Source organism: Lissotriton vulgaris, chromosome 8 (assembly GCF_964263255.1).
Source record: "Lissotriton vulgaris chromosome 8, aLisVul1.2, whole genome shotgun sequence".
NCBI lineage: Eukaryota > Metazoa > Chordata > Amphibia > Caudata > Salamandridae > Lissotriton > Lissotriton vulgaris.
Window position 1 is genome coordinate 1,534,464,180 of NC_141696.1, and position 144,179 is coordinate 1,534,608,358.

At 47.1% G+C, this 144,179-nt stretch overlaps 1 protein-coding gene across 1 annotated transcript; it reads right to left on the bottom strand.

Annotated features, from left to right (window-relative positions):
• Positions 1–26,062: 26,062 nt before the first annotated feature.
• LOC147700301 (uncharacterized) lies at positions 26,063–117,394 on the bottom strand. The gene is made up of 8 exons (XM_086935664.1): positions 117,177–117,394; positions 72,573–72,699; positions 71,880–71,990; positions 70,657–70,959; positions 60,842–60,952; positions 60,075–60,179; positions 49,137–49,250; positions 26,063–28,777 (listed from the first exon to the last, which is right to left on the bottom strand). The coding sequence occupies exons 1-8, from the start codon at positions 117,198–117,200 to the stop codon at positions 28,140–28,142; spliced, it is 1,533 nt and encodes a 510-aa protein (XP_086791790.1). The 5' UTR covers positions 117,201–117,394; the 3' UTR covers positions 26,063–28,139.
• Between the last annotated feature and the right edge of the window lie 26,785 nt (positions 117,395–144,179).

Genomic DNA, 144,179 nt, shown 5'->3' on the forward strand with positions numbered 1-144,179 from the left:
CTAGCCTTATACTGGAGAAACGTGACCTTGAGTGACGGCCCGTTGTATGCTGTATTTGTTGACCTGAAGTCAGCATTTGACTTAGTTCCACGGCAAAAATTGTGGAGTGTCCTTGCAGAAGTTGGCATCAGTCCCGAACTACTTACACTATTAGTTCGTATGCATGAACACAACTATGCCAGGATTAGATGGGTGGCCCAGGGCGAAGTAACTGATCCATTCCCCGTAGAGCGTGGGGTCAGACAGGGATGTGTCCTGGCCCCCACCTTGTTCTCAATATACATTAATGGCATAGTAGACTACCTAATGAAATCCCATACAGATGCCCCAATATTAGACGGGGTTCGCGTCCCAGTACTTATGTTTGCTGATGATACGCTGCTGGTCTCGCAAACCCCTAGTGGCCTCCAAAAGGCAATAAACTCTTTTGGGGAATTCTGCCAGGATCGGGGCTTAGAGCTAAATAAGTCCAAGACAAAGTTTATGTGTATGAACCCAACTAAAGCATTCAAGGGCATAATTACTTACAATGGGATTGCTCTGGAGCAGGTTGATGCCTTTACATATTTAGGCATTTCCATGCAAGGCAACATGAAATGGAAGACCCATATAGACACTGCAGATTTGAAGTTTCATCAACTAGCAGGTGCTGTAGCACTCAAACACAAAACCTCATTAACTAAACCTATATCTCCAGCTCTAGAGATTTATAGTATGAAGGTGCTAAGTGCTTGTTTATATGGCTCAGAACTGTGGGGTTTTGCTAACCTGAAGGCATTGACCATGGCCGAGAACAAGTTCCTACGGCACCTGGTTGGTGCCCCACAGAGCACTCCAATCATTCCTCTAATGTTTGAATTGGGAAGGAAAAAGATTGAGGACCTGGCTCGGCTGCGCCCGTTACTATTCTGGAGGCGGATTATGACAACGCCTGAGCTTGGCCACCATGCATCTGCACTTATGGACATCATCAAGTGTGACCGATTTCACACTATCGAATGGTGCAAAGAAATTCAGAGTTTGTTGGCAAAACTTCATCTTGATCATCTCTGGACCAACACAGATATAAGTGCCTTTCCTCCCAAAGAGACCCTTAAAAAAATGTATTGGGATATGATTTGGCAATCTACCTTTTGCTCCAATTCAAATTCTAAATTAACCTGCCGTTTTCTAGAGATTAAATCCACCCCGTCCTGTGAAGCATACTGGGACTTTATCACACAAAATATGGACAGAAAATTATATCTACAATTTAGAATTGGCACCTTGCCCCTTAATGTCTTCACCCAAAAGTGGTCACCAAATAAGTCCAACAAATGCCATCATTGTAAAGTCCCAATAGAGGATGTCCCGCATTTTCTGTTTGTCTGCCGCCTCTACGTCCGCCCAAGAAAAAGGTGGTTAAAACCGGTGTGTCAGAATTTGGGGACACGTAGGTATCTTGTGGCGCTCAGAATATTGGAATCTGACTGTTCCCCCCCCCCATTTAGCAATTGCAGTAGCAAAATTTTTAGGGTGGGCATGGATTATACGCACTCGCACTTTAACAAGCAGTGCCTCAGAAAATGTAATGTGATTTTCATTTTCCCAAGATCAATTAAGTAAGATGTATGGATGCAAAAAAGTTTTTTAATTATGTGTTTTTTTTAATTGCTTAATATGATGCGACAGCTATACTAGTTTAATGTGATTTTTACTACCTGATTGTATTTTTAGCTTAGTATTTATTGTTGTATAGATAGGGTGTTTAATGCTTTTATGACAAGCTGTCGAAATAAAGCTTTTGAATTGAATTGCTTCGTATTGCCCCGAATAAGAGACAAGGTCAAAGAGTGGTCCCGGCAGGCCTCTCTCTCTGCTAGGCCATTCAATGATCTTTAAAATGGTCTCTATGCCACAAATGTTATATCATTTACAGAACTATCCCTTCACCATCCACCCAATATGGTTTAAGCAGGTCATTGCGGCCCTCACACAGTTTCTTTGGGGTGGGGGGCAGTGTGTATTGCTCTACGGACTTGCGTCCAGTCTACTTTCAATGGGGGCATTGCTGACCCAGAAATCTATTCTATTATGCAGTGTCCCATCTCCTCCTTATCAACGAATAGTGGTATGCGCAGTGGGCAGATCCAGCGTGAGGGTGAGGGGAGACGTTTCGCTCATACACTTCCTCTATGGTGGGAAGATTGGTAGTCCTATTCCACATGCAACCCAAACAGTATTTAGACTGTGGATCGGACAATAATACGGATAGGGTGGTGGGTCTGACTGACTCAGATGACGTCACTGTTGGCTGGGAACTTCTTGGGCCAGGTAAGGTCTCTGTCGGGGTTTCGGCAGTGGGAGAGCTATTGGCATCTTAACATTAGGAGATATCATACAGGGTTTAGTCCTTAAATCTTTTCAGGAACTACAATCAAATTTTATATTGCATAGACACCAACTCTATAGATCTCTCCAGTTACGACATGCTCTTAACCCCTGTCTATGTGATCTTCACAACTTACTAGAATTCAACTCACTGGAGGGCAAACTACTGCTGGGGATCTGGGTACCCATAAAATAAGACAGATTTACCAGCACCTAGTGATAGTGACACATAGTGCATCCACACTTCCAGCCTTGAGAATGACCTGGAGGGGCACATACCCACACTCAACAATGACAGCTGGGCAGAGGCCCTGATGGCGCTACGTGAAGTGGCGATACCGTCCAGACTACGCCTTATCCAATTGAAATTCCTTCATAGAGCTTACTTCACTAGATATCGCCTGCGGCTCATGGGTGCCATTACCTCGCCGGTATGCCTAAAATGCGGGGTGACCGAGGGCACCTTCCTACACCAGGAATGGGAATGCATAACACTGGAGTTTTTGGCGCAGGGGTTACATGTCTGGAGAAGGTCCTGTCCTGGGAGGTTCCTTTTCACCCAAAGCTGATATTCCTTTATAGCACAGAAGGAGTTGGAGGTAATAGATATAAAAGATATTTACTCTTCCTGGGCTTAAATCTAGCTAAACATGACATTGCATGGCTATGGAAGGATGTGTCGCTACCTACTGTGGGTACATGGGAGCAAGGAATGGATCATTGTATGGGCATGGAAATAGTGATATATCGTGCTAGGGGGTGCCTGCAGAAACACACAAAGATATGGCAGCGGTGGGCACACCATAGAGACATAGTTTTGGCACCGGGCCCTTCAGTGAATTCCCTTCTTGACACAGAGATACAGCAATTTGACTGGGGTCCATTACGCTCCTGGTCCCCTATCACATCCACATTTCACCTACACAGAGTCTAAGAACATTGTTCATGATAGAAATGGTAGATTTGACTTCAATAACATATGCTGATAGCATTGGGGGTGGGAGACGGGTTGTTATTGCGCTGCAAGTTTGGGTGGCCATGTTGGCCACCATGTAATGTAAAAACAAAAAATGTATAAAATATGTTGTGAAAAAAAAAGTGGGAGCAAATAACCTTGTCAACATAACATGGAGGTTCCACACTGGTGTTGGAGGAACGCTAGGTGGGATAACTCTTTTGAGACCTCTAGAAAAGCTATGATAGGAATTTTGAATATAGATGCTTGTTCCCTGTTTTGTAGATATGCAGCTACTGCTGCTAGGTGTAGTCTCATGAAAATGAAAGCTAACCCTGAGGTTTGTAAATACAGAAGGTAACAGACAATGTCTTGAGGTTTTCCTGCAGGTTAATATCATTTGAACTGCAATAGTGAGCAAATTGTTTCCACTTTGCCGCATAGCATGCTCTAGTAGTGGGTCTTCTTGCCTCTTTAAGAATATCCATACATTGTTGAGGTAAATTCAAGTATTCGAACTCTAAGACCTCAGCACCCAGATTGGAAGATTCAGAGATCTGGGGTGTGGGTGCCTTATCGCTCCCTAGTTTTGGGTTTGTCACTCCTGCCAATTGGGAAGTACCTGGTGTGGACTACTGAGAGTTCTAGTAGTGTGGGGAACCATGGTTGTCTGACCCATGTGGGAGCCACTAGGATGACAGTCAGAGATGTTTGTCGGAGTTTGCGAATCACTAATGGAAGCTGAGGGAGAGGTGGAAAAGCTAAACAAATATCCCTGACCAATTCATCTATAGTGCATTCTCTTTGGAATATGGGTGTTGTAACCTTGAGGGGAAGTTTGGGCATTTGGCGTTTTCTGCCGTCGCAAATAGGTATATGTCTGATTAACAAAACACAAAAAGATGATGGACGGAATGTTGCACATTGGCAAAACATTCACCCCCAGTCACAGATCTGGGTTTAATCCATCGTTATTTTGCTCACCACGCTACCCCAGTTCAGACATGGCCATATGCAAATCAGTCTTGACCCTGTGCCTCAACCCGAACTGCCAATCCATGTCTTCCCTGGAGCGGAATCAATCAAGAGGAGATCCGCAAAGTTGTTGTCCACACCTATTATGTACTCGCATGTTGGTAAATGTTTGATCAGAGAGCATACCGCGCGATGGTCTGTGCTAAGTGAAATAATTGAGGTGACCTGATGCCCCCCTGTTTTTACAAATAATGTTAGTCATATTGTCTGTTTCGATGAGAATTACCTTGCCTATGAGGTGTAGAAGAATGCTTTCAGCATTGGATGAATAGCTAGTAGCTCTAGGTAATATATATGGAGATGACTTTGACTGGGTGTCCAGTGACCCTGAACAGTTACCTCCTGTAAATGCGCTACCCAACCTGTGAGTGATGTGTCCATTGTTATAGCCCTCTGTGGAACTAGGTTTAGGAAAGGCTGTCCTTTTAGAAGATCGTTCGAATTTCACCACTGCAGAGTGTTGTAAGCTTGACAGTTGATCAACGCTAACCATTCCTGCAACTGGTGCATATTCTGACTGGCATATGATACTATGGCTGAGCATGATGCCATGGTGGCTAGGAGATGCATTACTGTTTTATTGGTATTAGTTGATGAGGTTGAACCTGCGGGATAAGGATTCAAAAGGATTGAATCTTTGCGAAATTTGGATAAGCTATCCGTGTTGGAGAATTGAGGATGGCTCGAGATACGGTTGTATTTGAAGTGGTTGCAGATTAACTGCATTGACTGTGAAACCTAAACAACGAAGTAGGTTTATAGTAGTTTGACTGTGTTAAAAACAATTTTGATAGTTTAAACTTTTGATGAGCCAATCGTCCAGGTATTTGAAAATGTGTATGTTTTGTCTGCGTAGATGAGCTGCTACTACTGCTAGACATTTGGTGAACAACTTGGATGCTGTAGTGACCCTGAACGGAAGTACCTTGAATTGAAAGTGCTTCCCATTCAATACAAATCTGAGTTTCTGTCGATGTGCTGGGTGAATTGGAATGTTCTGGGACCTGCTCTCCCCCGACGTCATTTTCTTCACAGAAATATCAGCCTTCTTCACAGAAACCTCAAACAATCAATCAGTGCTTATTAAGCACAACTACTCAGCTGTGAGGATCTCAAGGGGCTGGGTGGGAGAGGGGGATGCAGCCGTTTCTTGTGGGCGCCGAGTTTCAGTCGAAGAGCCAGGTGGTGAGGTCCTTCTAGAATTGAGTCAGCGATGGGGATAACCATGAGGTGGAGTGGCAGGGTGTTCTTTGCTTTGGCGGCGAGGTAGGAGAAAGATCGTCCACCGGTCCTGGTCTTGTGGATTCTTGGGACGGTGGCAAGGGCCAGTTTGGTGGAGCAGGAGTCTGGGTACGTGGAATGAGAGGTGTGGTTGAGGTGTTCCGGTCACGGCATCGTGGAGGGTCCTGTATGCTTGCAGGAGGAGCTTGAATGTGAATCTTGTTGACTGGGAGCCAGTGGAGTTCTCACAGGTGTTGGAGATGTGGCTCCGGGCAGGGATTGTTGAGGCCCAGTCTGGCTGCTGCGTTCTAAATGTTCTGTAGCTTTCTGAGGAGTTTTTGGTTGACGCCTGCGTAAAGTGCATTACCATAGTCGAGTATGCTGCTGATGAGAGCATGGGTGATCGTCTTTCTGGCGTCAGTGGGAATCCACCTGAAGGCCTTTCGAAGCAGACAACGAGTGTGGAACCATGATGAGGAGATGGCAATCACTGAGAGTGAGGAGTCTAGAATGAAGCAGAGGTTTCATGGGAGTCCACGGGGGGGTGGTTCAGACTTCCACCTTTCAAGTCAGAACCCACAGTCCACAGCGATCAGCTGCTGAGTGCTTCAGGGATCCTCACTGAGCCCTACCCTCTTCAACATCTACATGGCCCGGCTTGCAGCCAGTCAAGAACCACAGACTCAACATAGTCTCCTATGCGGACGACACCCAACTGATCCTCTCCCTCACCAACAAGCCCACAATCACCAGAAACAACTTCCACGACTGAATGAAGGCCATTGCTGCCTGGATGAGAGACAGCTGCCTCAAGCTCAACTGGGACAAGTCTGTAGTCTTCATCCTGGGGCCCAAAACCTCTGCTTGGGAAGACTCCTGGTGGCCACCATCCACAACAAAGAATGGACCCACTCCTTCCTCACCGGCTGAACACAGTGTCAGATTTCCACCATTCAACTCAGAACCCATAGAGATCAGCTGCCGAGTGCCTCTAGGATCCACTCTGAGCCCTACCCTCTAAAACATCTGCATGGCCCCGCTTGCATCCATCGTCAGAACCCACGGACTCAACATAGTCTCCTACGCCGATGAAACCAAGCTGATTCTCTCCCTCACAGACGAACCCACAGCCATCAAGAGCAACTTCCACAACGGAATGAAGGCAGTCATCACCTGGATGAAGGACAGCTACCTCAAGCGTAACTCGGACAAGACTGAATTACTCATCCTTGGCTCCTCCCCCTCCGCTTGAGAAGAGTCTCAGTGCCTCGCAGCACTTGGAATACCCCACACGCAGGGACCACACACAAAACCTTGGCATCATCCTGGACTCCTCGCTCTCAATGAACTGCCAAATCAATACAGTTTCATCCTCCTGTTTTTTAAGATCTTCAAGTGGATCCTCACAGAGTTTAGGAAAAAAGTAATCCATGCGCTAGTCAGCAGCAGACTTGACTACTGCAATGCACTCTATGCCGGCACCACCCAGAAACTCCCAAAAACACTGCAAACAGTCCAGAACGCCTCCACCAGACAGATCCTAAACATCCCACGCCACAACCACATCACCAGCCAACTGAGAGACCTTCACAGCTTCTCACGCACCCCTACAAAGCCCTCCGCAATGCTGGACCTGCATACCTTAACCGCCGCCTCTTCTACACTCCCACCAGATATATCTGCTCCACCAAATGGCCTTGGCTACATCCAACAGTTGGCGGAAGATCCTATCTGTTGTAAATTAGAGATGAAGCAGGAAGCTTGTAGTAACAGGTTTATTGTAAGGAGACAGCTTAGACAACCACCAAGGCCAGGGATCCAGGCTTAACTGAACCTGGCATATACAGAATGTACAGTCAGGAAGGAAACATAACAATTCTATACAGAATGTACAGTCAGGAAGGAAACATAACAATTCTAAAAGGAATGCAGAATATGGAATACTACACACCTTCCCCCCTAAAAAAAACAAAAAAAAATCAGGAAAGGAGAAAAAAAACAAAGAAAACTAATGAAAATAATCACGTAGCTTGACAGGAGTATGTTTAGCTCGTACACTTTTCCTTTGAACAAAATCACTGGAAATGTTAGGTAGGGGTATAGGAGCATTAGGATCAGGAAGCATTTCAACAGTACTAGGTTGGTCAGTGGAAATTTCATCATGCAAAGAACCAGCTTGGACATTGTCCAAGTTACAATTAGCAGTAGAATTATTCAAACATTGATTATCACATGGAAAAGTGTCAAGCAACGGAGAGTAAGAAGCATCATTTTGTTCAGTGGTTGCATTGAGCTTGGGAGTGGAACAGTCATTGGTTGAGGTTAAAGCAGAATCCAACTTAGCATCTAAGTGGGGATTGGAATTTAGACTTTTACATAGAGAAATTCTTCTAAAATTCCATATTTTACCACTCTCAACTCTCACAGCTTTGGAAAATACCTCAGTAACCTTACAGGGATCAGACCATTTGCACCATTTGTTATCAAAAGCCCTACCAAATTTGACACGTACAAAATCGCCCACCTTGATTTTCTGGGAGTGACCTTTGGAAGACAAAAAACTGTTTCTCATTTTCTCTTGATATCTCAAGACTTTGTCCTTAACAATGTTAGGGTCTACTGAGGATTCACAAGGAAATTTAACCTTTAACCACCAGGGAAGAAGTTTAGATCCAGGTTTTCTGCCTCTAAGCAATTCAAATGGAGAAAACCCTGTAACAGAATTGGGAGAAGTGCGATACGACAATAAGGTGGAACGTAAAGCCTTCTTCCAATCCAAGTTACTCTTAATGGCTAACTGGATGGACTCTTTGATGACCCTATTAAAACGTTCTGTTTGACCATTGGCCTGGGGGTTGTAATTTGACACTCTTTTGTGCACAATACCACACCTCTGGAGAAAAGACAAAAACTCATTGCTAATGAATTGTGGGCCGTTATCGGACACAATTTCGGCAGGAATACCTTCTCTGCAGAAAACTTCATCTAGGAACTGAACAACTTGGGTAGAACCAATTTTGTCAACAATCTTTAATTCGGGCCATTTGGAAAAATAGTCAATGAGGACTAAGCAGAACACATTTTGGTGAGAAGGCAGATTGAGAGGTCCAATGATGTCAATACCTAATTTTTCCCAAGGAGAGGAAACAAAATCAACAGGAGAGATGTTAGTAGTCAAAGGTTTGACAGTTTTGTCACTTTTAGTACAAGGAGGACAAGAACTAACCCACTTGTCAACCATTTTATCAATACCAGGCCACCAGTAAAATTCACGAATACGTCTCTTGGTACTGGACATACCCATATGTCCCTCGTGAGCCATAGAGATGATTCTTTCTCTCAAAGAAATAGGAGGAATGATCTTATCACTACGGATGATGAAACCTTGGTCAAACATAAGTTCATCTTTCACCTTAAAAAAGGAAAGAAGATCACCAGACAAATTCCGTTCTTGCGGCCAGCAATGCTGTAAGTACCCAGTCAATAAAGGCAAACTGGGGTCATTCGCCATCGCTTCTCTCCACTCCGATTCAGAAATACCATTAGAACTTTGAATACCACAGTCATTGACATCGTCAATATTGAAAACAACATCAGAATCACAATTTAAATGACCAGAAAAAACTGCATTGACCAAAGGCAACCTGGACATGCAGTCAGCATGTACATTTAGACGGCCAGGAATGTACTCAACAACACATTGGAATTCCTGTAACTTGGCAGCCAGGCGTGCAAGACGTGCAGTTAAAGTTCTGCCACCTCCAGCTGCTAACATGTTAATTAAAGGTTTGTGGTCAGTTCTTAAACGGAAACGGGTTCCCCAGAGAAATTGCCTAAAATGTTCAGAGGCCCAAGTGCAAGCTAATAACTCCTTTTCTATAGTGGAGTAATTGTACTCTGCTCCTCGCAAAGTTCTGGATGCATAAGAGACTACATACTCTTCACCTTTGTCTTTCTGCATTAAAACGGACCCCAAGCCAACGTTGCTTGCATCCACGCACACTATGCACTCTTTTCCAAGATCAAAAGGCCTTAAAATGGGGCATTGGTGATTTCCTGTTTTAACAAATCAAAAGCTTGTTGCTGAACATTGTTCCATGAAAATTTAACATCTTTTTTTAATAGAGATCTGAGAGGGTGTACCTTTGAAGCATAGTCTTGGACAAACTTACTATAGAATTCAGTGAGACCCAAAAAGGAGACCAGCTGATCCTTATTCAACGGTGCAGGGGCTTTAGAAATGCTAACAATGTGGTTAAGTTTAGGTTTGATACCCATTGCAGAAATTTCGTGGCCAAGGTACTCAACTTTACTTTGTCTAAATTTACATTTAGATAGTTTCAATGTTAGGCCATATTGTTGCACACTTTTCAATACTTTAACAAGATTCTTATCATGTTCCTCGAAATCTTTCCCATGTATGAGGATGTCATCCTGAAAGGCAATTGCTCCTTCACAACCTTCTAACACTGTCTTCATAAGACGTTGAAAAACAGATGCCGCACTAGCTAGGCCGAAAGGCATGCGGCGATATTGGAACATGCCCTCAGGTGTAATAAAAGTGGTTAAAAATTTAGAATCTTCGTGCAAAATTACTTGATGATAGGCACTGGTTAGGTCTAGTGTGGAGAAAACACAGGCACCTGCAAGGGTAGAAATGAGTTCATGTATGTGAGGTAAAGGATGCCTATCAATCCAAATCTCCTTGTTAAGACTGCGGAGATCCACACATAGACGGAGCTCGCCATTGCTCTTAAGGGATAAAACAATTGGCGAAACCCATGGGGATGATTCGACTGGTTCAATTATTTCCTTAGAGACAAGGTCAGACAAGATTGCTTTAAGTTTATCCCGATAGGCTAAGGGTACATTTCTGACTCTATGTCGGACAGGAATGGCTGATTCTTTAAGAATGATTCGGTGTTTAAAATTGGCAAAAATTCCCAAATTGTCATTAAAAATAGAAGGGAAATCCTTTTTTAATTGGAGAATAAAATCATTCTCGGGGGAAACAACATACACAGGAGGAGAAGCATTGGGGTCTAATCTGATACCTAGATCAAATTGATGGGGCCAACACAAGATAGACGCACCCTTGGTGGAGATATATACTTTCCCTCTGGTAGTTCTATCCTTAAATTTAATGTCAGCCCACATGTAACCCTCAAGATTTATTTTCTTGCCAGTATACCCCCCAGGATGTATATCAGGAGGTAGGAGTTTAGTTGAGCTCCAAAATTCATCAAAAACACTTTTGCCAATTATAGTGTACCAGGCACACGAATCAATAAGCATCGATATTTCTATACCATCAATGGAAATTAAATCACTGGGAAAACCTTTGCATTCGGTATCACCAACGCACAACATGGTATTGATTTCGGATGGTTGTTCAAGATCATCACATTCTTCATAAGGCAAATAGTTAACATTTTGTGAAGACTTACACATTTTACTGAAGTGACCTGACTTTTTACATTTGATACAGACTTTGTTCAAAGCTGGACATCCTTTATAATTCCCAACATGATCGTTAGCCCCACATCTATAGCATATTATTTGGGATTTTTTTTTAAAAGATTTGTTGTCCCTACCAAAATTATCCCTTCTATTAGGAAAAAATGTAGGTTTTCTATAGTTGGAAGGATTTCTTACTAGAGAGACTTCAGGAATAACTACTTTGCTCTTTGCTTCATGCCCTCTAATTTCATTTACAAACAATTCAGATTGCTCAATACCCTTAGCGATATTTAGTACAGCACTGAGAGAAGATTCAGAGCCCATCCATAAGCGTTCTTGAATCTTTTTGCTCTTGGTACGCATCATAATTTGATCCCTTAAAACCTGATCAAAATTTATGGTTTCAAAGGAACAAGACCCAGCTAGAGTGCGTAAAGCAGCTACGTAAGTTTCAATGGATTCATCTTCTTTTTGTACCCTAGAATAGAATTTGAATCTTTCCATAACAGTATTGATTTTTCTTCCAAATCTGGTACTTAGCTGCTTGACAACAATCTCAAAAACATTTACATCTCCAGCGCCTTCATCTTCAATGGGGGGTAGGCTTCCTAATTCTTTAAGACCAGCCCCACCTAAACAGTTTTTTAACAGAGCAAGTTTCCTTTTAGGAGAACAACCATCTTCCTCTACTACATCTACATATGCAAGAAAGGTTGGATACCAAAGATCCCATTCAACTTTTGGATCACCAGCTGAAGGTAGAAAATGTGGTGGAGAAGTAATGTTGTTAGACATTTTTTTTTAAATGCAATAAAGAAGAAGAAAAAAAAATAATGAAAGTAGTCACCGTTGTCCAGAAGAATTCATAGTCCAAACCTGGTAATTGTTGACAAGTAGAACGATTCCTTGTGGAATTTTCCTTAAATAAGGAGAAAAGTAATGGTAATACAAGCAAAATTAATTGTATATAAATTAATAATGGCCAAATAGTACTCCAGATGAGTCAGTATAAGTAGCGCGGCGCTAAACAAACATTCGAGTGATTGCCGGTTGCCAAGGAAACACAATGGTTGCTGGAACGCAGCGTTTCAACGAGACAGGAAACGTGATGACAAGGGCGCGTAGGCACGCGCTATGCGTGATGACGAGAGCGTGTTCTAAGTCTCAGTTGTAGGAATGTTGGACGCGAACAATCTGCGAGTGTGACGAAGAACTCTCTCAGCGTGCAGCACCTCGAGCATACAACACAGTAAGTTTTGAAAGATGCCGCCTCCGCTCTGAGCGAAATACGTAGGAAAATCAAAGTCCAAAAATTGAGAACAAGAAGATAACCAACTTCTTTTTTAAAATGGACTTAGGAAGGGGAGAAGCGTACATCCAATAATCCAACTGTATTACGAACATAAACGAAGAAAGTTCCAAATGTTGTAAATAGCTAAAACACAGCCGCGGGTGCAATCACAGCACATGGGATAATACAAGCTGCCGCTGGTGCAATCATACACACGTAAATAAAGTAAATAGTACCTTCAGTAGATTCTTGATAAAATAGGTGAACGCTGTCTCCAGATTTCGTTTTCAGAAAGAGAAAAAAAAAATATTTTTGCAGAGGGTTCCTTGCTTTCAGGCTTTAGTATCCCGATCGTCGCCAGATTATGTTGTAAATTAGAGATGAAGCAGGAAGCTTGTAGTAACAGGTTTATTGTAAGGAGACAGCTTAGACAACCACCAAGGCCAGGGATCTAGGCTTAACTGAACCTGGCATATACAGAATGTACAGTCAGGAAGGAAACATAACAATTCTATACAGAATGTACAGTCAGGAAGGAAACAACAATTCTAAAAGGAATGCAGAATATGGAATACTACACTATCCTACTTTGCTTCGAAGACCTGGAACTGCCTGCCTCTGCACCTCAGGCAATCACCATCACTGCCACAATTTAGGAAGGACCTCTAGACCTGGCTCTTCGATTGAACAGCAGATCCAGCACCCCCACTCAGCACCTTGAGACCCTAACGGGTGAGTGGTCGAGCATTATAAGATTACTGATTGAATGTGAAAGTAAGCGTGCTTTAGGTCCAATGCCGACATGAAGTAGCCTTGTTGTAGTAGTGGAATGACATTGTGTAGAGTGACCATATGAAAGTGCTGTGAGAGAAAGTATCTGTTTAGAGATCTGAGGTCTAGGATTGGCCTGAGGCCCCGTCCTTTTTGGGAATAAGAAAGTAAATTGAATAAATGTCTGTGCCGTGTTGGTGTTGTGGTACATGTTCTATTGCTCCCTTTTGAAGAGCTTTTACTTCCTGTTTGGGCAGCTATTGATGGTCTGTTGACAACCTGTGTGTGCAGGTGGAATGTTTGGAGGTGTGGAAATGAGCTCCAGGCAATAACCATGTTGGATAATATCAAACACCCACTGGTCAGAGGTGATAGTTGCCATGTGGGAAAGAACTGTTGAAGTATTTCCCCAATATGTGTATAATGATCGTGGGGAATGGCGTGTAAGTGAAGACTTTGTGGTGGTAGCGGCTGGTTTATTATAACCGCCTCTACCTCTGCTTCTGGAATTGTTCTCTCTAGGATCCTCAAAAAGATCCCGTGGGGCAGGGGTACTCATAGTACGGCCCGGCAAGCCTTCCCTGGCGGCCCGCGGACCCCCGAGACATCATACCCGTGTTTCCCGAGTTTTTTTTTAAAGTGTCTGCAGCAGCGAGAGAGACTCTTGCTGCTTTGTGAGGGCTGCCGGCGGGCGATCCTAGGAATAGCCAGAGTAAAGCTGCAGGGGCCTAAGGAGAGGTGAAATACAAAGGCATCATTAGCATGCAAATGGTCTTTTAATGACCTGTGAAGTGCTCGGGTGGGGCCGGGTGTGTGTGCCCCGGCTGGCGCACAGGCAGGGTGAGTTGACAGAGGGAGTGGGAGGGAAAGGGAGGGGGAGGGGGACGGAGAGGGAGAGAGAGAGAGTGAGAGAGTGAGAGGGAGAGAGAGTGAGAGGGAGTGAGTGAGTGAGAGGGAGGGAGGGAAGGAGTGAGAGGGACGGAGTGAGTGAGTGAGAGTGAGTGAGGGAGAGGGAGTGAGGGAGAGGGAGTGAGTGAGAGGGAGGGAGGGAGGGAGGGAAGGAGTGAGAGGGACGGAGTGAGTGAGTGAGAGGGAGTGAGTGAGAGGGAGTGAGGGAGAGGGAGTGAGGGAGAGGGAGTGAGTGAGTGAGAGGGAGTGAGTGAGTGACAGAGGGAGTGAGAGAGAATGAGTAAATGAGTGGGAGTGAGTGAGTGGATGTGAGTGAGTGGGAGTGAGAGGGAGAGTGTGAGAGGGAGAGAGAGAGGGGGAGAGAGTGAGTGAGGGAGAGGGAGTGAGTGAGGGAGAGGGAGTGAGTGAGGGAGAGGGAGTGAGTGAGGGAGAGGGAGTTAGTGGGAGTGAGTGAGTAAATGAGTTGAGTGAGAGGGAGTGAGTGAGCGGGAGTGAGTGAGAGGGATGAAGTGAGTGAGAGGGATGGAGTGAGTGGGAGGGGGAGGGGGAGGGAGGGAGTGAGTGGGAGGGAGTGAGTGAGAGGGTGGTAGAGAGTGAGAGGGAGTGAGTGGGAGCGAGTGAGAGAGGGAGGGAGTGAATGAGAGGGATGGAGTGAGTGAGAGGGATGGAGTGAGTGGGAGGGAGGGAGTGAGTGAGTGAGTGAGAGGGAGGGAGAGGGAGGGAGGGAGAGAGAGAGAGAGGGGGAGGGAGGGAGGGAGGGAGTGAGAGAGTGACAGAGTGAGAGTGAGTGAGAATGAACGAGAGGGAGTGAGAATGAGTGAGACGGAGTGAGTGGGAGGGAGTGAGTGAGTGAGAGGGAGTGAGTGAGTGAGAGGGAGTGAGTGTGAGGGAGTGAGTGAGAGAGAATGAGTAAATGAGTGGGAGTGAGAGGGAGTGAGTGGGAGGGAGTGAGAGGGAGGGAGTGGGAGGGAGTGAGAGGGAGGGAGTGGGAGGGAGTGAGTGAGAGGGATGGAGTGAGTGAGAGGGATGGAGTGAGTGAGAGGGATGGAGTGAGTGGGAGGGAGGGAGTGCGAGGGAGGGAGGGAGTGGGAGGGAGGGAGGGAGTGAGAGGGAGGGAGTGAGTGAGTGTGAGTGAGTGAGAGGGAGGGAGTGAGAGGGAGGGAGTGAATGAGAGGGAGTGAGTGGGAGGGAGGGAGTGAGCGAGTGAGAGAGAGGGAGAGAGTGAGAGTGAATGAGTGAGTGGGAGAGGGAGGGAGAGGGAGTGAGTGAGACGGAGAGGGAGTGAGACGGACAGGGAGGGAGAGGGAGTGAGATGGAGACAGAGAGGGAGGGAAAGGGAGGGAGTGAGAGGGAGGGAAAGGGAAGGAGACGGAGAGGGAGGGAAAGGGAGGGAAAGGAAGGGAGAGGGAGGGAAAGGGAGTGAAAGGGGGTGAGACAGAAAGTGAGTGAAAGGGAGGGGGACGGAGAGGGAGTGAGAGAGAGAGGGAGTGAGAGAGAGGGAGTGAGACAGTCGGAGTGAGACAGAGGAAGACAGGAGAGAGGGAGGGTGAGAGGGAGAGAGAGCTAGAGAGAGATGTGTGTATGCCGGGACGGCTCAGTGGACGAAGGTGTCCGCTGCAGGGACCTATGATCAACCTCATGGTCAGTTTTGTGTTGTTGCTGTAGCCCCTCCCCCTCCCCCACTGACCCTGCCCCCCCCCACCGATGCGGCCCTCGGACACAAACCAAACTGTAAATTTGGCCCCCGAGAGAAAGTTTGTGAGTACCCATGCCCTGGGGGGATGTACTTATGGGGACGCTGATATGTAGAGGAGGTGTATTTTTTGCTGCTCCACGTTAGGAGGAGCCATGAAAATTCCCTCTTTGGGTCGATGTTTGTATCGCCCGCTGGCTTTAGCCGTATCATTATATATTTAGTTTTTCTCAAGTAAGGTGTCTACTTGAGGGCCAAAGATATTCTCTCAATCAAAAGAAAGTGCCAGAATATTTTGTTGCATTTCTGTTTGAAGCCTGAAACCTTGAGCCAGACATGTTCATATAAGGAGAGGTGTTAGTACCTCTTGCAGCTGTATCAGTTGCATCCAGTGTACAGGGGATGAATGTGTTAGCTATTAGTTTACCGTCTGAAGCAATTTTAAGTGCTCTTTTTAAATCGATCCTGGCGTATGCAGCGCAAAGCGCTGTCGCCAGCAAACTCTATTGTTGTGGACTTGCCTCGGAAGTGGGATAGGAGATGGGCACGCGCAGGGCGATTGGCGATTTGAGCAGGTGCACCAGCACGTAGAGCCACGAGGTGTGCACGAATCCTGTCCCGCTTCCGAGGCAAGTCAGCCTCCAGCAATTTTTTTTTTTAATGGTCACGCGTGCTCCACACGTACAGCATGCCCCACTTACCGGGCGGGGTGGGCTTCCATGGGACTTCTCTCTGCGGGGTGCACTCCTTCACACGGGCTGCAACACGCGGGGCTCCCTCAGCTCACAGGGGCCCCGGACACTGCTGCGCGCTCCATCCCCTCCCATGTCCCAGTAAAGGTTACCAACACGCATGCTCAGTACATAAACGTGTGTGCACGAGTAGCTATTGTGCCGCGTGCTTTGTTTCCCTCCCTGCCCGCTTGTTTACAATACTGTTCGCGAACACTCGTTCTTCTGGGCATGGGCTGTCTTTTCTCAGGTAACTGTTTCTAAGCCACTTAGGTAAATGGCATTTGATAGCTCACGGAGTTGTGTTTCCGATGGGGTTTTATTAGAAGAAACTTATATATGCGGGTGTGTATCAAGTTTATTGTATGATTAATTAAAATCGTTACAAATATCCAAAACAATTCAATATATTTGCATCCACAGTTAAAACCAAACTACATTAAATACTAGATCCTGTTGATTAAAAGTATGAGTACTCTACCAACGCATAAAATACTAATACAATAATTAAAATTTAGTCCAACATCTATGACACCTAACCAGTTAAATTCTAAGTATATTTAATTTTCAGTCCGTTTATTGCACAACTTGTTCCATTGACAGTGTCCTGTCGGTCAGACCTCTCTGACCTCCTCCTGATCAGCTTGGGGTAATAGTTTTTTAACTTCTGCCAAGTATTTTACTCCTCGGCAGGCCAGGATTATAGAGGAACTGTCCATCCAGCGTATTACGGCTTGCCTACACGTGCGGATTTTAAGTAAGTAGTATCAAAAAAGATGGATTAGGGATTCCTTTTGATAGCCGCACAGGCGACACTGAGATACTTGTTTGAGTTGTTTCCAGGACGGCTGTAGGTCTTTCGAATCGTGCAAACCCAGCCTGTAGTTTATATAAGACTTTTTTAGATGCTAGCTAAAGTGAGATGTTAAGTATGCTTGCGGTTTCAATGATTTATAAGAGATGACCGTCCACCCGTACCTACGTTTAGAAGTTATAATTTTGTCCTCCAGAAAGGATTTCTTTTTTGCTGTGTCGTTAATCACTTTACTCGGAGTTGCTTTGTCTAGACTTTTTTCCCACTCTGCTTGTATATCCAGGTCGGCCAAACAATTTCTGAAATAGCTTCCCCATAAGCTTGATGTTTCTTGGCCCAACTGGAGCTTGATTTCTTCCCAGCATAGGCTATCCATTGAATCTGGTTTTGCAGAGCGGAATTTGGGGCAAAGCTTTGCAAACCCGCTCATGCTCCGAAATTTTTGATTTTGAAGGCCGAATTCAAGCCGGACTTGGGATGGAGAGGCTGACTTTGGCAAATCAAAAAACGGCTTTGTAGATCCTTGTCTGGAGATCATTGAGTAACTCCGCCTCCTTGCCACACCAAGTGACTAAGCCATATGACAGAGTAGGCATACTTTGCGCGGACATCACTTTTAAAAGATCGTTATAGTTTGGGCCATCCAATTTAGTTTTTAGTTGTCGATAAGCAAAGAATAATGATTGGGCTTATGCTTTAGTGACCAGTTTGTGCTCTTTGTGGATTGTAGCCTGCCCTATTGTAATACCAAGGTATTTATATGACCCTTGCTCTTCAACCTTCGTCCCTTTTACTGTCCATTTGAACTTAATTTTGTGTGAATCCACCAGGCGGACAACCTTTGTTTTTCCTTTGTTAAGTTCCAGATTTTCCTGGTCCAGATAGGTTGCTAAATTATTTATCGCTCTTTGTAGGCCGATTGGGGTTTGGCTTAACAACAATATCAACCACGGACTGTAAAACGGAGATCTGCGGGGTAGGTTTCATTTTTCACTGTCACGCTTTCCAAACACACAACTGCACTCGTGTTCGTCTTTCATTTGCCGTCTAGGTACAGGGTTTAATTAATAGTAAAACAACAAAAGCTGAATTATTATTCAGCAAAAATCATGTCTGCCTGAACAATATGATTATGATAAAGTACCAGGCTTAAGTATTTTTCATTTGAAGTTTAAGTTCTCAATTATTTTTTCAGCATGTTGCCACCTCTGCTAAGCACGCCCGCAAATTGCAATAAAACAAAACCATTGTTTGTTTGAAGTCAACACATTAATTCGAAACAAAAGCACAGATCTTACGGGCTCAAGAGCATTAAAGCTGAAATATGAATTATGAAATGCAAATGTCAGACTCCGCCGGAACACCGGAACGCGCTCTGGGTCCTAAAATATATTCACAGTATGCTAACCAGGCCAGAGATTCACTATGTAGGCCATTCAAATTTTTTGACTTAACTATTGGAATATCTTAGAAAGTGCATGGTGCAAGGTGATCCACGGAGTGCATGCCTTTTGTGTATGGCCAGTGATTTTTACCATGTTTGTCAACTGTGTTTTGACACTGTTTTTATTAACCCTTTTTGATAGCCATAAATGCAGGGGTATGAAAAAAATGTATGTTTGTCCTCTGAGGTTAATTTGTAAAAACAATAAATGTTGGGGCAGCTTCAACCAGCCCATTTCTCCTGTTAGATCTACCTAACACAGAACTAACTACCAACTATTAAACTTTACGAATGGAGGGATGATGTGGCGTAATGTCCAGAGCTGCTGACTTCAGAGCTAGTTATGTCCTTGCATCCAGACAAGTGACAAGATGACGTATGTGTCATTTTGGGTTTGCGTGATGTGTTTGTGAGAAGTTGGCCCGATATGCAGCGTTCGCTATTCTAGCGACCACTATGTATCGTTCCAAACGACCCTTATGGTGATTGGTTGTAAGTCAACCTTAGACCAGCTATCCTAGTAGCGTGGATACGAGCAGTCTTCGGGCTAAACTCTAGAGGGCGTGTCAAGCCAGCTGTAATACCATCACATACCCCTTGAACACCAAGTGAAAGGACACCACACAAGTGTTATGAAAATAAACAGTATTTTTATTAAGAATCACAACAGCCCTGGACTCTTTATGAGGACAGGGTACTAAGCACAGAACAAAAGCTCTTAGAAAATACTTCAAGTGCACAATTTAAAACAAGTGCCCGAGGGCACGGAAAGTTTAGTGGTCTCGGGCGGGCCCGATACGGCAAGTCGGAAGCGAGGGACTCGGGACCCTAGAGTAAGGAGGCTATGCAGGCACCGAAATGCCAAAGTTACCTAGCCACGAGGGCTGCGGCTGCACAAGTCTTACAGGCGTCGGGGTCTTCGCTGACGAGCCAGGAGCCGGAAGAAAAGGAGTTGCTGGCCGGCGACCAGTGATGAATAGTTCGTAGTGATCCAAGCCTGGATCAGTGATCGTTGATACCTGAAAGCAGAGGGGACCAAGTTCGTACTACTAGCCAGTAGTCAGAGGGTACCAGGAAGGCACCGGATGGCCGTCACCTCGACTAGGTGAGTGGGCGACGCTAGGCTCTGCAGTCTCACGGACCAGGAGGCGTTGTCGGCGACCAGAATGGAGGTGCGAGCTGTCCCACGAAGGTTGGTGCTGTCGGCGTCGCTGGGCCCAAGATTGGGGCAACAAGCCTTGGCAGATCTCAGGGCCACGTGGTGGGCCTAAGATGGCGTCGGGAGTGGACCAGGAGGGTCCGGGTTGCTCCTCTCGAAAAAGGGAGCAAGGGCCGATCTGGAGCAACCAGACCAGCAGCGTTGGTTGTCGGATGTCGTCAAAGAAGGGCACAAGCCAGCGGCTAGTGACCAGACAACGTGCTGGGCAGCGAGCAGAAGGGCCCCACGCAGATCGTGGAGATGCTGGGAGACTGCACTTTGGTGCTGGAGCTGCTCAGGGTCGGGGCTTCTCGGACCCCAGAGCACTCACCAGAGAATTACTTCGATGGTCGTGCTGATTAAGAAAGCGTGCAGGTTTTGATGATGGCCGGTCCCTCGAGGTCTCGTCGCACCCACAGATCTCAGCTGAGCTGACGACGTGGGTAGAGGTCAGAGGTGCCAGGGAAGCCGGTTCTCGTCGAGCTGGGCAGTCGGATCCTTGAGGAAGGACTTGCAGCAAACTGCAGAGTTCTTAGATGGTGCCCGCTGGTGCAGGGTGACTACTCCTTAGCCACAACGGTAGAAATCTTGAGAAGAGTCTCAAAGTCCTTTCGTAGAAAGTATTCTTGATTCAAAGATGATCTCATTTGGAAGGGTCCCCGCTCCGGCCTTTATCCTAAAGAAAGGGGCGGATACATGACTAGGTCCTGCCCTAAGGGTGGGACCAGGAAGGGGGGTAGTTACACCCCTCTCCCCCTGCTGGACTTTCCCCAGGTCAGGGGCTGCGCGCCCCTGGAACTGGTTCTAGCCGGCAGATGCGTAGTGAGCACCGGGGTGCCACTCCGCAGTCACCTTCTTGCAAAGCTCTACCTACCCAGAATACACAAACCCTGTCTGGGACGGTGCGAACACCGCCCTTGACAGGAAACCCTTTGTCCAAGCTCTCCTCGCTGGAAGGACTCCCAGCAGCAGGAGGTCAGACTCGTGTCTGTGGTGGCAGCGTCCATTTTGTGGAGCTGAGGCTTCAGTTGACTTTAACCGGGGTTCACAGTTACGTACATGTCGTGTCCCTCTAGAAGGGCGGAATGCTAACCTCGTCACCAGGAATGGTGGGAGGGCAGCACCCCGATTCGTATGACACCTTACTCGACATGTCTTGATAACGCGATACCGAAGTTACCGATATGATACGCGTAATCATGGAACAGCCATTGGGTCTTGGTTCCGCAAGCTGCAACCGGGCTCGGCTCGTGCCAGAGCCCAATTCACACGATTTCATGCACTCTGCCTTCAGGATTGTTAAGGCCTGCCATAGGAGTGACTGAGAGGAACTCGGGTGTCCATTTTAAGGTTAGGTATAGGGATACTACACCTATAGCAACGGGCGAGTACGCCACGTTGCCCCAGCTGTCGTGCAGCCAGTTGTGTCAGATTTAGATGGCCATCCAGGGGTGGCATAATACATGCTTCAGCCCCTGGTAGGCCCTGGGTACACCGATGCCCTGAGTTACAGGGTCTGACAGGGTGGCCCAGTTCCAATTGGGTAATGCACCCAAGGTACACACAGCAATTTAGCGAGAGAACAGCTAGGCTGTGGGTCTGATTGGCAGGCCCACAGCCCGAGAAAGTCGTAAACCAGTGAAACAAAAGCAAAAAGTCCGGGTGATCATAGGATTGCAGACCCTACTCTCCTACAGTGTCAACCTCATGCTGTAAAACACAGAGAGCGATCACGTAACTGCTGTAGAAGTGGTTACAGGTGTAACCTGCTCTTTAGAGAACACTGCATGTTTCAAAGATTTCACATGAGCAGCTCACTAATGAGTTGTAAGTCTGTCACCGGCATCACCTGTGAAGCAGATCGCTCAGACAAGACCCGCCATCACACACACACACACCATACTCACGTACCCACGCACACTACATATCAACCAACAACATACACACACCCACTCAGTCAGACTGCATGCCTCACCCCACCGCACACTGCATGTCCCCCCACACACACTGCATTCCTACATGCATGCCCACTAAATTACTCACTACACGCACACAATCCATACTGACACACCCACCCACGCACAGACCCACTCACACACAGGCACACCCTCCAGTTGATACCGGTACGAGACAGCGAGTAACTAGTGGGTTGGAGCAGGGGCTCTGATCCTATGGGAGTTTTGGTGCATTTATGGGAGAGAGTTGTGCCTGGGGAACGTATGTAGACGCACTGTGCCCGGCTCTCTAGCTGTCACTGCTCCCAGAGACCCAGACTCTTGGTGAACGCCAAGAAGTCTGCACCGGCCTTCCTGGCGCTGCCGGTGGCGGCGTGACCCAAGCGGGACCATGGAGTTCAGTTTGAGAGCTAATGTTTAACCCGATCGGAAAAACATATTTTTGTCCGCATACAGAGCAAGGGATTATACAAAACCAAAAGTTCTGTGTATTTTGCTGTTTGATAATATATAGCTCCTAAACTGCCAATAGGGGGCTTCGAAGCCCTGAGTACGGCAGTGGGAGAACTGGATGTAGCTCATAGTAATGATACACAAATGCTCAGCATGCATTGCACAGAGATACGAAGTGATGGGGCTGCAGGTTTGCTGCTTTCACCCATCTACTAAAGCAGGGCTTTTAGTGGGATGAAAAAACTGGGGGATCTCTCAAAGGGGCGTGGCCAATGTAATTAAGGGTGTGGCTTAAAAACAAGTAAGCTAAAAATCTGGGCTTAGCATTGTGTGCCGCCCGACTTGTATTTTGCGGTTTCTGTCATTGTATCCAGATATATGATCAAAAAGTAATATCATACCTACAACAAGCCAGGACTATTGGCTTTGTTAATGGTTGTTAGTTGCATAGGATAATAAGCAGCAACTGTGGCTTGTATATAATATTGAAAAAGCCTCCACTTAAAGCCCTGGTGATACCACAACAATTTATTTAGTCGCTACTCCTAAGTTTAAACAAGCATTTGCAATGCAATAGGTCTCACATTTACGCAAGTTTGAGCTATTGACATTGTAAATAACAACGCCTTTTATTTTTGTTTTTAAAACCTAAATAAAAGGCATTGGCCCAGATGTAGGTAAATCCCATTTACCGATTTTGAAATACCGAATTTTACCGATTCGGCATTTCAAAATCGGTAAATGGGATGTAGGTACCAACATCTGGATTTTTTTACTGATACCTTGAAATTCGGTATTTACCGATTCGGTAAATACCGAATCGGTATTTGCTATTGAATCCTATGGGCCTTGAAGCCCATAGGATTCAATTCAAATACCGATTCAGTATTTACCGAATCGGTAAATACCGAATTTGTCAAGGGTGCAGGGGGTGTCAATTTGACACCCTCTAGCACCCCCAAAACGGGCATGTGTGCAATGTGCACACAGACATGCCCTAAGGACACGTCTGTCTGTCACATGGCACATGTGTACATGCACAGATGTGCATGTACACAGGAATCCGTATTTTACCATGGATTTGTATTCCATGGTAAAATATCGATTTTGAAAGCCATGTGCCAATGGAAAATTGGCTACCCACATTGCATTTTCGGTAATATTACCGAATCGGTAAATATTACCAAATCGGTAAATATTACCGATTCGGTAATAATAACGATTCGGTAACATTACCGAATATGTGCCCCTACATCTCCATAGCCATTTACCGATCGGAAACGGCCGAAAATCGGTATTTTCGGCCGATTCCGATCGGTAAAGGGCTACCTACATCTGGCCCCTAGTCATTTACAATACCAACAGCTTAAACTTGCGTAAATGCGAGACCTATTGCATTGCAAATGCTTGTTTATATTGTTCTGGGAGATGTTGGAGGAGCCCCTCCAGTTCATCCCAATGTGCCCTGTCGTAACGGGAAAGGAGACCAAAGAAGTTGGCTATCCTCCCATGGTTGGCTGATTGTGCTGACACTCTTTTACCCGTAGCATCTATTTTTCTTGCCTCTTTGTCTAGTGGTGGTGCCTTGCAGATGTTTGTAAGTTCACGTTCTTTGACGCTGTAGCAACCCCTAGGGAATTTAGTGGTAGATGACTCATTATATATGTTGGGAGCTGTAGGGGACAGCTTATACTTTTATCCACTCACTGTGTAATGACTCTTGCTTGTACTGGGTCTTTAAAAATGTATGTGGTATGTTTGAGCATAGCTTTAAGCATGAGCAGATATTGTGCCGACCGGTGAGGGGATGGAAGTGTTTCAAATTTAAAAATCATCTTCCAATGGTTCTGTGTGGAGCTGAACCTTAGAACCAGCAGCTCTGCCTATGATGTCATGGCATGTTGTATTATCATCTGGAGGGGAAGGTTTAGATGGATACAAATCTGGGTCCATGTCTGCAGGCGGGTCTGTGTAGTATGTGTCATACAGATAGAATAGAGTATTGGCCCCCATCATACCCATGTTCCTGGAAGCAATTAATAGAACGCTCTGGGGAGTAGTGTGAGTCTGCGGGAGGTGAATGTGGTGGAGAGTATGCCCTTGATGTCACTGGTGGTGGGCTAATTGATGGTAAACAGGTGGCCTTATCCACCCTTTTCTTGTGCTTTGGCGGGCAAGGGCTGTCCAATGCTTCCTCAAAAGACAACTGTCTCATTGCTGACTTTTCTTTGGTTTGTAGAGGCCTAGCCATAATTCTACCAGGTCCTTGTTAGACTAGCAGTGTTTTTTTCTGGCATCAAGATATTCTAGTAACATTTCAAGTACCAATTCTACAGTTTTGGAACTGGTCTTTTGTTTGTCCGAAGTATGTGACTTGGGTTCCAAAGCCGATGTTCTCGGTGTCGAAGTACTTGATTTCTGTGCCGAGGTACCCCTCAGTTTGGGTGACAGGTTTTCTATTTCGAGTCTCGACTCAAGGCTGATGCCTGGTGGGGATGGGCCTTATTCTGTTGCTTGGGTGCCGAGCAAGGACTAGGCCTTTCCGGTACAGCTGTTCGGTGCCGACCATGGCCTGAAGGTCAAGGTGGCCCATGAGAAGACTGTTGTTGGTCTAAGCCAGACTGCCGACTCTTCGGAATAGTCTTTTGAGATAGATTGTGGTTGGGATGGATGGGGCACATTACTCACTGTTTGATCCGGTAGAATGTCCTTAATTTCGAGTTTGGATCCCGAGTTGTCGCCATGAGAGGAGGTTTTCCTCTTCTGCTTCAAAGCCCTGAGTTTGTGCCTCGTGGTAGTATTCTTCAGATCCAAAAATGTCTGGGGTGTTGTCGACTTCGTCTGGACATTTCGAGTCATCTTGACCAGGAATCTTGCAGCGTCTTCTTCAGGCGGAAGCACTTAAATGCCTCACAGATAGTCTTGATGATCTGGCGACAAGCACAAGTTTCAGACCATGCATTAGTCGGAATGTGGAAATTTGGCATGACAATGGGCAAAAAGGTGTCTGTTCCATCACCAGGTGGGCAAATTGTGAATGGAACTTGGAAAAGAACAATCCACCCTGAAGGGCGAAGGCTCTCTGGGCCTTGGTCGGCTGGAATGCATCAGCATCGATAGGCGACCAATGTATACTATTAGTAACCGCAATCTACAACAATACGGACATTAGAGGCTTAAATGCTACTTTTCCAACGTTGTTGAGATGGAGCAGAGGAGTACGCAACTGATCCCAATGGTAGAAAAAACACAATCTAACAATGAAGTCGAGGGCCATTCGCATTGCAAACAAGAGGAGTCACTACACCTCGTGACTCAAGAGACTTCTCGAAGAAAAACAACTTGCACACATCCATGCCCAACACTACATGGCAGGTTTATGCTCAGCATGAATATCTACAACCACTCATGCCATCAAACTGTCTGTTACCTCATCTGGGATCAGAGATTCTTATATTCACCATCATGTACTTCCACATAATGTTTAACTGTACCATGGCTCAAATCTTGATCATTTATTGCTCTCATGATCCACAATTCATTTTTGTTTTACACAAAAAAGATGCTGTATGTTTTCATGCTCAAAATAGTGTTTCAATCCAAAAGAAGGCACAGGGACTTAAAATGACCAGAGATAGATGGAAGAGCCCCATAGATACAAAACGGTAAGAGCCCAGACAACTGGCAACATACAATTAACTACGGTATCACAAATGCTTCATCCTTGTTTAAATCTAAAACATCCATAGCAAGGTGCAAATGTTTGTTCAGAAGCTTCTTTATTTGGTCACTTTTTGTTATCTTGTCTCAAAATTCATCTTACAGTACCTTCTAGACCTTATTATTATAGTACATGATAAATTCAATGTCCCCTGACCTGGAGTTTAACCAGATTTATAATACTTCAAGAGTGACCAACTATCACCTCCAATTTAGGAAACCATCACCAATGTATTGTCTTCAATGTGTGCTATGTGTCAAAAAGGGGTGTGTATCAGTATATATATATATATATATATATATATATATATATATATATATATATATATGATGATGAAGATATTCAAAACTATCCAAGCTAGGTTTGCCAGGTCCAGAACAAACCCAGCTCCTAGACAGAGACAATAAAATCTGTGGGGATCATTACCAACCTTCTATTTTGTTCAAAACAGTTCTGGTATCATATAAAGGTGTGTGTTGGGTATATATTACTATATACAGAAATTGTATTTTTAGTATGACCTAGATTTGTATCATACAGTAAAAAAAAAAATCGTTTAAGCTGCTATAACATAAGCACTTGTAGATGATACAACAGTTTGTATGAATCAGTCGATACACTGACAGAACGACTCCAAAATACAACTCCTTCTATAAACTATATTTCTCATTGGAAGGTTTTTTAGTGGTTTGTGAATCTCTGGTAAGGGATAAATTGTGGGAATTCTTACATTTTTTTGTTTAGGAATTCAAGTTCATTTCGACTAGGAAACCCCACACATTATGCCTCATTTGTGACACTTATCACTTCATTCTGTGGGATCACCCCTGTGCTTGGTGTAATACTTATAACATATAACTGATGGAGAATTTCAAGAGAGTTTGTAAAACCGTACCACCCCCTTTATCAGCAAGTTTGATATTGTTGTGATTGTCTATGGAGACTAATCCCATTTATTTTTTAGAGATTATGTTTTTAATATACTCTCACTTCTGGCTCAACAAATCAATGCTTCTGAAAACAACTTGTTAAAGTGTCAAAACCTCTATAAGGACTGTGTGAACAGGGAGAGTGAATGTTGAATGAGGATGTAAACATGTGGCATGTGTACATACATACTTGTTAAAATTTATGATCAAAATAATGTTTAAGCTAACCTTCCAAAAATTGACAAACTAGGTCTTTCAGTGGGTACAAAAGATATACTGTCTCATAAAAGAGATATTTCTGAAGCGATAAGAGCAGACTTTGACAAACTTGAATATGGACGCCACATCTAGAGGACTCATTGGGCGTTTTTCAATACTACTGTTCAACACTTGTAAAACTGGCATTGGGTTTGTCTTTTCCCATAGGCACCCTGTTGGTAAAATCCACTACCACAGTCTCTGTCCAGCCCTTTTCCTCCATTTATCTTGTTCTATTCTGCCTCTTTAAAAAAATAAAGTAAAGTTGGGGCTGAAGCAGCCCAGACTCATGCCACTGAGACAGGGTTGGACTAACAGTAGTTAGTAGCTTTTGGTGAATAGCAGCAATTTCATTTTGGTGGGGTTCAGCTTCAAGCCAAATGCTGAAGGCAGATCTGGATGAGGTGCCATCAGTGTTTAAGAAACGGCAGATTAAAGTAATTTGTTTAAATTGGCAACCTTATTACGAGTTCTGGAATGATAATGGCCAACTACCAACAAATGCTTGACTCTAAAGGTCATTCACCCTGCATAACAGAACACTGAGTTTTTTCATGAATGTTCTTTTTGAGGACCTTTCTTCAATGCAGTTGTTGCAAGACCTTCAACAATGTGATAACAGTCTAGTAACGTGAAAGAGTTACAGTTGTTCTGAAACAAATAAGCAACATTTGTACATTCTGTGCCTGGTTTTGAAGCTGAATGGACAACCATACTCATTACTATTACAATTTGGATTTCAGCTTTCTCATGTGAGGCAAATCGACTCCCATCATAGACCGTTTCAGTACAGACCTGATGTTACATTTGCATGAACTCTTTTAGTAAATGTTTTGACCACTTAGCGCAGCAATGGGGGTTTAATTCCTTTATCAATTCTCAGGTGCTGGTGAAGATTATTATTACAATTAAATCTCTTCTTACATTGACTTCAGGAGAACGGCTTCGCTCTTGTGTGGGTTTTCATGTGGCATTGTAGAGTGGTCTTTAGAGAAAAGCTCCTCCCACACACTGTGCAGTGAAAAGGCTTCCCTCCTGTCTGAATGCGCCTGTGACACTGATGGTCACAATGCTGAGTAAAACTCTTCTCACACTCCGGGCAAGGAATTGGCTTCACCACTGTGTGAATTCGCAGGTGACCTTGTAGATGTGCCTTCTGAGTAAAACGTTTCCCACACTCTGTGCAATGAAAAGGCTTCACTCCTGTGTGGATTCTCATGTGACGTTGCATATCACAATATTGCCTAAAGCTTTTTTCACATTCTGTGCAGGGAAATGGCTTTACTCCCATGTGGATTCTCATGTGACGCTGAAGATTTGCCTTCTGAGTAAAGCTTTTTTCACACTTGTTGCAGGGAAAGAGCTTTATCCCTCTGTGAATCCCCATATGAACTTGAAGAGACTCCTTTTCAGTAAAGCTATGTTCACACACTGTACAGCATAAAAGGTTTTTGTCTGTTTGAATTATTTGATACAGCTTAGTTGTGGATTTCAGCGGTGAAACTTTCTTATAGTCAGCAGATGCATGTGGCTCTTTCTCACGTGTACTGTCTTCTTTTGACTGCTCTACTGAAAATTAAAAGAAAACCAATTATAACATGTTTATTTAAAAATTATAAACACATCATGATGTGGACAAAGTCCTACTACTGAAGTGCTAGGTAATCTACAAACATAGTGGCTCTTCGACGGAGACGTCAAATCCAAAGCACCCAGATAATTCTACGGGTGACATTGCTGTGCTTTACGAATGCTGATTGAACTTGAGCCATATGTCTTTATATCTCTTTTCTTTTCACACTTTGTATTTTGCTTTAGAATTGTATGACGTACTTGAGTACTAAGCATGCTTTTTCACATTGGCCAGTTTGAATTAAATCTCTTTTACTATGAAAGTAGTTTGTTTTCTCTTTTTGAATTGTTATTTATGTGTGACATTTATTGTCCTAATTGTGATTAATCTTAGGCCCATTCTAAGGAGACGTTCTATAAAAAAGCGATAATTATAGCTGGTGCCGACCCGAATGGGCCAAAGGCAACTGCTGCCCAGTATGGACCGTTGTGATGATCAAGTTGTAGCCTCGACTGGCTAATAGGCAACTGCAGGTCCAATAGGGCCAAAATGATAATCACAACGGACATAGAACAGAAGGAGGTTGCCTGATCCTGCTTGACCCTTCCCCTCGAGTTGTGCTCTGGAGCCCCCCCACTCCCGTGTCTCGGTCCTCCATCCAAAACGCTGGACCCTGTTGGACCTGTGATGTTTCTCCTCCAACGCCTACAGCTTCCCTTCTGTGCCAGATCCCTGTGGTCTCTTGATTTGTGCCTCTTTTCTATTTACTGTCCCTTTCTTTGGGCCTCGTTTTCTCCTCTTACTGCCTCTATTGTACTTTACATTGTGTCTAGCTCTTCTCTTTTTCTCACCTCTCACAGACTCTTTCTTGTACCCCTTATGCCTCTCCTCTACTGCCCTTCGTTGTCTGCCACATTTTTTGCACTGCTTGCCTCCTACCCCTCTTCTTCTGCCTCCTGCAGTCTTTCTATTTGTGACATTCCGCTTCTTGCTCTTTCTTCTCTCTCATCTTTCTTCTCTCTCCTCTTCTTCATTCTACTTGTTTTTCAGCTCCTTCTCCCTGAATGTATCTCGTTTCCCCTTTCCACTCTCCATCCTGCCTTTTCTGGTCCAGTGGTGATTGTGCTGCCCATCACCTTCTCCTCTTCTCTACCATCCCAGAACTCTTCTTAATGGTAGCTGAAGAATAAATAAAATCACTGGCATGGCAAAGGCAAGCCCATCTGTACCCATTGGTGCCCAGTATTAGGACCCCCCAATCCACCGACCACCCATCGCAGCCTGAGAAGCTACTTGGCTGAAACACTTTGTGCCCTCAACCCCAGATGCCTGTCCCCACATTGCACCCTGGTATCTCCAGACAGAAAGCGGGTTTTGCTGCCCCAACCCAGACCCCCACCCACCACACCGTACACAGAACTGCACTAACATCTCCACCACCTCACAACAACACACACTACATCACGACAACCAAGCATGCTCCATCACATCTGCAACAAGTGAATCACCCCCTGCGAAAATCCCCATTCGAACACTGGAAACCACCCCCACGCCCCAGTCCAAGCCATAAGCAAGCCTGACTTGGGTCAAGACCAGTACTCCCCCCTGCAGCCTCGCCACTCAGCCGGTCCTCCAGCCTCCAGCTCCATTCCAGGGTTCGAGCCAGCAGCCCGTCCTGCGCCGCTGCTCAAACCCCTGCAGTTCACCATTGTAGATGCCACCCTTGTCCCTCTTACTGCCTCGTATGCCCTGATAGTGCCCCTGTTGTTCTCTTTCCTGTGTTGATCTAATTGTCACTGTTTTCTTCGTCTGTTTCATTCCCATCTCGCTTAATTGACCCTCTTAGTGCCTTGTGTGCCCTGATAGTGCTCCTGTTGTTTCCCTTCTCGCTTTGCTTTCATTTTCACTGTTTGTTTTAATTCCTGTTCGCTTTGTCACTGTCTGTTCATTTCTGTTATTGTGCCTGTGTTCTGCCTTTCTTCCAATTGCTGATGGCCCTGCGACCCTGCCCACTGATCCAGCCCGCTCCCACCCCCTACCTCTGCTCCCGCCCCCTCCCCTCCCCTTCTTATGGTGACCGTGCTGCTGGCGCGCCTAAGGCAAGCCCGCTGCACCTGGACCGCGCCCAGCGCCAGACCCCCTAGCCCCCGAAACCACCACAACACCCAACGCCACTACGACGCCAACACCATCCACGCACTCAATGCCAGCCGAAATTCTACCTGCTTGCAGGCCACCCCTAAGCTCACCCACGAACCCTTCACCTGCTGCAACTGCAGCTACACCAGCCAGCGCACGCCTGCACGCCCTGACCACCACACCACGGCAGACCAAAACAACCTCAGCTGCATACTAATCAACACCCGCTCAGTCCACAAGCACGGCGTCGAACTCTGGGACCTGCTCGGCTCCTCCCCCGACGTCGCCTTCCTGGCGGAGACCTGGATGAATACCTCCTTGGCACCTGACATAGCCATAGCCATCCTGGACGGCTACAAGATCACCCGCAGGGACCGAAACAACAAACCAGGAGGAGGAATCGCCATCGTCCACAGGAACACCATCAGAATTTCAACACCGAAGACTCCCTCGGCATGGCCGAACACCTACACTTCCAGATCGACTTCGACCACAACTCCAACCTCAGAGGAACCCTCGTCTACAGACATCCGGGACCCCGACCACAGTTCAGCAATTCCATCACCGATCTCATCAGCTTGCACGCCCTCGCCTCCACAGACTACATCCTCCTCGGAGACCTGAACTTCCACCTCAAGAACGCCAACGACAACAACTTCACAACGCTGATAGACAACCTCGCCAACCTCTGGCTCAAACAGCTCGTCACGGCACCCACCCACTCCGCCGGACACACGCTCGACCCCATCTACTCCGCCAGCGACCAAATCACCTTCAGCCTCACCACCAAACTCCACTGGACGGACCACCACTGCATCCACTTCTTCGAGAAACACATCACGCACAACCAAACGCAACGTATCCCACACCGCAGCTGGAAAAAAAGTCACGAAGACCAACTCATCACCACACTCGCTCGAGACCCACCACCTGAGACCACCGCAGCGGCCCACAACTTCAGACAATGGATCGACGACTGCTCCAACACCCTCGCCCCTTTCAGGAAACCTTCGAACAGGCGCACCTACAAAAGAGCCACCTGGTTCAACACCGACCTCCAGAACTCCAAGCAAAACTGCCGAAGACTCTAGAAAACAGTGGCGCAACAACTAGACACCAGACAACTACGCAGCTCTCATAAACACCAGACGCAAGCACCACTAACTCATCCAATCCGTCACAAGAACCTCCTTCAAGGAACACATCGGCAACAATGCACACAACAGGAAAGAGCTCTTCAACATCGAGAAAGAACGCACCAGCCCCAGCTCCAGTTCCAATGTGACTCCCTGGCCACCTTCTTCCACCGCAAGATTGCAGACATCCACAACAGCTTTGACACCCCGACGCCAACGACAGACGCCAACACTCCGACTCAACACTCACCAACCTTCTGCTCTCCTGGCACAACGTCAACGATGAAGACGCCATCAAGATCATGAACACCATCCACTCCGGCTCACCTTCTGACCCCTCCCCCCACCAGATCTTCAACAATGCAAGCTCCATCATCGCGCCCCAACTCCGTAAGATCATCAACAACTCCTTCGATTCGCCACCTTCCCGGAGAGATGGAAACAGGCCGAGATCAAGGCATTACTCAAGAAACCCAAGGAGGACCCAAAGGACCTCAAGAACTTTCGACCCCCTTCCCTGCTCCCGTTACCGGCAAAAGTCATGGAGAAGACCGTCAACTAACAACTGACCCACTTCCTGGAGAATACCAATGTCCTGAACTCCTCCCAATCCAGCTTCCGTAGCAATCACAGCACCGAAACCGCCCTCATCGCCGGCTCTGACGACATTAGAACCCTACTGGACAACAGCGAAATTTCCGCCCTCATCCGCCTGGACCTCTCGGCCGCCTTCAACACCGTCTGCCACCACACCCTGCGCACACGCCTTCACGACGCAAGGATACGATACAAAACCTTGGACTGGATCACCTCCTTCCTCACCAGCAGATCTCAGAGAGTCCCCCCCCCCCCACTCCTTCGGTTCCGAAGCCACCACGATCACCTGCGGCGTACCCAAAGGATCATCCCTCAGCCTGACCCGTTTCAACATCTGCATGGCACCGTTCGCCAACATCGTCCGAGCACATCACCTCAACATCTTGTACGCCGACGACACTCAGCTGATCCTCTCACTCACCAAGGACCCAGCCACCACCAAATCCAACCTCCACGAGGGAATGAAGGCTGTCGCAGACTGGATGAAGACTACCCGGCTGAAACTGAACTCTGATCAGACGGAGGTCCTCATCCTCGGTCCCACCCCCTCTGCATGGGACGACCCCTGGTGACCAGCCACGCTGGGAGCTGCCCCGACACTCTCCAACCACACACACAACCTGGGGGTCATTCTGGACTCAACGCTCTCTATGACCCAGCAAGACAACGCTGTTGCCTCCTCCTGCTTCAACACCCTCTGCATGCTCAGCAAGATCTACAGATGGATCCCCACTGAAACCAGAAGGACAGTCACCCAACCACTCGTCAGCAGCAGGCTGGATCATGGCAACGCCCTCTACGCAGGAACCACGGCCACACTTCAGAAGAGACTCAAACGCATACAAAACGCCTCCGCACGCCTCATCATCGGACTCCCACGCCACAGCCACATCACCACCCACCTGAGACCCCTGCATTGGCTCCCGGTCAACAGGAGGATCACCTTCATGCGCCTCACCCACACTCACAAAGCACTTCACAACGCTGGACCAACATACCTTAACGAACGACTGTCCTTCTACACTCCAAATCGCCAGATTAGCTCCTCCGACTTTGCCACCGTCCCCCGCATCCGCCGAACGACCACCAGTGGCAGATCATTCTCCCACCTTGCCGCCAAAAGATGGAACACCCTCCCCCGTTCACCCTGGTCAGACCCAGGACCTGCTGACCTTCAGGAGACTGCTCAAGATCTGGCTGTTCGACCAGTAGCTGCCTCTTCGCCCCCCCCCCTCCCACAAAGCGTTTTGAGGGTGAGTAGCGCGGACTACAAATGTTTGATTGATTGATGAACTCATACCCACAAAGTACGCTACAACGAAAATGACACCATTCCCACGACAACACCGACTACTACATATCAGCCATTGGGATCTACTACCAGTGCTTCAAAAACACCAAGCATGTAGCAGTCACTGAAAGAATCAAAAGCACCTTCAACACCTCCAAAGAAATCTTCACGATTATGACGGAAATCCCGTCCAAATCCACCAGCCCCACAACCATCACCCCATCCTAGGAACTCTGCACAAAACACGGCCACTACTCGAGAAAGAAAATCAACGCCATTTCCAACATCTCTGCTCCCCCCCAACCAGAGCGCTCTACCTTGAAAGTCCTCCACTCCGACGAAAGAAACAATCCGTAAACCTCAATGATCCTCTGGCCAACCATCCCCATAGTGGAAACCTTTCTTTACAAGAATAAGCTATTGGACCCCACTCGGTATGGATTTAGAGAAGGGCACAGTACGGAGTCGGCTTTGATTAAATCAATGGAAGAAATTTGGAAAGCCAAGGAGGGGAGGCTGCCCTGATTATGCTGGACCTATTGGCGGCTTCTACGCGGTCCATCATGATCTCCTGATGGACTGTTTGTTGTAGTGTGGAGTCAAGGGTAAGGCATGGATGCTATTAAAAGCTTTTTTAACTGATAGAACACAAATATTGTCCCTAGGGAAATTCTACTCTAAACCTTTTTCTTTGCCATGTGTAGTGCTGCAAGGGTCGTCCCTTAGCCTTACCCTCTTTAATATTTATGTGGCGCCTTTGACCCCCCTGATCAGATTTTATGGATGCAGTCTTACTTCAAATGCAAATGACACACAAATTGTAGTGACACTGCTGCCGGGACAAGAAATAGGGATGAGCAAGAAGTTTCATGACTGCATGGAAGCAGTCAAAAGTTGGATGACACAGAATGGCCTGAAATTAAACTCAGGCAAAACTGAGATCCTCATGTTCGGAAATAAGGCCAACTTCTGGACCCCGGACTGGTGGCTGTCAGATCTGGGCATCCTCTTTAAACCTGCGAGGAAGGCAAAGAATCTGGGTGTTATGGTGGATGAAAGACTGAGTTTTGAGGACCAGATAAATGCCACGACCTTGGGCACCTGTCATTCTCTTAAACTGATTGAAAAGGTCAAGCCATTCCTGCCAGAAGACAGTTTACAAATGGTCGTCTCATCCCTTATTTTATCACAGCTGGATTACTGCAATGGGCTTTACTTGAATATCCAAGTGTGGCACCCAAATAAATTGTAGATCCTGCAAAACGCGGCTGTGAGAAAGTGCCATCTTTCTTACATTGGTATGCCCCCACATTTTGCTGAACTGCTGATGTGCTTTGACTGAGTGTGCCCTGGGCTCCTGCCAACCAGGTGCCCAGGGCCTGTGTTCCTTCTCTAAAACTGTGTTGAAACCAAAACCCAATTTGCATCTCTGGCCACCTGTCAGCCCCTAGTAAATGGTACCCTAGGTACCCAGGGCATGGTGACCAGAGAAGACCCCTAAGGGCTGCAGCACTTATTGTGCCACCCTTAGGGGCCCTGTACCCTGACACCCACACACTGCCCGTGCAGGCTGAGTGTCTACGTTCAGTACTAAGCAGAGAGTCGACATGGCACACATCCGTGTGCCATGCCCACAAAACCCACTAACCTAGCATACCTCAGTCACCCTCTAGCTGGGTGCCCTATGCCAGCAGTGGGGGGCACAGGTGAATGAGCCCTGTGCCCCTACAGTACCCAGGGCCATTCCTGGGCACTGTAAGGGCAGTGGTACCGTTAAGAGTAAATGGTGCTGGGAGGTTGTCATTACGAACTCCACAGCACCATAATGGCTACACTGAAGACTGACAAGTTTGATATCAAACTTCTCAGCACATTAAATCCGCACTGATGCCAGTGTGGGATTTAATGTACAAAGCACCAGAGGGCATCTTAGAGATGCCCCATGAAAACCTAACTTACAATCCACGTCTGGACTGAGAGGCTGCCACACAGCAGACAGGTTGCTGGACTCCTGGGTGGAGAGCCCCCCGCTCTCCTGGGCCTGTAATTATGCACATCCTGGGCGAGGTGCTAGGTCTCCTCCCCAGGATGAGCAGGGTAAAGCTTCAAAGGCCTGCCGCCGCTGTGAGATTCTCCAGACCATTTGCTGTACTCAGCAACTGGCCCCCACCAGCTCTGACCCCCACTTTGGTGGAAAGACTGGCGGGAAACCCTACGTCAGGAAGGGGGGGTGGGGGGGCCAGCCTGTGCCAACCTCACCCCTCAGGTGGGAGAGGCGACGTGAAGCACGGCCCCGGGCTCTGGCCATCTTGAAGATGGGGAGCCCTGCCCAATCACTGCTAGGCTCCTGCCCTCCTTCCACCGGAGAGGAGCAGACTAGGGGGTGTACCTACCCCAGGACAGGGACCTATTGGTCCCTGCCCTTGCCCTACCTGTAACATCCCTAAATTCAATATTTAGAGACACCCTGAACCTTCCTTCCTCAGATCCCGATAAGCAAACAAGAAAGAAGATCAAGAAGAAGAAGACCCGCTGTGCAGCTGCTAACAACAGGACAACACCAACTGACTTGGCCCCAGCCACAGCGGCCTGTTGACCCTGGAACCTGCTCCTGCTAAATCCCGGCGACTCCTGCGGACAGCAACCTTGAACAACCCGGAGGATCTGCCTGACTTGACCCTCTAACAGACTGGGACTCTCATGAGCAGAGGCTCTGCTCCAACAGCAATCCCCCTTGTGCCAGCAAGGAACCGCAAATCCAGCCCACTCTGCTCCCGCCAAGCCCGGCCTGTGCTCGAGTGATCCAGATCATGAGGACATCCCCCCGGAGACTGGGACCCGAAGTCCATTGGATACCATTGAGCGCCCGACGGCTCAAAAGCACCCTGCACCCAGCCACCCGAGTGCCGCTGGAAGTGCAACTACTATCCTACTCTACTTCCCCACTTGCCCTGAGTAAGTGACTAGGAGCTCAGCTCCCACATCCGCATGGCCTGCTTGCTTGCAGCCACCAACCGAAGGCCCCCAATCCTCCTTTGGATTGCATTGGGCTTACTCTCTCTGCACCCGGCTGCCCCTGTGCCGCTGAGGGTGCAACTACTGTACCTTTCCGACCCTGGGAGACCCCTGAGTCTATGCCCAGTACCTTAACTTCACCAGTCGAGTACTCGCCTGGAAACCGATAACTCACTTTCCTTCCATACGATAACATTGACTGGTTTGACTCGAAAAATCTTCTTAAGTGTGACGTTTTGAACTCTAAAATATTCATCTAAAATCAGCCGAGTAACAAATTTTGAATTACTCACCTGGGATCAGGAGAGGAGCCAGTACTGTACCTTTCAGCCCAGTACTGAACCACAAACGTAATTATAACTGTACTTACCCATACTCTGAATTGTCTTCCATAGGAAACCATTGACTGTTTTTCTGTGAAATTTCTTCGGTCTACTTTTGCAAATTACAAATATTCCTTAAAAATCGTACCAACTACTAAAACGTAATTACTTACCTGTCTTAGGTAGAGACCCCAGTACTGAACCTAGAAGTCCAGTCCTGGATTACAAAAGTAACGAGAACCTACTTTACCTGTGACTTGAATTTCCTTCCATAGGATAACATTGCTAGCTTTTCACTGAAAAGTTTCCAAGTGTCAACTTTTGAAATACCTTTATATTCTTTAAAAATCACTGCATAAACCAAATCGTTCTTACCAAACTGTTTTCAGCTTAGACCCCAGGACTGAATCTAGGATCCAGTCCTGGAGTTACAACAGTATTCTATAAAGTAATCGGCTGCATTTATGTAGAAAACCCATTGAGCTCAATGTTAAATTGTGTTTAGAATTGTGTTGCCTATTGCAACTACTGTACCTATTGTGCTTACAAAGTTTATTGCCTTTCTGCAAAATAACTACCTGAGATCACTCATATTGAGAAAAGTATATTTTGATACCTGTTGGTTCTAAAAATAAAACAACTATGTCTTTTGATATAAAAACCATTGGCCTGGAGTTCAGTTCTTGAGTGGGTACAACAAATGCTTTACACTGTCTTCTGGTACTGCCTTACTGCTCTACCAAGCTACCACTTTAGAGAGTCAGGTCAGACCTGACTTTAACCTCTGTTCTACCCCTGGGGATTGTGGACTCTATACGCACTGTACCTTACTTTGGTCCAGTGAATATAGAGCCACTTTCTCACAGCAGCAACAAGACTTGTGACAGGTACTCCCAAGTTTGTATCTGTCGCTAAGGAAATTAAAAGACTACACTGGCTGCCTATCAGGAAACGGATGCACTTCAAGTCTCTATGTATTGTCTTCAAGGCGCTACATGGCCAGGGTCCTGAATTCTTGATTAGCCAGTTTCAATGGTACACTCCCAAAAGAACTCTGTGCTCACTAGGAGCCAAACTAGTGAGCGTACCACCAACGAAGCAAGCTACTAGGGGGAGGGTTCATTACAGGCGCAGCCAAAGCTTGGAATGCCCTCCAGTGGAATCTGAGGAACTCTACTGACCTCCTTGCATTCAGGAAATAACTTCAAACGTGGCTATTTAACTTATAGAATCTTCCAGCTACACCTTCCCGGCAATCTTGATCTCAGTAGAGTGAGCTACCAGCACCAGGACACCCTCGGGTAACCGTTGTGCTTTATAAGGAAAATGCTACTTACCAGTATGCATCTGTTCTTGGCATGTGGGGCTGCAGAGTCACACACTATTGCAGAGATCGCCATCTGGTGGTGGGCTGATTACACTTTGTCTTTGGAAGAGTCTTTGTCTGTTGGATGACTCCTCCTATAGATCGTAGTGCGCATGGCCATCGACTTTATCGTCAGATTGTTTTTCGCCATTGGGGAAATGATGGAGTTGTATGAGTACAGAAAATGATGTCCATGTGTTGTGTATCTAATTAAGATATTACTGGTATAGATATAGGTGGCGGGTGGGCGTGTGTGGCTCTGCAGCCCTACATGCCAAGAACAGATACATACTGGTAAGTAGCATTTTCCGTTCGAGGCATATGGGCTGCAGACCATACACTATTGCATTGATTGCATAGCAGCTTTTCTCCCTTATTGGTGACCACCAGTATCTGTTGCAGTAGTTTGAAATAATGTCATGAGTACAGCCTGGCCCACACTAGCTTGTTGTTTTGCCTGCACATCTACACAGTAGTGTTTTGTAAATGTGTGCGGTGTTTACAGATATCATCTAGTGGAATGTTTCCTAGGAATGCCATAGATGCTCCTAAATTACGGGTGGAATGAGCCCTAGGGGGAATGGATAGAGTGTGTTTTGCTTTTTGGTAACAAATTTGAATGCACTTAACAATCCACCTTGCAATCCTAGATTTTGAAATGGGATTACCTTTATGTTGAGGAGAAAAGGACACAAACAATGGTTTTGTTTTACGAAATGGTTTTGTCCTATCACTGTATTAGAGGAGCGCTCTTTTTACATCTAATGTATTTAGAGCTCTTTCTGCAACTGTTTGTGGTTGAGAAAAGAATACTGGCAACTCAATAGATTGGTTGAAATTTCGGGTTTGTTTTAAGAACCACTTTGTTGTGATGGAGTTGTATGAATGGTTTTTGAATTGTTAATGCCTGGATCTCACTTACTCTTCTGAGTGAGGTAATAGCAACTAAAAAAGCAACTTTCCATGTAAGGAACTGTAATTCCCACGTATGCAATGGTTCAAATGGAGGACCCATAAGTCTAGTGAGAACAATATTTACATTCCATACCGGGGAGGGTGGTATTCTGGGAGGAATTATTCTTTTGAGTCCTTCCATAAATGCTTTGATGACAGCTACTCTAAATAATGACAAATGTTGTCTGTTTTGAGGGTAGGCTGCCATAGCAGCAAGATGTCACCTGATTGAGGAGTACGCTAAATTACATCTTTGATGGAGCAGGTAGCATATGATGCTTTGGATGGAAACATCTAATGGGTTAATTTTGTTAGTTGTGCAATACACAACAAACCTTTTCCACTTGGCTGCATAGCATGCTCTAGTGGTGGGACATCCCGCTTCTTTTATGACATTCATGCATTCAGGTGGAAGATTGAGGTATCCAAATTCCAAGACCTCAGAAGCCAAATCGCTAGATTGAGCTGCATTGAGTCTGGTTGCATGATCTCTCCATGGTTCTGCGTCAGTAGATGTGGAGAGAGTTTTAATTTTTGATGTGATACTACTGAGAGCTCTAGTAATGTGGTGTATCACGGTTGTCTTGCCCAAGTTGGTGCTATGAGAATCAATGTGAGGGAATGTTGCTGTAGCTTGCGTACTATTAACGTAATTAGTGGGAGAGGTGGAAAGGCATACACAAATTTGTTTGACCAACTCATCCATAAAGCATTTACTTTGGACAATGGGTGTGGGTATCTGGTGGCGAAGCTTGGGCATTTGGAGTTGCGGTGTGTGGCGAACAGATCTATCTCTGGTTGGCCCTACTTGTGAAAGAAAGGTTGAAGAACTTGAGGATGAAGATCCCACTCGTGTATCTGTTGTCTTTGACGACTTGTGTGAACAACAGAGGGGGGCCTAAAAAAGGACAATATTTATGGGGGTCCAGTGTACCTGTCCTAAGAACATGCAACAAAGTAATGTACAAAGTTCCCCAGGAGGTAATGCTAGTGTGGCAGGGTAGTCTCTCTCTCTAAGGATGAATGTGAAATCAGTAGTCAGGGAGCCAAAGGGGTCCCTTGTCAGAACTGGGAAGCCTCACACAACTAATTAGCTGGATGACTTGTTTCATCCCGCACGAAGGTTGTCTTGTCTCATCAACGGCTTCCTGCTCCAACGTCAAGCCGGCGCTGCAATGCCTGACGGGTAACACAAAGTGATACACTTTTATGGAGATCTTTTGTTCCTTGCCGTTGTTGAGTGCGTGTGAGGGGCCTGGGAAGGTGAAGTAGTGAGCGAAGGGAAAGTGTATTTAAAAAAGGTTAGTTTAGTCCACTAAGTCAACTTTATTCACGTGGCTAACTGCCTTATTAAAAGAGTGAAAGGAGGGGTACTGAGACCCAAAGTTATGTTATGTTATGTTATGTTATGTTAAAGTGCATTTTTATAGCGCTCGGCTACTCTAAAAGAGTGTCCCGGCGCTTTCCACAGGCAACTTACAGTGTATAATCAACATAACAAGTAAAACAGAACCCAAAAGAGAAGGAGAAAGAAACCCACCTAAACAGAGTGATTAAAAAGCCAAGTCTTCAAATTCTTCCTTAATTGAAGCAAGTTGGGCGTGCTACGGAGTGCCAATGGAAGCGAGTTCCACAGCTGGGAGGCCTTAAGGCTGAAAGAGCGCCCCCCAATTCGGGCCTTCCTCACGCGTGGAACCACAGCAGTGAAAAGGGATTCCGAACGCAGTGAGCGAGCAGGGCGATAGAAAGCTAATCTTTTCTTCAGATATCCTGCGCCAGAGCCAAACAAAGCCTTGTGCACCAGTGTCATAGATTTGAAAACAATCCGCTTCCGGATTGGAAGCCAATGGAGCGTCTGCAGCAACACAGAAGCCCGTGCTCGTCTATGCAGACCAAAGATTGCCCGGGCTGCCGAGTTCTGTGCCACCTGCAGACGCGGAACCAAATAATCCGGAAGGCCTAAGAAAAGGGCATTAGCATAGTCTAGCCTAGATCCGATGAGCGCCTGCACCGTAATCCGTCTGTGTTCCGCAGACAGTAAGGGAAGAAACTTGCGGAACATTCTGAGGATGCCGAAACAGGTGCCGGACAGGCCAAGGATGTGCGCTCTCAGAGAAAGTTTGTTATCATGCTTAACACCCAGGTTCTTGGCAACCAAGGACGATTGTGCCGGAGGACACATGGCGGCCGGCCACCACTGCCGCCACCCGGGATCGAAGGCACAGCCGAAGAACAGAACCTCCGACTTGCTGGAGTTGGCCTTCAGACAATTTCGCTGGAAACAGCTGAAGACCCTGTCCACGCAGTCCCGGATTCTCTCCCCATCAAATGTCTGATCTTTTTCACATGTGAAGAGGAGTTGTGTGTCATCGGCGTAGGACACGATCTGGGCTCCGTAAGCCTCAACCGCAGCCGCCAGAGGGGACATAAAGATGTTAAATAATGTCGGGCTCAACACAGAGCCCTGTGGAACCCCAACACCCAATGGCGGCATCTCGGCGGAGCTCTGGGAAACCCAGACCGTCTGGCGGCGGCCCTCCAGGAAAGATGTAAACCATCTGAGCACCGTCCCCCTAAGGCCGATGTCGTAAAGCCTGGCGAGCAGCGCCTTATGGGGGACGGTGTCGAAAGCCGCCGACAGGTCCAACATGACTAGCATGGCCTTGCCACCCCCATCCAAGGTCTCCCTGATGATCTCAGAGACCTCCACCAACGCTGTTTCCGTACTGAAATTCGGACGGAAACCGGATTGGGATGGATGGAGCAGATTGTTAGACTCTAGGAAGTTCGACAAGACGCCATGAACATGTTTCTCAGTGATCTTGGCCAGAGCTGGGAGAAGTGAAATGGCCTATAATTGGCCAAGACCTCGGCATCAAGACCAGGCTTTTTCAGGAGGGGGATCACCATCGCCCTTTTCCAGGTGCGTGGGACACTCCCCTCGCTCAAGGAGGCATTGAGGATCGGGTTGACCAGGGGATTCACCACTGCCGCCATCCCGGCCAAAAATTTGGCGGGGCAGGGGTCAAGTGGGGAGCCAGATTTAGGACTGGCTAACAGAGTCCGGGACATGTCACTGGAGACAGGTGGAAAGTCCTCCAGGATAGCCTTAGGCATGGCCGATGTTCCAAGTCCTGCCCCAAGATCACAGCAACCCTCCACCGTGCTCTCCGAGAAGGAGGCCTGAATAGCCTTAATCTTGTCGGTGAAAAAGGTGGCAAGATCACGCGCCCACGCATCAGGTGATACAGGCGGAGGTGAATAAGGAGGTGGGAGACGTGAACTCCTTCACAATCGTGAAGATCTCCTTACAAGAGTTCGCCGACGCCTCAATCCTCCTGGCAAGGTATTCCCGCTTGGCACGAAGAACATCACGGTGATAGGCCTTCACCGCCGACCTATAGACGAGTTTGGCCTCCCCATCGTATTGATGGCGCCAGGCCCGCTCAGCGACCTTACATTGGCTGCGAGCCATACGTAGCGCCTCTGTAAACCAAGGCGCAGATTGCCGTTTCGCCGTGGACCGGGGGGTTGCCCTGGGGGCAAGGTCATCCAACCTCTCAGTCAGCCATCGCTGCAGGGCCTCCGTGTATCTTTCCGGATCCCCCGAGAGAGAACAAGGATGTTCCGTGAGCGCCTGCTCTAACATAGCCGGCGTCACTCTATGTAACGCTCTCGAGGCCGATCTGGGCACCGTGGGGGCGCAGGTGTCAGACCACCCATTCTCTAACACAGAGTCAATGTAGTTTGGCCTCGTTCAACCCTCGCCTGTTTTTGGATGTAATACATGGCTGTCATAATGTCGGTACGAACTAGTACAGCCTTGCTTGATAGGTAATGTTGAAACGATTTTAGAGCTGGAAAAATTACTAGCAACTCCAGATGATTTATGTGGAGTAGCTTTTGTTGCGGTGTCAATGTACCCTGTACTGTGTGTTCTTCCAAATGCGCTCTCCATCCTGTGAGAGATGCGTCTGTGGTTAGCACCACTTGTGGAACAAGCTCTATGAACGGACGGCCCTTGGAAAGATTTTTGGTGTTCCATCACTGCAGAGAGCGATGTGTCCGATCGTCCACCACCACCAGATCTGTTATTTGTTGCTGAGCCGGAGTCCACTGACTTGCTAAGCACTCTTGTATGGGGCGCATTTGTAGTCTTGCGTGTGGTACTATGAAGATGCAAGATGCCATCATTCTGATTAGGTGCATGAACACTCGAGCTGGTAGTGAGTGTTGTGGCTGGAATTTTTGTATAAGAGTTTGCATACTTTGTATCCTTGTTGGATTGGGGGATGCAATTGCTTTGGAGGTACTTATTGTGGCACCTAGATACTGTTGAGACAGAGACGGTTGGAGATTTGACTTCTTTTGATTTACTGTGAATCCCAGCTTGTGTAACAGGCAGATGGTCTGATGCGTGTGCTATACACATTGGTGGTATGACTTGGATTTTATTAGCCAGTCGTCTAGGTATGGGAAGACATGAATGTTGTCCCTTCTTAAGTGTGCTGCTACTACTGCTAGACACTTTGTGAAAACTTGAGGTGCTGTAGTTACTCCGAAAGGGAGTATTTTGAATTGGTAATGTTGACCTTCTAGTACGAATCGAAGGTACTTTCTGTGAGATTGATGGATAGGATTGTGGAAGTAGGCGTCCTTGAGATCTAATGTGGAAAGGAAATCGCCTTGTTTTAACAGCGGCAGAACCTGCTGTAATGTGACTATATGGAAGTGGTCGGGTTGTATGCAAAGGTTTAGAGACCTTAGATCTAGTATAGGTCTGAGGGAACCGTCCTTTTTGGGTATGAGAAAGTATAGGGAGTAAACCCCTGTGTTTTGATGGTGTTTTGTACTGGTTCTGTTGCATTATTTTGCAGTAGAGATGCAACCTCTTGTTTTAGGAATGTGAAATGCTCCTGTGACATGGGACTTTGGGTGGTATTGTTGGAGGAGTGGAAGTGAGCTCCAGGCAATAACCCGGCTGAACTATTTGTCTTACCCACCTGTCTGTGGTGATGGAGTTGAAGAATCCAAAGGGAGGATTGATAAAATCGACAGAACAAAGCTTTTAACTCCCAAAGTGAAATCAGACCAAACACGGACGGTGGTGGTGTCCAAATATTCTACAGCCAGTAAAAAATACAAACAAGTCATCCTGAAACATTGGCCAATACTGAACATTGAACCAGATTTCAAACAGTCATTCAGCCAACCACCAATATTCGCATTCACTAGAGCAAAGAACTTGGGTGAAATTTTACAGAACAAATCTCTTGAAACCACAGTGCACTCTGGAACCAAACCTTGCCTCAACTGTGGCAATTGCAATAGCATAATCAGAGGAAACACTATTTACCACCCAACGCAAGGTAATCCTATCAAATTAAAGGTAAATGCAACATGTGACTCCAGCAATTTGATTTATGGGATAAGATGCCCATGTGGAAAGATGTATGTGGGCAAGACTGAACGTCGCATCAAGGTGCGACTAACAGAACACAAATCGAACATCCGATTGAAAAACATGAAATCAGCCTTATCATCTCACTTCGTAGAGGAACATCACAAAGTTTCCCAAATCAAGTTAGTTATACTTGAAACTGTCCAGAAAATGGAGGGGAGAGATAACTCCAAATATCTTCTTAGAAGAGAGAATTACTGGATTAAAAAACTTTCCACTCAAAAACCGATGGGCTTGAATGAAAGAATTTAATTTGATATTGCTCCAAAGACTGTACCTTGTCAATACGGTGTTTGTTCACAATTACATCTGACACTTATTTTATCATATTCACTGTATCCTTCCGTTTTCACACACATTCTCAGCATACTTCATTAGCTCTACCCATAGAGCAGGACTCATTTCTAAACAAGCACACCGTGTGTTCTCATCCGGATGTGTAATTTTTTTACATTCCCTCGATTAGTTTTTGATTACTTTTCGAGCTAGTCTCGCTATTATTTTTAGATTTCCAGCCTTTCAACACATTAACCCGATTCCTTAACACATTACGCGTTTATCCCCCAATACTTTCACCCATTGGTGATTTTCCCACCCCGATCCTTTAGTTGTCAACCATAGACTTCCGTAGTCTATCCACCATGTCAACAGTCACGTGACATACCACATGACCGGCACTATTTCAATATAGTGAAGCGCGGCCAGAAATCTCTGTGCCGTCGCTTCTGAAGACGAACAACGGACTCGAGCACGCCAAATTCACTCCTCAAGTCAGTCTGATATACCGGGCAGGATTATTTTTTGAGCGCTTAACTAAAGCACTCGCTATCCATATTCTAACCGAGCCCCACCGTTTTCTTTTTCACAGACCTCAGCAACCTCTCAAAGAAAGGCATGTAAGTGACTTCTCGTTCCCATTGTTTTTGATCATTTTTCACGTATACCTCCATTGCACACACAAGCTGGATAATCTTTAGGATCACACACCCGACTTTCTCTTGCCTCTAATTCTTGCTCGCACTCCAATGTTTATATTAAAATCTGCATGATGTAATGATATTGTTTATTCATATATTGATTTACACCAAATTAATGGTTATAATATTATGTTCACAGTGTCGATTCCCTGATGAAGGGCATGATTCAAATGCCCGAAATGCATTGGACACGTTGTAATGACATTGCCTGAAGTATAAAGTGTTCAAAAATTTCAGATGTAAAGAAACTATGTTCGAAATCATAAGCTAAATCTTAATGAAATAAAAAAAACACGCATACAACAGCATCAATGGAATGGAAGTCTTTTTTCCAAGGAAAGACAACAATATGTGTGCCTGTAAAGGGATGATTCTAGAGATCCTCTAGCCTCACTTCTTAACTACATGTTCACAGACACCGTGGGACCCTCGAGGTCACCTTTCGGTGCACCATAAAACCTAAACATAACTCAGTACAACCGCATTTCAACAAACCAGCTGTGCATCTATCCGAATCTCAATCGTGATGGAGTTTCAGACAGGTAGGAACTGTTGTAATCTCCCCCCCCCCGACAGGAGCGGAATGGTCTGGGGGGATGGGAGGGAAGTCACTGTTTGGGAGTAGAGGCATTGCGGTTGTTGTTGCCTCTGCCTCGACCCTTATTGTTGTTACCTCCATATCCTCCTCTGTAATACCCTCTACTGGGCAAGGTTTGGGTGGGCGCTTTATTAGAAGAGGAGGTGGTGTCAGTTTGAAAACCTTTAGAGGAGCGATGAAAGGAACTTGCTGGGTCTGAGTTTGTAAGGCTCCCATGGGTTTTGCGGTATCAATAACTTTTTCATTTTTTCTAGTGCATTATCAACCGTTTGATCAAAGAGATGTTGCTGGTCAAAAGGTTTATTTAGGATACTGGCCTGTACTTCCGGCTTGAGCCCAGAGATGCGTAACCAGGCATGTCTAGGCAACAGTACTCCTGTATTTATTGCTCTAGAGGCTGTGTCGGCAACATCTAATGCACATCGGATTGATGTATTGGTAATAACCTTGCCTTCTTGTACTAAGTCAGAAGCCCTGGTTTTATATTGCTCTAGTAAATGTTGCATGAGTGTTTCTAGCTCATCATAATGAGCTCGATCATATCTTGCTAACAAAGCTTGAGTGTTAGCAATTCTGCAGACATTGGCTGCTTGTGAGATGATGTGTTTTCCTGAAGCATCTAAAAGCTTGGACTCCTTATCAGGGGTTGAGCATCCCCTGTTGTCGGCGAGTGAGCTCTTTTCCTCGCATTTGAGACTACTAACGAGTTCAATGGCAGCTGACCTTTGATGTATGCTGGGTCCGTTGGAGCCGCATTATACATCTTTTCTAGTCTGGGGTTAATTATCCTGGCTCTGATGGGGTCTTTGAATACCTCTGGTGCCTGTTTTGCCACTCCACTAAGTATTGGTAATGTGGTTGTGGTTTTATGTGACAACAGTAGTGTATCCATAAGGAAGTCCTCTTCCACTGGATCTGTATGTAAGTCCACTCCATGAAAAGTAGCTGCTCTATGAATGAGCTGTGTAAACCCAATACTGTCATCTGAGGGAGATGGTCTAGGAGGGTATGCGTCATCTTGTGGCAGATCTGGTGCATTATAATCTTCCCAGGGATCATCTGATGGCCCAGGAATATTGTCTGGGCCATCTGCGTCATCTATGTGTTGCTCACTTTCTACCCCATGTGAATAATTGTCTTCATCAGCATCATCCTGTGGTATAGGGCTATGTGTGATGGATGGTGAGTGTGCAGGAGAAATATCTATTGGTATTTCTAGCAATGATGAAGGAATTCTTATGGGGAAGTTTGAGCATGCTTTTTAAGAGGAACTGGAGGTGGTTTGGGAGAGTCCATTTTCCTCTTTTCAGGCACTTTAATTACATGTCCAGTCTTTGGATTAGTACGAAGAGTCTTTTGCTTTGGATCTGGGTGGAAAAGCTCTTCTGCGCAAATATCCTTTTTCGGTGCCGATTTATCCTGCTTGGGACTGAAATGCTTAGGTTTTACAGGGTCTATTGTCTTTGGAGCGGAGTTTGGCTTCGGTTCCGAAGACTTGATGTCATGTTTCTTTCTCGGATCAGAGCTTTTTGGATCCAGAATTACTGGTACCGAAGCACGTTTGAAATCATCGACCTTCGGAGCCGAAGTGTGTTTCGGTGCCGAAGCAGGCTTCGGCTTGACTTTTTTGGAACCGGTTTCTTCAGTTTGATAGACTTGGGATCCTCTTTCGGTGCTGAGCTTGTTTTCGGCTCGACCGGTTTCGGTACAGAGGGCTGCTTCGGTGCCGGGGTTAGTTTCGGTTTGAGGACCTTTTGCTCGTCGGGACCGACAGACTGACTCGAGTCGACTGGAGGTTTTTTTGGATTCTCCGTTGTTGAGCCGGAAGGCGGGGCGTCGGAAGGTGTTGGTCGGTATGCACCTGGGCCCGGAGGTGGACCCAAAGCCTGTCCTGGTATAGGGGTGAACAGGGTCGATACTTTGTTATTCTCTAAGCCCAAGGTTTTTACAACAGTGAACTTGGTCATAATATTTTAGTCATTTTTTGTTTATCTATGCATCTGTAAAGTTATCGGTAATGTTTAATGAAACATTACAATTTGTCTAGCAATGCTAACCAAATATTTTACCTATTAAACAGTCTGGTACTGATCAGACACCTGAATACCAAAATATTTGAAAAAATCTAATGGAAGATCATTACAACACAAAATTCTGAAATGAGAAGGCTCCGCACCCCTCTGCCTCCCTCATTGGGACAGCTTATATTTAGGCACAGTGAACAGAAGTTCAGAATTAGCACGGCCGTTAAAAGAAGAGTGCAGACACAAACATGCCTAAGCCAAACTCAAGGGTAGGAGTTGGTACATTATCTAGGGCATAATGTGCCACTATATATTTACAGTCTTTCCTGGTCAGGGAAGTCACACCAATGGTTTGTTTTTAGTCCCTGTGAGAGAACTAATACAAACTGAAGCCAAATGTTATTGCTCTCCTTGATTCGGGGGAATAATTCCACATTCCTGTGATGAGAAGAAAGAAAGTAAAAGGACATGTACCTGCAGGGCTGTGACTGTTTTTAACATCCCCTGGGTTCAGTTCAGCCATGGGAAAGGCGTCCTCCTCCTCCTCTTTGATGCTGTCGGAGGTCATCACTATGGTGAGCTCTTGTTCTGTATTCATGGAAACATCAAATAGTGATTTCACATTCATTTACAACATCACCAAGCTCTTTAACAACTAGCAGAGAAAGCGAAGGTTAGCTACTGTCCTGAGCCCAGCCTCTCTTTGTGTGAATACTCTGTGTGCTTCTGCAAACTAGGTTTCTGTTGTAATTGTACAGTGCACTGTTTTCGCCCGATATTCATCTGCTTACTTTTACCTCTGCTCATCCATCTGCAATACCACAATGAGAAATATCCAACCACTAAGTATCAATTCCTTGAAATACTTTATTCCGGCCAAAGGCCATAAAAAGTTTCACAGCAATAGAAAATATTCACAATGTACTCAATTGCCTATACTCGACTGTACTGTATACATGTGTTAAACACCCGCATGACATGGTCTAAAATTCATCAGGCAATATATATAGTATTGTCAGTAAAATAATCATCAATCTCAGGATAAAACAGTATAAGCTGGTCACGGAGTATTCCAGTACATTCCCCTGATGTACATATATTTCAAATCAGCTAAAGCTTGGTATGGTACAATTAAAATAACAGATAGTTTTGTGCAATTTAAAAAACATTCCAACTGAAACGTGCTTTATTCATTGCGACATCACAGCTTTAGCCACATTTTGCTTCTAATCCCTACAACAAAGAAATATGGGGAGAAGGCAAATATTATATAGGGTACAGTGCTAGCTGTCAGCACCATCAGTGCATCTTGGTGCTTCCTAAATACCAGTGTATTGCACAACGGACATATCCATTTCCTCCTTGCCCGGGCATATGCTGGGCAGAAGAATAGGATATGTGCTGTGTTTTCGGTAGACCTTAAAGTGCATGTAGTGCATAATGTGCAGGCGCGGTCCCTTTGTGCCCCACTTTGCTGTATAACTCTTGATCTGCTGAGTGTCATACCTTGGTTTCAAATAAAGTGTTATTGCTAAATGCGGTTGTACATTGTCAAGAAATTCTTCAAGGCTTAGGTTCAGTTTCATAGTAAGAAATTGGGTTGTTAGCCTTCCCAATCTTGGGTCACAGTGGACCACGTTCAGCATGTGTAACCAATAAGTTCTCTTCAGTACGTTTTTACAACTTATTATTAAGCTATACGGCGCGGTCCAGTATGAATTGAGGCATAATTCTATGAGCCATTTCTTGACAAATCTTAGCCAAGGGAAAGTGAGACTTCTATCAAATCGCTAGGAGTTCTCTTACACTTCTCTATATTCAACTAATTCTGGTGTTATCCACAAGCGTATCCAATAAAGCAGCAGTCTTAGTGTAGAAATATGTCCTATGCGCTTCATGTTTGGATCATAAAACATTGGTAAATGAGTGGTGTTAATGATGGTAGCCCCATTAGTCTCCTCGCAAACATATTTTCCCCCATGTGTTAGTTGTTTAGTGTCACCAATACACCAGAGTTCTGATCCATACAATGCTGCTGCCTGCGCCAATCACTCTAAGTATATTTATATTGTTTTCAATGAAGGACGGGTAGAGAAAAGAAGTACAGGGTAAAAGTGCGAGTTTCTTACTTGTAAATATTATTTTGAACTCTGGTGCTTTTAGATGGTGATCTCAAATATGGTAGCCGGATCACATGACCTCTTGTTAAGAGTCCATATGGTGAATAGGGTGAATAGTATTAGCCCAGGAGTGTTGGCCTCCATCTAAGTGTTGCATCATCTCAACCACCTGTCTCATGAATAGACGTAAATATCAGAGATGACTATGTATTGACGGAAGATACCTGTTCATTTACCAGATAATAAGCCCAGAGGGATCTGTTACTGATTTCTTGGAGTGAGAGCCTCATTACGAGTACTACTGTAATCTTGATGGAGCCAGTAACAAGAGCTGCCAACTCAATCGAGATTGAGAACCTTGGTAACTCAGCTGCTCTGGAATATTTTACCAGTAGACTTTGGCAGGAAGTAGGCAAGTGTCACGGAGAAATATTGGATGAAACGTGGAAATCAGTACAGAAATGCGGATTCTTCCATGTTGTTTCATTAAATCCTTTAACTGCAAGTATTTCCACTGGTCTGGAGTCAACAAGGCTCTCTGTATCAGTAATTCCAAGAGGTGAGGGGTATCGGGCAGAAAAACACCAAACTAGTCATGGGTTCCTGAGAAAGGCATCCATTTTACTGTTATATGACACATGTGAGAAGTTGGCCCGATATGCAGCGTTCGCTATTCTAGCGACCGCTATGTATCGTTCCAAACGACCCTTATGATGATTGGTTGTAAGTCAACCTATAGACCAGCTATCCTAGTAGCGTGGATACGAGCAGTCTAAGGCTAAAGACTCGAGAGGGCGTGTTAAGCCAGCTGTTTACCACACATGTACCCCTTGAACACCAAGTGAAAGGACACCACACAAGTGTTATGAAAATAAACAGGATATTTATTAAGATTCACAACAGCCCTGGACTCTTTATGAGGACAGGGTACTAAGCACAAACCAAATCTCTTAGCAAAATAATTCAAGTGCACAATTAAAACAAGTGTCCGAGGACACGGAAAGTTTAGAGGTCTCGGGCGGACCCGATAAGGCAAGTCGGAAGCGAGGGACTCAGGACCCTAGAGTAAAGAGGCTATGCAGGCACCGAAATGCCGAGTTACCTAGCCACGAGGGCTGCGGCTGCACAAGTCTTACAGGCGTCGGGGTCTTCGCTGACGAGCCAGGAGCCGGAAGAAAAAGAGTTGCTGGCCGGCGACCAGTGATGAATAGTTCGTAGAGATCCAAGCCTGAATCAGAGATCGTTGACACCTGAAAGCAGAGGAGACCAAGTTCGTACTACTAGCCAGTAGTCAGAGGGTACCAGGAAGGCACCGGTTGGCCGTCACCTCGACTAGGTGAGTGGGCGACGCTAGGCTCTGCAGTCTCACGGACCAGGAGGCGTTGTCGGCGACCCGGATGGAGGTGCGAGCTGTCCCACGAAGGATGATGCTGTCGGCGTCGCTGGGCCCAGGATTGGGGCAACAAGCCTTGGCAGATTTCAGGGCCACGTGGTGGGCCAAAAATGGCGTCTTGAGGGGACCAGGAGGGTCCGGGGTGCTTCTCTCAAAGATAGAAGCGAAGGCCAGTCTGGAGCAACCAGACCAGCAGCGTTGGTTGTCGGATGTCGTCACAGGAGGGCACAAGCCAGCGGCTAGTGACCGGACAACGTGTTGAGCAGCGAGCAGAAGGGCCCCACGCAGATCGTGGAGATGTTGGGAGACTGCACTTCGGTGCTGGAGCGGCTCAGGGTCGGGGCTTCTCGGACCCCAGAGCACTCACCAGGGAATTACTTCGATGGTCGTGCCGGTTAAGAGCGTGCAGGTTTTGATGATGGCCGGTCCCTCGAGGTCTCGTCGCACCCACAGATCACAGCTGAGCTGATGACGGGGGTAGAGGTCAGAGGTGCCAGGGAAGCCGGTTCTGGTCGAGCTGGGTCGTCGGATTCCTTGAGGAAGGACTTGCAGCAAACCGCAGAGTTCTTAGATGGTGCCCGCTGATGCAGGGTGACTACTCCTTAGTCACAAGGGAGAAATCTTGAGAAGAGTCTCGAATGTCCTTTCGTAGAAAGTAGTTCTTGATTCAAAGATGATCTAATTTGGAAGGGTCCCCGCTCCGGCCTTTATCCTAAAGAAAGGGGTGGGTACATGACTAGGTCCAGCCCTAAGGGTGGGACCAGGAAGGGGGGTAGTTACACCCCTCTCCCCTGCCGGACTTTCCCCAGGCCAGGGCTGGCGCCCCTGGAACTGGTTCTAACCGGCAGATGCGTAGTGAGCACCGGGGTGCCACTCCGCAGTCACCTTCTCGCAAAAGCCCTACCTACCCAGAATACACAAACCCTGTCTGGGACGGTGCGAACACCGCCCTTGACAGGAAACCCTTTGTCCAAGCGCTCCTCGCTGGAAGGACTCCCAGCAACAGGAGGTCAGACTCGTGTCTGTGGTGGCAGCATCCTTTTTGTGGAGCTGAGGCTTTAGTTAACTTTAACCGGGGTTCACAGTTACGTACATGTCGTGTCCCTCTAGAAGGGCGGAATGCTAACCTCGTCGCCAGAATTGGTGAGGGGGCAGCATCCCGATTCGTATGACACCTTACTCGACATGTCTTGATAACGCGACACCGAAGTTACCGATGTGGTACGCGTTATCATGGACCAGCCATTGGGTCTTTGTTCCGCAAGCTGCAACCGGGCTCGGCTCGGGCCAGAACCTAGTTCACACGAGCCCACGCACTCTGCCTTCAGGATTGTCAAGGCCTGCCATAGGAGTGACTGATAGGAACTCGGGCGTCCATTGTATGGTTAGATATAGGGCTACTATACCTAAAGCAAAGGGTGGTTACACGGCTTTGCCCCAGCTGTCATGCAGCCAGTTGTGTCAAATTTAGGAGGCCAGCCAGGGGTGGCATAATACATGCTGCAGCCCCTGGCGGCCCTGGGTACACCTATGCCCTGCGTTACGGGGTCTGATAAGGTGGCCCAGTACCAATTGGTAAATGCACCTAGGGTACATGGAATCCATTTTACAGAGAGAGCAGTAGGCCTGGGGTCCTGATTGGCAGGGCCCCAGGTCGACTATGTCAAAAACCAGCTAAAACACAGGGCAAAAAGTTGGGGGCAACCATAGTCAGGAGGTACCTTCCTACAACACATTCCTACAGCACAGATTGGTCGATGCAATGTTGTAATGGGTTGTATGTGGAGACGGATGAGCTGGTTGAAGGTTGACAAGGAGTTCTGGAATTAAGTAGAGATGATTTTCATAGATGTCAGGGGACATCAGCTGACAGGGAGGATTACTTATTGCCTCTGGTGGTGACCAGTTGTATCATAATACCTTTTGCCCTCTGTGAAAGCGGTTGACACTTACAGCTCTAGTTATCATGAAATGCAACAGAAAATGACAATGTCATACTAGAACTATTCTCAAGACGCTGGTTGCAGTAGAATGCAATATTTTATCATTTAGATCATGCAGGCAACTGTCTTCATAGATTAATTTCATAATGAGCATTGTAATTCTTATCAGTGTCAAAGAAATATGATGTTGAGTTTTACAACTTTAGATGGTAGATAAATCAACACGTTTCATTTTCTGTGAATGTAGTGCCCAATTTTTGTTTTTACCTTGTTTTAAAAAGCATTCGAGTATGTACACGCAAATGGTAACTACCTTTATAAGTGATTTCAAATGTAAGTGGCAGTGGCTAGTCAAATGCTTTTTTTCAAAACTGAGAACGGATATTAGTGAGTTTCCTACACAGTACACTGTTGACAGAAAATATAAAACCACAGTTACTAAAAATGCCAAAGTACAGAAAAAGAGCAGTATACAACCAGATAAAATACAGACCAAAGTTAGAACTTCATTGCATTGATGGCTTCGGCTGAATCTAAAAAAGGATATTTTGTGGAAGTAATGAAGGTGAGCCTCTCGGCTTACGCTAATTCCACACAATATTTGTGGGGCATTTATGCCGTTGGTGCCTCTTATGACCACACAGTCCTTCTGTTTGGCCACACCCTGCACTGATATGTGGTAGTTGGGGGGGAAGGGGGGAGCAAAAGATGGAAGATGATCAGTGGACAGATGCTGCTTCAGAGGATCCCACACAAGCAGTCAGCCAGGAAGAACTACAAGCTACTGTGGAGAAGGATGAAAGTATTTTAGCCTCGTAGGTGAGGTACATTTTTATGCCCCATTTTTTGCTTAATGTCTGTAAAATGCACCACCCAAGGGTGAGATTTAACAGGTGAGTGACTGTCCTTCTCCTGCTGAAAAAACAGACCTTAGATCCCAATAACTACTGGCCTGTCAGTCATCTACTCTTTATTTTCAAGAATAATAAAAAAGCAGTCCACACAAGACTCCAAAAACACATCAACACCAATCACCTTCACAACTACCAATCAATCTTCAGATCACACATCATCATGGAACCACCACCATATAAGGGGTAGATGACAGCATACGGACTGCAAAGACGGCTCCTGCCTACTGGTCTCATCCGCTCCCTTGACATCTCCAAAAAGATTTGCTGTGAACGTCCTCCATTGGTTCAACAGCAACCTATCCAACTGCAGACCTGGTTTGCCCACATGGGTACATCAAGATCCTAGATAATTTCCATAACTTAGAGAGTAACCCACAGCCATGGACTCTATCCAGTCCCCCGCCATTTTCAAGCTGTATGTAGGACCCTTTAAATGAGTACTCACCAACAACAGCATGACATTTCACCAATACGCTGATGACACACACGACTCCCTGCACCTACCTTAATCTCAACCCCACCAAGTCTAAATACTTCCTGTTCACCAATAACAGAAGACATTAACTAGCTGAAACCTGGTTCAACAACATGAACCTGGACGGATTCAACTATCATCCGCCATGTCACTTGCATTCACCCTCGACAGTGACCTCTCCCTAAAAGAACATTTCTAAGAAGACTTCATTTTATCTGGGAAGGTGACATTGTGCCGTCAGCCTGAAACCAGCTTCTAAAGTGCAATCCAATCCATCGCACTCTCACAATTTGAATGGAGGAAAAAAAACAGCTCTAAGATCTCTCTGATACCACACCGGCTCTGAAATTCTCCCTCTCTCTCTTCCTTCACTCTCTTTGTTTTTTAATTACCCATGATCAGCAGTCAGACGGGAAAGGTGTATGTAAGGACCATTAAAACGAGTTACTACTGATGGTTCCAGAGGAAAAATGAATCTTCTGCTTCTGCAGCGTTGACAAACTGAATAAAGTATTGTGACATTGTAATCTACACAGGTACTTGAAATGCACTGAAGAAAGCAGGAGGGGCATCACACGTCTCTTCCAGCATCCTAAATGGTATGGACAGGTTTTGCAAACTTACCACTGCAGACGGTCCCAAGGTGGCTACTGGAACCCACCTCTTGAAAGCACTACACTGGAGAATAGTGGTGACATTCCACAGGTATCCGGAAACACAGATTACTAGGTCAATGAGGGAAGGAATACCATTTCCTAATCTGTAGATTGTGAGCTTAGAAAAAAGAGGGCATCTGGGTGATTCTGAATTGGTGGGGGGTGGATAAAGCCTATGTGGTTTGATGCACCAAGAGTATTTCTGTAACTGGCTCACACCAATGACTGCTGGGTCTACCAGTTTGTTGAAGGAAGAGAACCATAGCAACAGACTCAATGAAGCATCTTTGCACCACGCAAAAGCCCATATCATCTCATGGACTATGTGCTATGCATTAAAGACTGTAGGAACACGTGGGTGCTGGCCCATAGGGAGGTCACTTTATAGTTTTTGTTTAGCAGGGTTAGAGAGGGTTAGAGGCAATATCGGTTTAAATTATAACTAACCAAATGCGAAAAACGTTCGAATAAAGGTTGTCGGTTTGTGTGACTGATTAAGTGGAAGAGGGTTTGCTGTCTCTTTTCTGTGTTAGGAGTTAACCTAGTAAGAAATGTATGATCAGCTGTGAAGAGGAGTAAACTACTTGGGCCATGTACCTTTATCTGCCAATGGCATAAGGTAAACCATAGGGACCCCTGCACAATTGGTGTTTGACCTTTAGAATTTCACTTAGACTGGTAGCCTCACACACATAAGATTTTAAGTTAAACGGGGCACAAAACTGGGTGGAGGCCTCCTGGAAACTGTGCTAAACTGCACACATTATACCTGCCTCTTTAAAAGGTAAGTATCACACAGTTTTGTGTTCAATTCCAATGCAAGAAGCAGCAGATCTGCAGAACCTCCTGTGCTCACAATAATCAACACATCATCCTAAACTCATAAATGATTTACTGAAGCTTGAGCATGGTTCCCATGCTGATTCTGTAGGAATTGAACATTCGCTTTCTGTCAGAGTGCCACACCGGCCACAGTGGGGATGAAGGAGGATGTTATTCATCCAGAATAGCTGTAAATGTTTAGTAATCGGATTCTTCATGTGGCGTAAAACTGGACAGTATCTGGAGACAGTTTGTGAACTCCAAGCACAGTGTGCTCTCCTAACGAGATGCACTGATTGAGACTGAAACAACTGGAACTTGTCTTAGAGGAAGGCATGGTACAAAGCTAGGCTCAGGGCGATACATACCAGCTCGTACACGGCTGGATTTAGTGTCTTAGTTAGCCCAAAGGAGGTTGGAAAGGCTTGTAAATGTAACATGAAGCTTCACTGCTCTTGCCGTTCATGTAGACGAATTCAGACAGTTCAGACTGTTATAAAAGAAAATATAGATTTTTTTACTTTTAGAATCTTGGGACTCATTTGTTACAGTGAATATGAAAGACTCCACCTTTACACCAATTGTGCAAAGGTGACTAGTGCTGAGCATATTGTGACTTTTCCGAGCGGAAAAGGACTCCTTGCTGTCTATACCAAGCGGATCATGGCTTTGTCTTCTGTCTGCGTCAGATGATCAAGGCTCCCAATTCTGCCTCTGCTGATCAGATTAAGATTCCCCACCTCTCTGTGCAGAGCAATTTGGGACTCACCATTCTGTCGATCTTCAGCACGGGACTACCTCTCTGCTTACGGTACACACGTCCACTATGGAAATTGTAGCACCTATAAAAAGCGGAAGCTCCTTAATTTGAATAATGCATTGTAGGAAAGTGCCCCTGTTTGACATGTTCTCCCCTACGTTTTATTCTGGTAAATGATGTAATTTCGTATGGAAGAGAACTGTATCCCTGCTAACCAGGCCCCCAGTCCCAGATCGCTTTCCCAAAACTGTACAAGTGTTTCCTCCAATTAGCAATAACTTTAGCACCCTCTGCAAGTCCATAGTCCATAGCTTGGGGTACTGAAGAGGGTTGCCAAGGGTTGCAGCACGAATTGTGCCACCCTAAGGGACCCCTCACCAAACACATGCAAGGATGCCATTGCAGGATGCGTGTTTTGGTGCAGACAAAACTGAAAACCCGGCATGTCACACATTCCTGTGTGCCTTGTCCCCTAACACTGCAAGTAGTATTTGGAAGTCACCCTTACAGCCCTGAGGCAAGGTGCTTAATATTACATGGGAGGGCATACCTGCATGAGCAGATATGCCCCTGTGCTGGTCAGTTCTATTACTGCCAGTGCAACTAAGGCCGCGGCCCTTGGAGGGAGTTGCGGAGGGGCAGAAAGGCAGGGCGGTGAGGGGCAGGGTGGGGATGCTAAAAACCGGAATATGCATAATTGGAGGCAAGTAAACAATTTAATCAATAAAACGAATTTCGTAGCGTGCCCTGCATCGCAAAATGCGATGCAGGGCGCGCTACGAAATTCGTTTTATTGTTTACTTGCCTCCAATTATCCATATTCCGGTTTTTAGCACCCCCCACCCTGCCCCTCTACCGCCCTGCCTTTCTGCCCCACCACAACTCCCTCCACGGGCCACGGCTGGTGCAACTGATCAGGGAAGCCATTATAAACCATGTATTGGACACAGGTGAAAATGAGTTCCCCAGCTACATGATGGCTTCACTGAAGATAGGATTGTTTAGTATCAAACATCTCGTATTGATAAACCCACACTCATTCCAGTGGGGGAATTTATCAATACATGCACCAAGAGGGCACCTTGGCGGTGCCCCTTGAACACCTACCAGCCTCTGGTGTACTCTCTGATTGGTTTCTGCAAGCCTGCCACCCGAAACACTGTTCTGACCTAGGATAGAGCATTTTGCTCTCAGGAGACGCAGAGCCTGTCTCGCAAGAGGGTGTCAAACCACCTCCCACAGGATGACCTGCTGATTAGCCAAAAAATTTAAATCTGGCTCCTTCTCTCACGAGAGGGGAAGCTGAACCCCTTGTCCTGAGCCCCCTTTGGCACCTGGACTGGTGGAAAAAGTATCTAGTCAAGTAGGTGTGCCAACCCCTAAGCTGGACTAAGCGGAGGTAAAGATTAAAAGAGCCAGCTTCCTACATGCATTATCCAATTTAACAGAGATTTTATTTGTATGGTAAGAGTATATGTCTCATTTAATCTATGGAATTGAAGAAAATTCTTTGTTTTATGCAAAACTGAATTTTCAACGTGCTTATAATTATACGTTTGAGCAAAGTACAGGTTTCCAGACATTTTATAAAATGCACATTGCTAGCAAACAGGGTGTCACAAAGATCCTTCTGTTATTCTCCCAATAAGTACCTAGATTCTCGCTTCTCTGGAATTATCACTTCAGCGCCAGGACGCCGACTGGTATCAGTGCGCTCTATAAGTGTAAAAAAATAAATAAATAAATAAATATGCAGTGCCCGGTGGTGGACCCTCTGGAAATGAAGAAACTTTCTCTGTCTTGTGTTCAGTGAGGGATATAATAAAACTGGTCATAATTACATGCACAGAGAAATGAAAATCTAAAGAATACATCCATGCTCTGACAGAATCATTCACAAACAAGCAAATCTTCCTAGATGTCGTAAAGTAGTCAAACTTGACTAAATCCACTCTAGTGACTTACGCAACCTCTGCCACACACTAGACAGTGCCAAGAAGCTGTAAAGAATACAGTACAAATGTAATGCCATCTGACACCGATTCTAAAGGCTTAATTAGCACTTCCCCTAGATTGATGTCTTCATATTCCCAGAATTAGTCTCCTAATTACATCCAACTTAGTCTGGGTTTGAAAAATCTTAAAATATCAGACCATGAAGTAAAAACAGAGGGTGATAATTCCAGCGGCATTTTGTGTAACAAGCAAGGAAGGTGCAGGTCTGTCCTTGTGCGTGTGTGTTCCTGTGTCCTTGAACAAGCATCAATTCAAAAGTAATTTTTGCACCCCGTCAGTTAACTCATGCAACACTTAAACCGTTCTCACTCACCTTGGGAAAGGCTGTCATTGTGTCTCCTGTCACAGTCTTCGTCATCCAGAAGGCACAGACCTTTCTTTTCTTTGGATGTTAAGACAGAGTTTGCAATCACAGGGCCTAGTTAAACATAAAAGGGAATGCGTACGTGATCAAAAGCTCATTTGGTGCCTAGCAAAGAGAAAATGAGTGTACACATAGGGGTTTACAAACAGCAAGATTAGGGACATGAAGAGCAAATGGACTTCTACAAGTGAACTTGGTCATAATATTTTAGTCCTGTCTGTCAGGTTTAATCTATCTACGCATCTATCAAGCTATCCACCTGCTTAATAAACCATTACAAAGTATTCCGCAATACTAATCAAATATTGTACTTATTGAATAGTCAGGTACTGAGAAGACAACGGAATACCAAAACATGTGTTTCTAACGGTAGATCATTACAACACAAGAAGGCTCTGCACCCCTCTGCCACCCCCCTTGGGACAACTTAAATTTAGGCACAGTGAACAGAAGTTCAGAATTAGCATTGACATTAAAAGACGATTGCAGATACAAAAATCTCTAAGCCAAACACAAAGGTGGGATTTGGTACATTATCTAGAGCGTAATGTGCCACTATATATTTATAGTCTTTCTTGGTCAGTGAAGCCACATCAGTGACTTGTTTTTAGTCCTTGTGACAGGACCAATACAAACAGAGGCCAAATATCATCGATCTTTTTGACTTTGGTGAATTATTCCACTGTTGTGATTAGAAGTAAGAAAAGAGGACATACCTGCAGTTCCTGGAAAGTTTTTAACATCCCCTGGGTTCAGTTCAGCCATGGGAAAGGGCTTTTGCTCCTCTTTGATGCTGTCTGAGATCATCACTATGGTGAGATCTTGTTCTGTATTCATGGAAATATCAAATAGTGATTTCACATCAATCAAAGCATCACAAAGCTATTTAACATCCAGTAGACGAAGCTTCTGTCCTAGACCCTGCCTCTCTTTGGTAGAATACACAGTGTGCGTTTGCAAACTAGGTTTTTGCAGCAGTTGTACAGTGAACTGTTTTCTCCTACTAATTACCTGAGTACTTTCACCTCTCCTCATCTACAATACCAAAAGAGAAAAATCCAACAACTCTAAGTATATTTTTCTTGTTTCCAATGAAGGACGGGTAGAGAAGAGAGGTACAGGGTAAAAGTGTGAGTTAGTTCCGAACTCCGTTGCTTTCAGATTAAAGATGGTAGCCGGATCACATGACCTCTTGTAAGGACCCACCTGGTGATAGGCTGAATTGTATTAGCCCAGTAGTGTTAGCCTCATCATCTCAACCACCTCTGTCTCACAAATAGACAAAAATATCAAAGATGATTGTCAGATGTATTGACGGAAGAGATGCCAACCCCATTGAGATTATAAGAAGCTTGTTAACTAAGCTTCTCAGAAATATTTGCTCTAGAAACGTTGGCAACAAGTAGGCAAGTCTCGGGGAGAAATACTAGATGAAACAAGGAAATCAGTGCAGAAACACATATTATTGCATGTTATTTCACAAAATCCTTTAACTGTAAGTATTTCCACTGGCCTGGAGTTACTGAGGCTCTCTGTATCAATAATTCTAAGCGGGGATAGTACTAGGCAGAAAACCACCCAACTAGACATGGGTTCCTGAAAAAGGTCTCCGCTAACCTGTTATAATACATGGGATTCTGCAGTCCCTGCTTAAAACCCTGTCTCTAATTTCTTTAGAATCGGCAACTTGTGACAAACCCAGTCACCGGTTATAAAGAAAAGACGTCAGAACTCAACTTCATTAAGTTATTACAGTCGAGTTCTGGCGTCACATTGCCTGCCGCCAGCAGCCAGTGAAGGTCAGGTCTAGGAGCAGCTGTTTAATGTTATAAAAGTGAGATGTTGCTTTTCTTTCATCTGCTCCATATTTCTAGCTTAAAGTGACTAGCAGAAAGAACATGATTATTTTTGCATTCCATAGATAATTATAGAAAAGTTCGAATTTTTCTGCAGGTTTCTATACATTCTGAACTACTGCAGCTTTTTTTAAAACTGATTTGAACTGCTTCTAATATCTTTTTGCAACTAATATCTAACAGGTTTTTGATGTATTTAATTTTTCACTAAATGGTCTATTTCTACACTTCATCTTTAAAAACATTCTCCCTTTCACGTGAAAGAGCTGTACACCAAGGTTTTAAGTGTTTTGTGAGAATGGTGATAGTTTAACCATGTATTATATGGCATACAGAATCCCCTGCCATACACAAAAAGGATACTGTAAGTCACCTCGGAGTTCCATAACCTTATAAACCAACTCGGTCTCGTCCCTCGATATGGATATGGCACTCCTTGGGGACTTGCATATCCTTATAATGTATGGCAGGGGGTACTTTATCCCTTATATATGAAGCTTTCCAAATGCACAGATTGGTCAATGCAAATGTTGTAATGGACTCTATATGGTTTACCACCACTTCAAGATGGAGGGCATCCATATTTTAGGGGCCTCCTTCAGCCCAGCGACTGGATGGCGCATCTCGACCTCAAGGACACCTACTCAACCATCCTGATTTTTCCTCCCCACCGCCCATTCCTCCAGTTTAAATGGCGGGAGGATGCTTTGGAGTTAACCATTCTCCCCTTTGGTCTGCGTCCGCCAAGTGGTGCTTTACCTAAGTAATACACCCAGTGGTAGAATTCCTCAGGATATGGGGCATCTGCCTCATCAGCTACCTGAACGACATTCTCCTGATGGACCAATGCCCTCAGCATCTCTGTGCATCTACAGATGGCAGTTTCTCGTTTGGAGTCTTTCGGTTTCATAATAAACCAACAGAAGTCAGTTCTGACGCCCTCTCAGTCTCTAGTGTTCATGGGCTTCTTGGTGGATTTAGTATGAGCCATTCCCAGTCTTCCCTCGTGGAAAATAACCAAGATCAAGCACGAGCTGCACTGTTGGGTGGCCAAGCCTTCCACCATCCTAGGCCAGGTAGCTAGAGTGGAGGGATTTCTGTCGTCCTCCATATAGGCCAACTTCCCTTAGGCCACTCCATTATCGGGCCTTCTATCTACTTAAAGCCTTTCAACTTAGATGGGGACTCACATATTCTCAAATGGTCCTTTGATGAGAAGAAGTTTGAGAGGAGATTCAATGGTGGCTGGCTCATTTGGAGGCATGGAATGGTGAAGCGATATTCGGCTCCCTTCCGGATCTAGTCAAAGAGTCTGATGCCAGTGGCACGGGCTGGGGGGAGAGATGTGGGGATTTCTCCACAGGAGGAAGAGGATCCACTCAAGAAAAATCCATGCATATCAAGTGCCTTGAACTCCTGGTAGGATTGTTCTCCGTCCGGTGTTGGACCAGGGACCAAGAGCAATGTTGTGTCCTTCTCAAGATGAACAATGTAGAGGAAGTGCGCAACATAAATCATCAAGGGGGTTCTTCATCCAAGAACCTCTCAGATCTGGCCAGAAACTTCTTGGATTACTGCCTCGGGAATCACGTGAGGGCGGAACATCTCCAAGGGGCAGCCAATCAAGTAGCTGATTGGCACCGTCTTTGTTTCAGGCTGATGGGACAGATGAGGCCCATTGATGGTGGACCCCTTTTCATCGAGCCTGGACCATCAAATCCCAAGTTTGTAGTTGGTGACCAGGCCCAAAGGTCGTAGCCATGGATGTGTTCTTTCAAGATTGGCAACAGAAACAGGGTTGTTCCTTCCCTCCTTTCGTGATGACCATGTGCCTCTTGGCAGAGGTACGCAGGCAGGGGGCCGACATCGTCCTTTTGTCCTGATGTGGAAATCACAAGTCGGGTATCCTGTTCTACTGGAACTTTCTTGGGATTTTGAAATCCATCTACCCCCATTTCCAGATCTTCTCCTGGATTCAGAGGTAAACCCCCATCATCTTGTGTAGGAGGGGTCTCTATCATATAGCATGGAGGGTTACAGGGAACTCTAGCGTTATAGATCTGCATGGGCTCGATGCTTGGGCTGGTGTCAACGAAATTTAAATCCGGGGGAAAGGGGGTGGGGGGGGAATTGTCCACACCTTCAATTTCCTTGCTTCTATGGCATCGGAGGGTCTTGCTTAAAGATCCATCAATGCTTCGATCTCAGCTTGCCACTCATAAATAGGTGATCGTCCAGTCTGGGAGCATCCCCTGATGAAGAAACTCTTGCGGGGCATTCACTTATCCCTTCCTCCGGAACCAAAATTCTTTGCTTTGTGGGATATCAACAAGGTTCTTAATCTTCTCTTGTCTTGACAGTCCAATAAGTACCTATCACAGAAGGAATTTTTTACCAAGCTCACTACTCTTCGCTGCCTGGTTTCATGCAGGCGTGTCTCAGACATCAGAGCAATCGACATAACAAGTAGAGTATTTACCACAGATGGGGTCACCTTTGACATACCACGACATACAAAGCGTAATTTTCAAATGGTTAATCACCCTTCTTATCCAGATTTCTCAAAGCTGTGAGTTGCAAGGTGTATGAAGAGTTACGAAGCTTTGACGGCCAACCTCCACCCCCTTGGGGAAAAACAATTATTGATAGCCCAAAGGAAACCATTGAAGGAGGTCTATTCGCCTACCATGGGCAGACGGGTTTGATGGGCCACGCATGAAGCTGGCATTGGTACCAAAATATTCATCAGAGGAGCTCATCTGCATTGAGGATATCTTCCAAAGGACTGGTTATCAGATTCTGCCGTTAAGTGGTTTTTTTTTTAAACCAGTCCCTAACATTGCTTCGCTGGTTGTGGATAAGATTTAAACCAGCATAATCCTCTCCTCAAGTACTGTCATAGAATGAAAAATGTCCTAATTAGCGTAACAGAAAGTTTAAACTTATTAAGGACACAGAGGCGAGGATTAACCCACCTGTTATTACATTCTCCCTCCCTGGGATGAGACAGTTTATATATATACTAGCAGCCCGTCCCGACGTTGTACGGGTATGAATTGCTGCCGGCCAGTAGTATATTGTTTTGTAGGATTTCGTTTTGATAGCATTTCTTATCTGGGACAGGCCTGTGAAACGCTCCGATTCACAGTGCACTGCTGATACACTTAAGAGTGCGCGTTCAGTAGTGTGTGAACTAGAGTTTCCCTACTTTCTTTTTCCTTGCAATATTATATAGCGCAAACTCGACAACATGGCATGAGCACAATTTACATTACAGAAGAACACATTCATTTGTGGTAGGTACGGGGAGACAAAGCGATTTGCCTGGAATTACAGGATGTTGAGCTGATGCCGAGATTCGAACGTAGCTCCCCAGCTCTAAAGTTCGCAATTCTAGAACTTGTGGCGGGAGGTGTGTCTAAAAGTGTATGTCGGTGCTGGCCATCAATGAGAGAGACCTGTGCATTTTTCAAATGGGCGGTGAAAAAAAGGAGTATGTTGCTGGAGATGTGGGCCGCCGTGCAACCATTGTACTTACCGGGGTGGGGGGGGGGGAAATGCCCATTATTCCGCAACTTTCTTGTTTAAGGGTGTTGGGGTATTTTTAAGGAGTAAGGGTGGGTTATGATTATGGGGTGCAGGGGTATTTAAAGGGAGCAGGGTGGGATTAGCACACAATATGAGACATGGCATGAAGGGCGGAACGTGTTAGTCACGCCCCCAGCACACGCCCACAGCACAACGCAGACACGTCCACAAGGGACTACTTTGCTGGCACGATTCTTTTACCTTTTAAATGTATATGGTGGGCGTCTGCATAGCCTAGGTCCTTCTGATGCAACTGTCATTTCCAACGCTGTATTGGGTGTTGTGATTGGTGCTGTGGTTCTGAGATTACCCGCCTCAAAGGTTTGGGCTCTCTCTTTATATTTATTAGTATATATATATATGTGGGTATAACTCATCTCTTTTATAGTAAGAGTGCGGTTTTGATGCATATTGTAATAAAATGGTAACAGTTGATAGAAATAGAGCGCACAGCAAATCAAGGTAATCACTCTTGCGAAGGTAAATTGAGGTGCTCCAAGAAGGTATGGGTTGGTTACCACAACCCCAGACTTAGCCCACAAAGGTGAGCTAAACAATATAGAAAAAGTTCTTCCAAGCACTCAAAGTATGCATGCATTCTACTTTATTTACTTACATTATACATCTTCTCTTGAACCTGTTGATTTCTTCCTTTTAGTAGTTACTATTGGTTTTGCACATACGTGGGTGTACCCGTTTTGGAATTTGGGGTGGCTCTATCTTTCTTTTCTTTTCTTTAATATTGCACCGATGCATGGTGTGGTTTGAGGGTTTATCCCTTATTGACTTTTAGAATAACTTTGTGGTATAATGGTACACTACATGTATTATTATTTTAATTTTATTTGTCTCATACTTGTTATTTGGGTTGCAGCCCTGAAGAAGTCAAATGTCGTATATTGACTAGACGAAACACGTGTTGGCTGTGGTTGTTTATTGAACTGAGCTGGATCACATTTTCTTTGGAGGAATAAACTTGGAAAATTCAACTGATAATTTACGTTTGGAGGACTTCCATTTATTATTATTACAGACTTCGAGTGCTTGGAAGAACCTTTTCTGTATTGATGCATATTGTGATGCTGAGGACTTCTCCTTGATCTGTTTGTGTCAGGAACTTTCAGGTTCCAGTTTAATACACTTCCGTTCATTTCCTCTACGATCTGATGGGTTGAAACAGGAATTAGGATGCCATTATCCGTCTGCAGTCGCAGAGAGTTAGAGGAAGCGGCAACATTGAGGAAGGACTATTGAGGGGTCCTGGCCTTAACTGACTGGACATTGTTTGTGGTTAAAGTGTTGACTTTTTCACTAAGGGTTATGGGAACAGAAGTCTTTTGTTGTTCATCTAAATGACTGCTGTTAATGAAGTAAAGAAATTACAGCGTAATCCTCGCCTCGGTGTCCTTAAGAGAACTGAACATTTCAGTTACGATAGCTAGGAATTTTTTTATTACTTTTACAAATGATTTAACATATATGCGGGGTGTGGTGTGCCTATAATTTTGCCTTAAGCCTTTTGTCAGATAAGGGTCTATGGCCCAAAAAGTTTATTCCTGTACTCAGCTGAAATTACATTTCTACCTAAGTAAACGCATTACAAATAAATAAAACAGGAGCAGCACAACCTCTTCAACCTAATCAGCCATACAAACTGACAACCTCCAATCTATAGAACTGGTGTCTGGCCTCTAATAATAATAATCTTTATTGCGTGATTTAAAAATGAACCATTGCAAGTACAAAACATTTAAAAGGTTCAAGATTGCATTTAGAATGTTAAATTCATTAAAAGTCAGTATGTATAGATGATAACAAATGACACTTCCATTTAAAAAGTCATATTCATGAAATAAAAAGCCAGCAACAGCAAGTAAAATTTGACAGCATTATTCCGATGGGGAGTCGCAAACTCTGGGCAGCTCAGTAAGTTTTTTTGCAGCGCGCTCCACGAATCTTACTAGGGCACAATTTAATTTAGTGTTCCTCGGGTCGAAACAGGCCAGAACTGCTGCTCTACAGCTTCTAATCATGTTTCTATTCCAATGATGCTTGAGTAGGGCCCGTCTCTCTGTCAGTAGTAGAGGGCACAGGCATATGATGTGTATGATATCTTCTTTGTGGGTCCCACAAAGTCGGCATTGAACTTTTCCATGTTCTCTTTTCCATTTTGGCCAATGAGTCAACAGGTTGATAACTCCCAGTCTCCGTTTTAAAAAACTTAATTTCGTCCGAGCACTAAACGATATAGTAAGGTACGGCTGTGGAATTAGCAAGGCATAGGATTGAAGGGTCATCCACCCATGACTTCTTTTTGCAAGGCTGGCTTTGTCTTCCACTATTGATGATTGTTTGGTGCTGATTTTCGCTAGCCTTTTAAATTCAATCTGGCTAGCGTGCAAGTTCCAGAGGTCATTTAGGCACAGGGTTTTTAAGCCTTTTGACCAGTATTCATGTCCTGCTCGCCATGAGTGGTTATCAATGCTGGCCCACAAATGGTATCCTAAACTTCCCTCCTTTGATAACCTCAATTTGTGACAGCACACGAGGAAAGACATGGCTCTGGCCAATCGTTGTTTGCAGATGCCAAGTTCCAACCTAATTTGTGCCGGTGATGTATGGTTTGGTAATTTGAACACAGACCTGTAGATCTTAGTAATTATTTTATCCAGATGGTCACTGTCCAATCCTTTTAAAGCTTCGCTGCCGTAGGTTAAGGTAGGAATGATTTTTGCCTGAGCCACCTGTAGTGTGGGTGCAAGAGTAGGGCCTTGTAGTTTCTTTTGAATTAGTCCTATTGCAAAAGCGAGTGCCGTACCCTTCCTTTTTTGCTTTTCTAGGTGGGATTTGTATTTTCCATTGTTGTTGAAAGTGACTCCAAGGTACCTTTGGCAATTTGATTCGACAATGCTTTCATTGTTCAAAGCCCAAGACAGTTTCTTAACTTTCCTTGAGTGCACCGCTAAAATTTTCGTCTTCCTGTTGTTGATGCGAAGCTCATTGTCGTTTGAATAGTCGGAAGTAGCATCCAGAAGTCTTTGCATTCCGATCTTTGTTTTACTTAACAGTACCACGTCATCAGCATATAATAGATTTGTCAGCGGCAAGCCAGATAGTTTGTGAGCGTGGGAGTTGACCTTATTAAGAGCTTCAGGGAGGTCAGCTAAGAATAGGTTAAAAAGTGTCGGGGCCAAGACACAACCCTGTTTGAGGCCTTTTTCCGTCGGAATCGGGCGAGACAGTCTTGAGCCGTCCCCGATCTTAATTCTAACCCATGTGTCCTGGTGTAGGAGTTGTATGGCTCTTAGGAGGGCCTCTGGAATGTTAAGTCTGGACAACTTCTGCCAGAGTTTACTTCTGTTGACATTGTCAAAAGCCGCTTGGTAGTTAATAAACCCCATATAAAGTGAACAAGAGCAGAATTTCGCTTGGTCAATCAAGCATGAAAGGGTCATGAGATTGACTGAGGTACCGGTGTTTATTGTGAAACCTGTTTGATTCGGAGGAATTATAGAGTTTATCAGCCCATGCCCTAAGTGAGTTGAGCAGCACTCCCGCAAAATACTTTGCTTCGTTGTCAATGAGTGCGATGAGACGGTAATTCCCTGGGAATTTTTTGTCCCCGACTTTGAAGATTGGTGCAAGGATGGATCCACGCCAGGAGGGCGGTATGGTGTTGTTTTGCAGACATGTGTTACAAAGGGGGCTTAGTTTTGCAGCCCAGAAAGTTGCATCTTCCTTGAACAGAGCTTGAGGAATTCCACCTGGACCAGGCGCGCCATCCTTGCGTCCCCTTTTTAATATTTTTTCCATTTCGACCTTCTGGACTGTCACAAAGTTGACGCAGCTTTGGGTCGAGTGATGTTCTTTTGTTGGTGTCATTTTGTGACCTAACTTCTTTAGGGAGTTTGAAGTGTTCAGGAGAGGTTCCGGGACAATCTCTGTTTGTGTTAATGTATCCATGGGAGGGGGATTTGGATGGTTGATGAGCAATTCCTGGTCATTAAAGTGGGAAAAGAGAAATTCAACCCACTCTATTTCAAGAATGCTTGAAGAAGCAACTTTGGATGTGCGCCCAGAAGCACTATTGATTGTGCGCCAAAACCTGGCAGAGTTGTTTGTTTTAATGTCATGCTGCAGTTTGACCCAAAACAGGTTCCATTGGCTTGTGTGTAGTTGACTGCATTTTTTGTTGATATATAGACTGCAAGACCGCCACTCCCTCTTCCTGGACGATTCAGTTTAGCATCTGGCCTCTAGAATTTCACCTAGATTGGTAGCCTCACAAACAAAGATTTAGGGTGAAAAGGGGGCACCAAACTGGGTGGAGTCCTCCTGGAAACTTAAGTGTTCTAAATTGCACACATTATACCTACCACTTTGAAAGCTTTGTATAATAAAGTTTTGTGTTTAATTCTAATGCAAGAAGCAACAGATCTGCAGAACCTCCTGTGTCCGAATGCAATGCCTGGATCTGTGGGGATGAAGGAGCCTGTTATTTGCCAAGCACAGCAGAGTGTGCTTAGCAACCAGTTTCTTCTTGTGGCCTGAAGCTGGACAGCCTTTTGAGGAGTTTGTGAGTGGATGTCTTACATCAACTGAGCTGCAAGAGCACTGTGAGTGTGCTCTCCTGAAGATCTGCACTGACTGAGACTGCAACAACTGGAACTTGTCTCAGGGCCAGACGTAGATCATGGTGGACAGGTGACTGTCACAGTGGTGACGGATATCCTGTGCGCCGAAATACAAATCCCATCAGATATAATGGAGTTTATATTTAGCCGGACTGGATATCTGTCACCGTTGTGATGGAGTAACCAGTCCGTCTAAATTAGGCCCTTAATGTAAGGCAAGGAACAAAGGCTGCTCAAGGAAATAGATACCAGCTTGCATACTGCTGTATTTTAGTGATTCAGTTACCCCAGAGGAGGCTGGAAAGGCTTGTAAACGTAACATGAAGCTTCACTGCTCATGCTGTTTATTTGGCCGAATTCAGACCTTTCAGCCTCAACTATAAAAGCAAATATTTATTTTTTACTTTCAGCATCTTGGGACTCATTTGTTACAGAAAACATGAAAAAATTCACCTTTACACCAGTTCATTTGACGTTTGCTGAGCGTATCATGACTTTTCCTACTGTCTGTTTCGAGTGGATAAGGACACTCCTTTCTGTCTGTACCAAGCGGATCATGCCTCGGTCTTCTGTCTGCATCAAGACGATCACTATCAAGGCTCTCAAATCTGTCTTTGCTGAGCAGATCAGGATTCCCCCACCTCTCTGTGCAGAGCAATTTAGGACCCTCAATTCGGTCTGTCTTCATAGGATTCTTCAGACACGGGACAACTTCTCTGCTTGCGGTACACACGTCCAACTTTGAAATTGTAGCACCTATAAAAAGCAGAAGCTTTTTCATTTGAATATTGCATTGGTGAGTGTACATATCCCATCCAACCTATGGAATTGAAGGAAATGATTTGTTTTATGCAAAACAAAATGTTCAACGTGCTTATAATTATACGTTTGAGCAAAGTGTAGGTTTCTAGACATTTTATAAAATGCAGAGGCGCATTTCTATGCGATTCGTTGTTTATTATGTAAAATGTTATTCTTCTTAAGAAGATAGTTAAAAAACACAGTGTGTATACACCCCCCACACACACACATACAATCAAACACACACCCACACAGTCTTCCATTCACTTGACAAACTCTAATTTCCATTGCAGAGGGTGCACATTGCTAGAACACAGGGTGTCCCACAGATCCTTCTGTTATATGCAGTGCCGGGTGGTGGACCCTCTGAAAATGAAAGAACGTCTTCTGCATTGTATTCAGTGAGGGACATAAAACTGCTCATGTGCATGGAGGAGAGAAAATCTGAAGAATACCTCCATGCTCTGCCAGTCATTTACAAACAAGCAAATCTTCCTAAAGTAGTCAAACCGGATTGATTCCACACTAGTGGCTCATGCAGCCTCTGCCACTAACTCCTCAGTGCCAAGAAGTGTTGAAGAATCCAGTACGATTCAAAAACCTTAATTAGTACGTCCCCTGTTTGGATGTCTTCACATCTCCACAATCCATCTCTAATTACATCAAATTAGTCTGGGTTCGAAACATCTGAAGATATGAGATCACAAAGTAAACAGAGGGGGATAATTCTACATGTATTTTATGTAAGAAGCAAGGACGGTGCAGGCCTGTTCTTGTGCGCGTGCGTTCTTGTGTCCTTGAACAACCATCAATTCACAAGTAACTTTTGCACCCTGCCCGTTAACTCATGCAACATTTGAACTGTTCTCACTCACTTTGGGAAAGGCTGTCATTGTTGCTTCTATCAGGGTCTTCATCGTCCAGAGGGCACAGACCTTCATTTTCTTTGTCTCTTAATGAAAAGACAGACTTTGCAATCATAGGGCCTAATTCAAAATAAATGGGAAAGTGTTAGCGATCGAAAGCTCCTTGGGTTCTTAGCAAAGAGCCAACCTCAATCACGCAAAGTAGGAGCTGGGAGCCTTGGGGCACGAGCAGTCCCACCCACAGCAGCAATGGAGGGCTCAATAGGGGTTTAAAAAAAGCAGAATTAATGAAATGAAGAGCAACTGACTTCTTGTGAAATGGCAGTCATCACCACAATTGTGCACGCTGAGCGTAAACTGACAAAGAAGTCATTGATAAACACACTTTTATTGCTAGAATATTATGCCATATTAACAAGAGAAAGACAATTAGCTGTAAACCATGATCTGGCACGAGAATTCAGAAACGTCTACACAAAGAGAAGCCTTAAGTCATATCCCATACAATGTTACTGATGTTTGCTTTCTAGTCCTACCCTGAGATGCATAAAGTAATTAAGCTCACAGATGCAACTTAAGAAATAAAATTACTCGGAAAAAAATGTGTACTGAATATAAAAATATTTCCCACATATTATAATAGCCCTAAACCAACCAACAGTCTATTTAGGTACACACTTCACAGACGTCATTGTACGTTACCCAGCAACAGAAAGATTTGGTGGATATCCTTCATCACATTTGTATAAAGATCCTTCTGCCATTTTTGTAAAAGCTCCCGCTCCACCTGTGAGAAACAGGCAACAACATCCTGGAACGTAAGAAGCGCCTGGAAGAAGAACGTAAATTACAAATATTAGTATCTCACTCAGAAACTGCTCAAAGTCGGGTATGGTGTAAAGAAAAAAAAAGTGTTCAGTACCACAAACAGTCTTGGGTGCCCAGATCCTATATTAATGTGATGACAGGAGAGGAATGGTCTCAGACAAGACACACTTGGTACCCATGACAGATGACAAACAGTGTACCCGCTTCACACCAATAAAGCATGGCTGGGTCTAGGCAGAATTAAGCTCTTATTGACTGCACAAGCCACACCTATCTCTCTATTTTTTTTAACTGTTTTTATTGAGGCATAAGGCAATATTCATGATAGGAGGTATACACACATCAGAGAAACTTCAACATGTTTCCAAGTTCACAGTTCCTGAACATCGTAGGATTAGAGAGAATTCTAAGTTGCAATGTACATTTGTTTTCTTGGAGGGTTGATCCCTCCGATATAACAGAAATAAGAGAAACAAAAAATGTAACATACTCAACATCACCTCCCTCCAACGCTGTCCAAGCTATAGTCTTAGATGGAGAGGCACCTTCATCCATTAAGTGCAATACCACTAAGTACCTGTGTCCCAACCCTACGAAACCACAACAGTACTGAGTCACCACCTTACGGTGTCCCAATCATGGAATCACGATGTTAGTATGTAGTGTACAGCTATGTATGTCGGGGGGGGGGGTCATCCTTGGCGATATATTTGAATTGCTCTAGGAGCATATCCCAGGCCTGAACAATAAGGTACTTTCTTAAACCCGCCCTCTCCTCTCTGTGAAGCAGTGTACTTTCTGCTCTACCCCAAGACGCAACCACCAGGTGCATACTTGCAGGTGTGGTGGGTAGCTTCCAATGTGTAGTAATGGTACGTTTTGCTAAGATCAATACCAGGTCTAGGAATTTAGGTGCAGCCCCCTTCCAGCTTAGGTGGAGGAAACAGTTCCAAGAACACTCCCTCAGGCGAATCTGGCATGGAGAGGCCAGTTGTAGCACTGATAGTTTGTAATAATCGAAATCAGAAGGTGTGAAACAAGGGGCAGGACAGAGGATAGGGAGAAGGTCCACATCTGGAAGGGAGCACAGGGTACAGCAGTCATTGAAACCAGGGAAGATCTTATTTATACGGGCCGGGTTGTGGTAAGCCCTATTTAAAACACTGAATTGGATGCATTTGAATCAGGCCCCCCTGGCTGCTCTATGATGGTATTCAAGTACCCTGGTCTACTCAGTTTCAAGGATTTGGCAAGGTCTGTCTCCCATAGGGTTTGAAGTGATAGGCGAGATCTATCAGACTGATACTCTATAAAGCCACCGAATCGGTCTCTCTCGGCTGTGCAACTTCCAGATCGTGGTCATTATGCGATCCTACCTAGGAGCAGGAGAAGACGGAGATCAGATAAGGTCAGGTACTTTTTTGTCAAAAAGCCTCCACCCAATCCCATGCCACCTCCGATTGCCTGAAGAAACGGGTACGCTGGCCGTCCAAAATACATAACTTAGCAGGAAATATTAAGGCGTAGTTAAGTCCCAGTTCACGTAGTTTCTTCTTCACCTGTGTAAATGATGCCATTAGCTTTTCGACCGAGAGTGTGTAATCAGGGAAAAACATCACCTATGCAAGACAGATAGAGCCTTTTTCATGGGGTGCTGTCAGAATCAGACTGCGGTCGCGATAATTCAACGGTCTGGCTAAGATGGGTCGGTAATGGGCCACTGGGGTGGGGGGTGAGTGCCGAGCCGCGAACAAATATGTCTGTTCAAGCACGAAATGTGGGAAGAATACATCAAGCGTGACATCACATTTAATCAAGTGCTCCAGGAATGTGACCAGGTCACCCCACTGCGGCAGGCCTACAATTCTCACATTATTGTGATGAGAGTGGCTTTCCGCATCGTCTAACTTACTCTCTTCCATCAATAGCCAATACTGAATCAATAGCGTTTGCTCTCCAATGTGTTGAGTAGACGGCCTCAGTTCAGCAATGGACTTTAGTATTTGTGTTTATCCTTTCAGTTTCTGTTCATTCGCCATATCGTTAGTAAATGAGTCACTTGTGGCCTTGAAAGCATCCCTGGATTCCGCAGTAGCAGCCAATATCTTGTCCAGTTAATCAGAGGGGGAAGCCTCTGCAGGGAAGGGAGTCAACCTCCCAAGAAAGTCTGTAGTAGTCACTATGGGTGCCTTCTGCACTGATTGAGATGCGGCAATAAGGAACGCAATACCTGCGATTGGTGCGCCAATGGCGAAGCTCCCTGTTGTTTGTACCCACTATCACATCCACCCATAGGAGGCCAAAACGTTGGGCGACAAGAAATATGTTGGATGAGCCAAAAGGACCATGAAGGGGCACTTGCATGTCATTATCCCGGGACTCGCCTCACCCAAAGTAGGAGCTGAGAGCCTTGGGGCACGGGCAGTCCCATCCGCAGCAGCAATTGAGGGCCCACCTTACCTCCTCCGGAGCCTCCACACCTCATCCCAGCAGGGGGACCTCCTGCACGATCTTGGTCCTCCGGGGGAGGGGAGCTCCAGTACCAAATGTGTTTCCCTTCAGGTCACGCCCCTGAAGGCCTCAGGTCTCATCGCCTAGAGAAGAGATGCTCCTGCAGCCGCCAGGCTCTACACTGGCGTGCTGGATGGTCATCTCGGAGTCCCGTCAGTGCTCGCACCCTAACAAAGCCCGAACTAGGTCCAAGCGATGCGCTGCAATTAAATCTGCAGTGCTGGTCACAGTCATGCAGGCCCAGCTTCACATTGCACCCCCCCAAATAGAAAGTGGAGTCACGGTGAGCAGCACTCCAGTGTGAGTTGTGAGCTTTACAAATACACATAACATAATAGATGTCACTCTCTGTCAAACAGCAGCCCATGTAAGCTTTCTCGAAATACCCGCCACCTATGGAAACCAATAGGAACAAAGAAAGAAAAGGATTTCAGAAAAAGGTGGAAACAGAAAGGGTGTATGTCTCAAAAAGTGACGGTAGAGGAAAGAGGTGTGAAGATAAAAAATGTGCCTGTGTGGGACTCAGAAGAACAATACTCCTTACATAGACCTCAGTAATGTTTAATTCTGATCAAAGTAATTGTTACTCATTTACCTTATACAGCTAATACGCATTGGCAAACCAATAGTTCTGGCTTGCTTTAGGCTTATGTCCATTGTTGCTATACACCCATTAACAAAAATTTAACACAGAAGCACCAAAATCGTTGTGGAGTAGAAGCTGTAGGAAGCACAGGATTTTAGTATACAAGTTTTTACTTAATGCAGACTGCAAAATATACGCAAAAATCTTGGCAACCAGATTCAACTCTGCCCTACCCAATCTAATAGGCAACTCCCAGGTGGGTTTCATTCGCACTCGGATGTCTAATGACAATACCCGACTTCTCTGCCACATACTGGAGCATACGGCCACAAAATCAGAGTCAGCAGTAGCTATTACCCTTGATGCCGAGAAGGCCTTTGACAGAGTTTCCTGGACCTTCCTAGAGCGCTGCATGCAATCCTTCAACTTGGAATAAGGATATATACGGATGGTGATGGACCTGTATGGAGACCCAACAGCCCGTATTGCGGTTAATGGATCACTCTCTTAACCGCTCACACTACAATGGGGTACAAGACAGGGTTGCCTACTCTCCCCCTCGCTATTTTTGCTGGCACTGGAACCCCTGATCCGTGACATCAAACTAAACACAAACATAAAAGGGGTTGATATTAATGGCGTGGAGATAAAACTTGCTGCATACTAATAGTAACGGAACAACCGAAGACTTCAATCGAGGCCCTCATAGAAACCATAGCAGAATACTCTGGGCACTCAGGATATAAGCTTAACAGGGACAAATCAGAGTGCAAACCATTAAACATCCACTGCACTAAGGACATTCTAGGGGAGTCAGGTCTAGTCTGGCAAGCAGGATATATCAAATATCTAGGTATACACTTTGGGAGTGACCTAATGAACACACTAAGTCATGACAAGAAATTATTGTTAGAAAAGATCAAGAAACTCCTGGAGTCCTGGTCCCCAAAATTCATAACGTGGTGGGGCATTAGAGTTGAGACTATCAAAATGATAATCACCCCAATGATTAACTACCTGCTCAACATGCTTCCTGTTCTACAAACAGACAACTTTCGCCACAAAGTAGATATCCTGATCTCAAAATTCCTCTGGCAGGGGAAGAAAAAAGGTAAGATTAGGGAAAAATCAGAGGGGGCAGGGGGAGATAAACCTGGCAGATTTCAGAATATTTCTACTAGCTTTTCTGGCAAAGCAAGGGTCTTACTGGATATCACCCCCTAATGGCTACACACCAGCATGGCTCCAAGTAGAGAGGGCCTTCCTGCACAATTCTAAGCCCCCTGACGCTGCTAACAACAAATAGGCACAATCAGGCTTCCAAGTTCATTTTCAAAAATACAAAAATTGCACTACTAAAGGTAGATGGGAAACTGGAGATCAGCATCAAGGGCTCCAAGATGGAGTTACTCTGGGCCAATAGTAAGATCCTATACAAGGGGAAATGCCTAGCCTTCGACACATGGATTGAGAAAGGTATCTACCACCCCTACCAACTAGAAGATGGTGCATATCCCGCCACTTTCATAGACCTCAAGGCTAGGCACAACCTAGCAGACATTGAATTCTATAACTTTTTGAAAATCAGAACGGCCTTGACCAAAGCCAAACTATCCACAGCACAACCGTCAATCTCCCGGTACATAGCAAGCATTAATAAACAAGGGCACCAGGTTTCACACCTATACAAACTACTATGCCTGAAATCTTCCAAACACAATGACAAGACTGTTACCTACTGGTAAAAACAAACCAAAGACACACTTAACAAACAAGAACTGGCCCCACTATGGGCCTCTGCCTCACCCAATAAAATCTCCCCAGTGCTATCACAAACAAAGTTTTGGCTACTCCATAAGGCTTTTTGTTCCCCTTCACGCTTATTCTCATTAGGGCTCAGGGAAGATGCACAATGCTAGAACTGTAACAAGGATAAGGGGGACCTAGCACACCTGATCTACCAATGCCCAACACGCAAAACATTCTGGGAGACAATCTTTGGTTTTTATAAATAAGGTACTGGGCTGTAAGTTAACAAATTAATTTTCCTCCCTCGCCACCACATTCATGACCGCAGACCTAAGATCAGATCACGATAAAGACCTATTAGACCTCCTTCTGACCGCAGCAGTGCAAATAGGTCTAGCCAATTGGAAAGACACAAGTAAGACCTCATAAAAAGGCTGGTTCAACTGATCACGCACCTCAGAGGGGCGGACAACATTGCACTACAGAACTCACCCTGGAGATCAGCACACAGAAGAATGTGGAAATCCCTCGACACATACCTAGATTTTTACGAACACCCATGAAAACAACTCACCGCGGAGGCACACCCCGTTCCCCCCTTTAAGTGCAGTATGGTAAAGACAACTGAGCGCAACTGCTATGGCCCCTCGGATAAGTTGGTGTTCCAACAGGTTTCCCTATCTCTCTACAAGCAAGCTAGCCACATGTCAAAAGACTTATAACACTTAAATGGATAAGGCACGCACTGTTTTAAGTATACCAAGGTTGAATCAGTGAAAAGTTGTCGCGTGCAAACCAGGGCTTCGCTGTCTGAACAGAGCAGCGTTAGGATGAATACAAAGTAGCAAGTGTAGGAAGGTACATCCTGACTATGGTTGCCCCCAACTTTTTGCCCTGTGTTTTAGCTGGTTTTGGACATAGTCGACCTGGGATCCTGCCAATCAGGACCCCAGGCCTACTGCTCTCTCTTTAAAATGGATTCCATGTACCCTAGGTGCATTTCCAATTGGTACTGGGCCACCCTATCAGACCCTGTAACTCAGGGCATGGGTGTACCCAGGGCTGCCAGGGGCTGCAGCATGTATTATGCCACCCCTGGCTGGCCTCCTAAATTTGACACAACTGGCTGCATGACAGCTGGGGCAAAGTCGTGTAATCACCCTTTGCTGTAGGTGTAGTATACCTATACCTAACCCTAAAATGGACACACAGATTCCTATCAGTCACTCCTATGGCAGGCCTTGACAATCCTGAAGGCAGAGTGCTTGGAATCGTGTGAGATGGTGCTCTGGCATGAGCTGAGCCTGTCTGCAGCTTGCGGAACCAAGTCCTAATAGCTGTTCCATGATATTGCATACCATATACTCTTAAGTGCATTATAATCCTCGCGGTTAAATGCTATCTTTGGTATTGCTTTATCAAAACATGTCGAGTAAGGTGTCATACGAATTGGAATACTAACCCCTCGCCAATTCTGGCGACGGGGTTAGCATTCCACCCTTCTAGAGGGACACGACATGTATGTAACTGTGAACCCCGGTTAAAGTTAACTAAAGCCTCAGCTCCACAAAATGGATGCTGCCACCACAGACACAAGTCTGACCTCCTGCTGCTGGGAGTCCTTCCAGCGAGGGAGGCTTGGACAAAGGGTTTCCTGTCCGGGGCGGTGCTAGCACCATTCCAGACATGGTTTTGTGTATCCTGGGTAGGCAGGGCTTTTCAGGAAGGTGACTGCTGAGTGGCACCCCGGTGCTCACTACGCATAGGCCGGTCAGAACCAGTTCCAGGGGCACACCAGCCCCTGGCCTGGGGAAGTCCGGCATGGCAGAGGGGTGTAACCACCCCCCTCCTAGTCCCACCCATAGGCAGGACCTAGTCACCGGGTCAGCCCCCTTTTTTAGTATAAAGATGGGAGCGGGCCCCCTGTTCAAATTAGATCATCTTTGGAATCAAGACACGACTTTCTGCGAAAGGACTTCAAGATTTCTTCATCAAGATTCTCCCTTGTGGCTAAGGAGTAGTCACCCTGCATCCGCAGGCACCATCCTAAGAACACTGCGGTCTGCTGCAAGTCCTTCTTCACGAATCCGACGACCCAGCTCGACGAGACCCGGCTTCCCTGGCACCTCTGACCTCTACTCACCTCTACAGCAAAGCTGAGAACCGTGAGTGCGACGAGACCTCGAGGGACCGACGATCGCCAAGACTGCACGACTTCTTTGTAACAAGCCCACCGAGTCTTCCCCTGGTGAGTGCTTTGGGGTCCGAGAAGCCCCAACCCTGCGCACCTCCAGCACCCAAGATCAGCCTCCCTGCATCTCCACGATCTGCGTGGGGCCCTTCTGCTGTTTGCTGTGCACCGCGTTGTTTGGCTACTAGCCGGCTGGCTTGTGGCCTTCTGAACGACGCCCGACGACATTACTGCTGCTGGTCTGGTTGCTCCAGACTGGCCCTTGCTTCCTTCTTTAAGAGAGGCACCCCGGACCCTCCTGGTCCACTCCAGACGCCATTTTAGGTCCACCGCGTGGGCTTGAATTTGCCAAGGCTTTGTTGCCCAATCCTGGGTCCAGCGACGCCGACAGCTTCTATCTTCGTGGGACAGCTCGCTCCTCCATCCTGGTCGCCAACAACGCCTCCTGGTCCGTGAGATCTCCGAGCACAGCGTCACCCACTCGCCTAGTCGAGGTGGCTACCATCCGGTGCCCTCCTGGTGCCCACTGACTACTGGCTAGTAGTCTCGAACTTGGTCCCCTCTGCTTTCAGGTGTCATCTTCCATCGATCCAGGCTTGGATCCACCAAACTTTCTTCACTGGTCGCCTGCCAGCAACTTCTTTCTTCCAGGCTCCTGGTCCGTCAACGAGGATTCCCGACGTCTTTTGAGTCCTATGCAGCTGCAGCCCCTGGGCTAGGTAACTTCGGCATTTCGGTGCCCCAGCATAGCCTCACTATCCAAGGGTCAGAATCTACTTTCGTTTTCCTCCCACCAGGTCGGGTTCGCCCGAGAACACTAACTTTGCAATTTCTAGCTACCATAGACTTTGTCCCGCATCACGCGTGAGAGTGCACACTCTGCACCCGAGTCCCCTGGGTCTCCTAGAAGTAATCTAACGATTCTATAGTCCAGTCCTAGCGATTCCAAAGCCTATTAGTACTGTACTTACCTGCTAGTAATTTCGCATTCCACTTTTCAAGTATATGGTTTTCCGTGCCCCTCGGGCATTTGTATATACTGTGCTAACTTAAGTATTTTTGTAAGAGATTTGGTTTGTGCTTAGTACCCTGTCCTCATAAAGAGTACAGGGCTGTTGTGATTCTTAATAAATAACTGTTTATTTTCATAACACTTGTGTGGTGTCCTTTCACTTGGTATTGAAGGGGTATATGTGTGGTAAACAGCTGGCTTAACACGCCCTCTCGAGTCTTTAGCCTTAGACTGCTCGTATCCACGCTACTAGGATAGCTGGTCTATAAGGTTGACTTACAACCAATCATCAATAAGGGTTGCTGGACTGATACATAGTGTTCACTAGAATAGTGAGCACTGCATATCAGGCCACCTTCTCACATTGGTGAGCAGCGGTTGGGATTTGAGCTTGCTGTTGTTTTACCACACGTATCCTAAGAATATCTTGTTGAAAGATCATATAAGTACTGTTAGTACATATAACCAAGCTTAGAATACTCTGAGTTCTACTGAACCAGCTGTTGCAGCTCCTCAAGGCCTAGCACACCTTGGCTGCAACTCTTAGCAAGGGATCAGTAGGTAAACACATAATGTAGGTAGGTGCATCACTTACACCACACTAGAATCAGCATGTCAGACAAAGGAGGAAACTCTGAGTATCCCCTTGTGTCAGTGGACCCTCCACAGGTCCTTACTTCAAAATATGCTGCTCTTAGCTTCCATGAGATGAGACAAGTGTGTACTCTCAGGAAACTAAAACAGGGGTCTAACCCCACCACTTCCTTTCTGATTGGTCTCTTAGAGGCTTATGATGCCAGTAGGGCTGGTAACCCAGACCCTTCTAATCCAGAGGGAAGTTTGCCCTCCTTACAGGGACCCTTTGATAGCCAGGAACATCCCCTCCAGGAAGCAGATGATGCTGAGGATGAGGATGAGGACCAGTTGTCAGGGGATGAGGCAGATAAGGGACAGGTAGAAGTCAGTAGACTAACCAGGTCCAACTTAAGCAGACATGAGATTGGTACTGGGGGACCCCTGGGGCCACTCTCAGGTCAGCTTAACATTGGGAATGGACGAGTTAGGTCTCTATCAAGAGGCTCTAACAGATCCTTTCGAACCAATGGCTCTCTCAACTCTTCTCACAGAGGGATGTCTTCCCCTAAGAGGAGAGTGTATGAAGCTGAAGAAAGGGCAATCAAACTGAGGATTGAAAGGGAAGAACTTGCCCTGGCCAAAGAGAGACTTGCCCTTGCTAGAGAGCAAGAATTATGTGGGCTACAGCCCACTGGTGGCAGCAATAAACCTAGCAATAGGGAAAGGAGTTTTGATACAAAGCACCTGAATAAGATAGTGCCCCCCTTTAAAGAAGGGGATGACATCCACAAATGGATTACTGCTTTGGAGAGAGCCTGCACTGTGCAGGGTGTTCCCCAGAGTCAGTGGGCAGCTATCTTGTGGCTCTCCTTTGATGGTAAAGGTAGAGATAAGCTCCTCACCACAAGGGTGGAGGATGCTAACAATTACCAAATCTTGAAGAATACACTGGTTGATGGGTTTGGTTTAACCACTGAACAATACAGGATGCTGTTCAGAGACACCCAGAAAACTCAGTCTCAAGATTGGACTGACTTTGTTGATTGTGCCACTAAGGCTTTTGAAGGCTGGCTACTGGGTAGTAAGGTTACTGATTTTAAAGGATTGTATAATCTAATTATGAGGGAGCAAATCTTAAATAATTGTCAGAACCAGTTATTACACCAGCACCTGGTAGACTCTGATCTGACCTCTCCACAGGAATTGGGTAAGAGGGCAGACAAATGGGTCAGAACCAGGGTTAGGCCTAAAAACCAGGGTGGTGACCAGAAAAAGGAATCAACCAAGCCTCAAGAGAAGGGTGGGGATAAATCCACAGAGAAGACTTCCCAAGGGCCCCAAAACTCCAACAAGGGTGGTGGGTCCCAGAACACTCCTTCAGAACAGAAGAAACCTTATTGCCATACCTGTAAACAGGTGGGTCATTACAAAAGTGATGCCAGTTGCCCTAAAAATGGTAATAAGGGAAATATACCCCCAGGTAATACTCCTAAACCTCCTGTTACCACTAGTGGTAATCCCCCAGGTGGTGGGAGTGCCCCCAAGAATGTGGTGGGCATTACTTTGGGCAATCAGGAGGACTATGGCCTAGCCAGGTTCCCTGACCACACTCTTGTCTGTGAGACTGGCATGGGGTTTGCCAACTTCACTACTGGACCCCACATCTTGGGAAAGTATAGACAAGAAGTTTTACTGAATGGTCAGAAAGTTGAGGCGTTCAGAGACACAGGGGCCAGCCTCACCATGGTGAGTGACCATCTGGTCCCCTCTGCTCAACTGACCCCTGGTTTTACTTATCAGGTGACAGACATTCATGGAGTGAAGAGAAGGCATCCCATGGCAGTAGTCAAGCTCAGCTGGGGTAATGTCACAGGGCCCATGAGAGTGGCAGTGACAGATAACCTACCTGTAGATTGCTTACTGGGGAATGACCTGGAACTCTCAGCATGGGCTGAGGTGGAACAGGAAACTCATTCCAGAATGATAGGCCTATCCAGACAGGTTAGTGGGGCAGTAATAGCTACAGCCCCAGTCCAAGCACCATTCCTCCCTGAAAAGGTTGGAAGGGCAGTGGTAGCCACTGCCCAGGCTCAGACAGACTTTTCAGAACAGGATAGGAGGGCTGTGACAGTCACAGCCCAAACACAGACTGAGTGCCCTCCTGAAAAGGTTGGCACGGTTGAAATGGTCTCAGCCTCTACTCAGACAGATAGTGAAGTTGTGAAGCCTGAAACAATGGATCACTCCACTCAAACAGAGAGCATTGAGGAGGAAGAAGAGTCTTCCCCCTCCCAGACACTAGGTGAGAGCCAGCCTCCTCAGGGAACGGACTCTACCCCTGTTGAAGGAACTGCCCCAAGGGTAGTCAGGCCTAGCCTGGCAGAGCCCCTGATGGCAGTGGACCCTTCCCAGGTGGGACCCAGTCTGGAGCAGGTAACCTGCACCTCTCTACCCTGCCTCAGTCAGCCTAGGGCTGTGGAGGTCAGGGAGGCCAGTGGTGGACCCCAAAGGGCCCCCTGTCCAAAAGAACCCCTTAATCAGCAGATTAGGATCACTGAAGCTGGTAAACCTAGCCAAGTGAAAATAAAACAGACTCCTGAGGGATCCCCCTTAAAAGTAGTTAGGGACCTCCCACAGCTGGACACTGTTGGGCACAGCCAAACCTGGGGCCTAAAAACCCCAAACCTGACCTGTCCCTCCAGTAAGCCAAACAGAGGGACTCAGCCTCCAGCTTTAGGTAGCCAGAGGCTGACCCTGAGAGCTCAGTGCATCTCAGCTAAAGAAAGAAAGGCACACATGATGGATGGTGATTGGAGGAAGTTGAGCCCAAAGGTAGAGGAGCCTCACTTCAGTACTCCATCCCAGCATCAGCCTTTTACTTTCCCAAGACACACCAGAGACAGAGATTCCCTATGGTGGAGACCCTCAGATACCCTTAGGGTGAGGGGTTGCCTAGTGGACCATGACACAGGGGGAAACCAAGCCAGAGCTGGTCCTTCCTTATATGGCCACTTAGGTAATAGAGGCTTACCTGGACAAGGATAGCCTTATCTCCTTTCGTTTGGGGGGGGGGGGGGGTGTAGGAAGGTACATCCGGACTATGGTTGCCCCCAACTTTTTGCCCTGTGTTTTAGCTGGTTTTGGACATAGTCGACCTGGGATCCTGCCAATCAGGGCCCCAGGCCTACTGCTCTCTCTTTAAAATGGATTCCATGTACCCTAGGTGCATTTCCAATTGGTACTGGGCCACCCTATCAGACCCTGTAACTCAGGGCATGGGTGTACCCAGGGCTGCCAGGGGCTGCAGCATGTATTATGCCACCCCTGGCTGGCCTCCTAAATTTGACACAACTGGCTGCATGACAGCTGGGGCAAAGTCGTGTAATCACCCTTTGCTGTAGGTGTAGTATACCTATACCGAACCCTAAAATGGACACACAGATTCCTATCAGTCACTCCTATGGCAGGCCTTGACAATCCTGAAGGCAGAGTGCTTGGAATCGTGTGAGATGGTGCTCTGGCATGAGCTGAGCCTGTCTGCAGCTTGCGGAACCAAGTCCTAATAGCTGTTCCATGATATCGCATACCATATACTCTTAAGTGCATTATAATCCTCGCGGTTAAATGCTATCTTTGGTATTGCTTTATCAAAACATGTCGAGTAAGGTGTCATACGAATTGGAATACTAACCCCTCGCCAATTCTGGCGACGGGGTTAGCATTCCACCCTTCTAGAGGGACACGACATGTATGTAACTGTGAACCCCGGTTAAAGTTAACTAAAGCCTCAGCTCCACAAAATGGATGCTGCCACCACAGACACGAGTCTGACCTCCTGCTGCTGGGAGTCCTTCCAGCGAGGGAGGCTTGGACAAAGGGTTTCCTGTCCGGGGCGGTGCTAGCACCATCCCAGACATGGTTTTGTATATCCTGGGTAGGCAGGGCTTTTCAGGAAGGTGACTGCTGAGTGGCACCCCGGTGCTCACTACGCATAGGCCGGTCAGAACCAGTTCCAGGGGCACACCAGCCCCTGGCCTGGGGAAGTCCGGCATGGCAGAGGGGTGTAACCACCCCCCTCCTAGTCCCACCCATAGGCAGGACCTAGTCACCGGGTCAGCCCCCTTTTTTAGTATAAAGATGGGAGCGGGCCCCCTGTTCAAATTAGATCATCTTTGGAATCAAGACACGACTTTCTGCGAAAGGACTTCAAGATTTCTTCATCAAGATTCTCCCTTGTGGCTAAGGAGTAGTCACCCTGCATCCGCAGGCACCATCCTAAGAACACTGCGGTCTGCTGCAAGTCCTTCTTCACGAATCCGACGACCCAGCTCGACGAGACCCGGCTTCCCTGGCACCTCTGACCTCTACTCACCTCTACAGCAAAGCTGAGAACCGTGAGTGCGACGAGACCTCGAGGGACCGACGATTGCCAAGACTGCACGACTTCTTTGTAACAAGCCCACCGAGTCTTCCCCTGGTGAGTGCTTTGGGGTCCGAGAAGCCCCAACCCTGCGCAGCTCCAGCACCCAAGATCAGCCTCCCTGCATCTCCACAATCTGCGTGGGGCCCTTCTGCTGTTTGCTGTGCACCGCGTTGTTTGGCTACTAGCCGGCTGGCTTGTGGCCTTCTGAACGACGCCCGACGACATCACTGCTGCTGGTCTGGTTGCTCCAGACTGGCCCTTGCTTCCTTCTTTAAGAGAGGCACCCCGGACCCTCCTGGTCCACTCCAGACGCCATTTTAGGTCCACCACGTGGGCTTGAATTTGCCAAGGCTTTGTTGCCCAATCCTGGGTCCAGCGACGCCGACAGCTTCTATCTTCGTGGGACAGCTCGCTCCTCCATCCTGGTCGCCAACAACGCCTCCTGGTCCGTGAGATCTCCGAGCACAGCGTCACCCACTCGCCTAGTCGAGGTGGCTACCATCCGGTGCCCTCCTGGTGCCCACTGACTACTGGCTAGTAGTCTCGAACTTGGTCCCCTCTGCTTTCAGGTGTCATCTTCCATCGATCCAGGCTTGGATCCACCGAACTTTCTTCACTGGTCGCCTGCCAGCAACTTCTTTCTTCCAGGCTCCTGGTCCGTCAACGAGGATTCCCGACGTCTTTTGAGTCCTATGCAGCTGCAGCCCCTGGGCTAGGTAACTTCGGCATTTCGGTGCCCCAGCATAGCCTCACTATCCAAGGGTCAGAATCTACTTTCGTTTTCCTCCCACCAGGTCGGCTTCGCCCGAGAACACTAACTTTGCAATTTCTAGCTACCATAGACTTTGTCCCGCATCTCGCGTGAGAGTGCACACCCTGCACCCGAGTCCCCTGGGTCTCCTAGAAGTAATCTAACGATTCTATAGTCCAGTCCTAGCGATTCCAAAGCTTATTAGTACTGTACTTACCTGCTAGTAATTTCGCATTCCACTTTTCAAGTATATGGTTTTCCGTGCCCCTCGGGCATTTGTATATACTGTGCTAACTTAAGTATTTTTGTAAGAGATTTGGTTTGTGCTTAGTACCCTGTCCTCATAAAGAGTACAGGGCTGTTGTGATTCTTAATAAATAACTGTTTATTTTCATAACACTTGTGTGGTGTCCTTTCACTTGGTATTCAAGGGGTATATGTGTGGTAAACAGCTGGCTTAACACGCCCTCTCGAGTCTTTAGCCTTAGACTGCTCGTATCCACGCTACTAGGATAGCTGGTCTATAAGGTTGACTTACAACCAATCATCAATAAGGGTTGCTGGACTGATACATAGTGTTCACTAGAATAGTGAGCACTGCATATCAGGCCACCTTCTCACAGCACGTTCTCAATGGGAGTTGTCCCCCAGTGCACCGCTTTAAGTAGTACCCGTAGGTATAATGAAGTTCAGTCAGACACAATGTTCATTCCAAATTATTTTCTTATTATGATTTTCAAAAAGTTCATTGCGATTCCATATCACTTTAGATGTGGTACAAGTATTTCTTAAGCATCAGTAAATACATCCACAATTTTTCTCCCATACAGCCCTATGCATTTCGGGCTCGTACAGCCCTTCGTCAGGGGAGTGGTCTGTAAATCAAAAAATGAACTACATTCAGAGAGGATTTCTCCTATGTATAACAAAGATCAAACGTCAAAATTCCAATGAAATCTCATAACCGACCCGGACCAGTTGGCGGCCAGCTTTGCCCGCTACTACGAGGCACAGTATGCCCCTCGCGATCCATCGGGGGAGAGCGGGATTGCCCCGTACCTGGATGCTTTACTCCCGCAGGCAGTCCCGGAGGAGACTAGAACGGCCCTGGAGGTCCCACTTACGTCCGAGGAGCTAGGGGAGGCCCTTGGCCAACTGAACACTGGGAAGGCGCCCGGCCCTAGTGGCTACCCTGCCGAATTTTATAAGAAATTCCACGTCCAGCTGGGACCCCACTTTCGCAATGCGCTGGAGGCAGCGCGGTCTAGGGGCGAGCTGCCACCTGACTGGCGTCATGCTGAGATCGTGGTCTTTTTGAAGCCTGGTAGGGCGCCTGACCGTCATGATTCATACCGGCCTATCTCCCTCCTCAACATCGAGGCCAAGATATTGGCGAAAGCCCTGGCGAACCGCCTTCTGCCCCTCATAGCCGACCTGGTCCACCCCGACCAGGCCGGGTTCATGCCGCACAGGGCCACCCGACACAATATCCGGCGGGCACAGGCAGCGATCGACGCCATGAGTGCTAGGGATGAACAGGCCGCACTTCTCCTTGCGGACATGGACCGGGCCTTTGACTCGGTGAGCTGGGCGTATCTCTTCACCTTATTGGCTCGCCTAAACCTCGGGCCGGTCTTTCTGTCCTATATCCGCCTCCTGTATACCAATGTCACGGCGTCGGTCCGGGTGGCAGGCGCGGTCTCAGGACGCTTCCCAATCGGCCGCGGTACGCGCCAGGGTTGCCCGTTGTCCCCATACCTATTTGCCCTGGCCATGGAGCCCCTCGCAGCGAGGGTGCGGCTAGATGCCCAGCTGCGTGGCTTTGTCTGGAACGATACTCTTACAGATAGAATTGCACTCTACGCGGACGATGTCCTCCTGTTCCTTACGGATCTGCGGCGCTCTGGCCCTCGAATCCTGGAGATCATGCGGGGGTTTGGCGAAGTCTCCGGCCTTACCCTTAACCTATCTAAGTCGATCCTGTGGGTTTTGCATGGCGGAGTAGTGGCCGACGATTGGGCTGCTGATCTACGAGTGGCGACAGACGGCCTGAAATACTTGGGTGTTTTCCTCTCGACTTCGCGGGCCGTGGCCTGGGCGCGTAGTGTCCTGCCGGTGTGGGAACGGGTCCAGACGGATGTTAAAACGTGGTCCAGGATGCCGCTTACGATCTTTGGAAGGTCGGCCATCTTTAAGATGGTGGCGCTGCCGAGACTGCTGTACCAACTCCAACATTTCCCGCACCCTATCGGCATGGAGTGGTTTCGCCAGGTGAACTCTGTGCTGAGCCGCTTCCTGTGGGAGGGCGGAGCAGCCAGGGTGGCCCTAAAGACATGTTTTCTATCCACCTACTGTGGTGGCTTGGCCACGTCTGATCTCCTCTCCTACTACCAAGCATCACATCTGCTTGTTCTTAATGATTGGTGGTACGGGGATAGGAGTGATCCGGCATATGCCCTGGAAAGGCATCTTATGGGTGACCATACGCTCCACACCGTTCTATACTCGGCGCGTATACGCCGTGGGTTGCCATCGGTGACAAGGGTGGTCTTTGCAGTGTGGCGGCAGTCCTTGCGCCGCATGGGATGGTGGGGCAAGTTGACGGCGGAAACGCCGCTGTGGCACAACGGTCTGCTTCCAGAGCTGGCGACTCTGGCTGGGTTCGAGGGTTGGGAGACTATTGGGATTACTCAACTGGGTCACGTTGTGTCCGGCGCAACCCTCAAGTCCTTTGCAGACCTCCGAGTGGAATTCCAAATGCCTCAGTCCCAGTTTTTCCGTTACTTACAGCTGCGCCATGCCCTCGCCCCAAGCATTGCTGGCCTTGACTCCCTTCCGGAGTTTAGCCCGATTGAGGCGAAAGTCTTTATGGGCGACCTGGGAGACAAGAAGGTTTCCAGGATCTACCAGGCTCTGGTTATTCACTGCTCGTCTACTCTCAGCTCCCTCCGGGAAGCCTGGGAGGTGGACGTGGGCACCCTGGACGAGGACGACTGGAGAGAGGCCCTGGAGTCTCCTCGTGGCACCGCTATCGCGGTTCGGCTCCGTCTCATACAATTCAAGTATCTACATCGTGCCTATTACACACGTGAACGACTGTGGAGGGCTGGTTTGATTGAGTCATCGGAGTGCCTGCGATGTGGGGAAGTGCCTGGCACCTTGTTGCACACAGTGTGGTCATGTGGTCGCCTGGCTGGCTTCTGGAGGGGTGTTTGGAATTGCCTGGCTGAGGTCCTGGGCTGGGATCTTCCCCGTACTCACCGGCTGGGCCTACTGCACGTCATGGACGGGGTTGGGGGCAACATCTATAAACGTCACCTATTGCTGCTGGGCCTGGTGGTGGCTAAGCGTGACTTGGCTCGGGCCTGGAAGTCAGTGAGGGCCCCCCCCCTGTCGGCATGGAAGGCGGGACTGGACTATTTTATGGGTCTTGAGAAACCGATTTTTGAGGCGCGGGGCTGCCCACGCAAGCACTTCAAGATCTGGAAGCGGTGGGCTGACTACCGTGGCCTATCCTTGGAACCCCCGGCGGAACCGGAGGAGGACATTTGATCGCAGCGCTGTCTCTGGCCCTAAAGGCACATCCCAGGTTGCTTCATGCCTGCTTCTCTTATATGAACCATCTCTGTATTGCCTCTGTACATGTGTGGAAGGGGGGGGGGGGGGAATAGTGGGTACGGGTGGGGGTGTAGTTGGGGTTGGGATGGGTAGTTGGGATTTTAAAGCTGAGCTTCCTTGATACTTGCATAGTATTTCTTGTGTATATGATCCATACATTGATTTTGATGTGGTGACCTTGGTGTGGGAAGGTGCCTCATGCGTGTCATTCTTTTGCTCAATAAACTTGGTTGTGAAAAAAAAATTCCAATGAAATCTCCACAATTCTCAAACATGCACTGTGTATCAATAATAACGATTTGAAGCCATATCAATGTTTTAGAGATTGTAACATGCCAGAAAAACGTGACCTAAATTTCATGCAATCTAAGGAAGAAAACGAAAGAATAAAAAAACACCAGATGAAACGTTGCAACGATGTGCAGTGCGAGGTGCTTAATTAAAGTGATCAACACCAGTGTCTAACTGAGAGTATCGACGTGAAATCAAACCGCGTTCTCAACAGTACATAGCCGTTAATACCCAAATGCGTGGTCTGCAGTGTGCTCGTGAACGTTCAAAGAACTATTGTATGCATAAATGAAATAAGAATAGCAAAAGAGAATCCCTAAAGGAATCATTTATACAGTAACTCGATTATTTGGTCGTGTCATATCAATGAACACTTAATTATGTAGTTGTCACAGGAGCTTGTATTGATAACAAAAGTTTATCAAAAATATATAGTTCTTTAATAATGCATACATTTTTTGATCAATTAATTTCTGGCAACATCAACTACCACTTAATTCAAACAATGTTGAGTGGTAGGGGGAACACCTTACGCATTAAACATGAGTTTTGCAAATAACCATGTTCAGAAATACATTACACATATTCAGTTGGTGTGTAAAACCAAATTAAATGATTTAGGCAGAAACGGTGTTCATACGTCGACGTTTCGGTCCCTGGTGGTACAAATCCTTGGGACCATCTTCAGGACAAAAAGTTGCACAATAATATCTAATGTACAAAACAACAATACACAATGTCAGTGTTACAAAACCTGTGACACAACGAAAAGACTGTACAGTATGCTCACACAAGAAGGACAACAATACCAACCAAATCAGCCATCTATAGGATAAACCAATATAAACATCTAATCAGTTAATCCCTACCATCACCGACACCACCAGTGAGAAAGGACCAAAGAAATAGTCACTCACGTGTGCTGGATTAAATGTGACCTAGAAGTACAAAGATACCATATTGAAATGTGTACCATCTGAGACTAATCAAAGGACTCAACACAACAAATAATATCAACCAACACCCACACCACGTGTCAAATTGTCTGTCAATAACTTACATATGTTGGTCTCATGTAAGTTATTGACAGACAATTTGACACGTGGTGTGGGTGTCGGTTGAAATGTTGTGTTGTGTTGTGTTGCGTTGTGTTGAGTCCTTTGATTAGTCTCAGATGGTACACATTTCAATATGGTATCTTTGTACTTCTAGGTCACATTTAATCCAGCACACGTGAGTGACTATTTCTTTGGTCCTTTCTCACTGGTGGTGTCGGTGATGGTAGGGATTAACTGATTAGATGTTTATATTGGTTTTTGCACTTTATCCTATAGATGGCTGATTGATTGGTCCATTTTGCATAGTGAGATTCAGTTGCCATTATTATTTGTAAGTATATATTCGTTGGTATTTATTTTGGTCTTTAGAAGTACTGAGATGGTTTTTAACTTTGTAACTAGGTCTGTTTAGTGTTACACAGAGTATTGTTGTCCTTCTTGTGTGAGCATACTGTACAGTCTTTTCTTTGTGTCACAGGTTTTGTAACACTGACATTGTGTATTGTTGTTTTGTACATTAGATATTATTGTGCAACTTTGTCCTGAAGATGGTCCCAAGGATTTGTACCACCAGGGACCGAAACGTCGACGTATGAACACCATTTCTGCCTAAATCATTTAATTTGGTTTTACACACCAACTGAATATGTGTAATGTATTTCTGAACATGGTTATTTGCAAAACTCATGTTTAATGCGTAAGGTGTTCCCCCTACCACTCAACATTGTTTGAATTCAGTGGTAGTTGATGTTGCCAGAAATCAATTGATCAAAAAATCTATGCATTATTAAACTACTATATATTTTTGATCAACTTTTGTTATTACAAGCTCCTGTGACAACTACATAATTAAGTGTTCATTGATATGACACGACCAAATAATCAAGTTACTGTATAAATGATTCCTTTAGGGATTCTCTTTTTCTATTGTTATTAACGATACCCAGTCCCTAGGGGGATTATTGGGTGGCTCTATTGTGTTTTAAATGAAATAAGGGCGCCGCCCGGAGTCGGTACTTACTGAGATTGTGTTTAGAGTGCGCTGGAGTCAAAGGATTCAGTTCGCGTAAGCGCTAGTGACCGGCTGGTGCTCAGGTTTAAAGTAGCGCGGTCAATGCCTTAAGGAAGCATACATAACGGACTGAAAACAGTCCGAAGTGCGATGGCCATTGCAGAGTGGGGAAACCAGGTGAAAAACGGAGGCCATATTGGAAGGGTGAATACTATAAGAACTAGTGATTGTGAAACTATAAGAAATCAGTAAACTGAGTACTTAAAGGGACGTGCTGTGAACTGTTAGATAACAGTGAAAAACATATATAAGGATACATTTCCAAAAATGTTAGGAGTGGCGAAAATGTGAAAAAATGAACTTGCATGCCAGTACTATCATGGACTAATGAATTATATATGAAAACAAACATTCATGGTTCATCAAATCTGATACAATCAGAGTCAAAGGTAACAAAGGAATTCCATGCGGTCATTTAGCCCTGTGGGCTGCATCCTGCTCAGGTAACGTATCCAAAAGTTCTCCCTCTGTAATAGTTTATTTTTGGGATTCATGCCTTCCTGATTCACGACTTTCTCCAAAATCATGAATTGTAGCTGGGCTACATTATGTCTACGTTCAAGAAAATGTGTAGCCACCGATGATTTGGTGTTAGCTGTTCTTATGTTACTTTTGTGTTCCAGGATTCTGGTTCTTATTCTCCTCTCTGTATGTCCAACATAGCATAAGCCACATGGACATTTCAATAGGTAAATTATATTGGACGTATTGCATGTCGCATTAACTTTGAGTTTAATTTTGTAACCTTTCATGGGATGGTGTAACACATTGCCGTTGATCACATTGTTACAATTGCTGCAATTGTAACAGGGTTGCAGTCCATTGTATCTCAAAATTGAGCTTGTAGGTTTAGGTTTGGTTAAGAGTTCTTTAATGTTTGGACCACGGGTGTAAGCAAAAATGGGTTTTTCTTCAAATAGTCCTCTGAAGTCGGATTCCTTGCTCAATAGTGGCCAATGCCTCAGGATGATGTTTCGGCATTTATTACTCATGGTAGAGTATTTGGAAACCACTGTCATGCGTTTTTGTGCAGTTTTAGGTTTAGATTTGAGTAGGTCTTCTCTTTTCATCAGTTCACATCTGGGCCTGGCATTGTTGACAATCACATCTGGGTATCCTCGATCTTTAAATCTTTGACACATGATATCCATTTGTTGATCATCATTGTCATCGGAGACAATACGTTTGATTCTCATCAGTTGAGACAAAGAAAGAAAGATTGTTCCTGAGATTTTGCCTGTGAAAACTCGTGTGATGAAGAGTGCTATTACGATCCGTTTCTTTCCTGTAAACTGTGGTGTGAAATTTCAGATCCTCCATGGTTACCAATACATCTAGGTAGTTCACTCTCTTACGATCATAGGTCCATGTAAATTGTATTCGATCGTTGATGGTATTCAGATTTTCCAAGAAGCGTAACAATTTCGTTTCTGATCCAGACCATAGCAAAAAAATATCGTCAATGTAACGAATATATAATTTGCCAGATTATGCATATTCAGGTAGATTCAAGATGTTATTTTGTTCAAAGTAGTGCATGAACAGATTTGCGTAGACAGGGTCAGCACAATTGCCCATCGAAGTTCCGTTAAGTTGAAGGTAGCATGTGTCTCTCCAGGTGAAATAACTTTGATATAAGGTGAACCCTAAAAGTTCCATCAAAAATGGTTGCAGTGTGGGATTGATGTCTGAATTCAAAATGGCGTTTTCTATAGCTTCAATCCCCAGATTGTGTGGAATGGAGTGCAAAGCCAGTATTCTTCACTGTTTGATAATTGTAGGTTCTCAAGTTTGTTTAAAAATTGGGTTGTATCTCGGATATATGTAGGTGTTCTCGTCACTAAAGGTTGAAGATGTTTATCCAGCAGTTTTCCGACTGGTTCGTGGATACTGCCCCTGGTGGAGACAATAGGCCTGAATGGAGGTTTTTTAAAATCTTTATGTACCTTCGGAAGCATGTACAGTGAAGGAGTTCTAGGATGTTCCTGGGTCAAATATCGTTTGGTTCTCTCTGTGATGATATTGTCTTCCAAAGCTTTAGACAGTATGGTTTCTAATGTCTGTTTGAATTCTTCCGTTGGATTTCTGTCTAGTGGTGCGTATGTGGTGAGATCCGTAACATGAAGATGTACTTGTTGGTGGTAAAATTCACTGTCCATTATGCCACCTTTGTCTGCATTTTGACAAATTAAGTCTGTATTTTCCGCCAGCTTTTTCAATATGGCTCTTTCTTTGATGGTCAAATTACTATGTTCCAATTTGGTTTGAAACTGTAGGGTTATTATATCCTGCTTCACCAAGTTCTCAAAGGTGTCAATTAGTTTGTGGCTGATGGGAGCCATAAAGGTACTATGTGGACGTAAGTCCAACAAGGTGCTGTCGGGTTGAGGTTCAACTGTAATGATATTCTCAAAATAATGGCGGAGTCGAATGTTCCTCATCAATTTGAAGAAGCTTACTTCTAACTCCAAAGTATTGGAGTTAGTGGTAGGTAGTCTTTATTTCCAGTTTGGTTAATGTTTGTGAGGAGATGTTAATCACTAAGTTGTTGAATTCTATCATTTCCTCTTGCCTTTCTTCTTTTCTGGTTCTTTTGTTTTTTTGACTGTTTTTTCCCCTCCGGGTTCTTCCTGTGCTCCTCGGCTTCCTTCTAAAAAAGGGACCGCAGGTTCAATGGTGATGGTATCATCCGGTGTGGTCGTGGGTCTTGCAGGTTGTTATCTATGCTTCCCTCAGGCATTGACCGCGCTACTTTAAACCTGAGCACCAGCCGGTCACTAGCGCTTACTCGAACTGAATCCTTTGACTCCAGCGCACTCTAAACACAATCTCAGTAAGTACCGACTCCGGGTGGCGCCCTTATTTCATTTATGCATACAATAGTTCTTTGAACGTCCACGAGCACACTGCAGACCACGCATTTGGGTATTAACGGCTATGTACTGTTGAGAACGCGGTTGATTTCACGTCGATACTCTCAGTTAGACACTGGTGTTGATCACTTTAATTAAGCACCTCGCACTGCACATCGTTGCAACGTTTCATCTTGTGCTTTTTAGGTCTCGCGACCTATCGATGTGCGCAAGCGCATCGAGCGGAGGGAGAATTCAAGTGGCGAAAACATCGTCAAACTAAGGGCTTTCAGCCCCGCGGTTTTCATGCAGTTCACGTGAACCACGTGATTAAACATGCACGCGCATCAGCAGCATTTCTCCTGCAGGCTCGCAAAAGGCTCTCCTCCCTCCCCACATCAAAGTCATCAATCACCCTCCCACAGGCACGCCCCCCCACCAGGCTCTCCCGCCCCCATCAGGCTTCCCTCCTAATCTGCCTGCCTCCCCTCGTGCATTCACGCCCCCGCCCCAGGCTCTCCCGCCCCCATCCGGCTTCCCTCCGCGCATCTGCCTGCCACACTTCTCCATTTCGATGAATACATGAAAGACATCGGTAAGGTAAGCGCTGCATTTACATCTCGCGCGATGGCTGTAAAATGCTGAAGTCAGCCTTGCTGCGGACGCATACAATAAAAGAAATAACTAGCCGTCATTCCGAACCAGGGTCAACCTCGCTACACCTCGCCCTCTCGCCTATATAGAACCACTAGCCGTTAGGACAAGATAGATCATCACCACACGAAATCATCACCCCACCAGGCTCTCCTGCCCCCATCCGGCTTCCCTCCGGCCTCCGGCCATTTGCCACACTCCTTGCCTCTGTCTTGCCTCCCCCTCCATTCTCCTCCCCTCGCATTCCCGCCCCCCCCACCAGGCTCTCCCGCCCCCATCCGGCCATTTGCCACACTCCTCGCCTCTGTCTTGATACCAGGAGCTTTCCCTCCCCTATCAGACTTTACCACTTCCATAGCAGTCGGCTTATTGTATTGCTTGTTTTAAGTATATGGTGCGACACTGATGAACAAGGAAAAGGCGGAAGAGGCATATTCTGCAGTCCGGCACCTTATACTATATGCATATGCAACGCTGCAAACGTCTCAGCTACTTACAACCCCTCCCCCCTCCAAACAAACATTTTCACTTTTGTTTTTATGCTCCATCCTGCACCGCATACCTGACCTCACCAGCCACATGCTGCAATAAAGCTAACAGGGTGCAATGAGTGCATAAGAAAACAGGGTGAGTCATAGCCGACTCGTTTGGAGCGTTATTTTTAGAATATTAACGTTCTCGCCTCCGGAAAATTCCTCTCTTGTCTAACTACAGCCAAGTACGAACCGAACATTTCACAACATTGCATTCTTTTCCACAAAATCAATGTTTCCCTCTTTTGCAACAAGCACAGGGCCTTTAGAACTGCCACAGCCCTGGTTATTTACTAAGAAAGCGCTGTAAAAAGAAAGTTTCAACACTGCGCATTGCCCTTTGGCCCTCATTAAACGGTATTTGCGCAGCAAACACCTCAAAGCTGCCAGCTGTACCAGAGATACATCCCCGTTTCACCACATTAGTGTCCCGAAGGCCAGGGAAGGGGCCGAATTAGGATGACGCGTACCATTACTACTCTTAAGAGTAAAGTGACAACTTTAATGTCTTGGCGTCATTATTTTAGGTGTGCTGAAACCGAATCAGGACGTCACAACGCCTGTTCCAACTAGTGCTACGGCAGCGTCCAATCAGGTGGCATTCTCACTTAACCTCAAGCAGACAACGTATTGTTGTTGCGTTTGCATAGCGCCTCAAACCCCTAACACAGCTTAGAAGCACTTTCGGGCGTCATCCGCAGGACGCCAATCAGTTCGTCAAGTGTTGCATATAGAGCGTGGGTTCATAGAGAGGAATGTGAGGAAAGGGTTTTGGGTTGTTGTAAGACGCCCAAAGGGGTGCCCCAAAAGTGTTATGGCACACTTTCTGCTTCGCTTATGAGTGGAGTAGAACAAAGAGGAATTCGACATTTGCATTTTGTACGTAGTGTGCACGCCTCGTGTCCAACAGTTCAACCCGGCATGCTACAACCAGCACGGGCTAGTAAAAGAAGCCCAAGCTGCAAGCCACAGAGCAAGTAGTTCATAAGGAGGTGAACGAGCACCACGGCCCCTGGGGTGACTGCCGACAGTTGCCCTTCCATCGAGCCCCGACGTTTGCAGGCCAAGACTTTCTCTAGGTCCCATCATTGAATTCCACATCTGAAAACACTCGATTCCAAATTTTGAAACAACTGACACTGGGTCTCAAATAAGCAAATTCCAGGCACTGCATAAAAATCTGGCACTGGATCCCAAATTCGGAAATATATGCCCCTCTGTTCCAAATTAGCAATTGTTTTGAACAGGCTCTCAAATTCACAAATTCCAGGCACTGGATTCTAAATTAGCATAAACGCTGCCCTAGGCCGGAAAATAACAAATGACCGACACTGGATTGCAAACCTGTAAACATGGATTCCAAATTATAAAACGCTGGGGACTGTACACCAATTTTAGTTAATAGAGGGGGAGGGGATGTTAGTACATTTTGCAAATTTGATAGTGAAACACATTTGGTATCTGCAAAAAAAATATAGCCACAAATATATATTTTAAAAGAAAAGAAGTTGCTCCTGTGATCTTATGAGACCTTCAAAAACATCACAACATCAGATACACTTAAAGAAAAACAGGTCATTATATGCATGCCTTTTAATTGCAAATTATAGTGCACTAAATAAATAGTATGCAAAGTACTAATCCTGGAGTGGGTTTCGAATGTACAAGACGAATTCACCACTGGTAATCAATTTTGGGGCGTTCTGTACCAGTGCAGATACTTAATTCGGCAGAAAAATACAAGTTGCCTTCATGGACAAGAGAGAGAGCGAACGAGAGATTCTACATTTGAAGAATGTAAAATAGCAGCAAAAAATGAAAGTTGAAAGATGTATTGGCATGTTCTGCTCAGGCGTTTCCCACTAGCCCTTTCTGTACATTAAGAACACTAAAGGCGAACTTAAGAAATTAAAACAGTGCTTTCTCCATCCACCAGTGCCACTTTTACCCACACAGCACCACTTTCAGACACACAACGCCACTCGCACCCACGCAAGCCCACTCTCACACACGCAACTCCACACTCACCCATGCAATGCCACTCACACACGCAACGCAACTTACCCACGCAACGCCACTCACCAACGCAATACCACTCACACATGCAACGCCACTCACACATGCAACGCCACTCACACATGCAACGCCACTCACACATGCAACGCCACTCACACACGCAACGCCACTCACACACGCAACGCCACTCACACACGCAACGCCACTCACACACGCAGCGCCACTCACACACGCAGCGCCACTCACACACGCAACGTCACTCACACACGCAACGCCACTCACTCAAAGCCACTCACACACACTCAGTGCCACTTTCACCCACACTGTGCAGTGCACAATAGGTCTCGCAGTAGGAAAGTTGGAGCTATTGGTTTTGTGAATGACAAACCCCTTTATGTTTTTTAAATGAAAACAAAAATAAAAGGCATTGTTATTTGCAATTGTAATAGCTCCAACTTTCCTACTGCGAGACCTATTGGCAATGCCAGTGCTTGTTTATTCTTTCGTTTTCTTCCTTAGATTGCATGAAATTTAGGTCACGTTTTTCTGGCATGTTACAATCTCTAAAACATTGATATGGCTTCAAATCGTTATTATTGATACACAGTGCATGTTTGAGAATTGTGGAGATTTCATTGGAATTTTGACGTTTGATCTTTGTTATACATAGGAGAAATCCTCTATGAATATAGTTCATTTTTTGATTTACAGACCACTCCCCTGACGAAGGGCTGTACGAGCCCGAAATGCATAGGGATGTATGGGAGAAAAATTGTGGATGTATTTACTGATGCTTAAGAAATACTTGTACCACATCTAAAGTGATATGGAATCGCAATGAACTTTTTGAAAATCATAATAAGAAAATAATTTGGAATGAACATTGTGTCTGACAACTTCATTATACCTACGGGTACTACTTAAAGCGGTGCACTGGGGGACAACTCCCATTGGGAACTTGCTACTTTGTATTCATCCTAACGCTGCTTTGTTCAGACAGCGAAGCCCTGGTTTGCACGCGACAACTTTTCACTGATTCAACCTTGGTATACTTAAAACGGTGCGTGCCTTATCCATTTAAGTGTATTACTATCTCTGACTCGAAGACACTGCACGTTGAACAAAATGAATTTCGATAACATAACGAACCTAACAGACTCAAAAGCTGAGACTTTTGCTTTCACAACTGATGAAGCCACAAAGATTTACGAACTTATCAGAGAAGATACGACTCCTTTCTCTAACAAAAAGAGCAAAGAAAACAATATCAAACAATCACTATATCTTCTTAAAAAAGAAACTAACCAAAGACTCCATGCGAGCACCCTGGTGAGGTACCACCGTGCTCAACGTATTCCCAGGGGCCTACGAGTCCCACTAAAACCACTACTATGCAAAAACAATACCCGCTTTGTTGAACGGTGGTTTGCGATCCTCAACAAATGTTCGCTCGATCTTATTTTGTTGATTGTAGAGGAGCTATCTAAAACACTAGAGGAATTGAATGAAGAGATCAATAACACTAAAAAGGATCTATCGGAAATGATGGAAACAACTGACTTCTCTAAAATGTTGGAGGATCTGAATGTTCAACTGGATAAATATACTCAAGACATTCAAGAAAGAAAAATACGTAAATACAAAAGGGATACAATAGATTATAAGCTCGGCGAGGTGTACACCTGGGCAGAGGTGTATGCCCGCCGACGCCAACCCAAAGCTTATAATCCCTATTCAGCCACAGAAACTTCTTCATCTGACAGTGATGCACAATCAAGTAAACAACCTCCAAGACCCACGACCACACCGGATGATACCATCACCATTGAACCTGCGGTCCCTTTTTTAGAAGGAAGCCGAGGAGCACAGGAAAAACCCGGAGGGGAAAAAAAAAGTCAAAAAAACAAAAGAACCAGAAAAGAAGAAAGGCAAGAGAAAATTATAGAATTCAACAACTTAGTGATTAACATCTCCTCACAAACATTAACCAAACTGGAAATAAAGACTCTTCAAAAAGGACAATCATTTGTACCTACCACTAACTCCAATACTTTGGAGTTAGAAGTAAGCTTCTTCAAATTGATGAGGAACATTAGACTCCGCCATTATTTTGAGAATATCATTACAGTTGAACCTCAACCCGACAGCACCTTGTTGGACTTACGTCCACATAGTACCTTTATGGCTCCCATCAGCCACAAAGTAATTGACACCTTTGAGAACTTGGTGAAGCAGGATATAACAACCCTACAGTTTCAAATCAAATTGAAACATAGTAATTTGACCATCAAAGAAAGAGCCATATTGAAAAAGCTGGCGGAAAATACAGACTTAATTTGTCAAAATGCAGACAAAGGTGGCGGTCTTGTCATAATGTACAGTGAATTTTACCACCAACAAGTACATCTTCATGTTACGGATCTCACCACATACGCACCACTAGACAGAAATCCAACGGAAGAATTCAAACAGACATTAGAAACCATACTGTCTAAAGCTTTGGAAGACAATATCATCACAGAGAGAACTAAACGATATTTGACCCAGGAACATCCTAGAACTCCTTCACTGTACATGCTTCCGAAGGTACATAAAGATTTTAAAAAACCTCCATTCAGGCCTATTGTCTCCACCAGGGGCAGTATCCACGAACCAGTCGGAAAACTGCTGGATAAACATCTTCAACCTTTAGTGACGAGAACACCTACATATATCCGAGATACAACCCAATTTTTAAACAAACTTGAGAACCTACAATTATCAAACAGTGAAGAATACTGGCTTTGCACTGTCGACGTGAAGGCGTTATACACGGCCATTCCACACAATCTGGGGATTGAAGCTATAGAAAACGCCATTTTGAATTCAGACATCAATCCCACACTGCAACCATTTTTGATGGAACTTTTAGGGTTCACCTTATAACAAAGTTATTTCACCTGGAGAGACACATGCTACCTTCAACTTAACGGAACTTCGATGGGCAATTGTGCTGCCCCTGTCTACGCAAATCTGTTCATGCACTACTTTGAACAAAATAACATCTTGAATCTACCTGAATATGCACAATCTGGCAAATTATATATTCGTTACATTGATGATATTTTTTTGCTATGGTCTGGATCAGAAACGAAATTGTTACACTTCTTGGAAAATCTGAATACCATCAACGATCGAATACAATTTACATGGACCCATGATCGTAAGAGAGTGAACTACCTAGATGTATTGGTAACCATGGAGGATCTGAAATTTCACACCACAGTTTACAGGAAAGAAACGGATCGTAATAGCACTCTTCATTACACGAGTTTTCACAGGCAAAATCTCAGGAACAATCTTTCTTTGTCTCAACTGATGAGAATCAAACGTATTGTCTCCGATGACAATGATGATCAACAAATGGATATCATGTGTCAAAGATTTAAAGATCGAGGATACCCAGATGTGATTGTCAACAATGCCAGGCCCAGGTGTGAACTGATGAAAAGAGAAGACCTACTCTATTGATTGGCTCCTGAGGCGGAAAGCCGGGAGCAGGGGCAAACGACGATCATTTTTAAAATCTTTGTGTATAATCTTGTGTTTTAAACTTCATCTTACCTACCAGCATCTCCTGGCCTCCCAGAAACAGCGCTACTCGCTGCAACGATTCCCCCCTTTCAGCCGCCATTCCCGAGGGCGAGGCGAGACACGCCCCCTCGGCTGGCCACGCCCCCCGCCATACCTACAAATAGAGCGCGCTGGTGGCAGGCGTCGCATCTATTGATTGGCTCCTGAGGCGGAAAGCCGGGAGCAGGGGCAAACGACGATCATTTTTAAAATCTTTGTGTATAATCTTGTGTTTTAAACTTCATCTTACCTACCAGCATCTCCTGGCCTCCCAGAAACAGCGCTACTCGCTGCAACGATTCCCCCCTTTCAGCCGCCATTCCCGAGGGCGAGGCGAGACATGCCCCCTCGGCTGGCCACGCCCCCCCGCCATACCTACAAATAGAGCGCGCTGGTGGCAGGCGTCGCATCTATTGATTGGCTCCTGAGGCGGAAAGCCGGGAGCAGGGGCAAACGACGATCATTTTTAAAATCTTTGTGTATAATCTTGTGTTTTAAACTTCATCTTACCTACCAGCATCTCCTGGCCTCCCAGAAACAGCGCTACTCGCTGCAACGATTCCCCCCTTTCAGCCGCCATTCCCGAGGGCGAGGCGAGACACGCCCCCTCGGCTGGCCACACCCCCTCCAACCTCCTGACCCACTGCTATAAAGCATGTGCCTTGGCAGGAAGCGCAGCGGACGAGCGCAGCGGGCGCGACGTCTGCGCGCCGAAGGCGCGCCTAAGGCAAGCCCGTCTGCGCCCGTCCGCGGCCGGACGGGGCTAGGGGCACGACTCCATGCCAAAACTACATCCTACTCTTCCAAGGATCTAATTGCTCTTCAAGGTCAATGGCCACTTCCGGATCCCACCCGCAGACTGATCTCCTCTCTAGGCCTTGCCTCCTCTTCCCCCACAGCCCCTCATCCCCCGCCACACGCTCCCCCGTCACCCTGCCCCCTTCCCCTCGACCTCCTCCCCGCTCGCCGGCATTGTCTGTCTTGCTACTCAACACCAGGTCAGCGGTCAAGCACCACCATGAGCTGTTCGTCTTACTCGACTCTGAGAAACCTGACCTACTGCTCCTGACCGAAACTTGGTACTGCGATACTTCCCTCCCCGTTCTCCTGGCCACCCTACCCCCCTCCTATGTGGCCCTGCGAGCCGACCGGCCGGCAGGCAAGGTAGGCGGTGGGGTCGCCCTGATCGCTCGGTCGCAGTTGAACTTCCAATCACTTCCCTCCCCCCCATTCCCCCTGCTGACTTCCTGGTAGTCCGCTCTCTTTCATTTTCCCCCCCCATCACCTGCCTATTAATGTACCGGCCTCCCCAGCCCTCGCCCGCATTCCTGCCGGCCTTTCAAGACCTGCTGGCTAACTTGGTGGTTAACTACGCCTCGGTCTTGGTGCTAGGGGACTTTAACTACTGGCCCTCCGACCCACACGAGTGCTCAGCCTCAAAAGAATTTACAGATTGCCTTTTGTCCCTTAATTTTGTGTCGCACATATCCGTCCCCACTCATTCCCATGGGCACACACTGGACCAGGTCTGGTCCCTTAACCTCCCCGTGGCCTCGGCCACCGTCTCGCCGTGCCCATGGTCCGACCATGCCCTCATTTCCTTCTCTATTCCCCGTAACGTGATGCCTAAAACTCCGCATGCCAAAAACACCTGGGCACGGAACTGGAATAGACTGGATTACCCCTCCTTGACCTCAATGCTCCGCGACTCTATCCCTACTCTTGTTGGCTTACCATCTACCTCTCAAGCCAAGGCCATTAACACCTGGCTGGCTGAAGGCTGCGACTCTATGGCGCCCCTACGCCGTATCTCCATCCGCCGACCAAAGGACTCTAATAGATGGTTCAATGACCACCTAAAAGAGCTCAAACTAAGCGCCCGACGGGCAGAGAGGCAATGGAGGAAAAATTACAATCCCTTATCAAAAACCCACTTCATATCAGCACTGGACAAATACAAAACAGCAATCCTGGCCGCTAAGACCACCTACTTCTCGTCTAAAATTACTTCTGCTGAAAATAAACCCAGGGAAATCTTCGACATAGTGAATGACCTGGCATTCTCTGACCGAACTTCGCCCAATATCCCTCCCTCCCAGCCTCTCTGCGACCAGCTCAACACTTATTTCTTAGATAAAATAGCGACCATCAAGCTCAATATCCCTCTACCCTCTTCTGCCTTCATCGATCCCTCCCCCCCTCCCCTCCCCCACCCTCTTACCTCCATCCCCCCCCTCACTCAGGACTCTTTTCTGGAGATACTCCCTAAAGTGAAGTCGGGGTCTCCCGCGGACGTCTGCCCAGCACGAGTCCTGCAGCAAATCTACTCCAGCTGCCCTGACCCCCCCCCATTGCCTTCCTCAACAGCTCCTTGGCACAGGGGGTAGTGCCCTCTGCGCTCAAGGCAGCTACCATAGTGCCCATCCTGAAAAAACCTGGCGCTGACCCTTCTATCTCGGCCAACTATCGCCCCATCTCCCTGCTACCCTTTCTGGGCAAGGTGATGGAACGCCACGTTACCGCGGTGCTCAGCGCCCATGTTGAGGCAAATGGGGGACTGGCATCCCGCCAAGCCGGGTTCCGTCCCAGGCATTCGACCGAATCAGTCGTGGTCTCAGTCTTGGACAAACTCAGAAAGGGTATGGATGAAAACAAACACCAGGCACTGGTCCTCCTTGATCTCTCCGCCGCCTTTGACACGGTGGACCACACCATCTTACTTACCCGTGTCAAGGCGGCTGGCATCAGGGGATCAGCTTTGATCTGGCTCTCCTCCTTTCTGAGGGAACGTACTCAGGCGGTCCGACTAGGCGACTTCACGGCCTCTCCCCTCCCTGTCACCTGTGGTGTTCCCCAGGGATCCTCTCTCTCCCCCTTACTTTTCAACCTTTATATCTTTCCTCTCATCTTTGCACTACAGCAGCTGGAGGTCACCGTCTATAATTACGCGGATGACCTCCAGCTCATCTTTGATCTGTCCCCTTCTCCTCTCTCGGTCTCTAATTTCCAGTCAACTATGACATTCATCAGGGACTGGATGAACCACAACCACCTTAAGCTGAACCCGGATAAAACCGAGCTGGTTCTCACTGGTGGTTCATCCAGTCCCTGGAACTCTCTCTTCTGGCCCCCCTCTCTTGGCTCTGCACCGACCCCCTCCACCACGGTCAAAACACTTGGTGTCAAAATAAACAGCCAACTCACCCTCCACTCACAAATCAGTTCCGTGGTGTCCTCCTGCTTCCTCTCTCTCCGCACTATCCGCACTGTCTCCCGCTTCTTTTCCCCCCAGGCACTCAAGATCATCATGGCCGCACTTGTGATATCGAAACTGGACTACGCAAACGCTCTTTACCACGGTATCCCCGCGTACAGTTTGCGTAGACTCCAGACCGTCCAGAACCAAGCAGCCCGGCTGGTGTACGGCCTCCCTCGCTATCACCACTCCACCCCTCTTCTCAGGGAGCTTCACTGGCTCCCTATAAAGGAATGGGCCCTTTTCAAGATCGGCTGTATGGTCTTCCAGGCCCGCCAGGGCACTGCCCCCGCCTTCATCTCCTCACTAATCAAGCCTTATGTACCTGCAAGAGAACTTCGGTCTTCCTCCAAGTCCCTTCTCCAGATCCCTCGCTTCACTCACAAAAAGTGGGGCGGGGCCAATTTCTCCACCCTGGCTCCAACCTTCTGGAACTCACTTCCTGACCACCTCCGCTCTGCCACTCAGTATCTCCCCTTTCGCAGAGATCTGAAAACGTTCCTTTTCAGCCAGGCCTTCCCCACTTAAATTCCTTCAAATTCCCCTTCACCTCTCCCTGGTCTTTTTCCCCCTCAGTTGCTGATCCCCCCAGCGCCAAGAAACCGCAAGGTGTACGCTGCGCTCTAGAAGTATTTTAAATTAGAAATTAAATTAGAAATCAAATCTAAACCTAAAACTGCACAAAAACGCATGACAGTGGTTTCCAAATACTCTACCATGAGTAATAAATACCGAAACATCATCCTGAGGCATTGGCCACTATTGAGCAAGGAATCCGACTTCAGAGGACTATTTGAAGAAAAACCCATTTTTGCTTACACCCGTGGTCCAAACATTAAAGAACTCTTAACCAAACCTAAACCGATAAGCTCAATTTTGAGATACAATGGACTGCAACCCTGTTACAATTGCAGCAATTGTAACAATGTGATCAAGGGCAATGTGTTACACCATCCCATGAAAGGTTACAAAATTAAACTCAAAGTTAATGCGACATGCAATACGTCCAATGTAATTTACCTATTGAAATGCCCATATGGCTTATGCTATGTTGGACATACAGAGAGGAGAATAAGAACCAGAATCCTGGAACACAAAAGTAACATAAGAACAGCTAACACCAAATCATCGGTGGCTACACATTTTCTTGAACGTAGACATAATGTAGCCCAGCTACAATTCATGATTTTGGAGAAAGTCGTGAATCAGGAAGGCATGAATCCCAAAAATAAACTATTACAGAGGGAGAACTTTTGGATACGTTACCTGAGCAGGATGCAGCCCACAGGGCTAAATGACCGCATGGAATTCCTTTGTTACCTTTGACTCTGATTGTATCAGATTTGATGAACCATGAATGTTTGTTTTCATATATAATTCATTAGTCCATGATAGTACTGGCATGCACGTTCATTTCTTCACATTTTCGCCACTCCTAACATTTTTGGAAATGTATCCTTATTTATGTTTTTCACTGTTATCTAACAGTTCACAGCACGTCCCTTTATGTACTTAGTTTACTGATTTCTTATAGTTTCACAATCACTAGTTCTTATAGTATTCACCCTTCCAATATGGCCTCCGTTTTTCACCCGGTTTCCCCACTCTGCAATGACCATCGCACTTCGGACTGTTTTTAGTCCGTTATCTATGCTTCCCTCAGGCATTGACCGCGCTACTTTAAACCTGAGCACTAGCCGGTCACTAGCGCTTACGCGAACTGAATCCTTTGACTCCAGAGCACTCTAAACACAATCTCAGTAAGTACCGACTCCGGGCGGCGCCCTTATTTCATTTATGCATACAATAGTTCTTTGAACGTTCACGAGCACACTGCAGACCACGCATTTGGGTATTAACGGCTATGTACTGTTGAGAACGCGGTTTGATTTCACGTCGATACTCTCAGTTAGACACTGGTGTGATCACTTTAATTAAGCACCTCGCACTGCACATCGTTGCAACGTTTCATCTGGTGTTTTTTTATTCTTTCGTTTTCTTCCTTAGATTGCATGAAATTTAGGTCACGTTTTTCTGGCATGTTACAATCTCTAAAAACATTGATATGGCTTCAAATCGTTATTATTGATACACTGTGCATGTTTGAGAATTGTGGAGATGTCATTGGAATTTTGACGTTTGATCTTTGTTATACATAGGAGAAATCCTCTCTGAATATAGTTCATTTTTTGATTTACAGACCACTCCCCTGACGAAGGGCTGTACGAGCCCGAAATGCATAGGGATGTATGTGAGAAAAATTGTGGATGTATTTACTGATGCTTAAGAAATACTTGTACCACATCTAAAGTGATATGGAATCGCAATGAACTTTTTGAAAATCATAATAAGAAAATAATTTGGAATGAACATTGTGTCTGACTGAACTTCAAAAGACTTATAACCACAGAGCCTGTCTTCTTGCTCTTCCTTCACCCCTTTCCCTCCCTCCTTTCTTTTCTTTCACCCTTTTTCTTGTTCTCAGCAAACTATGCCATGTGGGGTTAGCTAAATACAAATGCCAAAGTACCTCAAAACGCTATTGTACAAACCGCGATTGGCTAACCCTGTAACAGAAATGCAAATGTCTTTGCTTATAAAAATTTTATAAAATACTTTGAAATCAAAAACCAAGTTTTTTGCGACACTTTAGGACATGCCTTTTTTTCAAAACTGGTTTTATTGAATCGCAGAGATAAACATCCACAGCGCTCCGAACCCCGGAGGGACTGCGACGACAATCATGGGTCATGGTATGCGATACATTTAATGAAACAGTGCCCGTCCCTTCCCCCCCCTAAGCACCCGGCCACCCCCGCCCCCAGTCCTGCAACTCTCCGTCTACCAACACTGCCATGAAGAGCAAACAATCCAACATAAAAAGAATCAAGCCTCAATATGCCCCCTACATCTGCTCCTCCTCGCTCCGTGGCGGCGGCGGGGGCTCGAGCCACAATCCCCTGTAGTCCGCCCACCTCTTCCATATCTTATAGTGTTTTGTGGGACAGCCCCTGGCCTCGAACACCGGCCTCTCCAGTCCCATGCAGAAGTCCAGGCCTTTTTTCCACCCGACCACCCTAGGAGCCCCAGGTTCCTTCCAGGCCTGAGCCACATCCCGTTTGGCCAGCGTGAGTCCCAATAATAACAAGTGCCGCTTGTACACATTCCCACCTACCCCTTCAAGCACATGGAGCAGGCCTAATTTCGCCGTGCGAGGGAGCTCCCACCCCAGCACCTCTGACAAACAATCCCATACACCCTTCCAGAACCGCGCCAGGCCACCACATTGCCACACTGTATGTAACAGGGTACCCATCTCATGACCGCATCGCAAGCACTCCGGGGACTCAATCAACCCTGCCTTCCACACCTCTCTCTGGTGTAGTATGTACGGTGCAAGTACTTGAATTGTATGAGCCGTAGACGGATTGCTATTGCTGCACCCCTGGGGGACTCCAGAGCCTCCCGCCAGTCCTCCTCCTCCAGTTTTCCCACGTCTCGCTCCCATCGCTCTCTTAGAGGCTGTAGGTCCGATGAGCAGTGTGTCACTAAAGTCTGATATATTTTGGAAATTTTACGCTCCTCCAAATCCCCCATAAAGACTTTCGCTTCTATCGGGCTGAAGTCGGGCAGCGTGGTCAAGCCCTCCAGCGCAGGAGCCAAAGCATGTCTAAACTGTAGGTAGCGAAAAAACTGGGTGCGGGGCATATCAAATTCTGCACTAAGATCCTGAAAGGACTTCAGCGTGGTGCCTCTAACGACCTGGCCCAGGGTGGAAATTCCTATCAAGTCCCAACTCTTGAATCCTGAGAGGGACATCAGAGCCGGCAGTTGCCCGTTACGCCAGAGCGGGGTCTCCCCAGTCAACTTACCCCACCATCCCATGCGGCGCAGCGCCTGCCGCCATATCTGGAACACCACTTGCGTTGCACTAGGCAGCCTCTTTCGCAGCTGGGGTGAGTATAAGACCGTGTGAAGGGGATCAGGCTCCATCAGGAAGCGCTCCAGGGCATACGCCGGGTCCCCCCGTCACAGTACCACCAGTCATTCAGGACCACCAGATGCGAAGCCTGGTAATACGACAGAATATCCGAAGTCGCTAACCCCCCGCAATATCTGGATAGAAAGCCGCGCCACCGGCCCACAAAAAGCGACCAAGAGCCGAGTTGACCAGCCGGAACCACTGCGGCGGAATCGGGAACGGATGGTTCTGTAGTTGGTATAACATTCTGCGAAGGGCCACCATCTTGAAGATGGCTGACCTGCCATAAATATTAAGAGGCATGCGGGACCAGCATTTCATTTCCTGTTGCACTTTGTCCCACACAGGAACCATGTTGCGCTCCCAAGCTATGGTCGGCACAGTCGTCAGGAACACTCCCAAATATTTGAGGCCCCCGACGGCTCGCTGCAAATTCGAGGCCCACGACCCAACTTCAAAGTGGCTACCCAAAGTCCACAAAGTGGATTTCTGCGGTTTCAAGCAGAGCCCGGAGACCTCGCCAAAGATTCTCATGATGTCCAGGACCCGCGGCCCAGAGCGATTCACGTTGGTAAGGAAGAACAGGACATCATCAGCATAAAGCGCAATTCTGTCCGACGGTCCCGCCTGCCACTCAAACCCAGTCAGCTGTGCATCAATCCGGACCCACGCCGCCAGCGGCTCCATTGCCAGAGCAAACAAATAAGGCGAGAGGGGGCACCCCTGTCGGGTGCCACGTCCTACCGGGAAGGCGGCCGACACCTCCCCCGCCACCCTCACGGAGGCCGTCAGATCGGTATAGAGAAGCTTAACATAAGACAGAAAGTGGGGCCCCAAGTTAAGGCGCGGAAGGAGGGCAAATAAGTAGTTCCAGCTCAGGGAATCGAAGGCCCTGTCGATATCAGCTAGCAGTAGCGCCGCTTGGCTCCCGATCTTACTCATCGCTTCCACAGCCACATGGGCTCGCCTAATATTGTGTCTCGTCGCCCTGCGGGGCATGAATCCGGCCTGATCTGGATGGACCAACTCTGATATATAGGGAAGAAGACGATTCGCGAGTGCTTTAGCAAGTATTTTGGCCTCTATGTTTAGGAGTGAGATTGGCCGATAGGACTCGTGGCGCTCCGGGGGTCGGCCGTTAGGCCATGCCTTTTGAAAAGGATTCCTAGTTGCACTTCTTAGGCCACACTCCTTTTTAGGTCTCGCTCTCGAGACCTATTGTCACCGAGATGCCTCTCAGGGGAGACAGACCGGGGCACGCGCTGCGATTCTGGTCTGTGAATGCGCACGTCCAGCCACACGCACATCGCCTGTCCAGCTTTCGCTGGCAAGCCAGCGTAGAGTTTCACTTTCACGCTCGGTCTGTTTGTTGACTCCTTTAACCCATTAAGTGTTCTGTCTATTTGGGGAGCAGCAATATTGGCGGGAGGCTCCTCCTCACCTGGAAATCGCACCAACTCAGCGCTCCCTCCCACAGAAACCAGCGCCTCTACCAGCCGGCGGCATTGGGTGCTCTTGCCAGCACGTCCACGCCTTCCAGCACAATAAGTGCACCTCGGCCGCATACTCCCGCCACTACAACCCTGAGCGTCCGGCCACAGAAATAACAGCGCAGAGTTTCACTTTCGCGCTTGGTCTGCTTGTTGACTCCTTTAACCCATTAAGTGTTCTGTCTATTTGGGGAGCAGCAATATTGGCGGGAGGCTCCTCCTCACCTGGAAATCGCACCAACTCAGCGCTCCCTCCCGCAGAAACCAGCGCCTCTATCAGCCGGCGGCATTGGGTGCTCTTGCCAGCACGGTCCAAGCCTTCCAGCACAATAAGTGCACCTCGGCCGCATACTCCCGCCATTACAACCCTGAGCGTCCCGCCACAGAAATAAAAACAGTGACGCCAACACGCAACGTCAGCGTACCAGAAGAGGGTTCCCGCACAGAACGCAGGGTAAGGGTGGAACGCAGTGGTCGCTGCTTTACGAAACAACCAACTTGTGCGACTTCCCTTCTCCCCGAGATCCCACCTCTTTCCATGGGTGTGCGCTCAACCTCATAGACTCCCTCCCTTTGGGCGGACCTACGATCAGGTTCATAAGGAGGTAAGCAAAACGGCTGATGATCATTGCTCCTTAAAATTGCGTGTCGAGGTAGATCTGTAACTCCACCGTTAGCATGCATTACAGTTTTGCTACGGCCATAGTTCTATGAAGATTGTCGTATTTGGTATAATCGCCCGGCTTCAAGTATTGCACTTTGAAACGTGCTCCAGGGGCACAACTAGACCCGAACTTTGGTGCGTGCTAAGACTCACAGGCAGGGCGGGCTCGAGCGCTGGTGGCGAGTAGTAAGAGTCTTTCTTGGCGTTCTCCTCCTTCATATCCTCCTTCTTCATGAATTCCCTCATTACCACTCTCCAACAGTGCGCCTCATCTCTCCATAGCCTCTCTCTGATGTACTTCTTTTTTTTTTTGCAGTATCATAGTGCACTCACAGTCACTCAGTTATGTGGTCTGCATGGTACCCGTTCTTTGAAGCAGGCACATTATCCCACCGTGCTACTTTACGATGAGCCAAATGGTTAACAGACAGACTTCTGAACTCCCACTAGTAAGAACATTAATCACCAGAGTTATCTTGGTATTTTTATTGTTGCTTGAAAACTACCTTATGCACAAAAAAGTTAAACGCGAGATGCACATGGAACCGACAGGCCAGGAAGGGGCGTGGGGTTATTTTACAAATGGGATTGTTTGGAATGATGTTGATTATTGAATCAGTGATATTTGCACCTTGTATCTCCATGTTATCATGAAAATAATGATGTTATTCATGCCTTCCTGCTTATGTACGCATACACTCGGAAATGTGAATAGATAACTTATGTAACAGAGTGGAAATACAGAATACCACAATGTTATGATATAACTCGGAGCCACTATGTGGTGATCAATAAAGTTTGTTAAAAAAAATGCGCAAGGACGTTCATAGGCTTTTAAACCAAAAAATATGTAAACACAGCGCCCGACCAAAATCAACTTTAGGAGCAGCTGCACCAGTCGCACCGCCCTAAAGCCTGTCCTGCTCCCCAGCAGTGGTCAGGAAAAGCATTCCCAGAAATAGGGTGCGAGCTGACCTTATACCCATCATATGAGAAAGTGGTTTGACGTGATCCTTCCCCACATTCCAGCAAGCAAAACAATTTTACAGATTTCTTGGAAAGGATTTAAGGGAGAATACACTTCCCCTGAGAATTTTTTGAAACTTTTGGGATCCAATTTGCTAAAACACCTCAGATCCTTGTGGGCATTCATGAATTATTGCAGTACTTTCAGGGTGCACCAGGGAAGCCTGGCCTTTCCTAGGAGTAGAACTCGTTTTTTTTCCAAATGTATTAAGTCAGTAATTACTTCCACTATACCAGGTCATCATTTTTAGGTCTCAGCCTATTCTATCCCGAAGGGATAAATAAGACAAGAGTAATGTGGTTAAAACCAACTCTCTGACCAAGCGAATTCCAGCCGGATTTCCTACAATGCATGTTGTTTACTGGACCATGAAGCTTCCCCAGGCACGTGCTTGGCCTGTCACACCACCATCAAAGGCTTCTGATCCCCCTCACTCACACCCCATATGCTCCTTTCCTCCCTCCCACTCGCTGGCTCCCCCGACCCCCCACCAGGCTCTTGAAGTGCGACGCTTCACCAGCGCTTCCCTCCCACTCGCTCACTCCCCTTCTCCCCCGCCCTAGCTTTTTTTCCTCAACTTAAAGCTCTGCATCTCACAGATGCTGCAAATGGAAAGATTAGGATCTTTACAACAAGCCTGATTCTCACTCAATTAGCTCGTCCTGGTTTTCTTTCCCAGCATTGAAACATGTTGATGTTTCACATTATAGCAGACTTTCAGGCTGCTTTTTTTTCCACAGAATTTTTTTTATATCTAACAGAATAGGATACACTAAAATAGTCTCGACCTTTTTTCTTTTTGACACACACAGCGTTCACGTTACATTTTTATTTAATTCGCTTTCGTCCAGGAGGGATGTTGTTGAACACCTATCATTTGCAACAAAAATGGGCCTGGTAAGTTTTAACTTATTTTCTAAAGTTACCAACCGTAATATAATGCCTCACAGAGACATGGTGATGCCAGTGTGCAATCACTGCCAGTGCTGCCCCCCCAGCTGCATGCACCTTGCTCAACATAGAGCCCAGCCAGAAATGTACAAGTAAAGGCTTCTTCCACAGACGTATTTTTTGAATTTTAAGTGATCTCTGCTCTCCCCCCATTCTCAGTGCTTTAAGTGGGATCAAAACGGTGGGGGCTGGGTGTCCAAAGGGGGCATGTCGAAAAAAAGCATATCGAGAATTACTTTCCAAAAATCTTTAAAAATTTGAGCCAAAATCCTGTTCTTGAGACAGAGCGCCCCATGATCATGATTTAGTACCGGAGTTTTCTTTAATTGCTTCAGATATATCGAACAACAATGGCATGCACCTAAAACAAGCCAGATCTATTGACTTTACCAATGCTTACTGTCAGTATCATAGAATGAGTAGCACCAGTCACAACGTTGTGAATAACAAGAATAGAAGATGTTTCGGTTGTACTGAATTTTACAGTTCTGTGGAAGTCCGAGGCAGATTAGGAGTTAAACATTCACTCCAGTTCTTCCTTCTTTCCATGCATTCTCTCCTTCTGTTGCATCCATATTTTGCTGAAATGCGCCACTGCATATTTTACACATCAGCTCCCTTTTCTTCAGCACGGTCTGGTCAATCGGACCTTTTGCAGACTCTTATCTGTGTCACCCCTTCACTATGCCCTTGCACACACACAAAGACTAACAACACGTGCACCAGACTCGCGCTGCGTCACACAATCGAACATCGCTCAGAGAGGCCAATAATAGCATGAGCATGCAATCTGCATCCCTTCATGAAACACGCCTTGCTTAATGGGGGCCTTTGATGAACACCCACTCATGACCTGACATCATCTAGACATCTAGAGGTTCCGTTCAGTTCATGCTCTGTGGAAGAGTCATGCGTAGCATGAAAATTCTACAGAAACAGAACATCTGTAAATCGTAAACAAACTGGAGTGACTGCAAGATGAAGTAAATAATGTGAAATGGAAAGAGGGACTTACTTACCCGATGACATGGGTTGCCCTAAGGGTCGTGAATGTATTGAGAAACAACCCGTGTTCAGGAGTGTACTATTAATGGCGCGTTTTGCTGTGAAGTTCAATCAGTGTGGGCAAAGACGTTTTAAGTCTAAGATGCACACAGCCACGAAAAGACTCTGAAATATTGAAACTGGTGCATATCAAGCAACTAACAGGTACTTAAGTAGCCAGCTGACACACTTTTTAATTCAACATTCAATGCTCTTTTTCAAACGCTGAGTTGTCTAAGCAAAACAATATTGTAATCGTTCAACAAAAATATCATTTTTTTTTATTAATCTAATAGTAGCAGATTCGAGATGTGACTATATTTCTACACACGCCTCTCTCTACACACACTTCTCTCTATCTATTGCCCTCGCTCTATCTATCTACCTTACTCTATCTGTCTATCTATCGCCCTCACTATCTATGTCTATCTATCTATCGCCCTCACTTTATCTATCTATCGCCCTCCCTTTATCTATCTATCGCCCTCCATCTATCTATCTATCTATCTATCGCCCTCCCTCTATCGCCCTCCATCTATCGCCCTCCCTCTATCTATCGCCCTCCCTCTATCTATCGCCCTCCCTCTATCTATCTATCTATCTATCACACTCACTCTATCTATTGCACCACCACCGCATCACTCAAAGGCACCACAACATCACTATGCGCTACCACAACATCACTGAATGCCACCACAGCATTGATCTGTGCAACCATTCAACAACAACTGGTTCAAATATGTTCTCTCAATGTTTCAAGCTTTATTACAAATGTCACGAAAAGATGTTAATATTTCACTTCTGTTCTTGGATTTTCAACACAATAAAATACACTGAACATAATCTTCCCAAAAGTTATTTACAAAAGTTTAAGCTATTGCCATTATAAATTACAATAACTTTTATTTAAGTATTAATTCTTAAAAAAAATAAAAGCCATTGTTATTTGTAATATTAATACATCTAAGTCATGTAAATACAACACATATTGCATTAAAATGCTATAGGTGTCACGTTTGCAAAAGTTAAAACTATTGGCATTTTAAATGACAAAGCTATTAATTTCACGATTTTCAAAACCAAAACATAAATAAAAAAATTGTCATTTACAATACCAATACCTCAAACTTTCCTAATGCGAGACCTATTGCATTGCAAATGCATGTTTTCATCCTACTTAACGCCTTGAATGCCATCCCATTCTGAACCAGCATTCTATGCAACATTTTGAACAGGCCCCTGGCAGAACATTAGGGGGTCTTCTCTGGACAAAGATGAGGTGTGTGGAATAACTCTTCTCACGAGTCCCAGTGCTTTCTAAAAGCTAGAATTGTGGTTAACCTGTTTAATGGATATTTCATCTCATGCACAGTGTCACTGGGAGGTTTAATAAGAATCCCTAAGTGTAACAGCAGGCAATAAGTGTAGTTATGAAAACATCTGGGAGATTTCTGGCCCTTGTGTTGGGTGAGCTAACATGCAAATCAGGTAAAATGCTGGTCAGGTGACAACTCCATCTGTATCTTGCTACGTCCTATGTGCACAATTGTTGGAAGTAATTCACCTCACATGTAAGAAAACCACACATGGCTCACTAAGTTTCTGTCAAGAATCAATCAATCAGCATTTATATAGCACAGCACTGTCACCCCTAGGGGTATCTGGACGCTGTGGATGCAAATCTCCATTGAAGAGCCTGGTCAGAAACAAGCAAAAAGAGAGAAAATAAAAGGTGTTAAACTAACAGTAAGAGGAAAAATAAAATGCAGAAAGTGCCAAAGTAAAGGACAGTAACAAGCAAAAAGAGGCAAAATAAAGATCAGAAAGAGGCAGAATAGGTCAAAAACTAACAGGAGGCAAAATAAATGGTAATTTACCACGCTAAAACGAGCAGGAAGATGCAAAAATAACAGATAGCAATAGGAAAAATGAAAAGGCAGAAAACGAGCAGAGGAGACGCAAACCTAAGGCAGCAGAGGGTGGCGGACTGCAAGCAGGCTGAACAGCAGGACTGTCGCAGGGGGAGCTGGCAGGAGACCCACTCAATGGGGTCCCGCTGCGGCCTCCATTAAGTAGGTACTTGGAGAGGACGGTCCACTGGGTGGCGGGAGGAAAGAACGAATGCGCTCTGATACTTACAGGTCGAGCTAGCGCTATATAAAACTTTTAAAAGAAAAAAAAGAAAAGAAACGAACAAAAATAGGCAGAAAGAAGAAAAATAAGGGTCAGAAAGATGGCAAGATAACGGGCAGAAAGAGACAAAATAAAGGTCAGAAACAAGCAGGTATGTGCAAAAATAACGTGCAGAAACGAGCAGTAAGAGTTAAAATGAACAGAAGGCAGAAAATGAGCAGAGGAGCGCAAACCTGGAGCAGTAGAGGTCAGCGGACTGCGGGCAGGGTGAACAGAAGTGTCGCAATCGGGGGTTTGGCGGGAGGAGCGGGTCCTGTCACGGCACCGCCATCACCGGCAATCACGGTATTGTATGAAATATTATAGAATTTTAAAACAACATATTTTATATCCCGACAAAAAGCGGAGCATATACACACGACTCACTTTTTCCGATCCCTGGTGGTACATTTCTCTCTTTCTCCCCCGCGTACACTCAGAGGTCAAAACGCAGCCTGGACTGAAGCCGGACCGAGGGTGGAGGGTGAATAACACCGCTGCCCGGGCCCCCGATAAATACCTCAGTACGGAGGAGAAGTCAAAGTTCAGTACATGGCTCCTCCCTGAATAACAGGAAACAAGCCCGAGCACCAAAACGCCTGAATGTAAACAACGCCCAGAAACAGACGGCGTTCGGCTGCAACTGGGCATGCGCAAAGAGGAGAGACTTATTTACAGCGCACGCGCAGAGAGGTGGTACTATCGCCAGCGCATGCGCTCAGAAACAGACAAGGTAAAATGCGCAGCCACAGCACGGTCTGCTGCGCACAGAGGAGATACTTCTCTCGAGCGCACGCGTAGAGAAAAGATACTTACCTCCAGCGCATGCGCAGACAAAAGATAAACACACCCCTCTTACGTGTAAAGGGAAACTTGGTTTTCATCACCGTCTTTTGTGTGTTTTTTTCCTGCAGTTTTGATGTAGCGCGAACTCGACCTAGAGGTATCGGACTGGTCACACACACTACACATTTCTTTAGTATTTTACTTAGCATTATTAGCTCCCATCAAAGTCGGTACTTTCAACTTACCTGAAGTCTCCTGCGTAGTCTCTGCACTACATTTAGTCACAGGGAAATCAAATGATTTGCCGCGAATCACGGGGAAATAAGATGATGTTGAAATCGGATAGATTGATCCAGTGCCGTGACTCGAACCTGGTTCTCCCAGAGTTCAAATCTGGAAGCTCTGGCTGCAACACTATGTCCCTACCATTTATTTGTGCTGTTTTATATATCGCGACCTTAGTGTGGTGTTGTGTCCTGGGGTGAGGGTTTAGGTGCTGTTGTGTTGTGTGAGGGGACCCACCGTGGGGATTAGGGGGCCAGTCTACACTGTGGGGGCAACCTGGGTAATCTACCTCTTAGGCACGTGGCCTGGGCCTAGCAATAACAACACGGACACTCGGGTATGCTTGATGGCTATTCGTGTCGTCGCCAACTGGCGTACGTACGCTCGTAGACCCTTTTTATTGGCAGGGTCACGTGGGTCTACGCTGTGCGCCGGTTGCGCCACAGACGTAGATAAACTAGAACATAACATTCCTTTCCAACCACAAAATGAAAACAACAAAAACATAACAGTCGGACAGTTCTGTATTGAAATGTTCAGGACGCCACCGGGTGGTATCAGCATACAGTCTAGGAATGGGTGTGTCAATGAACAATCAAAAATAGTGGAACAGTCTTACGTGAAGTAGTCTCGAAGGCGGCGAGATGGCTCTGGATTCTTTTTCAGGTGGTAGCAACTTGGGGCCCCTGTTCGGCGTGGCACCAGCCCCAGCCGGGGATGGTTGTTGATGTTCACTGGCCACAGGACTGCCTCCACCCTGTTCCATACCATGGTCCTCGGATGTGTTCGGATGATGGTCTTCCTCTCTGGTGGAGTCGAGGGGCTCTTGTTCCTCAGAATTGTCTGAGGCTGCGGGCGGGGACAGAGGCTCTAGGCTGATCACCTCTGGGCTCGCTGGGGGCTCCGAGGGAGAGACCGCCGCGGTCTCCGGATGAAAGATTTTAAAGTGAGATATGTTGTGAGTGATCACCTCTCGACCGCGGGCCGCTATCACTCGAGTTCCTTTCACGTTGACTACCCTCCAGGGTCGGGCTTCATATGTGAGTCTGAACTTCCCACTGGTGACGCGATTCTTTAGCAGTACCAGATTTCCACGGGTGATCTGTGGAGCCTTGGCTCTCCGGCGTTGGCTTGTCTGGGCATATGATTTCCGTCGTCGGGCTTCGATCTGTTCTTCATTTGAGGACGCCAGTTTCCAGTGAGGGTGATGAGGAATGGAGTCCACGACCACTCTCCTCATGAGAACATGTCCTGGGGCGACTCCCGTGGTTATGTGGGGTGTTTGCCGATAGCTCCTTAGGAATGTGAATATTGCCAATTCCGCGGATTGTCCTTTCTCATGAGCTATTCTGATGACTTTGTTGAGGGTCCTCATGAAATGTTCGGCTTCTCCATTTGCTTGTGGCCAGCGGGGCGTTATCCGGCGATGTTGTATCCCCAGGATGCTCAGGTAGTTGGCGAATTCCTGCCCTTGAAAGGGAGGGCCATTGTCAGTCCGTAGTTCTTTGATCAGACCATGGGTTGCTATGATTTTCTCCAGTTTGGGGATGACCTCCGCCTCACTAGTGGTCGCTAGGATTTCCACTTCTGGGTACTTGGAGTGATCATTGATGGCCACCATGGTGTGCCGTACATCCGGAAGGCTGCCAAAATCTAGGCTGATGCATTCCCAGGGATGTTGTGGCCGGGGTTCAACGACTATGGGAGCTTCTCGTGGGGCATCCCCTGTGACCTGGCAGGCTGCACATGATCTCACCGTGGCCTCCACTAGATCGTCCATGAGGGGAAACCATACCTTGGTTCTTAGCCGGGATTTTGTTTTCACCATTCCCTGGTGGCCCACATGAGCCAGCTGTACCATGCGAGCCGTGAGGGCAGATGGTATTACCAGTCGGTGGCCCCGCAGTAGACATCCGGTATCATCCTCGTTGATCTAGCCTCCACTAGATCGTCCATGAGGGGAAACCATACCTTGGTTCTTAGCCGGGATTTTGTTTTCACCATTCCCTGGTGGCCCACATGAGCCAGCTGTACCATGCAAGCCGTGAGGGCAGATGGTATTACCAGTCGGTGGCCCCGCAGTAGACATCCGGTATCATCCTCGTTGAGTTCCTCACGCACATGGTATAGACTTTCCAAGATGCGTTGTGCTTCTGGGGTCAATATCTTCCAGCTTTCCCTGGCTCGGTGCCAGTTTCCACTCTGGAGAGCTGCTCGGGCTTTTTGCAGGCAGTCATCCGCCTGAGTGGCTTCTGCAATTCTCTCCAAAGATACTGGCATTGGGCAGGATCTGGCCGTGATGCACCTCACGTAAGCTTCAGTGTCCGCCGCGTCTTTCATTTCTTCCCTGGTCGCAGCTCTCGGGTGTCGGGAAAGAAAGTCCGCCGGATTTCTTGATCCTGGCTGGTATTCTACTCGGCAGTTGTAGTCTTGGAGTTGAAGCATCTATTTCTCTATGCGTGGGGGAGGTTTCGTGGATGTGCCTGAGAAGAGGGCTACCAGCGGCTTGTGGTCCGTAGCTACTGTGAATGGCTTCCCGTATACATACAGGTGGAAATGCCGGCACCCCCAGTGGATAGCTATCGCCTCCTTCTCGATTAGCGAGTATCTTTGTTCAGTCTCGGTGAGAGAGCGGCTCGCAAAAGCCACCAGGGTCCAATCTTCATCCGCTCTTTGTCTTTGCATCAAGACTGCTCCCAGGCCGACCGGGCCCGCATCCACGGCGACTAGTGTTAGTTTCCGGGGGTCGAAGAAGGCCAGAGTGGTGGCGTCTGAGAGGGCCTCCTTGATCTCCTGAAATGCTTTGGCTTGTTCCGGTCCCCATCTCCACGGCGTGTTCTCTTTGGTGAGGTCTCTCAGCGGTAGTATGAGGTTGGCCAGGTCTCGGATGAACCTCCCGAAGTAATTTACCATCCCCAGGAAGCTGCGGACTTCAGTGACAGTTGTGGGAGGAGCAGCGGCTTTAATGTCTTTCACCTTGTCGGGGTCTGGGTTAACCCCGTCGGCTGAGAAGGTGTATCCGAAGAATTGTAATTTGCGTTTCAGGAACTCACACTTCTCGCGATGGAGGGTAAGGCCTGCCTTTCTGAGTCTTTTGAACACTTGCACTAGCCGGGCATTGTGTTCCTGCACTGTGCGGGCATGGATCATGATATCGTCGCTGACGTTGATTACTCCCGGTATATCAGTGATCAGTTCCTGTATCACGATTTGGAATACTTCCGCTGCGCTGGGCATGCCAAAACTGAGACAAGTGTATCTCCTGAGTCCCACATGCGTGGGAAAGGTCGTTATGTTACGCGACTCTTCATCGAGCACTAGCTGATGATAACCAGATCGGAGATCCAGTTTTGAGAACCAGCTTGCCCTGGCCATTTCACCTATGAGATCGTCGATTGTGGGGGTTATGTGGCGCTCCCTCTTGATGGCCGCGTTGGGGAGTCGCAAGTCCACACAGATTCGGACAGCTCCTGGTTGCTTCGGTTTGCGTGTGACCACTATGGGTGATACCCACGGAGTGGGGCCTGTTACCTTTTCTATGATGCCCGCTTCTTCCAGCTTTTTAAGCTCCTCCTCCACGAGTGGTCTGAGATGAAATGCGATCCTGCGATGTCGTAAGGCTACCGGTTGGACAGTGGGGTCGATGTGGAGATGTATCTTGCTTCCAGTGAACTTCTCGATGCCTTTGAAGATGTCAGCAAACTCCGTGATGAGTTGTTGGATGGATTCCTGTTGCACCCCAAACGCAAATGTGACAATTCCCAGGTCTTCTGCCGCCCGGCATCCAAGCAACATGCCTTGCCCATCCTCCGCTACAAATATGTTGGCCGTGATGGAACGATCTCCGTGCGAGATGGATGTCTTGAATTTTCCTCGAATTTTGAGAGGGGTTTCCTGCCCATACGCGAAGACGGTAATGGGTGACGGGCTGAGCATAGGTCCATGGTCTGGTACAGCGTGGCCGCCAGGAGATTGATGGTTGCTCCGGTGTCGACCACAGCCATGAGTTCCTGTTTGCCCACCTGGATGCCACATTGTGGTAGTCGCCTGGTCCGGCTGACCGCCGTGCCGATCATGTGTACCCTGTGGACGACCCTCTCCTCTTCCTCGTCATCGTCCATATCACTTTGACTAGGGTCACCCTCTGGTATGGTGTTCACCACTTGCCTTGGTTTTTGATACTTTTTGGACCTACAGACTTTTTCGAAGTGGTTGAAACGACCACACCCAGAGCATCGCTTCCCTTTGGCCGGGCACTCTGCTGCTTGGTGGGGTGATCCTCCACAATATCCGCATGTCTTTCCGGATGCGCCGGCTGTCGCACCGGTGCCCTTCTTGTTCCATTTCGTCGGGGGCTTTACGGTCACTTTGTTGACCGGTTCGGCTTTCACCGGGGCGTGAAGGGCCGCTTCCATGTGGGCTGCTCGGGCCTTTGATAGCTCTTTGGTTCGCCCTAGGGTTAGTATGTCCGCCAGGGGCTTCCCTGACTCTTCGAGGATGCGTTCTCTGAGTTTGGCTGACGCGCACCCCTGGTTGATCTATCCCCGTATTTCCTCAGTGACGTCCGCAAATCCACAGGTTGATGCAAGATTCTTTAATCGTGCGTGGTACGTGTCTAGTGACTCTTCAGGCAGCTGTCGCGCCTGTCTGAAGATGAACCGTTCATAGTCCTGATTAGCCATAGGCTCGAAGTGCCTGTTCAGAGCTTCTATCAATGTGCGGTGGGTTTTCGGCGACGCTTCCGTTAGCGTCTTTGCAATGTTGTGGACGTCTTTACCCCCAAGGTGCAGGACCATGGCCCTTTTCTGGTCCTTATGGACTTTGGTGGCTTCAAAGAAAATTATCAGCCTGTCAACCCAGTCCTTCCATTTCGGAGCTAGTGACGATGGTGATCCTTCCACTGTGAAAGGCTCAATTGGTGGTATTGTGGCCATGTTTGTGGTGATGTTGCGCTGACTAAGAGATAGTGCGAGTGCTGTTGGCCTTGCTGAGCCCTCTTGAGTTCTGTGCTACTCGCTTTGAGTGTTGGATTGGCCACTGCTTATTGGGGGCGTGAACAGACTCCTGGCGTAGAGTGCAGGAGATCTTTCCACGTAGGGTAGCGTTGTGCCACTGTGTGTAGTGGACTTGGTGTTGCCAGTGCTTGTTGTTTTGTGTGTCCTGCTTTCTAGTTATCCTTGGGGTTGCCAGTGCTTGTTCGGCAGTGTGTCTCTTTCCTTGGGGAGAGCGTATTGCAGCTTTCGCCTGAGGTCTGCAAGTATTGTCCCTCCCCACCGCAGAGCACCTCCGGAGTCCTCTTCCCGGGCAGCACGGAGAGAGATGGGGGCGTGGCCACGGCCTCGTGGAGGTAGCGCGCTTCAGCGCATCGGCCGTCCGCCTGGATGCGGCGCTGCCCGTGGTTGTCGGGGCTCCTGGGAACCCGCGCGGGAGTGCAGGCGGGCCGGAGGCAGGGTGGCTAGCTGTGAGTACCCACGCGTGCACCGCCAATATACACAGCGGTTCCCCCTTTTATGGTGGCAGTGTTGTCCCGGTCGACGGTCCGGGCGGATGCTCCCCAGCGGGCGCCGCAGCTCACCTGATGAGATGACGGGCACCAGAGCAGTCCCGGTCGATGTTCCGGGCGTATCGTTGCACCGGCGTCGGGGTCCCGGGGCACGAGCGCCGCGAGCCGATGACAGAGCTCGCGGCCGCCACGGGGGAAAACGGTGCGCACACACACAGCGAGGGGATCCCACCCTCGTCGGCAGCTGTTGTGTTGTGTGAGGGGGCCCACCGTGGGGATTAGGGGGCCAGTCTACACTGTGGGGGCAACCTGGGTGACCTCGAGGGGCCGCCCTCCTTTTATTTTAACCCCGCAGGCCACGCCTGGCCTGCGGATTGGGTGGGTGCACAAGTGTTGGCCACTAGACCGCCAACTACTACATCCCTATCCAACTCAGTTCTTTTGTTTTATTTTTCGGAAAACAAACACGTCTTAACCACATGGCTGCTGCCCCGATTCCCCCCTGGTGCTGAACTTCCTCGAACAGGGTGTGGTCATGACGAAACCATTCCGTCATCAGCACAGCTCAACCGTGACTGATGACGGAATTGTTCCTTCATCAGCATCGAAGGGGTTAAACATGTCAACAGGTCTAATACATAGTCTCAGTACTTGCGTGAATCTCTGCCGGCGATATCTGGACACCTTCAGCAGGCATAGTCCCTCAGATGCTGGCTTGGATGGGGGTTCGGCTTCAGGCTGTATCTTTGGGTGCCGGTCCGCACGCCCATGCTGTCCGGGCCGGGGGCCTTGGAGCGAACCCCCTGCTGAAGTGAGGGCATTACTTCTGGGGTCTCACCAACTCCACCACTTACCAACTCTTCCTCCCAGCCTCCGGGCGCGGCGGTGGCCATGGAACTTGCTTGGTCACTTGAGGTCTCCCGGGGATGTTCTGACGGGACCTCCTTGAACCATGAGATGTTCTTGGATACTTCTTCTCCTTTTCGCACGGTTACCATGGTGCTGTGGTTAGCAGTGACCGTCCAGGTGCCTGGCTCGTAGTTTGTCCGGAACTTTCCTCCCTGACATCGGTTTCGTAGGATGACTGTCGCTCCAGGGCAGATCGTTCTTGGGGTGGCACGGCGGCGGATGCTCGCGTCCTGGTTGTGTCTTGTTCTTCTCCCTTGCTCTTCTTCGACCTCCAGCCGAGGTGACGACCACACTGGGCAGGTAGGGAGTAGATCTCGCCAGGGTCCCTGGAGCATGAGGACCCACGGGCTCCGCTGGGTCATACAGTGAGGTGTGCTTCGGTATTCCCTTAAAAATTAGTGGAGTCTCTGTTCCGGGTCTGCTTGTTCCACGACTGCTATGCGGATAATCTTGTTCAAAGTGCACATGAAACGTTTGACATCCCCGTTAGTCTGAGGCCACTGTGGGGTGATACGTCGGTGATTTATGCCTCGCTGCTTAAGGAATGTGGCAAACTCGGCCCCCTGGAATGGAGGACCATTGTCTCTGCGTACTTCTTGGGGAAAACCAAACATGGCGAAGATTTTCTTCAACACAGGTCCGACGTGGTTGAAAGCTGTGGATGCAACAGGTTCTACTATGGGATACTTTGAGTATGCGTCTATGACCACAAGCGTGTGTCTTCCTCCAGGGAAACTCCAAAAGTCTATGCTCACTTTGAACCACGGGACGGTGCAGGCCTCCTCAGTGATGACTGGGATTGGTTTCTCAGGGCCGTTTGTCAGCTGGCACGATGAACAGTGTCGGGCGTGTTCCTCCACCATGTCTTCTAATTCTGGGAACCAGACTTTCTCTTGCATTCGTGCCTTCATTTAGGTTACCCCTTGGTGTCCTCCGTGGGTTAATTGGACTGCCGGATGTTTGAGGCTCTGCGGGATTACTAGCCTGAACCCTCTCAGCAGGATGCCGCCGCTGGTGGCGCTAAGTTCGTGACGTACCTGCCACATTTTCGTTAGGGTGTCACGTTCTTCCAGGGTCCACGAGTTGGCCTGACAAAAGTAATTTGTCCACGACCCTTCTTGCACCGCACGCAATGTCCTGGTGTAGACTGTGTCAGCGGCGGCAGCTTCTCCCATATCGTCTAGGGACATGTTCTGGGGGCAAGCTGCAAGAGATATCAGATGGGCATATTGTTCAACGTCGTCAGCTTCTTCTTGCTTCTCCAACCAAACGGGGTGTCTCGAGAGGAAGTCAGCCGGGTTCTTGGATCCTGGGCGATATACCACCTCCATTTCATAAGGTTGCAGCTGGATGGCCCAGCGCTCGATGCGTGGAGGTGGGTGAGGTGCTGTTCCTTTAAAAAGGGAGACAAGAGGTTGATGGTCAGTGACCATGGTGAATGGTTGTCTCTTGAGGTACAGATGAAAGTGGTTGCAGGCCCACTTGATGGCGAGAGCCTCGCGCTCAATCTGAGCGTACCTTCTTTCTGTGGAGGTGAGGGACTTGCTGGCGAACGCTAAAGTGGCACAGTTCGTGTTCTTGGGCCAATACCGCTCCGAGCCCTACAGGGCTCGCATCGACCAGTACCTCAGTTCGCTTAGCGGGATCAAAGTAGGCCAGCGTGGCTTGTCCTAGGAGGGCATCTTTTATTCCTTGGAAGGCCTCTTTCTCCCTTGGGCCCGATTGCCAGGTTGCATCCGCTTTCGTAAGGGCCCGCATCGGCTCTGCCCGGGTGGCCAGACTTGGTATAAATCTCCCGCAGTACGTGGCCATCCCCAGGAAGCTCTGTACTTCTGTTGGTGTTGTAGGTGTGGGGGTAGCCTTGATCGCCTGCGACTTCCTTGGGTCTACTTGGATGCCTTCTTGGTTGAATACATAGCCGAAGAATTCGAGGAATGGTTGAAAAAACTGGCATTTGTCCTTATGTAGGGTTGCTCCATACTCGCTGAGGCATCTCAGTGTGTTGCGGAGGTGTTTACGGTGATCAGCAGCCGTCGGCGAGTGGATGAGAATGGCGTCACTGACGCTCAACAACCAGGGTAGACCCGACAGCAGCTCTCCTATGGTGTTCTGGAATACCTCAGCTGCTGAGGATATCCCGAAGTTCAGGCGCTTGTATCTCCTCAGCCCTAGGTGGGTGCTGAACGTGGGGCAGTTGGTGGTACCCAGCGTTCAAGTCGATTTTTGAGAACCACTTGGATCCAATGACATCTGCGGTGATGTAGTCCATTGTCGGCGTTATGTGGCGCTCTCTGCGGATAGCTTTATTTAGGAGTCTCATATCAATGCAGAGGCGTATGGCTCCCGGCTGTTTCGGCTTTTCGGATATGACCATCGGAGATACCCAGGGTGTGGGTCCGGATACTTTTCGATGACTCCCTGCTCTTCTAGGGCCTCTAGCTCCTTCTCCACCAGTGGCCGTAGGTGGAATGGGACTCTCCTGTGCCGCAAAGCGACCGGGGTGAAAGACTTGTCTATGTGAAGCTTGATTGGGTCACACTTGATACACCCTAGCCCTTGGAAGAGTTCGGGGAATTGGTTGAGTAACTCTCCTACTTGGTGCGTCTGGATCCTTCTAGCGAACAAGATGAGTCTGAGATCTTTCGCGGTGTGACTGCTCAGGAGGGTGTTCGCTTCTGTCAATGACATGGATTGTTGCGATTAGTTCGAGGTTATCTGCTTTGATAGGTGCCAATATCTTCCCTTTCAGTGGGAGGGGCGTGTCGGGTCCGTATGCGTAGATCTGGGGTTTTGATGGCACTACAGGAGGGTGAGGTCGTAGGCGTCGGTACAGTTGGAGCCCCATGACGTTCACCGTCGCTCCCGTGTCAATGACTGCTTTTACTTCTGTCCCCGCGATGTGAACAATGCATGTTGGTTGTGGTCAGCGACGTTGTTTGAGTTCTCTTGCGAAGGATACCAGGTATACCTCTTCTTCGTCATCGTCTGAGGAATCTTCTACCGTCGGCAGGTGTTTTGCGGGCCCTCTCTGTATGTGTTCAGGTGACGAGGCGTCTGTCACGGACCGTTGCCTAACGGCTCGCGTTGGGGGCTTCTGCCCGCGGAACTCTCGGTTCTTGTTGCGCCTTCTGCAGACAGATGCAAAGTGATTGGGTATCCCACAGTTGGTGCAGGTCTTCCCCTGGGCCGTACAGTCTTTGGCGGCGTGCAGCTCATGGCCGCAGTGTCCACATTTTGATCTTGAGGCCTCTACCTTCAGTCCTCTGAATGTGTCTCCTCTGGGTTTGGTTCAAATGGCATCGGACCGTTCCGTCTTGATGGAGTCAGATTTCCTGTGGGGCTTGGTTAGGGCTTGATCCATCTCGTTTGCTCTAGCTGCGGACAGGTCATGTGATCTTGCTAGTATCAGCATGTCCTCAAGCGCGATTCTTGGTTTGCGTAATATGAGTCCTCTTAAGGTCTTGTCGTGGCACCCCTGGATTAGTTGTTTCCTGATCTCTTTTGGCTGGTCTTCGTCAGTGCACGTGCTGGCAAGCTCTCAGAGACGTGTGTAAAACATGTCCATAGATTCTCCATCCCTCTGGCGGGCTTGAAGACTTCAAAATCAGGGTTTAGTTGCGGATCAAAATGGCCATTTAGCGCTGTCACTGCCGCATCGTAGTAATTCTGCCGCCCCTATATCGGGTAGATGCTTGAAAAGCTTGAAGATCTCGTCCCCCGCATAGTGGAGCAACAAAGACCTCTTTACTGTGTTGTCCGTCTCCCTGGTCGCGACAAAGTAGTTGTTGAGGCGTTCAATCCATATTCTCCAACGGGGGGAAGCTGATGCGGGATCTTCTAACTCACTGAAGGGAGGTAGGACTCCTGACACTGCGTGTTGGAATGGTATGCGGGTTGGCGCTGCGGCGTTGTTGTCGTCCCCCATGGCTTCCGGCTGTGGGTGCTCTTGAATGTGTTCAGGCCGGCGCAGGTTGACCCACGTGGTGTTCTGCCGTGTCCTCTCCTCTCCTCTGCCTATTGTACAGGCTGGTGATGGAGACAGAGTGCCTTGAAAAACACTGTTGCCCACGTGTGCCTTTGTTCAGCTGCTTGGTGTGTGGATAGTCCCTCTTTCTCCTTACTTTTCCTTATTTCCTTTTGCTTCTTTTCCTCCTGGGGGTGTCTGGCTCAGCACCAGGGTCCTCCTCCTGGCCGTTACAGCTCTGCCAGGCGAGGTCTCTGGCAGCTCGTCACTCTAGTTGGGCCCAGAGCCACGTCTTTCAGCATGGGCGTGGCCTGCTCATGCAGCTCGGCCTGGGCTCGTATGAGCGGGGCATTCGGTGCCCAGCCTCGTGCCTCCCTGTCAGGCACACGGACCCTCACGAGCTCTCCCACAGCAGGCGCGGCCGTTTCGGTGGTGGAGGCGGGGTGCGCACACGCCACAGGCGCCCGGCTGCTTCCGTCCAATGCGGCTCACAGCCGCGTCGTAAATCACCTGGGGCGGACGCGGTGCAGACTATCGCGTGGTGAGAGCGAGGATTGGGCACCCTCCGCTCGTCGCCAGTGTGGTGTCATGTCCTGGGGTGAGGGTTTAGGTGCCTTTAAGGGTATCAGGTATTGCGCGGGGGCAGGAGCGCACAAAGGACACAAACGGAGACCACTTGGTGTCTTGTTTGGAAGTGACAACCTCCTTTTATTTTAACCCCGCAGGCCATGCCTGGCCTGCGGATGGGGTGGGTGCACAAGTGTTGGCCACTAGACCGCCAACTACTACACTTAGCACACAGGTATTACAGCAATTTACACACAAACCAGTGGTTGCATGTTTTTAACCATGAGGAGGTTCAGATGATGTTTTTAAAACCCATGCAAGCCGTGCTTAATTTGAGCCGGCGGTTTCCGTTTCTGGTGCTTGGAACTGGCACTTAATTGTCAACACCGGAGCTTGTGACAGTCTGTCACAAGTTGGCGCGGTCTGGATAATTTAGAGATGACCACAACAACAGAGGTCTGCGAAAGATGCGGAGGGAAGAGAAGGGGTTCAGGGGACACAACCAGGAGAGACATAGAGACTGGAGCCAGAGACAGAACAAGGAGAGGAAGAGAGAACCCTTCGAGTTTCTGGAGGGAGGACCCACAGAGCCTTTACCAACATGGCCGCTGGTTCGGCAGAGATGCCTCGCTGCTGTGGAGTCTGAGCTGGCGGCTCTCCCCCCTCCGACCGGGAGCAGTGGTGATTGCGGGGAGTAGCCTGCGGCCGGTCCCGCCACAGACTCTCATGGACTCTTTACTTTTTCTTTTGTCCTGGCCGCCATTTTGCTGCTGTTTTCGGCCGCTTTTCTCTGGACCCTAACGCCATCTTGTCCATTCCCTCATCCTTTACCCTTTTCCCTCGTTTCACCCTTGATGATCCTCAAATGTTTCTTCCCTTTTCCGATTTGCCTTTTCTCCATACCCTTGTATCCCTCCCACCCTCCCTTGGTGCTGTGACTGCGTCCCCCCTCCGACCCCACTTAATGGAGCCCTGCTCTCCTGTTTTTTTTTTGGGGTCTTGACCTGAGAAAATCTACTATGTGTATATATATGTATATAGAGATAACTCTAATCACTAGTATATGCAGTAGACCTTACCGCACTCACCCGCACTATAATTGTGGTTGCACCCGCATTTTGCGGGATCTAGATAGCAGGGCTGCTGTGAGACTTGCTTTGCGGCGTTAGCCGCCATATTGGGAGACTCGCTTCACGGCGTTAGCCGCCATATTGGGTGAGTGAGTGTTAGTGAGAACGGGCCGTTCACTAGGCGCCATCTTGGTTGGCGGTCTAGAGGCTCGCATCGGTGGACTCCCGCGCCTGGACCGCATTTAAGGAGCTTTTTCCCCACACTCAGGTAGATCGCTGGAACCTGCACACGCGTTACTGCATTTGGCAGCTTTTAAATCTTTTAATCCCTTTGGCACTGTGCACGCTCGCTCTGTAACACGCGCACTCGCGTTTTATTTACTTTAGTGGCTTATAGTTTGTGGTAGGACTCACCCTCACTATAATTGTGGTTGCACCCGCATTTTGTGGGATCTAGATAGCAGGGCTGCTGTGAGACTCGCTTCGCGGCGTTAGCCGCCATATTGGGAGACTCGCTTCGCGGCGTTAGCCGCCATATTGGGTGAGTGAGTTTTAGTGAGAACGGGCCGTTCACTAGGCGCCATCTTGGTTGGCGGTCTAGAGGCTCGCATCGGTGGACTCCCATGCTTACGCTGATAAATAGCAATGGCGGACCCTACGCGCAGCGTTGGCGCGCAGTGGGCGCGTCGTTGGCACGCCGGAGGTGCGCCAGAGGTAAGCCTGTTTGCACCCGTTCGCGCACAGGGCGCGCTGGCAGCTGGAAATACTGCCCATGCGGACTCCCCCCTTTTAATCTACACAAAAGAGGAGCTCCTTAGCTTGAAATCTGCTGATATACCTGGCCATCAGCCCCCTACATCTAATAGATGTCAGGAAATCTTGTCCTGTGGCTTGCTAAATGTGAGATCACTCTGTAAGCACTTCATGGAGATAGCGCTACTCATTGAACAACATGAACTGGACGCTCTCTTCATGACGGAAACTTGGACCAGGACAGATAGTATAGTGGAGCTGGGTCAAGCCTGCCCCCCAGGATATAAGATCAGACATATCCCTCGGGTTGGGGCGAGAGGAGGAGGCATAGGGTTAATCTACAGGGAATCGCTGGATTTCTGCCAGCTGGAAATCAAGGAGATCCCGGATTGTGAGCTGATGGGCTTCTCCTTGAAGGGGCAGAGTTGGGTTCTTTACACCGGTTTACTGTGTTATTGACCCCCGGCCTGCGCTCTGTCCGCCGTGACTGAGCTCACGGATTTGATCTATGACCTTTCAAACTCCCATGCCAGATTGGTAGTGTTAGGGGATTTCAATCTGTGGCCAGATGGACCAACAGACTTAGCTTTTAAATATTCGACCCAGGCCTGTTGTAACATTCATCTGGAGCAGCTAGTCCTTTCTCAAACTCACCAAAAGGGCCATGCTCTGAACCTTATCTTTGGTGCCCCCAGCCAGGTGACTGTCGAGAATATTCTACCACAATGCTGGACGGACCATGCCCTTGTCCTCTTTTCCTTGGCTCTCCCAGGGGGCTGCTCAAAAAACAGTAGCTCGGGAGCTGCTAAGACTGGTAGACAGTGGTCGAAGCTTTTGAAAGATGCCTTCTTGCCGAATTTGCTCCCTGGAATTTTTAAACTGGGAGGAAATGCGGAGGAAAGTTACAACTCTCTTACCCGGCAAATTACCGCCTCTTTAGACAAACTGGCCCCCCTGAGGAAAACGCGCAATAGAACCAAAACCGCAATGCCCTGGTTCTCGAGGGAGCTTCTCCAGCAAAAATTTCAGTGCAAGCGCGCTGAGCGGGTATGGAAAAAGCAGTACCTTGAATCTGACAAACTCCTCTTTAAGCAAGAACTAGCGGCTTATAAGTCGCAGATTAAGTGCGCTAAAGCTAAGTTCCTAGAGGAGACTCTATTGTCAGCCTCAAATAAAGCCCAGGCCCTGTTTAAAATCGTTAAAGACCTATCCCGCCCGGCCTGTGTTACAACAGATATTCCAGCCTCCCAACTGTTATGCGACTCGTTGGCCAAGGCCTTCGAGGATAAGATCGCGACTATTCTGAGTAATTTGAGTCCTCAGGCAATTGTGGCTGTTTCTCTATCCACATCGGAGAGGTAGACCGGGAAGGCCCGGCTGGATAGCTTTCCTCTTCCTTCCCTTACAGAGTTTTATTCTCTAGCGGATGGAGTAGCATCCGGCTCTCCCCTTGATGTGCTTCCGCACAAATTTTGGAAGCTGTTTAGGGACGAACTTTTCCCTCCTCTCCATGCTATTTGCTGTCAGTCTCTTGACTCTGCCCTGGTTCTGGATAACTGGAAACTTGCGGTAGTCTCTCCATTGCTGGAAAAGGAATCACTGGACCCTTTATGTCCAGCAAACTATCGACCTATATCATTGCTCCCCTTTCCGATTAAAATCTTGGAAAAACTGGTCACAAAACACCTGTCCAGTTTTCTGGAGACAAATGATTGTCTGGATTCAACGCAGTTTGGCTTTAGACCAGCCCACGGAACTGAATCAGCCTTGGTGACTGTTTTGAATGACCTTCGCTCGCGTGCCGACCAAGGTCGAGCAGCATTTTTAGTGCTGCTCGACATGTCGGCAACGTTCGATACGGTCAGCCATGGTATCTTGATCAGGAGACTGGAGGAGGCTGGGGTGGCGGGCCGGGCCCTAGACTGGCTGGTTTCGTACCTTGCCAATAGACATCAGGTGGTTGCCCTGCCTCCCTTTAAGTCTTCCATCAAAATGGTTGAGCAGGGCGTACCCCAGGGCCTGGCCGTCAGCCCCATCCTTTTTAACCTTTACCTCCGCCCCCTGATCAACCTTATTAAATCTTTTGGCATCGCAGTCACCAACTACGGCGACGACACTCAACTTATCTTCTCTTTTGAGGGTAAGAATGCAGTGCCGCTGGAGGCCTTCCATCACTGTATGGTCAGCACGGCGGAATGGCTGGGTAACAACTCCTTGCAGTTCAATAGTTCTAAAACCAAGGTGCTCCACTGCTCAGCAGATCGTATTCCTCGTCCACTCCCGCAAGATTTCTGGCCCCTATCCTTTCAGGGCACGGTATCAGCAGCTGACTCGGTCCGTAACCTGGGAGTGATGATGGAACCCAATCTACAACTGGATGGTTTTGTAAATAAAACAGTGTCCATCTGTATGGCGTTGCTGCGCTCTTTGCAGAAGATCCTCCCACTGCTCCCGACTCCTGCCAGACCAGAAGTGGTGCGGAGTATCATCTTAAGCAGACTTGATTACTGCAACGCACTGCTTCTGGGGGCCCCCATCATCTTGTTGGGCAAACTGCAGCGGGTTCAAAATTTTGCTGCAAAATTGGCGCTTTCTCGCCGGCGCCTTGATTCTTCCTCAGCGGCACTTAAGGATCTCCATTGGCTGCCCATTTCCCAGCGCGTCGAATTCAAAGCTCTATGTTTGGTCTTTCGGGCTCTTCATGACCAGGGACCGATTTCTCTGCGGGAACTGTTCGTCTGGTATACCCCTACCAGATCTCTTCGTTCTGCTTCGGCTCATTTAGTGGCAGTCCCCAAGATCCGGAGGATTCGGATGGGTGGCCGCTCCTTTGGTTACGCGTCATCTAGGTTGTGGAATGCGCTGCCACTGTCCCTCCGAAGCTTGGGAGACCTCTCTTCGTTTAAAAAGGGATTACAAACTCACCTTTTCCCAAGGACACTGTAGCTGACTGTTAATGCAATGTTTCGCGTGTTCAGGCCATGAAAGATCACAGCGCCAGGATACCCGTCAGGTGACAGCCGCGCTTTATGAGTGTGCCATACAATACAATACAATACCTTTGTACTCTCTACCATTCCTATGTGACTCTTAGAGTTTATCCATTTGTATCTCTTCCTTGAGTGACTTTACTATTTGCAATTTTTTCTATTTGTATCTTTTATGTAATGCATGTAATCCTAAGTCCCTATGTTTTGCAACTAGTTCGTATGTAAAGCCCTCTGACACCTTCGGGTAAAGTTTGTGCTATAGAAAATCGCATTAAATAAAAATAAAAAAATAAAAATACATTAAAATGACTATTACCTGCCGGTCAAGACATTCTTATTGCTTCGGAGACCTAAAATAGTCTGAATTGTCACACTTGTGAGGGTTAGTAGTTGTGTAGTTGTGTAGTTACTATCATTAGCAGCATGGCAGGGGCAATGTGTAGTGCAAGCCGCAATGACCTGCTGATTAGAGCCCTGGCACTTATTGTTTTTTTACAAATTAAGCACTGCCTGCAAGTAATGGACACCTGTCCCCGTTCCTGTCACATATTTGAAGTATCTGTCCCATAAAGCTGCTAAATATCACACATTTTACTCTAGTCCAGTGATACAGTCCGGAGCATATCACCTGATTTTGCTTAGACACTTGTCAATCGGGAGATTGTTAGGCAAATAAGTGGGGTGGGAAGCTGGCTGTGACACTCAACAGGGGAGGGGATACAACATTCTGGACGATGTAATTCCATCAAACACGAGTAACAAAACATTACCTCAAGATAAAACCCTCTGGATTCACAAGAGCTAAGACAATTAAAAAAAGAATATATAAAAAGAATATAAAAAATTGGAAAGGAAATGGTGAGTTAAATATGATGATTTAAGTAAACAGACGTATTAAGCGCCATTAAAAAAATATCATCAAGCCATTCGGAGATCCCGTGCGAATAGTCCTACAGAAAGGATCCACCAATCGGCCAACTCCTCAATAGAAATTTACATAATAGTAAATTCCTATCCAAAATTCGATGTACCACAAACAGGCCCTTCAGCATCAGAACACTCTGAATCTTTGGCAAACTATTTCTTAAAGAAATTGAAGGACATTTCTGACACTTTAACAGGCCCCTCAAACCATATGGATATTACAGACAATTGTTTAAAAGCTAACAATAACAAGGCTGTACTCCGCCTTTTCACCACTGACTACAGAGGATGTTATGGCTGTAGCACCCTCAATTAAATCAGGCTCTCCGCTCGACCCAGCCCTGATTGATATTCTAGTGAAAGGGGGCAGTGTAATGCTCATTGCCCTGACTGAGCTGTGCAATCTTTGCCCGAAGAACTATAGGGCTCCAGAGATTTGGAAACATGCTATTGTCTGTCAACTACAGAAAAAAACAAATTCAGAACCAGAGATAATAAGTAACTACAGAGCCAGCTCTCTGCTACCTGGGGTTAGCAACATTTTGGAAAAAATAATCAATAGAAATATTACAGATTATTTGGAAATTAATAACATTCTTCATCCGACCCAGACAGGTGTTTGTGCTGGGTAAAGTACTGAAACAGCTCTTTTGACGGCAACAGAAGATCTAAACATGATCAATGACCACAGTGGATCTACAGCACTGTTCCTCCTGGATTTGAGTGCCGCTTTTGATACAGTCTCATACCCCATTCTTCTCCATAGATCGGAAGAAGCTGGTATCACAGGTACAGCTCTTAGGTGGGTTGCCTCATTTTCGGAGAAGCGCTGCTTTCTGGTTAGTGAGGGCCTATTCATGTCATCTAGCCAGTATTTGCTTTGTGGAATTTCACCAGGGCTCGTCTTTGAGCCCGGTGCTTTTTAACATTTATATAAACCCATTGGCGGATATTTGTTCCTACGGCCTGAAGATGGTATCCGAGGCAGATAATATCCAGTTGATCGTCACCTTGGCACCAGACATGGACACCATTGCCGCTGGGCTTAATAGCTGTCTAGAAAAGGTGGCTAAATGGATTGCAATGAATAGTAAAATGGGCAACCCAAACTACCCTTGAGGCCTCGGGCAAAATGAAATGATAGGGTAAATGCACCTTCAAGGGATTTATTCAAATATTTAATTAGGTTATTTTTGTAATCAAATTTCAAGGCCAGACAAATGGTTTCCTTGCTAATTAGTTTCTTTCAGCAGCTAATTCTACTGCACAATATCTTCATACAGTGAATCAAACTCACAAACGAAAACAATATATATCATACAGAATGAATCATGAGTGCAAAATCGTGCAAAAAACTAGAACAGAAACGGATGTAAATAGAAAAATATTCACTTTTTATCTTGAAAAATCAAAAAAGGGTACTTAAAAATACAAACAATGTGACAAGAAGGTAGCAGTATAAAATTTAAAGCCTTCACTGTAACAATTGTCAACACTTTTTTTCTTAGTGAAGATTAACCCCTTCGATGCGGGTGACGGAACCATTCCGTCATCAGTCACGGTTGAGCTGTGCTGATGACGGAATGGTTCTGTCACGACCACACCCGCGATTGGAATGTTCAGCACAGCGCTGATATTCCGGCCGCACGCAAGGTGTTAAACAAATTTCAGAACAGAAAGCGTAGATCGATGTTTCGGTCTCTACTTTTTTATTGACGAGACCATCTTCAGGACTGACAAGTATAGTTGACCCCTGAATTCAAAAAGTTGTGTGACTCAGCTAAATGTCTTCTTAGATTTGTGACATGACGTGTATTTATTTTAATCTAGCCAAGAGACACGTATTCGGTGTGTCTTGTGCGCTGGTAAAATATTAAATCGAAGTCGAGGGACCATGGAATAAGATGGTGCCGCTTACAACAGAGCAGTTCCAGTTATACTGTAAATCTTGCTGTTGACAAGTGTTTTATTTCAATGTTGAACCAGGATAACAACTTAATTTCTGAGTGTGTTTACTCGCTCGTCTTAGATAGCGCAATTTGTACTTTAAATCTCCGGTATCCCTCCGCATTCACGAACTTGGGGAGCATTGCCGAGCATTGTAAGTGCCCCGGTCTGTTTTGCAGCACAGGCAGTTTCTGCTCTCCCCATGGTATATATTTGAGCCCTATCATAGTATACCCTGTTCAGGATTTTGAATTGTATCAGCCATAAGTGGAGCTTACTCGCCACCTCTCTTGGGTGCATCAGGGCCCCCTCCCAATCAATATCTCCTAGTGGACCCGGGATTTCTTCCCATTTTGACCTAAGGAATCTTAGTCTGTCAGGGATATTGTTAATTAGGGGTTTATATGTCCAGGAGACCGCCTTGGAGGGTATTTCCTCTTGCAATAGTCTACCCTCCAATGATGCATATTCGGTAAAGTCTGTAGTGTCAATGTTTGTGCCCTCCAAGCATGTTGTAGTTGTAGGTATTTGGTTGTTTGTGTGTGTGTGTCAGGTGGTATTCAGTTTGGAGTGCCGAAAAGGTGATCAAATCTGCTTGTTTTAGGATATCACCCGCAGTAGTGATCCCGACAATGTCCCAGCACCTGAAGCCCTGTAGTTTAGTGAATTCTGGTAGTGTCCTACCATCCTATAGTGGTGTCACTCTTGCCAGTTTCTTTTCCCATCTCATCCTTCGCTCTGCCCCTTTCCATGCCTCAATCGTCCTCTGTGTGGCAGGTAGCAGGTCCTGCGTCTCCATAGAGGTAGTGGAGGTAGGAGTGTTTCTGAAATTGGAGCCTTTTTGAAGCGTACATGGAGTGATCTCCTGCAGCATGCCCCATTCGTTAAGTATAATTAAATGTGCAGACCTAGAATATGATTGAATGTCTGGCAGGGCGATTCCCCCGTTGTATTGGTTGTGCTGTAACGTTTGTAGCGCCACTCTTGTGTGGTCCCCGTTCCATAAAAGTTTGCGGAGGTCATCATTGATAGCCTTGAAGATAGCCCCTCTGGTGTGTGTTTTTGAGTATGTATAGTAGCTTAGGAAGCTTTGTCATTTTATACATGGCTGCTCTTCCCAGCAGCGTCAGACCTGTCCATGTCTTCACGGAATTCCATAAGAACCCGCTTGATGTTGTGGCGAAGGCAATCAGCTTCATTTATGGAAATGTAATGCCCTAGATATCTGAATCCCTCTCTGGTCATGAGAAGGTGTCCCATATTAAGCGCATATCGATGAAACTTCTCACAGGGTAGAGACTTTACTTTTCCGAGTCTGTGTTATTTCCCATCCCGCTTGTTTACCATACTCCTTAAACAGTTGCAGAATCAGTGGGAGTGTCTTGTCAGGGTAGGTGATATAAAGCAGGATGTCATCTGCGTAGAGAGATATCCGTTCATCTTTAAGGTGACCTCCTGTATCATGGAATCCACTGAGCTCCGGATGAGCTCTAACCAAGCTTGCCAATGGCTCCAGTATCAGGGCAAAGAGCAAGGGACATAGGGGGAAGCCTTGTCTGGTTCCTCTTCTTATAGGGAAGTCGGACGACTTTACCCCATTGACCCTGACTCTGGCTCTAAGGTTGGTGTAGATCAGCTCCACCCATGTCATAAAGCCCTGCTCAAACCCACATTTCACAAGGACTTGCCGCATAAAAGGCCAGTGAACAGTATCAAAGGCCTTTCCGCATCTAAGAAAAGGAGCGCATGTGGGGCAGACTTATCCTTAACTGTGTCTAGCCAGTTGGCCAAACGACAGAGATTAAAACGCGTGGCTCGGCTGGGTAATAAGCCAGATTGATCGCGGTGGATGAGGGATGTGATCACCGGCAGTAATCGCACTGCTAGAATAGAGGCCAAGATTTTTGTTTCCACGTTGAGCAAGGATATTGGTAGGTAGGACCCTCACTTCTCTGCGAGCTTCCCTGACTTAGGAATGACCACTACTGGAGCTTGACAGAGGTCTGAGGGAAGCGATCCCTCCTCTTATGAAGCGCTATATATATTTAAAAGGTGAGGACCTAGAAGGCTGGCGTTTTGTTTTAAGAGTTCCCCTGGTATTACGTGAGGTCCTAGGTTTCCCCTGAGTTTTGTCTGTTAATTGCGTCTAATATTTCTGTCAGGGTGATATCCTTCTCAAGAGCTTCCCTGTCGTCCCGAGTCAAGGCGGGGGTTTCGATTTCACTGAGGTAGTCTGCTATCTGAGAATCGTTTGCTAGTGGCCTAACATCATATAATTCTGTGTAGAAGCAGGAGCATGCCCCCGCTATAATGTGTGCAGCTACATGTATATCTTCCTTCTTGTGTATTTTGGCCACCCATCTCACCTTTCTCTCCCTCCTGCCCAGCCAGGCTAAGAGCCTCACCGCTCTATCCCCCAACTCGGTGGTGTGAAGCCTGGATTTGAATCTGCACCTCCCATTCTGTCAGGGCTCGGAGTTCCCTGTGTGTAACTGCCATTTGTCATAGCAAAGTGGCATCTGTGGCTGGGGTTATGTCTTTCTCGAGTTCCAGGAGTTTTCGTTCCACAGTCTCGACTTGGAGAGTCTCTTCCCTTCTTTTTGGCACTATTACATCCTGTACCCTACCTCGTACCACTGTATTGTAAGCCTGCCATAGGGTAGTGGCCGAGGATACCGAGCCCTTGTTTTCTTGGAAATATAGCTCAGTCTCCGTCCTAATCACTCCAGTAACTGCTTTGTCCTGAAGCTCCCAGGCGTTCAGTCTCCATTCCGAACGTTGTCTACTCCCCCTTCCTCTGTCAACCAAAGTGGTGAGTGGTCAGAGATTCCTCTTGCGAGGTACTCCACTTTCTCTACCGTCCGTATCTCACCCACCCGGGCGAAGAAATAGTTAAGTCTGGAGAATACTCTTTGGCCATTATGGTGGGTATACGGGTTCTCGTGGAAGTGTGTTTGCGATCGAGGCTCAGGTCAATTACATCATTGAAATCACCTCCAATAATCTGTGTGGAGGGGCTGGATTCTATTAGTAGCTTAGCTACTGCATCCAGGGTTTGAGATTGCAGATGTGGTGGAGCGTAGACAATGATCAACAGAAGCTCTCGCCATCACCAGATTCCCTGGATGGCGACAAAAGTCCCACTGGGATCAGTCCAAGTCTTAGTTGTGTGGAAGGGGGGAGTTTTCCTAACCAGTATGGCAACACACCCAGCCCCTGGGAAGAATACAGCATGTGTAAGTGTAGTGTATGCCACTTACCCAGAAAAGCACAATGTGTACTCATCAGGTGGATTTCCTGCAGAAATACAATGTCAGCCTTAAGCCTCCCAAAGTATTCAGCTACTAGTCCTCTCTTGACCTTGCTTCCTAGCCCATTGTCATTCCATGTCAACGCTGTATAGGATTTCTCACCCATTGTGCTTGTGTCTCTTCTTTTTCCATATGTGTTTGGGGAGGCTTCCTTATCTCCCCCCCCCCCGTCCCTATCTGCGACTCTGACACTCCTAAGGCTGGCTGTGTTAAGAACTTACCCTCTTATTTAATGGTGAATCTCTTTTCCCTCAACCTGTTTACCCCTCCCCTCTCTCTACCACTTCCCACACCCATCCCCTGAACTATCAACATGACAACCTGGTATAGGTAAAGCCTGAGAGGTCTGTATGCCCACCCCTCCCCCTAACCCTCTAATGTAATGAGCAAATGAACAAAAGGTTATAAACATCAAGCAGGCCTTTTTGCTTGGAAAAACTGAGCATGATAATGTCTGGGGGGCTTCTTAGCTGTTCTACTGTTCATCTGCCATCGGTATGGCCCCTATTTCAGCCTTCCTCACCACTCTTGCCCTGCTGCTGGTGTGAAGTCTTTGGATCTCCTGTCTTGGTGCCTAGTTTTTCCAAGTGGTTGCTATTCTTAAGGAGTAGGTGATGGCTGTCCATGTCAGCAAGGTACTCCTTATCTGAATGTTCTGTGTGGGCATTTTCCCATTGGCTCGAGTGTTTTTTACTAGCTTTGGCTTGTGTTGAGTCCTCATATGAATCCAACCGCAGTATTTTCTCTACCATGTGTGGGGTCCCATTCAGGGGCGTCCCCGTCCAAATTCTGCACACTTCTGTGATTTGGGGTACGGCCGTGTTGGAGTGTCTCTATATAGCGACCCCACAGGCTCCGTCTCTCGCCTTAGAGGAGGGCGCTCCTTGGTTCAGGTTTCTTCTGGTGACTGGAAGTAGTGAGAATTGCCCTGAAAGCATACTTTTAATTTGTCTGGAAAAAGTATCATGTATTGAATTTGTAGGGCTCTCAGTTTAACTTTTATGGAATCAAATGTGCACCTCATCTTCTGCACTTCTCACGAGTAGTCGGGGAAGATCAATATTTTTGCGTTGGCGTGCTTAAGTTCACCGACTTGCAGCGACTCTCAGAAGATTACATCTCGGTTCTGAAAGTTTAGGAATCAAGCAATCAGTGACCGCAGAGGGGGTGTGGGAGGCTGCCTCGCATTGGGCATCCTGTGAGCTTGCTCAGTTATAAAACAGAGTGAGAACCTTGCAGCTGGGAGCGAGACTCAAAGCCATGCCAGCAGGAGTGCTCCGTTCCCTCAGGTAAGACAGTGAAAGCACAGGTTGTTTCTGCGTGCTCTGTTTTCCACATCGTCCACTTTCCATGCCACCTTTCTATTGGCCACCTTTAGGTCAGAAACGTCTGTTTTTAAGTTGTGTAACCTGTCTTCCACCTCCGAGATACAATTTGCAGTTTGGGTTACCCTTTCGGAGATGTTGTGCATGTCTTGGCGTAGGGGGGTCACCTCTGATATTATTTCTGCCATTTTCACCTCATGAGGCATAGATCGCCTGGCAGAGAGCCGCGTTGTCTGGTGGTTCTTTGTGTTCTCTCTCCGTCTCTGGTGGTGGGGGGAGCACCTTTGTGTATTCGTCCATGTTGCCCTGCCTTTGTGTTTTGGGATCTTTTTCTCTTGCCATCATCTATCCGTTGGGGTGGGACCTCGTAGTTGTCTTCAATTTCCCTCTCTTCGCACTGTGGTAGGCTCAGAGGGGGGGTTTGCGGCTGACACAGGGAGTGGGCAGCCGGTTAATCCCGGATATCGGGGCAAGATGCGTGCCTTATGGATGGTAGGTGATCTCAGTCCCAAGCGGTACATCCCATGTGATTTTAGTGCCCCCCTTTTGCACATGTCCGCCTGACTCGGCCGCTCACTCTGTCACTCCTGCCTCTACTTTACAAGGATTCTTCCTCGATTTCGGTGTGGTCTAGAGTGGTCACTCCTAGAGCTGGTGTGCAGTCTTGTTAGGATAGCGATCCGCCCCTGACGCTAGTAGCTAGTATTGGACCAGAAGGGACCCTTGTGTCGGGGCTCAACCAGGGTTCTTTATGTCCTTAAGGACCGGGTTACTCTCCCATTGTGTTTTGGGCCTGCCTCCCTCTTCAGGGTCGGGGTCGTGCTGAGCCTCCACCATGACTTTTTCCAGGCTTGCTTTCTCCTCTTGCTCGTAGCTGCAGTTTCCCAGGGCAAACGCCAGGTGTGGTCCCCTGCGGCCGTATCTATGTCACCAACCTCCACCATGGTTCCGGTGGACAGGAACCGGGGAAGACTCTGTTGTCTGACACCCCCTGAGGTCCGCTCCAACGATTTCGTGTTGGGCCTTATTTTCCTCTCCCCCCTCGCAATTGCGCTTCTCACTCGCCCCTTATTCCTTCAGAGTTTTCCCTTTTTCATCTTCTTTCCCAGAGAGGGGCCCCGGTTCCCACACAGCCCCTCTCACCTGCACGTGACTTCGGGCCTGATGCCTAGTATTCAATTTAGTCCTGTGCTTGGCGGTCTCCCCCAAGGCCTCAGTCTTCAGGTCTCCTTTTAGCAACGCCTGACCGGTCCATCCAGAGTGGGGGCTCCGACCAGGTAAGCGGCAGGATCGCCCTCTTTTTTCTTATTACCGACCTCGGACCCTCTCTTCCTACCCGCAGGTCCTCCGGAAGGTCTCTCGCTCTGTGCTTCTGCTTCTGTGCAGGGGGTGAAGCACGATCCATCCGTTCTCGTCCACAGGCAGCCCCTCTCACCTGTGCGCGGACTTGGGCCTGGTGTCACGCATTCCACTGGGGACAGCCCCGGCTTCTCCTCTTGAGGTTCCGTTCGCCCAGGTATTGGGTTCTCTCCCCCTATGTTCCATGGTTGATAGACGGAAGAGCCAGGCCGTGCCTTCTTTCTTCGGCCCGAGGTGTCTCTCTGGTCTAGGCTTCCCGATCCGCCATTTTGGGCAGCCTTGCGCCATCCCTGCTCTGTCCCGTTTTCTCCTCCACTACTCTTCCCTTGCCACTTTAGGACGATTCAAAGATTGCCCGCTGAGTATGGGGGGATCAAGGGCACCGAAATTGGGCAGTGGAATGGCGATTTGAAGGGCAGGATCTAGGTCAGGATTACATTCAGGCTGCTGGAGCACCTACAGACACTGCTAGTCGGCCATGTACCTGGCCACGCCCCGTCCATCAATCACATACTTGACATCATAAATCAGTCACATAACTTGACATCATAAATCAACAGTTATTGCAGGGCAGGTCATAAACCCACACAGGTCCTCAATCAAGTCATAAATCAATCAAAGACTATTAATCAAAATCAGGTGGTCATGAATCAATCAAAGACCATAAATCAGTCATAAATCAAATGTACAGACATGTATGGCATATCATAAAAGTTTTTCTTCGCCATGCTTTAGTCTGGCATTTATTGCTGCCAACTGGAGCCCTTTTGAGCTGGAGCTTCACCGTCTATGAGGAGAGGAGTATCCACCATCACCTCTTTAGGCCCAACTCGCTACCATACTTTATCAGTGTGTCCGCCAACCGGCGGGCCGGGCTGCGAGTGCCGTGTTCTGTGACCGCCTCCGCCTCTCTGACACCATCTCCTACACGAATAGTGGTGAGGCACGGACGCTTAACCTCTTTAATAGGGACCTGATGCCCTGCAGACACAATTTAAATGCTGTGCGGCCTCCCTATTGGCTGGTGGTTTCACGCCACTCCTGCTGTTTTGGCACCCTTTCCCCCTCGCCTTTCCCCTATCGCTGGCGGGGGTGCCACTCCCTGTTCTGTGTCCCCATCCCATCCTGGGGACCAACGGTCCCGGGCATTAGCACCGTTTACAACACCGGCCCCTTAAGCCCCCTCTGGGTGCCGGCATCTTCTGATGCCAGCTGGCTGACTTCCGACTCTGGTGGGAATATGCCAGCTAAACCTGGCAGCTGTTAGAACATAGATGTTATGTTATGTTATACTAATTTCATAGAGCGCACAGCTACTCAAAGTATCCCGGCGCTGCTACCAAAAAAGCCCAACACCGAGTCAGCTGAAGAAACAGAGCGTCAAGAGGAGAGAAATAAAGGCCTCAGAACAGCAGAGTCTTCAGTTTCTTCTTAAAAACTGCTGGGTCTGAGACCATCCTAAGGGCAAGAGGGAGCTCATTCCAGGCTAAGCCAGCTTTGCGAGTGAAGGAACAGCCACCCAGCCGGTGGCGTTTGAACCGGGGGGTCTGTATAAGGAATTGGTCAGACGACCGCAATTGTCTGGAGGGTGTGTAGAAGGCAACGCGTTTCTGAAAATAAGAAGGGCCCAACCCACACAAAGCCCGTTGGACAATTGACAACATTTTGAATTTAAAGCGAGACTCCACCGGGAGCCA

Excerpts from the sequence above, each read along its gene's own strand:
- LOC147700301 (XM_086935664.1), bottom strand. The coding sequence starts at position 117,200 with ATGTACCACCAGGGATCGGAAAAA. Across the intron at positions 70,960-71,879 it reads CAATGACAGCCTTTCCCAAA|GTGCTACAATTTCAAAGTTG; the intron begins GTGAGTGAGAAC and ends TGCTTTTTATAG. Across the intron at positions 60,953-70,656 it reads TCAAATGAACTGGTGTAAAG|AACAAGATCTCACCATAGTG; the intron begins GTGAATTTTTTC and ends CCATGAATACAG.